The sequence below is a fragment of the Dicentrarchus labrax genome, unplaced genomic scaffold (assembly GCF_905237075.1).
Source record: "Dicentrarchus labrax unplaced genomic scaffold, dlabrax2021, whole genome shotgun sequence".
Classification (NCBI taxonomy): Eukaryota; Metazoa; Chordata; class Actinopteri; family Moronidae; genus Dicentrarchus; species Dicentrarchus labrax.
The window spans coordinates 9,574,798-9,696,693 of NW_026136710.1; the positions used below are offsets into that span (position 1 = coordinate 9,574,798).

Consider the following 121,896-nt stretch of genomic DNA (forward strand, 5'->3'; position numbering starts at 1 on the left):
CAGTCTAATGCAGATTTATGGACTTTGGGTGAGTCTCTCTGGTCAGCCAGCACTGAAATAATTAACACATCAGTCAGAACACACGCACATGCAAACACACACACACACACACACACACACACACACACACACACACACACACACACACACACACACACACACACACACACACACACACACACACACACACACACACACACACACACACACACACACACACAATTATCTCAATAAATCGTGCTTGCATCTATGATAAGAACATTAACATAAATGCTTATTTCCACAGTGTTACTATTCTACTGTTCTAACACACTCTTGCAGCCCTTTTGAATTGTGTTTCCCATATCGCCTCTGTGGTTGCAGTAAGGGCTTAGGTTAGATATAACTTGTTGGGGTTAGGGATAACTGGGTCAGGGTAAAGTTAGGCTAAGCAATAAATCTATTGGGATATAACAATGTATCAAATGACAATGTGAAAACAATGTGATGAACTTTGAAAACAAGTCTATAGCGCCCATAAACTTTACAAAGCTTTATTGCAAGTTTCAGCTATCCAGCCCACAACTTTACTGTTTTGGTTAACTCTCACCGCTCTTATAGCAATAGTAGTTTTCAGCCACAGCAGGCAGGTTTTTTCAGTAAAAAACTCTACAACCCGCTATACACTACCATCTCAGCACCAAACTGCAGCCATCTACAGGTAGCGGCTAGCTGGTAAACAAAGTGGAGCATTTAGGGGCTAAAGAGATGGATAATTCCCTCATGAGTTGGCAGAGACCAAAAACAGAGCTAAAAGATTGTGCATATTGGACTTACATTAATCAAGTGGGCATAGCTGGATGTTTAAATTAGGTACCACCAAGTTCAACATATTAACTTTAAAGTTACTTATCAACTGTGTTCCCAACTTATTTCCGTTGCCCCAAATGGCCAAAAAAGAGAATCAGTTATTGCAGGTTTAAGACAACACATAGCACTTAACTGAACACAGAAGCCAGGCTGGTGAGTACTGGAACATTTCAGACACTGCTGTTACTGAAAAGAATAATCACATTATTATAAAATGTGTTACTGCCTAACACTGGGTATGAATTCAATTCACACATTTGTTGATTAAACTGTGTGGTCCTCTCACTTCATGTGGATTTTAGTTCATCTCTGCAATTAACAAACATTGTATCAAATACTGTGTACATTCCAGTGCTACATATCGTAGTAGGCTAAAAGTGCTGAAATGTGAACCCACCCTGTTCACCCCATAATGTCCAGTTGTCTCTCTATAATGGCCATGATATAGTTTGATTGGTGGATTAAACACTTATCCCTCCCCTCAGTCCGCCTTATTGATTCTCCCCGTCCCTCTCTCCCCCCACCTTTCTCAACCCCCCTCTTAAAGGTGAGGTGGACGCATGGCCTGATAAATGGCAGAGGATTGATTCGTATTTAATTAACAATTTGCTAGAGACTCTCTCTCCCTCCCCGCTCGACTCCCCATCCCACCCCTCGCTTCTTTCTCTCTATAAGGTCTCAGATGACTTGTGAGACACGCAATGAGGAGAGGAGAGGTGATGCATGGGTAATTTATAGTCTGATCGATAAGTCCTGGCCTAACATCTACACTGCCTGGATATGAGGGCCGGAAGGAGTGTCAGGGTCCACAAGCGGGGAAGAAGGTGAACGTTGAAAAAGAAAAGAGTGACAGAAAGAGGAAGATTAATAGAGGCAGACACAGACAGAAATGGCAACAGAGGCACAGAGAGAGCATTTTGGAAATCCTATTTTCACACATCGAAAGCATAATGAAAATGACAAGCCATGGCATGTTCAGATGCCCAAATAGAGGAGAGACGTGTTGCCGAACTGAACTGACGAAGATGGAGAAGAGGGGAGGACTTGGTAAAGAACTTTAAACAAAAACAGAACTGTCTAATTAGGACCAACAAAATCATGAATAAGTGAGTGAAAAACAGACAGAGGCGAGGTTAGCTTAGCTCTAATCTCTGTGTACTTTTAGAGAAAACCTGTCGGTCTTTGTACAAATCCAACTATTTTCTTACAGCTTATATAAAATGATTTAAGTAGAAATATTTCCTGATCAAAATGCCAAAAGGACAGCTTTTTGGATATAAAACACTACACATTAATCTTTTTTTTAATACTCAATTTGAACTGGTGCATTTAAAGCAAACTGCTATGTGTGGAAACAATGTCTATTTTTATTTTATTTTGTATTATTAATTAAAATCTTTTGGATAATTGTTTTATCATTTAAGTCATTTAATTTTTTAAGCGATATTTTTATGTAGTTCCAGCTTTTTTCTCAGTAAATTTAAGTTAAATACCTGGATGTTTGGACAAAACAGACAATTTGAAGACATCTCCTTGGGTTTAAGGTAATTGTGATAGGCGTTTTGCACTATTTTCTGACAATTTATAGACTAAAGACATATTTTAAACTAGAAAAGGATCAAGAAATTAGTGAATGATAAAACATATTGTTAGTTTTAGTTATACAACACCTGTTATACCTCAGGTTAAGGTGGTGTTATTCACCGACACATCCATCAGGGGGCAATGCTGAGTCTGAGTCCATATTCTCTCAGCTCCCCTACCAGCCCACAGGCAGAGCAGAAAAGAAAAACATGAAAAACACCTCTTCAAGCCAACTTGAGAAACCCATATATGTATCATCTGCCTGTGCAGCACAATGAAGCCCTCATTATGATAAAATGCCTCAAGAGAAAACAGATACCCATAAAAGTAATGATGCTCAGCTGTCACCCACCAGCAAGGAAGGTAGGGTACAAGTGTTTGCATGACTTGAGAGGGGGAAAAATTAATTTACCCAGATCAAACCTGGACCAAGGTGAGCACAAAGACAATTAGTGCTGCTGCCACCCCCCCCTCCCCAATTCAGGATCACTGGATCTGGACACCAGACACCAACCCCTCCCACACACACACACACACACACATAGACAAAATGGGCCGCTGAGTGGGCACAGTGCGGGATGAGACCGGAGCATTTACAGCCCTCCCCATAAAAGTGTTTTATCACATATCTTGTAATGCAACACATTAAGGGTTGCTGTTGTTATTTCCAGCAAGGTCATTTTTACCCCCTTCCCTTGCATCTTACAGTCTACAACACTGTCTCTCTCCCACTCACTCTCTCACGGCTTCCCCCTCTTTGCTGTTTTTAGCACGCCGTGACACCGAGGCATGATAGTGTTATTATGCTTATAAAGGTGTGAACATTGGGAAAATATACACATGTAGGAATAGCAGAAGGCAGCATCGTCACAAGGTTATCTGTAGCATCGTAGCATCTGCCCCTTATTCACAAGCAGTGGTTCATCTGTGTGTCTGTTTGTGTATTGTCTGTGTGTACATTTGTTTTCTTTGGTTCAGCCGATATGCACATTTCTTTGTTGGGGAGCTTATGTGAGACGTTTGTGTGCACTAAGTTTCGGCTCACTGTGTGTAATCAAGTGTGTTTGTCTTCTCTGTCATCGTTGAACTGCTTTTGAGCTTATCTTGGGATTATTATTCTGTGTCAGACCTACTTTTACCATTTTTCAGTATTTTTAGCCCTTTTTTTAATTCAGGTTTTTCATTCAGTCATCATCTTAATGAACACGTATATGTATTTTTTTTATTATTCCTCCCTTCATATTTAAGTCCACGGGCTTTTCTGGTAATCCTATCAGTTGGGCCTTACCCCCTAACCCCACAACTCTCCTCCAGATCCAACAGTAATAAAAGAAAAGCATAATCCAGTGTTTAGAAATATGAGATTTGCTTGTTGGAATCCAACGAGCCATGTTGGATTATGGATGGCCTAGGCTGGCCCAGAGGAGGTGGCTCTGTGCCCCCTGGTGATCATGGCTCTCTGGAGAGAGACAGGGAGTAAAGTGTGAAAAACACAAGTTTTGATACTGTTATAGTTCCAGTTGGTGACATCAAAATGACGAAAAAATTATTTATTTTTAACAGTGATTAAATCCTGGCAAAAATCAATGCAGAAATAAAAGAAAATTAACACATTTTTTGCAAATATTTGGGTTCAGAAATACACAAATATTTTTAAAGAATGAGAAAATTACCCTGTGCAAAGATGTGTCTTTTATTTTATTTTTTTTTTGCAAGTGTGTGTGTGTAAGGGTGATTGAGAGAAAGTGGGTGTGTGTTCGTGTTATTTATGGCTGCCAGGATTTGAGATGATAGAACAGGAAATTGGGCCGCTTTTTCATTTTTTTCCCCCTTCCTATTTTACTGCACCCCGCTCATTTCTTTAATACCCTCTAAAATGTAAATCCGTATGCACACATGCATCCTGGACAATGCACCCGATGTGAATTTTATGTAAAATGTACCCATAACTCTAGTAGACGATGTAACATATGACTCCATGTAATTTCATTACGTAAAAGGGTTTTGTGTTTGTTGGAGAGCGGGAGGTATATGCATGGTGTGTGTGTGTGTGTGTGTGTGTGTGTGTGTGTGTGTGTGGTGTGTGTGTGTGGGCACGTGTTTGTGGTATGGGGGTTAAGAAGATAGAAGAAGTGATTATTAGTAAAGCCTTATGTTTGTGTCATGCCTGTGCGTACTGTGTAGGGTCGAGGGTGAATGTGTGTCAGCATCAAGATCACAGAAATGCAAAGTGGGCAAAGGCATTAAATAAAGAGGAGAGCCTTTCATTGACATTAGAATTATCCGAGCAGGTTTTTGTTTGGAGATTTTACCATGCACTTATGTGGGTAGGCAATCTACATATGGGGCTGAATTGAAAAGGTCCGATCCCAATCATTTCTAATATTCTAAGTAATGTAAAACAGAGGCTGATCTCAACTTCGATAAACCTTATGAGAAACATAAATGAAGATTAGAAAATGTGCTTTGTTTTGTTAAGCATGTTTGATCAGTATTATTTGTTATGGTATTTTAAAACACTACTTTCATATACCAAGAATTACATTTCATAAATTGTAAAATATACTATATTATGTTTTGTGTAAAAATATGTTTTTTTTTGTGGTGCTCAACATTCTTAAAAAAGATTTTACAGGCCATGTACTATGTGTTTCTTAATATGATTTTTTGATAATTCAAAATTTTTTTTATCACATGTACTGTATGTCATAGCTAAACAAACATGCTGCATGGTACTAAAATACGAAATAGAAAATAGAGCGTGCTGTAAAAAATGGCCATAATTGTATCAGACAAAATAAAAGTGTCAATTACATCAATTTTAAATTAATGTAATCCATTTAATCATCTTCATTGACCATTTTCCTCAATTCAGCTCAAAACCAAACGTGAAAAAGGTGTTATTTATTATTTTATTATCCTTGATACATAATCTATCTTGATCAATTCCTCTACTGACTTCATGAATACGCCTTTTCCCAATAAATAAACATTAGGCATTCTCATGATCAACACCTAAAAATGTAATATACTGTGCATATATGCATACAATTTATGAATGTGTGTATGAATCTCTCAAACATCATCCAGTGTGTTTTTATCACTCTGCATGTCCTTGTGGGTGCATGATAATATCTCTTCATGCTGGTCTGCTTATGCCATAATTCTCACATATACTGTATGTCCTTGTGTGGATTGCATTCAATTAGTGTAATTAGAGGTGGAGTTGGACTGAGTATTCTATCTTTTCCTGCATTATTTTTACCCATTAACCCTTTACCCTATTATCTTTATCTTTCCATCTATGTGTGTTACACAGCCCACAGTTCAAGAGGTGATACATGGAGCTCTTTCTGTGCTTTTGTATACTGATAAATACAGAGAATTGTCTCCTTGGAGGGTTAAAAAAAAACCCTTGTAGCTTCTGAAACCTGCTGCAACTGGAAATATAGTTTCATCCTTCCTTTTAAAATCTTTTTTTATCCTTCCTCTGTCGGCATAAACAAGGATACAGTGTGCACACATGTGTAAACATCGATGCTCATACACAGAGGTACACCTTTTCTTTTATTAAGGAACTGCCAATCTATAATGTGGAAATCATGCTCTGCTGATATTGATCCAGGTTGCTTGGGGGTGGTGTGGCTGTTTAGCAGCAATGGCAGCGAGTGTATTTCTACATATATATTTGTGGGGTGTGTGCGTGTTTTCATGCAGCTCCCTCTGTGTGTAAGCTGTACCAGACACTCCAGTCTATTGGATTGAGATTCATTCGCTATTTAAGGGTCAGGGTTCGGGCCACGTGTGCGCTGCATGCCTCACTGATCAATACCACTGCCACACACCCTGCCTGACCCCAGCATTTTGTCACCGTAAATCCCCTAGGTCTTTTTTTTCCTGTTCGCCACCCCCTCCTCTTTATCCTCCTTTTTTTTGCTTCTTAAGTCACTGAAAGAAGTGATGGATTCAAGGGGGAGCACTTTGTAAGATCTAAATACATTTAATGTAGCTGGGGATTGCCCTTTGATGGCTAATGCTCAGAGATTCAAGTGATGGTCTTGTCTCAGGAGGGATGTGCCGAGGAAGGAATTCTGAGTTCCTCTTCTGATGTTCAGTTGGTGTGGGGAGAAAGTTGGAGAAGGGTTTTGATGATGTGGGACGATGTATGTGAGCCTGATCTCAGTGGGAATATATAATCATTTGTGGAAGTCTATTTTTTACACGGAAATGTCAGCTTTTACACTGAACCATGATCAAAACTATACTGTATAAGTTATGTTGGTTAAGGTATGGGTGATAAACCTTATTCTTAACCAATAAAATGCCCCCAAATCTTGACCAAAATAATTAAACATAATATTGAGCACTTCAAAATGAACCAAAGTACTGCAAGAGCAACATTACTGTTGTTGTTTTGGTTATTTGATCAAATTATTTTTTTTTGTAATGCAACAAAAAATAGGGATGTGAATTTTCAAATACTAACACTAGTAGGTTCTTTATATATGTCCGAAATACATTCAGTGTGACACACACATTCACAGGTACACAAATACACACACATACAAAAATAAAAACACACAGCACATTTGCCCTTCCTTAGTGTCCTTCACACATCCTTCAGCCCACTCCTCATTCCGTACAAAATGCAAACATGGTGCCCCTTCACCTCGCATCACTTCTGCTCTACATACCTCCCTCCACCTCTCCTTCCTTCCTTCCCTCCATCTCTGGGCCAAGTGTGGCAGCCGTCACACCGAGCAGACATGTCTGCCTGTCTGCTTTGATATAGTGGCATAAGGTTTGCCTGATCACCAAGGTCAGGGACGAACAATCTATTCAATCCACTCATTATTATTAGGAGTATAAATAAAGTAAGGATGGGAGGCTGCACCTTGAACCCTGAACCTTTACCCTGAGCTGAAATTTATCTTTTTGCCATTTTTTCCCCTGTTGCTTGGTGCCAAAAGGTGTCTCTTCCTCAACATCTCTAGCGCTCCCTCTCTTGTGGTCTTTGGTTTGAGTGTGCACTGAATCCATTAACTGAATGAGATGGATGCTGCCACTCTACATATGCAATATAAAGAGATACACTTTCCATATGGACACATAGCTTGTCCACTATAAAGAAACAGATGTAACAGTTTACATAGCACTTGTATGGCGCAAATACTGGATACATATAATTTACATTTTAAGTAACATTTCATATTTTTTAATTCTTAGTCATAGCCAAATTCGACACATTTGTACACAGCTAAGAAACAATCTATACCCCAACAGCTTTTTGATAAAAATAACAACAAGGGGGCGCAACACCTCAAACACTGAAAGAAGGTGAGAGCAAATAATGCTGTCCTACATTATTAAGATTTAGTTACAATATGAGAAGTTGTTGTCCTTGTAGTTTCTATTGAAACATGTATGGTAGGTGGGGCGCCAGGTAGCTCACCTGATTTGTACCCCACATCAAGACTGAGTCCAGGCCCTTTCCGGTATGTCATCCCCCTCTTTCTCTTGAATTTCCTGTGTCACTCTACTCAGTAGAGCCTACTGTAACTAATGCCAAATAAATAAATCAAAATGAAACATGTATACACATAATGAAGATATAAAAACATGCATGATGGGTGAGGTATTTCAAAAAGACTATGCCAGGAGGAAAAGAGATCAGCTCTGTATGAATGTGAATTGTCTGTATATGTGTTATCCTCCAAGTTGCATCCTTTAAAGCACAGAACCCTTTTTCAGATATCTAAACTTAAAATCACAACATAAAAGTTGCTCACTGTACTGTATTCTGCTCCTGTGTTAACAGTAGTTCAGTGTCTCCCTCTTGCTTTTGTCCCTGATCTCTCCCCACCCTCCCTACCCCCAGAAACCAAATTATAAAATCATCGAGAGCATGATGAGATTGCTGCTCGGTTATTAATCTTCAATAAATACATCTTGACCCAGGGATTAAGTGTATGCCCTCTCCACCCCCTTGTCCTCTCCACCCACTGCCCCCCCCCCCCCAACACACAACACCCTCGATCATCTCTCTGGAGATCCTTTGACATGAATTATGAAAAAAAAGGAAAGAAAACAACAGCCAAGGGTTGAGGGAGAGAGGGGATGGAACAAATGTTCCAACCTGGATTGAGCGTTGGCGACTGATGGCGGCGACCTTGGGGGGCGCTCGGGCTGAAGCGGAATTACTTCTTCTCTCTGGGAAAGACAAATAGCATGGCTGGAAACACAGTGAGATAGAAACCCGGGCATTCATGTTCGGGATGGGTACAATGAATGAAATTTACGGACATTCTATTTTTCAGACGGTTACACCATGCTCATATCTCTTTTGAAAAATAACTTCAGTGATACCATCAGAACATATAATTATACCAGCATCTTATTTAAAAATAATACTGTACTCTATGTACAACTATGTCATAATTAATTAGACTCAAAGTGGAAAGTTAAACAAAATCCCACTTCTATTCAAAAAACACTTCAAACCATCTCAAAACCGGGATGTTTGGATAGAAAATCCATAAACCTTGACCTGTATAATGACACTGGTAAACTGTGGTCCTGTTCTTGCTTTATCATGTGACAGATGTCTTCCTGTTTTGTTTGGCCTAATAGGAGAAGACCTGGCTCCTGCCACACGTTTCTGGCCTCATTGATTACCTGTTGCCCCCCAGACACAGCACCTAACAGGGAAAAGCACAGGGGGAATAAGGTGAGGTCTAAATTGTGGAGACAACTGGAAAATATATTTAAAATAATTTATTTTAATTTGGAAAATGTAAACAATTTAAATTTTTTTAAAGGCAGGTATGTCAGCAGGTAGGGGTGAGCAGGTGAGCAGGTGGATGTTGGAGTCAGGTGACCAGGATTGGTGAGGAAAGTCCGAGGGCATCTGGTGGACAGGTGAGGAATGGCACGTCTGGAAATAAGTGTGCCTCGGGAAGTGAAGAGCAGCAGGACACAATAGGGGGGAGACTGAGAAAATTTAAAACAAATAAGGCACTTGATTTACTCTCTAGCTGTAAATTGTAATAAAATTAAAGAAATTATGCACAATATGGGGTGATAAACTGTGTTGTATGGTAACTGGAGCAGGGTTTGAGTGCCAAAGCATCACCTGGAATGGATTATTGATTATTTAATTTAGCTTTGTTTTTAACTTTTGTGTAGTGTCTGAGACAGTAATGACATAGAAGGCTTAAAGGAATACTTTGCCTTTTTAATAATTTTAATCAAAATTACTATGTAATTACTATGTCAAGCTTAGCCAACATCTCTTGGTTATACAGCGTAATATCCAATGGACAGACCTGAGATTAGTGTCAACTTCCATCCAAATCTTGAAAGCTTTAGATAAAGTATTAATGCATTTAACTTTTCAAAGACATTTATGATGAAGTTTAAGTCATGATTTTGATCTTGCTAGTATGAAAAAGCACAATAGTACAAAAGTGCTTTATCATGTGAAAATTTAAAAGTCAAAACAATTGTGTTATAACAAACTATGACTGAATGAGCAGACATTTATATTTTTGTCTGAAACAGCCAAATGGAAATCACTCATCATCTTCAGTATCCTGCCCTCTTACCCTTATGTAGCAATATTCAAAGTAAAAAACAAACAAGCAAACTTGCAGGGCCTGTCCTCCTTATCCCCCCCCTCTATTTCATGCAGGCAACAAAAGTGAGCCGTGAGTGCTTCAGCTTCTGCTTCTCCTTCCTTTGCCACTTCAACTGCTGGCTTCAAAAACAACAATTATACTAAGTGATTTATCGCCTCCTTTAGCCAGAGATCAGAGCAGACTCTGTACCAGGAAGACCCTCTTTGATGGTCACAGCAGACGTGTTATAGCTGCTTTGCTGTCTTGCAGTGTATTACTGGAACATCAGAGTCTGTTCTTCTGGTTTTTCCAAGTTTTGGATGCAGGAATTATCTGCCTCCCATCCCTCTCTCGCTCCTCCTCTATCCCCTGTGTCACAAAGCACTGACAGCTGAGCAATGGCCTCTCCCAGGCGTGGCGATAATTGAAAAGCGTGATGGCTGGCTGCTGGTATAGCGACCATCTGTGAGTCTGAGTGGTTTGGTGAGTGTTGCGTTCGTGGGCGGGGAGGTCGAGGGTTATGTGAGAGCCAGACAGCCTCCCGTGGGGAGCTGTTAACACCTCATAGATGCCAAAAGGCCCTGAGATGGCCCTTTGCAGAGCCAAGTCTCCTAATGAGAAAAAGGGTGATTATCCCACTGTAAGGCAAATATAAACACATGCTGTTATGAATCCTGACAATAGTAATAAGAAGACAAAATCCAGCAGAAATATGGTTAAAGCAGAAATATTTAAAAATGTTCTTAAATGCCTCCTATTGCCTGTACAAACATAGCAACTGGCTAAATCAATGCTGTTATATTCAACCAGGGAATATATTTGTGAACATAATTGTAGATGGAAGATTTATTACCTATGAAAAAACAATTAATGCTGAAATGATTGCTCAATTATTCACCTGATACATGGAAAATTAATTAAATGCAGATTCAATAATCATTTGTTTTCAATAATTTGTCAACAGCCTCACAATGGAAAAAGCTGGTTTCTTTTCTTTGTTTTCTGTCATTGAAAATTAAATGTTTTTTTTTTAAATAAAGGAGAATAAGTTAACAATCATTAGAAGTCATTTAGGCTCTGATAACATATACAATTTCATCCACTTCATACTTTAATAACTTTTTTATCCAGTCTATCTTTGATAAAGATATAAAAAAAATAGTAATTGTTTGGACTGTGTAAACTTTTCATACAACTTGGTAAATATAACTGGGTTCACATACAGCTCAAATGAACCTGTAAAGCAGTTGTTAATGATGATACTTGAACAAACACGCTGCATTAAAATCAGTATGCTTCTCATGTACACACTCCTGGGTTAATGCCTGTATGAAGTGCTTTGAAGATTGCATAAAGAATGACAAACACCTAAATGCCAGCAGTGAGAAGAAGCGCTGAGTGATACATTAACCGATACATTTCTAATATGAATGTCCCTGAATGCATTTTAGTCAACCATTGCAGACAGATTACCAGATATTGCATTCCCGTCTAAGAATGAAATGAAGAGATAATTATGCAGCTAGCGGGTAATGGCGAGGTGGGGCTGTGATAGATTTGATTAAAGTTGTCAGTAAAAACACACGCTAATGACCATGTTGATTAGTTAGATTGCTTTAATGCTGCTGCTGCCATTAATCTACAGCATAAACAAAAGTATCCTGTTGGTCATTGCTGTGTTTGCAGTTTGTTTGCGTCTGTGTGTGCACCATCATGGATACATTTTCTTCTTTTAAACCAAAGTTTAAAGCAATTTTATGTGTTGTTATTTCAAAATGTGGATATTTAAATAAAACCCATTCATTTTTCTATATCAAATATGCTTGAGGAATGGACATTTTTGATCATTTCATGAAAAGAATATCATATTTTCAAATCACATTTTCTATTGATGACTAAACTTCCTCTTAGCTTTCCACATCCCATCACCTTTTCCTTTCCCATCTCTGGCTCTATGCAACCACAAAGCCCTAACCACTGCAGGATCATATTCATTAACATGTTGCTTTAATTGATTGATATCTGTACCACAGATAATCCACTGTGCTCCTCCTCCTCTCTCCCCTGCAGCCCTTCATCCCTCCCCTCCTCCCAAAATGAGAAAGAGCACACCGCTGCTTCCATGCGTCCATGCATACATTTGCACACACACACACACACACACACACACACACACACACACACACACACACACAAGCACGCACCAAGCGGCCTCCCCTCCGTTGCTGCTCCATTAGGTCTGAATTGTAGCTGTGATGTGTGGGACCCAAGGGAGGTGTTATTGTCAGACCTGATTTACTCAGCACCATCTGACACGGGGCTGGGGGGCTTGTGTGTGTGTGTGTGTGTGTGTGAGAGAGAGAGAGAGAGAGAGAGAGAGAGAGAGAGAGAGAGAGACAACAGGCGTACTGCCAGGCTTAGAGTCCTTTACAGAAAGGACAGTCAAAAGCAACAGTTTAACAGTTGCTGCAAAGCAATAGGCAACCTTAACAGTCATTGGAATATAAATTTACAGTATATTTCATAATTTACAACTTGTAGTTTATATTTCACAATTGTTATACTGCTGGCACTGGTAACTTTGTGAAGAATATGCTTTTATTTTTATGTTGTAATATTAGATTAAAAATTATATTAAATAAGTATATCAACTGAAAATACACACAGTACGTGTCCTATATGCATCCTATATACTGCACATTTAAGCAAATGTCCTTTTTGCTAAGTTAAGTTTATGGTTATAACATTAATATTGAATAATCCACATATTCTTAAAGTATTTAGAGATTAAATGTTTTAAATAAAGAGCTCTATCTCCGAAATTGCATCATAGATTTTATTGCAAATCCAATCATAATCTTGTCTCAGTAAGGAATATTGTCATCAAGTATTGCTAATGTCATCTAAAAGAGGAGTAATAATGGTGTGCAGACCTGAAAGTGGTGTATTATGGGACTCAAAATTATGAGTATGAATGAATATCTAATATTATTTTGGTGCCACATTCAGCTGAAATGTACAATATCTACAGTACAAGTACAAATTATTACATTACCCTATGTTCTTATTTTTGGTGCAGATTAAAGACACTAACATTTCAGCAAATAGTGTGGACACATTGAGTCAAATAAATGGTGAGTAAATGATCCATGAGAAAAATGATGTACCATCAAAGAAGTAGCGATGCAGCTACAATAATTTAGTCAAAAACTAACCAAAAGACCTTAACATTTGGTGTTGAAAGAAAAAAATATAAAATCCCCAAATACTTGCCAACATCACTTAACCAGGAGTCTTATGAAAAAATATGAACGGAACATAAGTAAAAGCACCCAAGCTTAAATGAAATACTTCTCAGTGTAAACATGAATTTGTAAATGTTGCAGTGTATTATTTTAGTTCAGGGTTGGAATTTTTTTTTGTCAATATGAACAAGACAGTAGTTTTGTTGTGATATTACAAAATGTTGACAATTGCATTGATAAATATGTTTACCATTAAATCATTATCATCCTTAGAGGATCACAGGTAGATGCATTAATATGAATATTTTTATCTGTGTGGACTGCCTCTATCTATCCCAGCATACAGAGTACAATGGATTTTAACGTTGGGATGTCAAAACATGAATTCTCAGTATCTCAATAACTGCTGCTCTTCATTGTCCTTCAAATGGCTTCTAATGCTAACATGAATCATGTCAATAACCAAGCACAATTCCTGTTAACAGCACTTTGTTGCCTTTTTTAAATTAATTTCTCAGTTTTTCCCTGCACATGTAATAGCTTTTGATTACTTTTATACATGTCATTGTATTAGATGCAAGATAACTGACACCGTTGTATCTTGTATCTCTCAGCATCTTCAGCAGCTTTGCACCTCATCAACAGGAAGGAGGGTTAATACAGCCAGCCTTTGTCTGCCAAACAACGAGTCTCAATTGACTGTCATGCTTTCACTTATGTGCACACAAGCCCTTAACCTCTAAGTCTTTTTTTCACATATTTTTCCCACCATTTACTTAATTACTGTGAAGCTACCTACATCACCGCCTCACCTCACTGACATCTCCTTTTCTCACCTTCTGCCGGTCTTTTCCAAGCCATCTGACAAATTGCATACCCAACTTAATCTCATTCTTTACTCAGAAAGTGGATTTCCAACTCAATCTGAAAGAGTGGGGTGGGATAATCCCAGTTATTTGTTTAAAGGAGTTCATCCCATGGTCATCAAAATCTCACGCCTGCTGTGTGACAGAGCTATTAAAGGTAAAGGGAAGTGTGATCATTCAGTGAGAAATAATTTGTCCTCTGTGTAGAATTTTTACATTTTTGTGCATGTAGCTTCATCATAGGTGTAGTTCTGTGCACACAAGCATCTTCATTTAGCTAAACAGAACCACAACCAACAGATTAGGGTTTTTAACAAAGTATTTCCTGTTTGCCCGGCAACAAATCAGCATGTCTAACCCCAAATACAAACAGCCTCGTAAACTGACCAAGCAGGTATCTAGGAGATTAACACAGCCCTTCACACTTCACTCTCACCGCCTTTCTGTCTTTGCCAAACACTGTTTGGGTCAAGTTACACACCTGTCGCTTTTGAGAGGCAACAGTGATACCTGCCACTCAGCTGGAAGGATTCAACTGAATATCCTGTCTGGTGTTCCTTTTCTTGTTCTGGGAACCTGAGGAGCAGAGCAGGCAGCCATTAATGGCGGAGGAAGTCGGAGGTTGCACTCAAAACAAAAGGTTGGAGGACAGCTGGCTATTACCTGCCTGCATGTCATACTTTACAGATCTGCACACTCATACACACACACACACACACACACACACACACACACACACACACACACACACACACACACACACACAAAAGGTGCACAATCAGACATTCATGCATACAGAAACACAATAAGCATGCAACAGTAATTGCTTTAAATGATTTGTGCTCACAGTTATCTAATTTTGCGTGAATGAAGTGTTGCATGATTATGACCCCGTGACTATTGTTATTTTAAGTAGTGAAAAAAGTACTCAAGTAGCAATGCCACAGTGTAGAAATACTGAAATTCTTACTTAAAGTACACAAGAACTATCAGCAGATATAATATCAAACAGTATCACTGATGTATAAGCAGCATATTACTGGTGTAACTGAACTATACGGAGCAAATTTTAACTACGTTATATTCATACATATTCGTACATATTTACATATTTAGAATGATTCAGTTGAAATTGAAATGCAAATCCCACGAATCTTCTTTGGTCTGTCGGCTTAGAAACACTCAACAAACAAACAAATAAATGTTAAAGAAAGCAGAAGATTTAAAATGTGACAAACAATGTAAGAGACAGCTGAAACGTGTCACGTGATAGTCACCTATGCAAGGGTGTTGTGTGCACACACACATCACCAGGCATTATAGAAGCAAATACATAAACATGCAATTGCACACACACACACACACACACACACACACACACACACACACACACACACACACACACACACACACACACACACACACACACACACACACACACACACACACACACACACACACACACACACACACACACACACTCACATGCACTGCACCCACCTACACATATACTGTTTAATCTACTTAATTGAACCTGACTTTGAATAACTAAACAAATGAGGAAATTCACAAGGGGCACTTGATCCCTTCTCGGCTAATGGATTGGAGATTCCTTTCCCATAGGGGCATTTGGGCAAACAAGACCCAGTAATCTCTGAATTGATGAGTTGACTCTCTGTCTGCATCAAATTTCTCCACTAAAGAGCTGTTGAACCCCTGATACAGTGTTGGTAGTTAGCCAGATACTCAATTTGCAGACACAGGCAGAACTGTGGGCTCGCTCTGGTTTCACTATCAGCACTGTGATGTAATATAGATATGTAAGATATAGATGCTGTGTGTAAGGTATAAGATAAATGTAAAGGATGACTCCACCTTTGTTGGCTCATGTTTCTTGGCTATTTCAATAACCTAACTGCATCCAAAAGCATATTATCATATTTTTTTTAGTTAGTATTATTTTTAAGTCCAGTTTTTACTCATTGTGTCTCATATGATGCACAATTTTGTAGTCCAGCCAAAAAGGATAGAACTCCATCTTGATTTTGGTGACAAATTTATTAAAGTCCTGTCATTTAATCAGGAATCATCATCATCATCATTACCAGAAGGAATAAATAAGACATAAAACATTTTCCACATAAACAAACATATACATCAGACCCCTGGGTGCTACAGAAGTTCTTCCTTTGGGGTTGTTTTCGGTAGAACAAAACGAACGAGATACATCTGAGAACACACAAATGCATAGAAGTAATTGGACCCCTAGGTACCATTTAAGACAACATCTACATTTTTGCCTATATCCCTGTTTAAGAATGTACAAAGTCCTCATATCTGGGTTCTTATTCATGTCCAAGAAGGGGTTGGTATAAAAATAAAGTCTCCACAATGATAAACCGTTATGTATATATATATATATATATATATATAGACATTTGGCAACAACCAGACGTTTAAAGACTGAACGTTGAACTGAATTCTGCACCTGAACACAGAGCTGATGTGAATAAAGGGGGAGTTGGTGAAAATCCAGATGGTCAATGTCTAAACTTTCTGTAGTCTGTATCTGTGGTCTCCACATTGTTGTGAAAAAGGCTTATTGGTATCTGAAAACTGAACATTTTTGACTGATTTCTTGCTTAACATACGGTTTTACTAGTGAGGGACAATGTTAGGTCAAGTGCTTCTAATGAAGGACATTTTCCTCCTTCCTCCCATCCAGATTACCTAACTGAATGGACCTGTTAATCAGATATTGGTGAGATCCAAGGACAGCAGTCTAGTCCTTTACACAATCACTGTCAGCAGTCTAGTCCTTTACACAATCACTGTCCTGTGTGACTATTTTCCAGTTCCTAAAATCCAACAGAAGACACAAAAAAAATCAAAAGTCAAATTTCTTGGTAGACCAATCAAAACTGTCCGTGGTCCACTTCATCTAACCAGGAGGCAGGGCTGGCAGGAAAGTCTGGGTATCCTCCGCTGCTGCCGGTGGAGAGGTCTGAGCTGGGGCCGTTGGCGGCACCCATGGAGACCCTCACCGCGGGGTTGATCCCGGGCCCGCTGCCCTGGGTCATGATAGAAAGGCCAGAGTCGGGGTAGACCAAGCTGGAGATGAGAGGTTGGTGTCTGGGTAACGCCTGAAGTGGCCCCGGCGACTGAGGAAGGCCATAGGGGCTGTTGGAGCGGATGTCATGGAACTGGTCTTGAGAGGGGATGACGCTGTGCTCCAGGGGGAAGGAGCTGTGGTTGTTGCTCCCTTGGCGGCCCCCCATGGCTGGAGAGGACTCGCTCAGGCTGCTGTAGATGCCGTTAGTGAGGCCAAGCTCTGACATGGGTGGTTCATCTGTACAACAAGGAGAAGACGGTGATATTTGTTATTCTTATTGGATTTACGAAAACTGTAATTTTCCACAATGGAAAACATTTATTCATTGTATATTTCTCTTGAACCAGTCCGTATCTGTACCAGTCGATGGTAAAAATCCCTTAAAATAAACTGTGTGAACTTATTGTCCTATTATCGGCTGAGCTAACATGCTTGCTCTGCTATTTTGGATAGCTTTTCCCCCTCTTCAGTAACTCTTTTACTGGACAAAATGATGTATAAACCACAATGACCACAATACCAGGGCAGGGTAATCGCACAATACATGGAAAATAGAAAAGGAGTTTGCTGAGCTTTTGTGACTGCATATAAGACAGCATGTTCCCAGCCAGCTAGTGTGTGCTTTCTAGGTAGAGTAGTTCACCAGATGTGTCACTTTCTGGTGTGACCAGGCCTTTACACACTCCTTTCATAACTGAATATCATCACAACAATTAGCTCAACAAATAATTATATCACAATTTAAAGTGATTTAAACGATAAACAGGTATAGATAATAAATCAATTTAAATTAAAAAATGGCATAACATTTACAAACCCAGAATATTTTAAACCTTATGAGATATGATCAACTATTTCAGCTAATTATTAATTAATCACTTGGAACAATGCTAAATATGTCTTTGCATTATAAAGTAAAACACCTAAAGGCATGTATTTAAAAGCAGTGCGTAAACATTTAGTAACAGGGTTGTAACACACTGCATTTTTTTTTGTGAGCAGATATAAGCCATTGTCCGTTTTGTGTGCTTGACTCTACCTGTAAAGGACACCTCAGCGTCACTGTCCATGCCCTCCTCCTGGATGCTGTCCTTGTCGGATTTGGAGCTTCCTCGTGACCTCTTCATGTTGCGGAAGTACTGCCCCCACCTCTGCCGACCGGCGTCTTTCTTCAGCCTTTTCTCTTTAGCTCGCCTGTTCTGAAACCAAACCTGACGGGAAAAAAGACAAGATGTCTTACTTTTTTTGCAAGGCTTTGGTGACTTTTTAGAAACGCATCTGATTGTTAAGTACAAAGTCTGAAATTTTGTTTCATTTTGTAAATTACTGGTAAATGTGCCTTCGATTAAATGAAATGCTTTCAAATGCAATTTACATTTATTTGCATAATTTACATAATCCTCTCCGGCTTGAGGACCATAAATAGCCCACATTGTTTTTTAGTCATCATGCCTCTCATACACAAGTCAAAGTCGTCTACATCCAAAGTCTCTTTTCTTGGTGCACATATTAAGCTTAAAAGCATTAAAACTAAATTAATGTTCAAGGACTGTCTGGACACTGCTTCACGCCTTGCTGAATCCAAGTAGGAGACTTAACACTGGTGACACTGACCAGTAATCCTGGGGTCCAGCATCCCTTACACCAGATTTATCACGCATTTAATTAACTTCATGACAGCTACAAGTTGTCCTCACCCCAAGGAGCAGACAGGTTAGCGTACCACTGATTTAGATTATTCAAATTTTCTATATCCACTTTTGATCTGATCTATAAATTTTTGCTCTACTCCTTAGACAACACATACACAACAAAGTCATAAACTGCCTATAACCTCACAGCTTGCAAATGTTTATGAAATCTGATCCAAAATGAATAAATGCCTCATTTTTTATTAATTTTTATCTTACACACAAAATGAATTCATTTCAGCCAGAAGCACAAAAAGCAGTTTTACATTCTCCTTAATGATATTCCGCCCTCGGTGAACCCACTTCACCTCTTCCCTTTCACTGAATAATGAGGAGCATTTTAGTGGCTTCCGTCTCTACTTTTGTCCTTGCAAATAAAACAATATATATGACCACCACCTAGCAACCAGCGTGAGGCTCCTCAGCAGCAGACAATATGCGAGGGGCCCTCTTAGCATTGTTAACGAGCTTGCACTTAAACCATGCTGACTTTCATGTGGACTTCATTTTACTCCATCTAGCCGTAAATTCCCTCCCAACACACACACACACACACACACACACACACACTTATCCGTACAGTAGTAGGCTTGTGCCAGTTCGGCCACAATCGTCCCAAGATAATGCAGTCAGGACACTAATGGAATAGCCCTTAATGGATAATAATATACTTTACCTGCACAACCCGCATATCCAGGCCCGTCTCTGATGATAGCTGCTCCCGGACGTGGCGGGCAGGTTTGGGAGAGTTATTGTAAGCGTTCTTCAGCGTTTCCAGCTGTTTAGCAGTGATGGTTGTTCGTGGCCTTTTTGCAGTTGAGTCTGCTTCTGAAAAATGAATGGACAACACATAATGTTAAGTCAGTGCTGGACCGATGTGGTCTTTAAAGTTTCAGGCCTGAAGTCTAATTTTGCAATAATTAAATTGACAAGAAATAAGACAAATAAGAGAATGAACTAGAAATATACACAGTCTTATAGTGATTTTCTCTCTGGCAGCTATACTTCCATGCAAAGCATTTAAATTCATTGCTGTCTCTAACAGTATAATACAAAAATTACTCATAGCCATAAAAATATTACGACCAACAAGAGAGATCATGGACAAATTCCTCATGTATTTTGTTCAGTAAAATGAAAATCTCTAATAGAAACACAAATTCATAGCAACTGATGGCATAAAACAGCTTATATGATATACAACTTTATAATTTAACATAAATGGATAAACTCCCTGCTGCCTATAAACCAAAATCTGGCATCCTGTAGGTAATTGCATCATGTCTGCACATCTGTTGGCCAGCACAGCAAAATACAAAACCATCATCCAAATGGATGCTGCCCAAGTAATTGCACCCTCTCATTAGTAAAATAAACGTGTGTGTTTTTAGTGAAAACTTGCGTTAACTCGCTGCATAAATCAACACTTGGTGTGGGGCAATAAATTCAAACAAACAGATGGGGAGATAAAACTTGACCATGCCCAGTCTGCCCTCTCAGGAACACAGCCTGCTGGGATTTTTCAGTGAAGTTAATGCAGCGTCAGTTGATATTATCAGGGTAAAGCAATACACATGTTTAATCTGGTAACTTGTGTATTAGTCTAGCTGGAAAAGCTCTATTTCCTGTCAGTGAGCAACACAATGACCAATTATTATTACACTGTAGGTAGGCAGGTCTATTAAATAGATGTTTTTGGTAATATTATGTATCATATAATTTGGCTTAATTGTACTTGTTTGCTAACAATTTGCTAAAATATTTCCCTAATATCTCCACATTCTGTACACTTTGATAGACAATTAGCCCTTTGAATACTATTTACAGATAGTAACACATGTTCTTTTTTGGGTAGATACAATATTTAGCAACCTGGAAGCACAACTAGGTTATTAATGTTCAGATGCATGTTTTTTATGGTTTAATTGTAATTTTTGTAACGACAATTGTTTTTAAGTCACACATGAAAGCTCTCTGCACATGATGACAGACGGATCATTTTAACATGTGCATCCATCCTTCTTTCTGCGTCTCTGCTCAGGCACAACAGGGCACACACGATCTCCGGCACAATAACAAGAGTTATTGAAAGCTGATTCCTTGAAGCGCCAGCAGAGTGCAAGTGTGAGAGCCTCCGGGCCTCCACTTTACGCAGCTTGCGATCGATTGGGTTGCGGGCAACGATGCAATTAGCACAGGTGGGTCAAAGTTTATGGGTGACCTCATTGTCGCGTCACACCACAGACAATGTATCATATCATTTACAGAATAAGGTCTGAGAATTACGCAGTCATTTGGAAAATAGTGCCCCGTGCTGCACATATGAAGCCAGTAATAGAAATGCTGAGACAGTTATTTGAACTGGTCGTTAGTGGCGACTCACCTCTCTGTTTGGCGGTCTCGTAGTCGGCCTTACAGACCAGCCTGCTGTCCTCCATCAGATAGTACTCGTCACCTGTGGCCAGCTGCCTCTTGCACACGATGCAGGCGAAACAGTGCAGGTGATAGACGAAGTCCTGCGCTCTCCTCACCACCTGTGTGGGCGGTATCCCCTGCTGACAGGCCGCACATTTGGTCCCGAATCTCCTTTTGGGAAATTAGATATTTTTCCATCAATTTATAATAACTTTTTAAAAAGCATCATTATTATATGGTTTTTAAGCAATTTAGATATTTTTTCATTTACGAAAAACAAAATATTTGAAAGCTACTCACTTGAAGAAATCCTCCTTGCAGTAGACGCTGTCGCCCCTGCTGAAGCACTTCTCCGCCAGTTGCGCCTGGCAGTCGCTGCATTTCAGGCACTTGCTGTGCCAGTGGCGATCCAGCACTTTGAGGATAAAGCGGTCCACGATGTGTTGATTGCAGCCTGCACACACTGGGATTTCTGCAAGGAGACATGGTGGAATCACTTTAGTCAATCCGGTGTACATTAGATATGCTAAATGGCACTAAGAAGTGACAACTGTACACGCTTATTGTGCTTAATACGCGCAAACTATTATAGCCTACTTTAAAGTAATTATCTGTTGATGGACAAGCTTTAAATTATGCAAGACTCTGAGGAAAGATGCATCACACTTTAGAGCTGAAATAAAGATCAGAAGCAATATGCGCAATGTTTTATTGTATGTTCGTTTTTGCTTTTCTCTTCGGTATTTTAAATTTCATTGTTCTACTTTTTATGATTTTATAAAGCAGTTAATAAAATGTGAAGAATAATACACAATTTCAATAAGAGATCAAATTATATTGACATCTATTTAATAAAACTGTCTGTAAGTCCTTTGTCATAACATCATCATCATCATCATCATCATTCTTTATCCCCGAATGATGACGATGATGAAGGTTTTTAACTCACAATTATATCCATCTAATTTCTTTCTTTTTTTTTTTACCAAAATAAAACAATGCAAAGGCTGTAACACAGATTTTCCTAATCGCCAAATCAACAAATCTTGGATGGAAAAGGGACCCCAAGCAAAGTAAATAAAGCACATACAAGCCCACAAGATAATTGTATTGCGCAGTATAAACACACAAGCAAATAAACAAACAAACAAAATAAAATAAAAAGAAACTAATAAAGCTGTGGTGTATGAAAGCGTGTTCCTGCTATGAGTGATTTGATCGTGTGTTTCATTATATATAAGCCCATATTAAAATGAGACGGGGATGTTCCCTCCTCCAAGCATGAGTCCTGTACGAATGTCTGATAGTTTATAACAGTAGCTATCCACATGATTAACTGTCATAAGTGACATAAGTGTCTGATTTCCTCAAGCCTCTTAAACTTGTCCTTATTTCATGTGATCAAGGAAAAACATATAATCACCACACGCCTGAATATATAGATACATATTAAATGCATTCATTATTTTATTTTATATTTCAGAGGGAGTCTTTGCCCTCGGTCTGGAAAAGAGGGTTTGATGCTCGAATTCAGAACCGAAGAGGAGCTTTACGTTTAATGCCTGCATTAAAGTAACACTTCACTTCACCATAGAGTATTTAGGCATAATATATCTCATGTGATGAATAGATAATGAAATAACCCACATTTAAAAATGTAAGTGATGTTTTTTGAATTTACAAGACTTGTAAGTGAATTATTAGAAATAAATATGAATATCGATAGCAATAAATAGACAACTAAACTACTTTTTAAATATGTATGATATACATGGACATTCACACACTTATCTCTATATAATATTGAAAAAAACAAAAAAGTAAGAAAAAAACTGCCCTAATGAAAACCAATGGAGGCCATTCTGAGCAGAAATCCAATGCAAAATATTGCAAAACAAAGGTTTCAGCATTCTTATAAAAACGTAAAATCCCTATATGAGGTCTAAACTGCATCATCATCCTGGGAATGAATAGCTCATCAACTGAATAATGCTGGTTAATATTTTGTCACGTGTAATTTTCTTTAACAAGCAGCACTTTTACGCAAGGTCCATTTCAGATACAGTAGCTACGATACATCACAAAACCCTCTAACCAGTTGTTCCCTCAAAGAAACAAGGAAATATTAAGACAACAGCTTTCTGATACACTTTTAAAACAAATAAAGACAAAGCAACTAAAGTAAAAACAAGGACAACTAAATGCCAAGTAAGACGTTATCAGGCCTCTTTATTACTAATTAAAAGAGGCTCAACCACTTCATATTCCATCCGTGCAAGGAATCGCATTCCTATTGTTCTGTTGTGGACAATTCATGAAACATTAATGAACCATTTCTTCTGGCATCACCAACGAAGCCCTGCACAAGTGTGGTGGGGAGCCACGTCAAGAACAGGTGTATCCAGGTCATCATTAATTCAACGCGCTCTGTAAAACTAGAAAGCTGCGGCCTATAGTCTCACGGTACAAACCAATAAGGTGTCCAAGCAATCTGCTCACTTTGTGGGGGACCACACTCGGAATACTGAAAATATAGACACTTGCAAATCTCGTTTGAAATCTCTTGCGCAAATGCATAATATCTAACTTCGATGCATCAGCCCTCATAATTGTTCAACATGGAACATAAAGTGAATAATAAACATACAACAATTTGAAAAAAGTTTATAGAGATAAAACTTTTAATATATAGTCTACGCCTGAACTGTATTCTTCACCATGTTCAACCTTCTGAATCCTTATGACAAAGGTTGATCTCAGATTTAAAAAATGCGTAAAACCAATGTCCAGTTCCGCCTGATATACCCTTCAAAGCAGCACAAAATGTAATATATATATATGTATCAAAATTTGAACGACCATACAGATAAATCAAAGGTTAAAGCCTTGTGCGTAAAAGTTGCATTGCGGAGATCGGGAGCAACGAAAATGGCACACGTCGTCCGTCTCAACAGCTGTAAAACTGACTGACAGGACAATTTGCCCAAATTGTGCTCCAGCATCCATCATTCATACAGCAGTTATGATAGCCTACAATTATTACGCAGTGGAAACATTAACAGACAGCAATCAGCCCTACAGCCACACTTAAAGGCCTATTTAAAGACCAGTATGTATGACCACACATACACTGCACACACACACACACGCACACACACACACACACACACACACACGTACAATATAAACAGTGTAAAAAACGAATAAACTGATTATTATTTGGTTTGCTGGTTACCTTTCCGTAGCTCCTCACTGTGCGACAGCAAAGCAAGGAGCATCTCCGTGTTATTCGGTGCCTCTTTTGGAGAGTTGCGCTCACCATGTCCATCCATCGCTCATGATTCACGCTCACATTAATGCAATGTCCTGTTTGTGGTCTATCCACACTCATGCACAAAGGCAGGTGTTGTCAAATTTGCGTAGCACGAGCCCCAATGCGAACACAGGCGCGCGAGTGTGCTGGTGGAGTTCGCTTTTTACGCTTCACTGTGTTGAAGGCTGTGCAGGATTATGCTGCGCCGTTTCCCGGGCGACGGGGAGATAGATTAACATCACCTACCGAGTACCTTTACCCGGAAGAAGAATAAACGGCCGATGAGAGGAAAAGCCAGTAGAGTTTCAGGTGGTAACGTTACTCAGACCCGCGTTACAATATTGTAGCCGATTACTCTCCACATAACATGAAGATTATATCGAAAATTATTTATTTTCTTCACGTCTGTTTTTTATTTTCGATACCAAATTCAAATCGAATTAAATTAAGACTGACTTTTCTCCAACTCTGAAATGACTTCGCCTCATGATGGTCAATTTATTCCCACTATTGGACGTACACTGAACGATATGATGGCAATATTTTCCCCATATATGAAAAGAAAAGAAAAAAAAAACAGTTTCATGAGAGGCAAACAATATAGCTTTTGAAAAACAAGCAAATATTCTACAGTTAATTCTGATAACAGTTTTAATATTGTTTCACAGATTATATTCTCTCATTCTCTTTCTCTGTTTTGAGTTAGAAGCCCAACAATGTGTTTAGGCACAACATCATGACATGAAATGTTAATGATATCCTAGTGGAAATCGGACTGATGCAGTTGAGAGTGCTGTGAGAACAACAACAACAACAACAACAACAACAACAACAAAAATAACAACAACAACAACAACAACAACCAACAACAACAACAAAAACAGACCTACTGTCTCAAAAAAATAATTCTGAAACTGGACACCATTATGCTTCTTCGACCATAGTGGTTTCTCGCGAGGACTCGCCATGGCAATCCATTTTAAATTCAGATTCCAGTACTGCCATGCGTTAAGGAAAGATTGGGCCCTGTGGGAACACTGCAATCTTGTGTAGACCTTCGCCATGGGCTGGCTTTTCAATTAATTCATTTATTTTTTTCAGCAGAGCAAAGAACATTGCTTATTGGGAAAAATAAAAATAGCATTGGTCCAGCTGTTATTTTTATTAAATAATTAAATAATCGCTTTATTTTACAAAAAGATGCAAGTATCTCCACACTTTGAAGAAGATAAAAAAATAGCACTGTTTTGTTTGTTAATAAAAATCATTATTAATAATGTACAGCCATACATTTTTAAATGAATTTTATATACTTGCTTTTGGAGTAATGTGAACAATAAGATTTTTATCCGATTTTAAACAAGTGATTTTACACACACACACACACACACACACACACACACACACACGCCCACACACACGCAAACAATCTTCATCTCGTGTGTTGAGTGCTCAAAGACAAGTGTTTATTTAGGGGAGAGATTGGCTGTTCAATAACATGTTGATCGGGGCAACACCCCAATGAATTTTATTGACACTGATCTTTGGCACAAAAGAGCGCCTGGGGAAATCACGGGTAGTGCCACAGCCGCCCCCGGAGCGGCTGATGAATCTAAAATCAATGTCCTATTTGCCTGTATTTCAGAAGTATATGAAATACATTTTGGAAAAAGGTGCGGGGTTCATGGGTGCTCCTCTTACTTTTCAGCTTTGTAATAATTTTTATGTCATATTGATCGCTCACTTTTGAGGGGGTGAGACCGACAGTAATGCGACAACAAAGCGATAAAATGACCATCAGAGTGATGGTCAGTCAGTTTGGAGAAAGTCGCAAGGATGATTGAATAATTTCACGTTTTTAGTTTGAGGTTTCTTTTTTGCGTCAATCGGAATTTGGTTAAACCAATATTCAAAACGGTAGATCATCCACAATTACACACACACACACACACACACACACACACACACACACACACACACACACACACACACACACAAATTATATTTAAAATATAATGAAAATGTAGTGTCAATTACGACTTTACCACAGTAACACAAAAGCTTACTCCAGAAACAGGCCACACTACCAAAACCATGCCTTTTCTCATCTTTGAATGCCACTAAATATTTGTATCAGCCACTAACAATGTCTCTGTTATCGGGAAGCTTTCAATCTGACCACTACTAACAGGCTCCATCGCCCCCTTCCACTGGCAACCTCAGGTGTCCCACCTGTCGGGGCAGCAATGTGACACCTGTTGAGCATGTTGTGTCGGTGGGATACGGGCGGTAGCGGCTCAGCGCCTGCTGGCAGTCTGTCGCACAGCCCGCAGAGAGGCTGCTGTCGCCACAGTGGGTCCGGTGGTCTCTCTCTCTCTCTCTCTCTCTCTCTCTCTCTCTCTCTCTCTCTCTCTCTCTATACATCCGCTCCCTGCGCTCCCGTTACAACCGCAGGCGGCGGGTGTGAGATGACAGCACGCGCATAACATCTGTTAGTGCGATTCTCCAACAATGAAGGCTCATTACGCATTCATAACGTCTCCCACACGCAACGCAAAAAGAAGCGCCTCTAAACAGTCAGTACACATCACAACACGAGTCGGTGAATAAGGGGGTTTCCTGCAACTGTCACATCACTTTTTAAAAAAATATATATATCTTGGGGACATCTAAACCGGAAAAGGATCAAACTTAATATTTAAAAGTCTGAGACATTTTTTTTATAGAAGTGGGGTTTTCACAATAAAATAAAAACACTTTACAACCTCCATTTCACGCCTTGGCAGAGTTCACTCAGCAAAACAAGAGCCGCCCTCAGTCCCGCTGTGCTCATTTGCTTGCTGTATTAACCTCTATTTCACGCCTAATTGTGACTCATTAACGGACCCCAGGACGTCAAATAGAGCTCAATAATGCCCGTATCCTCCCCAAAACCCCAGATTGCAACGCATATGCACAGAGGAATTCATTTAAATTAGGATCTTACCTTGGCCCGAACTGTACCGGGAGAAATTTCCGGTGTTTTGACAACTTGACCCCGGGTGTTCAAGCAACATTTTGAAGATGTTCCGATGTTCCAAACGGAAGAAAGCAGCGCCAGGAGACGCACGCCTCTTTGGTTCAGTTTTTTTTTTTTTTTTTTTTTAAAGAAAACGCCTAACCAGCTATACTGAGTATACAGGCTGGATTTAAACCCCGCACTTTCCTGGAGATTTATCCTCTCGAGAGGGAGTTGTGCGTTGTTCGATGGCAGCTGGATTTCTGAAAAGTGTTAAAAAGGACGCCCGTCGACCTTTCTCCTTTCGTCTGCCGCCGAGAGCGGAAACTTTGAATATTCATCAAGTTGGCTCTTTGATTCCGCGTTGATAAGCTCGAAGTGAGGTGGAGACGAGGAGTGGGTGGTGGCAGTGGGAAAGTGTCTGACCATTAGCGTTGTCAGCTGACCTGACTGTGAGCCCTGCCGGCGGTCTGAGACTTTACTTCAACTAAAGCGAGCGGCGGTCAGCGCTGCCTCTGTCCAGGGTGCTGAAAGGGGAGTTTCTCTGAACAGGATGGAGGCGTGTGTGCTGCTCCTATATCTCCCAGTGAGCTATCTTTAAGCACGCTCACACACACACACACACACACACACACACACACACACACACACACACACACACACACACACACACACTTGGCCTCCCATCTTGCTCCTTATTTATGTTGTGGTGCACGTGTCTGTCTTTCAAGGCGCACAATGGGGCAATTGGGCATCGCTCGGGACATTGTTTTCGTGCGTTTCCGTCGCTGCGTCTCTCTTTTGTTCGGTTTGAAATAGACCGCATCGCATTAATGATACAAGTGGAGGGAGAAAACATACCGTTATGTTCCTCTATAGCAACTGTAGGGTGTCAAAATTAGGATTTAAATTCTTTATTTCTATATTTTACATGTATTTATTTGTTTTTATTGGATTATTGTCCACTTATTGGTTAGTTTCTCTGCTCATTGTGTGTGCTTCCTGTAGTCCTGTTCCAAAATTATGTTAGCTCAGTTTATATTATTATTGTTACTGTTTGTTTTTATCCTTAAGGTAGGGGAACCTGTGGCTTCTTGGCCTGTCCTCATAAATCTTTATATCTCAATTATCTGGATTTTAAACAGTCTTATGTATGTTCAAATGAAAACTTAAAATAAAGTAAAAGGCTTGCCTATCCTAACTGCTGGAATAAGTTGACAGTTGTTTATGTGTAAGTTTTAAACGCTGTTTTAAAGGAAAACTGTGATAAAGTCTGTACATCAGCTGATTTTAGATTGAAAAACATGACCACTGACACACAATAGAGAAAATTAACACTTATGGTTAATTGGTAAAATAGGTAAAAAGTACTGTATCTAATTTATGCTGTCCTGTCAGATGTCAAGCCAAGCATGCGCTTGCGCAGATCTGGGCTGCTATTTGGCTGTGTGCCATGCCTCATGCCTTTGACACTGTGCCAATTACCACCACAACGCGCAAAACTTCTCTGACGTGCTCCTACAGCTTTGATTCAATTTTACTCGCCCAGCACGCCAGCTCACAAGTGGTGTAAGCCAATTAGACCTATGCTGTTCATTAGTCCACTCGGGGCAATTAGCCAAAACTTTGAAAGAATTCAACCATCCATTGATTTCACTACATTCACATGATTTAAAAAAACAATATCCCGGTGGATATTTGTTTTCATGGATGAGAAGCAAATAACATTTTTGTGTTTTCAGGGGCAGTAATCTCTGGTGAACAGTTGAGTGTGGATCTTTATGCAGATTAAGGGGAAACTGTTTGTAAATCTGGAAGGAGCTGTACACAGTAACCTAAAGCCAATGCAGCATCAAAGGAGCTTAGACTACAAGCACAACAACAAGACTGCTTTCCTTTTCCTTTCATCCACTGTGAGAAGAGAGTCTTTGCTGTTTCCACCCCTAACACTGTACATGGTGAAGATGTGTGACATATGCATGTTTAAGATCTGTCGACATTAATAAATAATTTTCTTCTAATTTATTATTTTGATATACTACAAAAACTCAATTGTTGTTTTTTTTCCATAAGCATTTTGTTTTCTGGTATCTTTGACTCCTTTGCATGAATATTATAATGAGCTAACCCCCTGAAACACACTAAGGCTTTTATCCTGTTTTGTTTGTCCTCTGTGAAACCTAGAGCATCATCACAGAAAATTGATAAAGTGTTAATACACCTGGGTCCTACTTGAGAAAGCAGCTGCAATCAACCACTAATGGCCCTCCATAAAGACTCTGCATTTTGCACCTATTAGAAGTTGATTTTTGACCATGAGTATGAGCAGGTTCAACAGGCTCACAAGTGCTCCGTGGATTAGACAAGCCTCGGCCCTTAAGGACTACTTCAAAAGAACAAACAGTATACTGCATATAAAAACCTCTGTTTTCTTCAAGTGAGGGCACTTACCGGAAAAGAGAATGGAATAGTTTTATGAATACAAATCTTTACTCAGATCTGTTGTGTTTCATGTATAAGTGCTTGCGTTTATGTTTTTGCACTAAAAAGGATTTCAATTGGAGCAAAGACATGCCGTTTTTTAGCTCCATTTTTTTTGCAGGTGTCAAAGTGATACAATCTGATCCAAGCAATATTTTATGAAAAAGTAGAGGAAAAAATCACTGGTAGGACTGGTAATACTACCAATAGTACTAAAACAATATGTAACTGAATGTTAGATTTTTGTTTATAATATTATTTAAAATATGTTCAGCCACCCTTCTTTAGACAGTTGTGTATAATATAGTCATTTCGACAATGATTTCCAAAATAGATAATGTTCAAATGAACTGCAGAAATGTCAAATGCTGCATTTTTGGTAAATAAACAGTACCTGAACCATGATCCCTTTGCTAGAAGAGAACACTGTTACCATTAAAGGCCTTAATGACAAAAATACAGGAAGAAGAATTAAACATTTTGAAAGCAAGGTCCTACAGTCGACTGCTGATCTTTTAAGGAAGATTTCTCAGATTGTAAAAGACTTCTTTTGAAATTTTGAAGTTTGACTGATTGTCAGTGTGTTTTACATGCACATATTGGACCACATGGTCCTACTTTTTTTGTATGTCATTTTACATGTTTGCATATGTCGACAAGTGTCTCCGCGTGCTGTGCCGTCCTGAATTGTTTACATTATGTGCATGCATGTCGTGTGTTTTTGTGTGTTTAACTGCTTATGCACAGCTGAGTTGGAGTTGAGTGTTACCACGGGGGGTCCGTGTGCACCCATACCACCCCTCTGACACCGGGCTGCCATTGTGCTCCCGTCATGATCAATCATGTCCTCCAAAGACTGGCCTTGTTCAGTAGGGAGGGGACCAATCACACGCCTCATTACCCAGGCTTGGTTACTCCTAAGCGGAATACTCCCAGGACACCTCAGCCTGTTGCTGTCTGGAGAGAAAGAGGAAGGCAGCAAGTGTGTGTGAAAGAGAGTGAGAGAGAGAGAGAGAGAGAGAGAGAGAGAGAGAGAGAGAGAGAGAGAGAGAGAGAGAGAGCTAAATAGTTAGCAAGATGATGTCAAAGATGGCAAGAGAGTGGCATCTGAATCTGAAAACAATTTTCAGATAGGTCTGAATCAGTCACATGCTAGAGAGACAAGTCAATAAAGGTATGAGACTACAAGTGGAAAACCTTAAGGGAACCAAAATGTGCGGAACCAAAGAATATTCCTAGATAATGCAAACCCAACCACACACGTAATTTACTTTAGATAAAAACCCACCCTCTGTATCCCCTGAGCAACCAGCCTCTAGTTTTCAACCATGGCAAAGCAGCTCTCATTGTTTTGAAAATGGCTCCATCTGGCAAGGTTTCACTGACCAGGCCAGCCGAGGCTCGCTCCCCCAGCAGCTGGCTAAACTGCCCAACCGCTTTTCCGCTTGGCCCTAGGAGTAACCGACACTCTCTGGTGGCTCTGCCCCTTACACACACACACACAATAAGACACAAGGCTAACTGTCCCCTGGCCTGCCAGTCCTGGGGTCAGCTGGCCTGAGTGAGGGAAGGGGAGGGAGGGATACTGGAGGGGTGGTGTGGGGTAGAATGGGTGACACCATTTAGCCCTTTGTTAACCACCTAGGAGAACTAGAGAAAAGACTGAAAAGTGTTTCAGGTGTACTGTAAGACATTTGGAGTGATCTTTGCAAAATTTAAAGGAAAGGACAAAATGGACGAATGCCCTAAGATTCAAAGTCAGCTTCACTTTTACACTGGTTATGATTCATCACACTTCTTATCTTCATGGGCTTAACTCAACAGCTGGCCCTTAAGAGTTGAATGCAGGTTGCATTATTTGTGCATGAGGGTCTACTCTAGGCTAAAAAGGCTGCCACCTCTGCCCGGCATCAGCCCCTTTGAATATTGATATGCTAATGATGAACAACATAGGGAACAAAGCCTGACTGCTACCACTGGAAACCAATACAATGGGCCTTCAGTCAGGCCTTGACACTTTTACCACCCAACATGTGTCCCTCGTTTCATGCTCAGACAATAAAGGCCAACAACTGTCCATCCATTTATAGGGGGAATGCTGTTACTCAGTTCCGACGCACCGTCTGGGGACCCGACTGGTTACGTTGTGTTTTACCCACCATTGTCCAGGGTGGGAAATATCAGCTTTTTTAGAGCAATGATAAGCCACCCCAGAGCTATAATGCCTGGGAGGTCAGAGTTCAAACCTTTCAGGCAGAGCTGGGGCCTGACCTAGCTTGTCATTACAGATGTTGGCCTGCTGTGGGGTCTGTCTGGTTTGCAGGTGGTATATTTTGGTAGAAATACTTACTCAAGAAAAATTCTAAGGAGCTTACCAGCGATATGAGCTTTATACCTACAGACTGGTTTAAAGTATGTTATCTAGACCTAATCTAATTTGGCATGCTTGATAGGATATTTTTATTATGTTGCACAGTGACTTGTTTTGATCAAAAAGAGTAATCCATGTAGCCAAAGGTTTGTAGTAGACAATTGAAATGAAAATTGCTGCATTATTCTTAATTTTTATTTATACATGTATGTATGTATTTAACTAAATTGTGTTGCATTCTAGAAAATGTAAGTTTTGATCTCATTAGATTCTTCTTTTGTTAAGAAGGTTAGCTAACACACGGTCAATATTTCCACATACAAACCTAGTTGTCTAACAGCTAGTTGATGTTGCCTTAGCTACCCTCGAGGACACTGAGTTTATGTACTCTGTATATAAATTTGACCATGTTTAGGGCAATAAATACAATTTTAAGTATTCTGAATTTCCCCTCCTGATTTGTATTCCTTTCCAGTGTGGAGAAGTAGTTGAAAACAGATTTCTAAAATCCTAGTAAAAGGTCTGATATTGCAGTCTGCATCTTAACCAGATTTTTTTTTTTTTCTGAAAATAATTGTCCACTCTTAGGAATCCTGACAGTTGCAATGCTTTTGATCATAATATTAATATTTGAAGTGTTCATAATATGTTCTAACAGCAACTTGGATTAAATTAGTCCACTTCTTAGACCTCACTCATGGTGGACATTTTGACTTGATCATTGAGCCAGCATGAAGAAAACCAGGGCTCTGGCGCAGCAACACCTATATGGAATGCAGCCATTATTAATGTTATTAGTGTGTTTCACAACTCAAATTGTAAAATCTTTGTTGTTGTTGTACAATCACATATCAGCCGGTACCATACTGTGGGATGATGGTGACACATTTAAAGCAGCACGAGAAGTCTCAGCATGGTATAAAATGATGGATGCATTTTACTAAAGAGAAAGGAATTATTTTAACAAAGAAAAAAAAAAAACATTATCCTGTACCCTTGTACCAAATTGCATAAATGTGTTTTATTTAATTTATTTGTTCCTTTATTCAGGTGCCAGAGAGAGCAACTTTGAATACATTATTATTATTATTATGAACACAAAACTAACAAAATAATATTACTGTTTGGTAACTTACTGTATTGTACCATGTCATAATATCATGTTGTAGACTCATGTATGTCTATACACTTATGAGATCTAACAAAAACTGCTTGTATGGCAAAAAACACATCCGATGAATGAGACACCATGGCTCAATTTAATGCTGTGTTTGGATTTTTAGGGGGTCATGTGTGGCAGTGAGTGCTTATAATTGAACTCTAATTGAAATCTTTATCCCACCCCTCTCCTTCTCTAATGAACACTCCCAGACACAGAGTGAGCTAGACCCCGAGTCTGGACCAAAACAATGAGATGAGCAGATGAATTATAGTTCTCTCTTTGCAGCATGAAATAGCCCGACTTTCAAAACACAACAAACTATTTTCTTTTTACTTCATTTAACACCCTCTCTTACACCCACCAATATCCCTACCCCACATTTCAAAGTACCTCATTTATGTATCCCTTTCTTTCGCCATCAGTAGGTAGAAAGTAGAGAGAGGGACACTGATTAGCGACTGTACAAGGCAACAGTGACCTCAAATGATGGATGTAATCATTCTGCTGCAAAATGAATGTATTTATTATTAGTAATTTATTTGCTAATTAATCATACTCCATGTCAGAGCATACCAGACAACCAGCCTGCCATTAGTATCATGGGGTCAGCTGTTTAAAAGCTAGCATTTATCATGGTGTCGCTAATAGATGTCATTATTGCTGTGCTGGTTGGAATTCGCTAAATTATAAAACCGTTTATTGTACAAATCATACATCCTGGGGTGACATGCCAACAGTTTTTTCAAATTATTTAATTTTCTAGTAATATAGTAATTGTTGTGAATATGTATTTCTGTGAATTTTACCAGTCTGAGCAGTTGCAACATGATACACTTTTTCCTCAATCACTCCATCAGAGATGACAATTGGGAGTCAGTTCTGAATTGTCTTAGACTAACAGGCTTATGGTTGTTTGTGTACCCGCGGGTGGTGGACAGCATGTGTGTTTTTTTTGGCTTTCTTTTCCACTGAACAGAGGGGTGGGGTGGGGGGTGTGGGGGTCTAAACATTACGGATAAGAGGCTGCCCGGCACACGCCTGCCTGACGGTCGGTAATCCTACAGTCTCAGACTCATGACCCACTTTCCTGGAGGAGCGTGATGGAGCAGCGACCTCTTACCGAGGAGGAGCCTCCAGACACAGAGGGGTGGAGGAAGCCCCCCTTCTCTGTTAAGACAAAGGAAAAGACAGACTCTTATGAAGACTCCTGAAAGCCAAATAAGAGGTTCAGGAACACTAATACCTCAACCTGATGCTCTTATCATCCTATCTAATAAATAATTCAGAGGACATGCCACTTTGTTCTTGGTGCAAAATATCTGTTAGTTGGGGGCTTTGTGCATTCTTGATTGTACCTGTTGTCATGCTTGAGGTTCTTTATAGATACTTATACTATACTTTAGAAAACCTTTGACTTACAAAAATGTTATATTATGCAGATGATGTTCTATTTTACTGGAAGTTTCAAAATTGAGTCATTAGAACAAAGTGGCAAATATGCCTACTTTGTAATCTTGGCCTTCAGATGTCAGACAAACTATGATTCTTCTTGGTATCACTCCTAACACTGGATACTCTTTAGCAATGCAAAGACTGATTTTTTTCCTAAATTAGGAAACTGTGATGCTAAAAATATGGAGCTAAGATCCCAACCATTTTCTAATTAAAACACAGAATCAAGCAGAGATCATCCACTAATACAAAGGAAATTAAAAGAACAGCTTCTCCATTATTATGTCTTATCCCTTGAAACATACTGACCGACATCATGGCACGAGCCACAGCCAAATAGGTCAACAAATGATGCATTGATGTATTAGATCATATCACCACCATACATCTTATTTTTTTTATTAACCACCACCCACCCCTCCTCTTCCTTTTTTTGTTGTTGAAAACATCTCCCCACGCACACCACAATACATGCCGCTCTTACTTCTCTCTTTATCTTAATCCCTGGCAGACTTTAAGTGTCTGGCATTGGGGCAAAATCCCAAACTGGAGAGGAGCATGTTTGGAGACCTAATCCCCTTACCCATAGACTCGAGTTGCCCTCAATTCACCTCTCTCAAAGTAGGCCAAGAACAAGGAGCCACAACAAGAGATGCAAGCGGCTTCATGTGGGCTCAGCATTATCATGCTGTCAGACAGACAGGCAAGAGTGGCACACATACACACAGACAGACGCATGGACAGATGACGTATAAGCTGATATACAGTACAGTAGCATATAGACGCACACACATGCGACAAGCTGACAAACCCAGATGCTAACCTGAAAATCATAAACACACATAGTTTCTCTATTGCAGTCCTTACACAATGCTGAGTAACCTCCACACATACATACAGACACTGCCTTGTGCAGTATTTAGCCCTAGCATCCTTTCCTGTTCTTCAGTTGTCATTTTCTAATGTTTGACTTGACCACTGAAGGTAAAACGGATCAGTCTGTATATTCTCTTTTTCTCTTGATTAGATAATAACTTTCTTTGATTGTGCACCGGCTTAATGGGAGATAACACCCTGTTTTCAGCAGGAGGGGCTGAGTATAAGCTGTGAACACAAATCAATAATTTCTAAATCACTTCCTCATATGCTGCTTTCTGCAACCTGCAAGCATGTGCAGACAGGCCAAAAATCTGTGGAAGAACACATGAAATGTCAACTTTGAAAGGCTTGGTGAAGATGAGGAGTGTTTTCGCACATTTTGTGACAACGGCCATCTCCATGGAAACTCATGTTGACAGTGGTTGCCATAATTACAGGTGTAACTAAAGACGTAACAGCCTTGAACAGCATGAAAATGAAATAATTCTTGATTTAAACATGTGCACAGTGATGTTCAATTAATTCTCTGCTGAAAGGAATCCCCCCTTTTAAAAGTTTGTGGTTGAAATCAAATGGAAAATAGTAACATAAATAGTGACAACTTTATTAACATGTTAAACATTCTTAGATTATTTATCAATCAATCTATCAGACACAATGACTTGTGTATTATTGTGTGTGTTAACATTAAATCTTCACAATATGCTGCTTAGGATAGGTTTTCATTTTTTCAAGTGTGTCATAAAACAATACTCAAAAAGCCCTATGTACACTGACACAGTTTTGGTTACTATAGTAATTCCTCCTGTACTGGCTGTGGAATTATCTTTACCAAATGTGATTCCAAAGTCATGGGGGTGAGGTTTTAGCGCTGAGTTAGACAAATAAAGTCGGTATCATCCAAAGTTACAGCCTTTTTAGTACAACGTTGTCTATCATTCCTTCATCACAGCACTGTCTATAAACACAAAGAGGAAATTTCACAGAACAGAAATTGTGGATCACTTAAATTATAATCACATTGGTAAAATATTATCACATTTTTCAGGAAAAACAATTATAGTTCTTAAGATTTCATGATTAATGATTCAGTTTTATGCCACAATTTGTGGTCTGTATGCTGTTATTGTACTTTCCAATCTTTACCTTAACAACTGTCCATCTTGACTAAACTCGTGCCAGGGAGGAATAAACAACACTGCCACCCTTTGGTCACCAGGAGAAAATCTACCTGCACATGTTGAGTTACAATATACTAACACACTGTATACTGCCCTACAGATGATATGACAAATGTATGCTTAATTTAGAGTACTTAAAAAGGAATATTTGCATGCTGTATGTCAACTGCAATCCTTTAACTCTGTATACTGTTACATGATTGCTGGAAATCATACTTTACATGACAGACACATTTCTGCATAACATTATAGAAAACTGAGGCCAACTTCAGTCATTCAAAGAGGTTTAAACATAGATCTGAGAGACTTCAGCTCCAGTTGGATTCTCAGATTTAAAGGCTCATCTGTTGCTTTTCCCCTTCCCTCCCTCTCTTCATCTTTTCTCCATGCTCCCAGGCTGAGGTTCTGGAGAAGATTAGGTCTGATTTTTCCATTATGCAAATTGTTTTGTCCTGCAGTTTTGTTGAGAGATTGCTTTATCATTAGTTCCAAGCTGCACATAAAATAGCCAGGTTTTAATGTGGTGTAGTATAACGAGCTACATAGGCCTGGCTTCCTGCTTTCGGAAATTAGAAAGCCCAGATGTTTGATAGGAGAAACAACACTGTAAAAGAAGATGGATTTCCGTTGCATATTAGTATGTTTTGACCACTAAAATGAAGCATAAACTCCAATTAGTTTTATTTTTATCTATTAATTTATCATCATTAAGTGATATCATATATCAATCGTCAGTGATATCATATTATTTCTGTTATCAATGCTCTTAAGTATGGTTTTAATTGAAATTAACTGTTTCAAAAATTGCCATAATTAAGATGGTAATCCTAGAATAAACTTTAACCCAAGCACTCAGTACATTTACAGTAACCCAAATTCACTAGAAGTTTACTGCATGGGTTCACTGTTTTGAATATATGGGATGCAGACAATTAAATAAGAATAACCAAAAAGTTTAAAATGAATATAAAGTTAGTATATGCACATATATTTAGAAAACTGTAAATCCCAATGATTAAATCAATTGGATTATTAAGCATTCTGCACATTTTGCACCTTACACCTACAGTAAGTAAAACACAATTAATAAGTTTCTGTCATTTTGTGCTGTATTGGGAACTTACATACCGGTCTGGAGGGGACAAATGATGTAGGTGTTGTTTTAACAGCATGCAGCATTAAATGTCTTACTCTTTGTTTACAATCAACTTCAATCTTTTATCTCTGTCTGTTTTGACTTGCCACAAAGATGTGGCAAAATTATTTTTGACTTGATAAAAACTTATAAAGATCACATTACTTTACAGTCCTCTTTTGTGATTGATAATATAAACATTATAAATAGGCTATGTACATTTCCCCTAAATTGGTGCACCTGTTTCTTGTAAAAACTTTATAGAGTACTGAAGCTCCAGTCTTGAGTGATGCTGGTGCAGGGTGGCATTCAAAGGGTATTCAGGACAAGGTCAACAACAGCAGCATCAAAAACACCATAGTTTGTCCTCTTGGTCGTGTGGATGCTGTGCTAACTAATCCCCAGATGCTGAAGACCACCTATGGCTCCTTATGGTAACAATCACAAGAACCCTGTGAAACATAATACACCATTTCCGAGACTACCTAATAGATACAGGCAGATTGTTTTGTTATTGTAAAATGGGCTGCCTCATAAAAGAGAAACAAATTTGAGTTGCTCAGTTTAAATCTGAAATCAGCTTACTTCAATCTCATTTTGCGTTTGTTGCTCCTTGTTGTCTGTAATGAGCTGTTGCCAGCGCTGCCATGCATAAGATCCAACAGATATACGGCTGGAGGATTAAAGCAAAAAAAAAAAAAAAAAAAAAAAAAAAAACACAACAAAACGTAAAGCAAGAGACACGGGAAAAGAGAGAAAACATGAGAATTTAAGAGTATGAAGTGGCTGCTTTGAGGAGCTTATTATTTCAAATGTACAAGTGGAGTTTCATCAAAATAAGTGGTTTCCATTGCAATAATATAATGGCAGACAAAAACAAATACAGTATAAACATATAGTACTCTAAAGATTAGTTGCTGGTCCTTTGTCCTCTAGGAAAATTTAATATAATAAAGAAATTTGACATTACATTAAGTTGACATCACTTTATAGTTGATATACAGTATACAAAATGATACTATAAATAGTGTACCATATTATCAATATTTTCTAAATGTTACCATATAGGTATGTATAGTCAAATGATTAGTAAATTGAAAATGAAACAGCAAATTAATTTAGAACAATCTGATATACAGTGTACGAAGAATTTTGGCTCTATGCCAGCTGTTTTCTATATTTCTTGCATCAAATTATAAAATTCGCAGAAGACCTGCATTTACTAGATGATTATCCTTTAAGCCTATTAGACATATTTATTCTGTCTTATCCTCTGTTTAGTGGGGAATGCTGCTCTGGTGTATGATGGAGGATTGGAAGTGTATGGATGTGTGGCTCTATGTGCATTAATAGCATTTTCACATGTCTGAATTTCATTATACATTGTTATGTTACTGTCAGCACATTAATACCATTGAAGCAGAGCATTAAGGAGTACTGAAAGGCCACAAGATCTGATACACAGCAACCAAAACAAGAGGATTGTCAGCATGGCAGCACAACAGCTTGGAGACTAGCTGTAGGGCTACGTATGCTCAAAGTGACAGAAAATCCCTTGATAATAAATCTAAGCAAAGAACAGAATATCGTTTTACAGAACATGAACATAACATACAAACTTGTTTACATACATATACACAATTAATTAATTTACTACATATAGAATTAGTTCATCCTACTAAATGCAGACATGTTTATGTGTGCCGGCACTAGCTCATGTAGTGAGAAGAAGAAGTGTGAAGTGAAACAGGGTGACAAAATAATACTGAAATGTGTCCTGTCACGAAAATAAAAGGGAACAATTACCGCTGGAATCAATCAAACAACACAAAACACAATGAGAATTAATAATAATAAGAGCCAAATATCAGAAAACAAAACCTACAATAAAAGTATTATTTAAGAAAAAAAAGTAATTTCTTCATGTAGATTGTTCCAAAGTTATAGAGCCCTGACCACACAATTATTTTGGACTTGGAATTTTTTGTAACTTGTGTAGCAGACAAACAAGCCCAAAGCAGTTGGAAAAACAATAAGCTCATGAAAACCTAACATTATAAGAAAGTTGTGTCCACCCGGTGTATTGCATTTCCTGTATTTTGGTGTCTCTAAGATGCTCCAGAACAAGAAACATATGTTGATTCTTTAAGCTTAGTACAATGCTGCTCTCTTATGGTGAACCTCAAGTACTGCAGTACTCTTAATTGGGTGAAACTCAGAGTGATCTATGACTACTAACTAACTAACTAACTAACAGTAACAGATAATATTTTATGGGAATGAGATAAACAGTTTCAAGAAAGAATGCATGGATGGATAATCCTCCATTAATATTCAAGTAACTAGGTAATGAAATGTATTAAGGAAATTAAAATATTAAGAAAAGCATTGTATGCATTTGGTGCATCTCTAAAAAACATATACAAATGTGCAGGACCATGCCAATGATTTTATTGTCCTAAGCCACTGATACACTACACATATAACTTGTGTTACTTCTGGCCATTTTACAAAGCATAATTAGCGTGGGCAGACATTGTTCCGGCTGTATGTCTGCCTCCTGAGCAACTTACCCACACTGCTCTAAGTGGCATTTACAGTCTGATATAACAGAAACGCATCACAGGAATAATGAGACAGACCGATGGAGCTGAATATGGTCTGATGTTGTAGATTTGTTTCATTATATATTGTATATATGATATTTTTTACTTTGTTAATATCCCTCATAATCAAATCTTGATTTCATTGGAGTTTCAAGATGAACCTAGAGAAATGGTTCCCAACAGAATACATCCAAATTGCTATATAACAATTAAATTTATGTATTCAGACATTCCTCTAATTTATTTTTTATTTTTTTCTTGTAAATGTTGTATAACACCTCTCTCGTCTTGAGGCCTATAAAATGTTCTCAGATAATTACTTCTGGTACTTTTTGGTTGACACATGCAACTGTCTACTTACCATAACCTGAAAGTAGCAATGTTTTATTTTAAGGGGTCAAAAAAGGTTGGGCGATCACTGACCTAAAGTATACTTTTCAAATATATTTAGATGTTTAAGTGTTTTGTGAGTGCTTGCTGACCTTAACTGTCACTGTGACAGTGGAAGCATGCAATTTTCAAACCAGGTTGTGGCGTGAAGGAGCAACAAGATGGACTGCATCTTCACATAATGGGGTATAACAGCTTCTAAACAAACTGAATGACAATCTATACTAAGATAGGCAAGAGTATTTTTAAAGGAAAGGTTGTTCCAAGACTCTGCAGCTAATGGCGTACCCAACAGTTCAAGAGAAATGCCTGTCATAGATCTAGTAAGGTGGTGAGAATGAAAAGGAACAAGTTCAGGATTGTCAGGCAAGTTGAAAGTTGTTTAGGAATTTTGACTAATGTGGCCAATGACATTAGATGTATAGCTCTGTACTGACAATATACTTTATCAAAGGTGGTACAGTGGGATATAAAAACTAGATCCTGTCAAACATGAAGAAGGAGTCTTGAGGTAAGAATTGTTTCTCTTTTGCTTGTTACATAAGCAGGTGGGATCTCAGTGGGTTCACCGGTAACCCATTCACATTTTGTATGAAGGCCCTAAAACCTATTTTCTATATAAGAATTCCATTATGAGCAGAGGTGTCTGATGTCACACAATTTCCTGCCAAAGTTGGAATACTTTTGGTTATTTCAAAAGATCTGGGTGCAGCTCAGTTAGAGAAAGTGTTTTCTTATTTCACCATCACTGTTAATCAGATATGATAAAGCCTCACCCACACCACCGTGATAGGGCAGTTTAGCTGACTTTTGGAGTATTACTGTAAATTCTTCATAAATATTCACCTTTTTCTGAACTTTATCATTCAGTGTTACTTATTTAGTCAGAAATATTAATTATCAGAGAAATGCTTAAGATTTTAAATCTTTCATTTTTAAAAAAATTCAAATCTAAAAAAAAATGTATGCAATAACAACACAAAACAAAAAAGCATCACAACTCATGCAGCAGTGCCCCACGGCTTGCAGCTGGAATCTGCCACCTGCTGGGTGTGTGTACAGGTGAAACAAAGCACACTTATGACCACACCCAACCACACCCGTCTGTGGTGTAGCTAGAGGTGAAACAGGCTCAAAATCTTTAACCAAAGGAGACAGTAAAACACTGTTTTTCAGCTCTATGTATTACTCTTTAAAGAGAGAGAAAAAAAACCATTTTGGAGACAACAACATAATAAAATAATAATAAAAAATCAACAATGAAACGTTGGGAAAGTAAAAATACATTGTCTGAGTATGCATTAAAATGTGTTTTCACATGCCACACACACACACACACACACACACACACACACACACTCTTTGCTCTTCCTCACAGTGACACTCTCAGGCATAAGCAACACCCAGCCTGTGACGTATTATCGGGGGCGGGGTCGTGTGTTTTTATGGTTTATTTGTGCAATACCTCACTTCCTCAGCAGCTGCTTCCATTGCTGTGCTGTCTGAGGAAAGAGGGGAGGGAGAGAGAAAGAGACAGTGGCAAAGAACGAGAGAATAAGGGGGAGGGAGTGACAGAGAAGCGGAACGGCTCAAGAAAAGAAGAGAGGGTTAGCTGCCCCTGGTGGAAATTATTGTGAAGGGGCCTCATAGCGGGGAGGAAGCTAGCTAGGAGGCAGGCAGATTAGTAGCGGTTCTATGGCTCAGTCGGCTGCTAACGGTGTGGACCAGGATCTGGCTAGCAAGAGGCTGCACTCAAGGTAGGGCCTTAGGGGCTAACTGGGGGGCTGGAGGGGGGGTGTTAGCCTGTCCTTGAATGACTGTCAGGAAAAAAAGAGACACAGGAGGGAGCGGCTTCACAGGCAGAAAGGAGTGAGAATAATAGTAGAGAATAATAAATAGGGGCTGCCAGCTCAGGGCTTTCGCTTACTGAGGAGGAGCCAGGTAGGCGGAACTTGAAAAGCCAGTTTTCACTGATTTAAAAGCTCAAGACCCAGCCACAGTTGCAGCCAGAGCCCGGTTCCAAGCCTCATTCCTGGCTCGGGTCATTGAGCTGCTGTGGCTGGAATGTACAGACTGAGAGGAGCCTCATAAGATGTGAACGGACTATACTGTGAGCAAGGAGTGTCTTTGTGTCCAGGTTGGACACTTTACAGCACACATAGCTTTGGGGTTTAAAGGTGCCAGGTGGGTGCAGAATCACACTGTATGTAGGGTACAGGGACAGGGGATCACATGGATGAAACATGCACACAGACGTATTGTGTTAGGATAGATTTGTGTAGCAGTGTCTGTTTAAATTTTTTTTACCAGTTTCACCTCCTTATTTGCATACTTGGTGTATATCTGACAACCATGTTTCCACTCATTTGCAAGTTTTCTGTCTTTTCTTGCCTGGCTACTGTCTGAATTATTGGGTTATTTGCATCTCAACACAACAGATTTAACTTTTAACTGTCTTTCTGTGCCAGTCCCAATTGAGAACTTATAGAGGCAATGAATAAAAACATAACCAACATGATGAACATTGGCACTGTATTTTTATACTACTTATTACTAGAGCTCTAGGTATTGTTATTATTTTCTTTATCAGTTATTTTCTCAATGGATCGATTACTTGTTCACCTATAAAAGTTGAAGAAAATATTGAAAAATGCCCATTAAGACGTATTCAAAATAACTTATCAAGAGTCCAGATCATATTTAACAGATAAAAGCATTATATCTTCACTTCTAAGAAGTTGAAATGTTTCAGTTTTACATAAAAAAATGACATTATTAATCAACTATTAAAAATGTTGCCAATTAATTTTCTCTCAATCAACTTATTGATTAATTGACTAATATTTTCAGCTTTACTTATTAAGTAAACAAAGACTGATTTGTCTGGTTTTATCTGTAGTTTGCCCTTTTCTCATGTCATATCTTAGACCTCTCTGGCTCATATTTTGGTTAAACTGACACATCTCTGTTTTATATTTTGACATTTTTAAATTTTGAATTATTATAACTGAGTATACTAGGATGCCTCCACATCTTTGGTAATCAGTCAAGTAGAATTAATCAGATATACCACCCACGGATTATGCAAACACTATCTAGTAACTGCATGATAACATTTTCCAAAGAAATGGTTTGAGAGCAGTGCTGGAAGTCAAATCAAGGTGATATAATACAAGTAAATGCTTAGCTTGCTGTTTTGTTTATGGGGGACATAGAAGTTATAATTGTGTAATATTTGAAGCCCAGTGTCGGTGACACAGAACAGACTGCTGGAAATGTTAATAACTGTTGAGTTGTGAAGTGACATTCATAAGCCCTGCAAGGTTATCATGTCCCTGACACCCACACACACACACACACACACACAGTCACACAGAGATAAATACATACAGTGACTCAGTGTTGGTTATGATCATATGCTTGGCTGATCTACACTCTGATTGCTTTCCCTCTATTTTACAAACAGATAAAGTCAATACATAACCTTTCTACAATGAGGGTTGTAGATGTGTCTGTGCATGTGTGTGTGTGTGTGTGTGTGTGTGTGTGTGTGTGTGTGTGTGTGGGTGGTGTGTGTGTGGGTTTGTATGCTTTTGTAGCTCGTAAGGAAACACATGAGCTACAAACGGATATTATCTGTAGGGCTGTGTCAACAAACAGTTTGTGTAAAATGCTTTTGGGCATTATTTGTATTAATTGGATGTTGCCAAAATGTAAACAATGGATCTAAAGAACTCTGAAATAAGTATTTCGGAGCTTAAACTTCTACTGCTTCTACATTGCATCAGATATTTATTCTGCTCTTTATTGACACATTAAGAATAATCAGTCAACTACAGAATTGGCTACAGAACATAATTTGTCCTTAAACATAACCTCATTGTGTGGTGGAATAAATATCAAAGAAGGATATTGGGATTTACTGCTTACCTATTTTTTCAGTACTGACACATGCACACATTAGGAGAAATGCTGCAGCAAACCTCCACTTGGTCAACTTTGGAAATCACAAAACTCCAGGAATATTGCGATTATTCATCCCTAGGCTATGCTATTTTCTCTCAATGTTTCCTAGGGTGATAGAGGATGATAAAAACGTTTTAAGAGAATCAGACAAAAGAAGGACGAAGGAGACAGCTCTGCTATAACGGAAAGAGACATGCACTGCAAGAGGAAAAAACATTCCTAGAGAGTTTCTCTTTGGTTTCCCTGACAACTAGCCGTGGCACTCTGTAATTATGGCTGGATTACTACTCTGAGCACAGAGTTTCTTAGCTAGGCCAAGAATAATGGGTGCAGTAGTGTAGAACCCCGAATATGGAATAAGGATCCATGAATAAAGGAAGGGCTCCAAAAAAAAAACAAGTTAAATAATTTTTTCCTTAGTTTTATGAAGAGATGAACTTTGATCATTAGTATTTAATTGGGTTAAATTTTCTATTCAGGTTGTTGAATTACTACTATTACTTATTACTATTCAAAAATGTACTATTCATTATGATTGATATACCTGCCCTGAATATAGCTGACAATAGTCTTGGGTATTTTGTTTTTGTATACAGTATAGTGTGTACTTTGTGATGTGAATACATTTGATCAAATATTAGTAAAAGGCCTACATAGCCATGTTGAGATATTGTGCCTTTCCAACCTTTGTAAATGGTTTGTTTTGTCCGAGTAAGAGTACAAAACCCAAGATATTAAGTTTACTAAAACAGATGTAGGGCTGTGACTTAAGTTAATTTGCAGATTGTGTTCTCGATTTATGATTTTATCTATAAAATGCCAGAAAAAGTGGAAAATGCCTGTTAAAATTCACCACAGCCCAAGGTGGTTTATTTTGATAGCTTATTTTATGACAAATAAAAACATAAAATCTGACTTTTGAGAAGGTAGAGCCACCAAATGTTTGGCATTTTTGCTTGGAACACGACTAAAACAATAAATCGATTATCAAAATAGTTACAAAATAGTTATTACTTCAGTAATCTTTTGTTTTGGTGATTGGATTGTTTCAGCTCTAGTTGTATCATATGGAATAGGCTGATTAGGGTCTATTTTATTGTATTAAGAGCTTTCCCATAAATATTCCAAGCTAGTGCTCACGGCATTGCCCCAAATCTCATTTTATATATCAAAAAAGAAATACAATAATTGTCCTTAACATACACTCCCATTTATGGACAGAATATCATGAATTGTGGTTTTTGGCAATGTTCCTGCCAGGCCCACTAATCTAGCCTAGTTACTGTGGTTTGCTTGGATCAAGCAGCTCTAATAATACACCTGAGAAAGCTTATATTCCACTAGACTTAAGTTGAAATGATTCATTTTTCACAGAGGTTTTATTTATTTTGTTATGGGGGTTTTCAGTTCATATCCTCAGCTAAATGGGTATCTGCTATTATGCTATATCAGAAACTTAATAACTAAACTTTTAGATGCTCAAACCCAACCCTAGCCTTAAGTTTTTTTTTTATTGCAGATATATTTTGCAGTATAACCTTTCTGTGGCAGAAGAACATGATCTTATGCATATCAACAATGAATAAATTGTGATTCATGATTCGACAAAGGTTCGTTGTTCAAATGATGTGGTTTTTGAATGAAAGAACAAACATGGCATAGTTCAGCTTACACACAACAGCTTAACTTACTCCCTGAAACCTGTCCAATATCTTACATGTGCTCCGTGCTGCCATGGTAACAGCACTGGGAGACTGTCTCTCTTAGACCACAGGCAGGCTATTATGGGATGAGTGTCTCCCAAAAAGACCAATTAGAGTGGTAATCAGAGGAGAGAATGGCAGACTGTACTGCACAGATTCATTCTTACGCCAACCACAAAGATGGCAATAATGAAAAAACTCTCATGGAGAATAATCCTTTTGTCTTTGCCTTGTTGTCTATTTGTCCAAAAATTTCTTTCTCACTCTGTCTCTTTTTTTCTTTTATCCTTGTTTGTGTCTGTCAGTTAGCCCTCAAGCTAGTTCTCATGCCGTACTTAAAGTTTACTGACTTTGATCAAGATGAGTGATGATACATTGTGGCCTCTAACTTTACAACTGCACAGCCCAACTTATTCAACCATGTCGCCATGCGTTCTTAAGTCTACACCCTCTTTCCATATACTGTTTTACAACTCAGGGTTTTACAGTCTTGGTTTCCAGAGGGCCGCTGGACCATCTGCAGCTGGACTCCTTATGTCTTCCTCCTCATCACCAGCACTTCTGTAGCTACCTGCTTCAACTTTACTTCTTATCACTGTACCTTTCATCCCTGTGGTTACTGCTATTAGTGCCCAAAGAGTAGCCTTGGCGCAATCTACAACTTTGTGGGCCTTCCTATAATGACTTGTTCAGATCTTCTGGCTTTTGGTGGGTTTTCCCACGGAAGAATTTCAGAGCTGGAGGGTTTCGCCCAATGCCCCCCAGTAGTTCTATTTTATCTCCATCTTATTAAATGCCAAGGAGATGACCTTGCACTGTTTAACAGATTGTTCTCTCGAATGGTAACCAGTTCCATCATCTTTCCAGTGGTGAGTTTACCTAAAACATGTTTGGGGTACCTTGGATATGTTGCTCCAACAACAGCAAGATTAAGACAGTTTGGCCACTTCAGGACACCCTTTGAATGAATGCTCAGATTACCTTTTTGTTTTGCTCTATGGCCACAAAAGTTAGTTGCTCTAGTAGTAGATTTGTGACTTCATATACACTTTTCTATTTGGTTATGTCATTCATCAACAGTTTCTCAACTAATTTTTTCAGAAAGAAAATTCTACTTCGATAATATATATTGATAGTATCAGAATACAAAATGACATACACAAACATAGAAGATTATTTACCATATAGCCAACTGCTAGAGTGATATATGCATCAAGGAAAAAAAATACAGAGACCGTCTGGTCGATATTGCTGTGGTGTGTCCCTCCCAAGGTCAAGTGATTTTGTCAGACAGCATATGCTTCTCTCTGGTCCGCTAGTTTCTCAGCTTGGGGTTTTGGAGAGGTCAGCACATAAACCTTTTTCACCTAAGAAAATCGACAAAGCCGAGTGACACAAGGATAAGTCTGAAAGCAAAATAATAATGGCTTTTCCTACAAAAGAAGAATAAAAGACACTTTATTCCAACATTATGGTAATCCCACTGAATTTGTAACTTTGTAATCAAGAGGTTATTTTTTCATATATACATCGATCAGCCATAACAATATAACCACTGACAGGTGAAGTGAATAACACTGATTATCTGGTTATCATGGTACCTGTCAGCCGGTGGTATATATTAGGTTAGAAGCTGGAAAAATGGGCAGCGTGAGGATTTGTGCGACTTTGACAAGGGCTAAATTTTGATGGCTAGATGACTGGTTCAGAGCATCTCCAAAACTGCTGCTCTTGTGGGGTGTTTTTTGTCTGCAGTGGTCAGTACCTATCAAAAGTGATCCAAGGAAGGAAAAGTGGTTAACCGGAGACAGGGTCATGGGCAGCCAAGGCTCACTGATTCACATGGAGCACAAAGGCTGCCCCATGTGGTCTGATCCAACAGACGAGCTACTGTAGCTCAAACTACTAAAAAAGTTAATGCTGGTTCTGATATAAAGTGTCAGAACACACAGTGCATCGCTTTATTTTGCGTATGGGGCTGCCTGTCCACAGATCAGTCAGGGTTCCCAGGTGGTCATAATGTTAAGGCTGACCTGTTCAGGTTGTCAGTAGAGATTGTCTAGATTTTGACATTTGATAATGGTATACCACTTTACTTCAATAGACCTTTTCCCCAGTATGCATTAATACATCATAGCAGGTGTAATCCATAACATTATTAGTAGCTGCATTTCATTTAGTTATTTCAGTGGAAGGACCTGGGTATTGGATTGATCATGTCCAGAGCCATCATTGGTCTGCTCGTGTCTAAAAGTAAAAGTTAGTCTTTTCTTGCCACAGTGCTTGCTGATGGTGGGAATTGTTGGGTCTCTGTAAATGATTTTATGCAGCGCGGTCTAGACCTCCTCTATTTGAAAAGTGTCCTGAGATAACCTCTGTTATGATTTGGTACTAAAAATGCATTTAAAAATTGTTACCCAGAAAAACTGACAATATAAATGAACATAAATAGAGTTCATCCATACATTTATTTATTTTTTGTAAAATAATTGAATGTGTATGCACTCACATGACATTTGTAGGTCCCTTACCTCCACTTTACTCAGTCTTATTTGTCTTGGCTGGTGACCTAATAATATTTCTGCCAGTGTCAGCAGATAGTTGGATTAGTCTGGGCCAATCAGTGCACTGTGTGGTCTCTACCAAGGAGATGCAGGTCCCTGGATTAGCAGTTGTATCCCTCTCTCATCCTTTCTTTATGTTTCTCATTGGGGCAGTGGTCACTCTTAGAAGAACTGCGTTCGCTTTCTCGTCACTGTCCCCCTGCTCTCACCCAGAATGTTCCCTACATTACATCCTCTCTCTTTTAAAACGTGACTTGTAATGGCAAGGCAGAACAGTGGATCTCACTGTCACAGCTGAGGACAGATTGAAGAGGATCAAAAGAGGACACATTTCTGTTGGGGATAGTAGGAAATGAACAGCAACAGACATCTCAACTTCTTGGTTAAATTCAGTTGGATCAGTGAAACATTCCCTCTGTAGACTTTTAAATCTTTTTTTTTTTTGTTGAGAAATACAATTTTAACTGGAATAGCTTTTTCTTGGAATTTTCTACAATTCCCTCCGGATTGGCTTTGCTATGGGAGAGTTCACCATTCAGTTTTTGGAACGTTCTTGAGGACTTGAAAAGCAGATGTGATTCTTGGCAGGTCTGCGACTCTTTGTAGATATTCCAGCTGGATTGTGTCCAGGTTTGCTGCATTCTTATGGAGTAATTCAATGGACAGTATGGACTTGGAAACTGGAAGTTTCATATCAGCTAGCTGAAATCACTAAAGGTCTCACCATTGCGTTATCAGTGATAGAGTAGTGCTTGAATGAACTGCAATATATATGTAAACAGTTGCTTATTCCTCAAATTTTTCAACACAGCCAGTCTTGTTAACCTTTGACCTCATGGCATCTGAGCCTTGCCCTTTGACTGGAGCTGAGAGAGCGATGTGTAGACTGGTCCACCATGGACCCCGACCTCAAGCTATGCTAAGGCCTTTACACTTGGAGCTACAGGTGTATGTGGACAAAACACGAACCAAGCAAAAACACAGGTACTGCTAGAATCACTGAAAAGGGTTGATTTTGTGGTCATTTTGTTGCTTGGCAAGCAAGGCTTTACATTCACCATGACTACAAAAGGGCTATCAATTAACCTCGTAAAGTGTTTAATTAAATTTGAGATGACCAACATTACAAGGAATTAAAATAGTGGTTGTAGCACAAATTAAATGATGGAAACGTTGGTGACTAACATGGCAATATGAAGAAAAGGGGAACAGGTAAATTAAATAAATAAATGAATAAGCTGGGGCTCTGACCAGAGAATAAAGATATACTTAAGGGAGAGGAAGAATGTGAAGACGTGGAGGATGTTAAGTCTTTCTTCAATGCACTCCTGAAACACTCTCCTAAACCTTTAGGTGAAACTACATACTCTTTGCTATACATTTGAATATTGCCATTTGTAAAACAGATTAAATTCAAGGATAATCCTTGCTTAACTCTACATTCTAGTACCTTATCTGGAATTTAGAGCTGCAACCAAATCGGCTGGTCTTTAGTTTATCCTGGATTATACAATGAATCTGGGATGTATTCAGTACTTTCTGGAAAGACCTCACGGATGAGGCCTTTTTGTGCCTCTTATGGCCGGTCATAAGACACACGCTTTTGGCTTGATACATCAATATTTTGATACATCATTATTTTGTCTCTTGATTGTCCTCCAGACATATCACATGGTTTCTGATTTATTTTGAATAAACATCTCAGAAAAAGTACATGTAAGAGTTTTGTACACAGCATCTTATAACAGTAAAATTCTTTTCAAATTATTAAAATGGCTTCTGCCAAGTACCTTCGAATTGAAATGGGGATAGGATTAAAATGTCCCCTTAAAGACAAAGAAGACGTCAGTAGGCACAAAGATAATATTTCTTCTACAATTCCTGAGTCGGCATCATTGATAGAGTAGTTGCCATGGTAACCATTGCATTGTAGAAGTGGTAGGAAGACTCCTCTTGACTTAGCTTTTGTTATTTATGGAACATGTTGCTTCTATAATATTTCAGTTTAGCAATGCAGGGCAACAGAAAAACACTTGGCTCATCTTTTGCTGACACAGGAATGACCAGCATTATTGATTTGCAGATTTCCCCATGTTCCCATGGACTATGAAAAATATCAGTTACTGAATTACTCATACTTGTTTTTTCATATAAATCATGACTATACGCAAAATATAAAGTTGAAAGGCAAGCAGCTTTATCCGCTTGATTATAGCAACCAGTAATGCAAGAGAACTATATGACTTTATAAATCAGACAAAACAGGCTGATATGTGCAGTAATAAGCAAAAGTGCAACACCTTTTCAAGGTGCTCATCTTTGAGGCTTAGACTCAGTTGCTAAGGCAACAGTCCACAGATATGGCTACAGATCTTGTTGTCATGGGGATACTGGCAATTCATTCCCCACCATGAGAAGATGTTGCACTGCCACTCTAATAATTATCTATGTTACTATAGATTGTTGCTATGTAGTGCTCATATTTTAATACTGTTTTCTGTCTTTCCCTTTGTGTATGTGTAAACCTGTGTGTGCACCACTTAGGATGGAGGCCTCTTGCTTGGAGTTAGCCTTGGAAGGAGAGCGGCTGTGCAAGGCTGGGGACTTTAAAGGGGGAACAGCATTTTTTGAGGCGGCTGTGCAAGTCGGCACAGAAGACCTGAAGACCCTCAGTGCCATCTACAGCCAGCTGGGAAATGCCTACTTTTACCTCAAGGAGTATGGCAAAGCCCTGGAATACCACAAACATGATCTTACTTTGGCCAGGTAAGCATTGTACCTTTTTTAATAGCTGCAACCAACCGCATAGTAAAAGTTGGTTTATGGACCACTGAATGCACACTAAAATAGAGTACAGTATCATCTTCATAGTAAGGTAACTTATAGATAGGAAAATGGATTTAATATAAACTGTAAGGATTCTAACACTTCGTCTAAAGGTTCTTTTTTGTTTAGTTTAAAAAACAAATTATATGAACTGTGTGAGAGGTACTTCTTGTTACCAGTTACGTGAGTTTATACATCAGTGACTGCAGGAGATGAAACAATGCAATTTATAACTATTTGAAAACAGATATTTTGCTGTGGCCATCTCTGAAGCCTGATTGCAGTTCAGTTAAAGAGGAATCTTCTTAGTTTGGTTCTGATAATGGTTTAATAATTTCAGTTAATAAAGAAAGCTTTGGAGCTGGGTAATAGTTATTCTTGTTACTACAGTCATACCTATACACCAATCAGCCATAACATTATGACCACCTGAGTACATATGTATATACATATATATATATATATATATATATATATATATATATATATATATATATACAGGGAGAATTATATGCTAATGATTCTGCTATTTGGTGTACAGATGAATGGTTCGGGTTACCATCCATGGCAAATTTTATTTACTTTATCAGATGCTTAAAGACCACCAGGGATTTCATTATATTAACAATGCGTCAAACAATGAAAATTCCAAGAAAAAGTGAGGGGACTTTCATACAGTAGCAGTCGACTACCGCCAGCAGGATATTTAGCTTATATGAGTAATCCGGTCCCCTGCAGTGAGTGCAGCTGGTGCTTCAGCAGGGAAGTGATCAAAGACCCCAGGGAGATTTACCTTGTTACATTACAGTCTTACCAGGGCCACTGGGACCTGGTCCCAGGAAGTAAGCATCCAATTAAAAATGTACTATACAGCATCTCCCAATTAAATCTTGTTACAGTACTAAAAAAGTGATTGCTCAACTAACATTGACATAGAAAACTAGTCTTTGCTCCCACCACTGAACATCAGAAATGTGTTTCTTTGCTTTCTCAGAACAATAGGTGACAGAATTGGAGAAGGAAAAGCCAGTGGCAACCTTGGTAACACATTAAAAGTGTTGGGACGCTTTGATGAAGCTGTTGTGTGCTGTCAAAGACATCTGGATATTTCTCAAGAGCAGGGTGACAAGGTAACAAGCATGCTTTTTATTTATAGCATCTCCCTAAAAGACCTCAAAAACTATAATATATTGTATTGTTTATTTTCTCCTTTGACCACATGAAACCTTTCCTACAGAATCTTTTTAAATGTAAAATTTGAAACATCTTACATGTATACATTGTATTTTTATACCTCCCAGTTTTTTTCTGAGCATCATGAAAGATGTTATACAAATTAAATGCTTGAGCACATTACTGAAGGCGTATGTGAATGTCCGGATGCACACATGCACACAATCTTCTGGCGAGGAAAAAAAAAGAAATCAACCGAATAAAAATACACCGATATCTTGATATCTCCAGGGAGATCTTTTTGCATAATTTTTCACTCTTTTCTTAACCTCTCTTTTCTGTGTCTCTTTATTGTATTGTTGTAGGTTGGAGAGGCCAGAGCACTGTATAACGTAGGAAATGTGTTTCATGCGAAGGGCAAACAGCAGTTATGGGGCTGCACCCAGGAACCAGGGGACCTGCCCCCTGATGTTAGAGACACACTGCAAAGGGCCACTGGCTTTTATGAGTATGTATTCTTGAACATGAACAAACACAACAGATGGATGTTTACAACAGAAAACCAAAATCACAGTTAAGAAAAGTCAAGAGAAAAAACAACATTTTGCGGTGTCACAATGGATTTAATGCTCCACAAACTCCACAATATTGATACAGTTAAAATATTTTGCTTTTCCAAAATTGCATACAGAAATTTCATTTAAATTGGCAGTTTGACACAACTCTGGCAGTTATTACCCCTTTGGCTATTCATGAATACGTCTGTGTCTTCGTGGCACATCTGGATTGCTGTTATTTTTACCTGCAGATTTGGAGAGCATCTGTGGACAGAGAAAAAGCTAACTTTAAAACAGTACACATATTTTCCACTGATATTTCAATCTTGGCTTTGGCTGCATTGTTTGTTCATTATTTCACCATTCTTGTCAAAATGCAGTCCAGACTTGATTTGGCTGTGTATTTGATCAAAACTAACTGCCCTAAGATCTTTCCTACACATATACAGAAGACCATTTACTCAAATTTGCCACTATTCATTAATTCTCACAACCCCCCTTATTGCTTAATTCTTAAAAACACCCCCAAAGAATCCTGCCACTCTCTTACTTTACAACTGGGATGCTGTGAGAATTGCTCATAAGTGGTGTCAGTTTTCAGCAGAATCTTACTTTGCACTGCTGCTGATGATTTCTATTTATTTTCACCAGACCAAAAAATGTGGATTTAATTTACTCGCGGCTCTCAGTGTTTAATATACCCAGCTTTGTGAAATGCCACACTGACTGCTGTTCATTTGACAATATCTTGTCTTAACTTAAAAGCTCTGCAGTTTTGTCAGATTTGTCCTTGGGTTGCTTATTTTGACTGGACAACAGCTTTTTGAAATAGATATGTTCAGTCAAGTCAAATTTTATTTATATAACCCAAAATCACAAATTACAATTAGCCTCAAGGGGCTTTACAATATGTACAGCATATAATGTCCTTAGATCATTGATTAAGATAAGGGAAAACTCTAAAAAACCCTTTCCCAGGACAGACAGATATGCAAAGATGTTGTGTGTACACCTTGTGTCTGAGATGAATCAACAACAACACTCCAGACATGTATTAAGACCTACAGTAGATACCGGTAGTCTGCTTTCAGACACAGTAATGTGTTTATGATGTGTTTTTTTTCCACAAAAAATAATTTCAACATTAAAAACCCTAAAAAGGCATTTTTAATGAGGTGGATGACCACCAAAATACATACAACTTTTTGTGTTTCATAACATACCATAATAAACATTAGGATTTTCACACCAATATTTAGAAATATATGACAGACTAAAGGTTTAGCTGTTTACTAATCCATTACTGGATGGACAAATAAAATGGTATATACTAAGAATGGATCTTACCAACTGCTGCTAAACTGGTGTGTACTTATCTCTGTAGGATGAACTTGTGTTTGGTCAAAGAAGTTGGAGACCGAGCTGCTCAGGGGAGGGCCTATGGCAACCTTGGCAACACCCACTATCTGCTGGGAAACTTTGTTGAAGCTATCAAGTTCCACCGTCAGGTGAGAAATTCAAGATGATTACCAGTATACTATTAATGCAACTAGTGCATAGATAAGAGTTATCAGGCTTGATGTTGTGCCAGAGCAGAACAGTGACCTTGCCTCTCCAGAGCAATGGCCAAACTTTGCTCCTGGCAGAAGGTCGTTCACACTAACTTTATGGCTCACCATGATATCGCACTGGAATGCAGTTGATGGGAGTGGAAATACAAATCAAGAGACATTGTGCAGTTTCTTTATCAAAAAATAAATCCAATTCTTTCATCTCCCCCTATTTAGATCAGGTCTCACAAATACTGTGACCATACACCTGAACATATCTTCCTGTTTTATGTACAGTATGTTTGGTTTGCCTTATCCAGCCATTAACATACACATTAAAATGTGGTTTGGGGCTGTTTTGGTGGCTTGTGTACATGCTGTATGGCCATGACTTCCTAGCCAGGAATCTTTGAGTGTCCTTCCTCAAGCCACAGTGCCACATCATAAATTTGCAAGTTTTCGTCATTCATGCATTTGCTTCTTGCCGGAAAAAGATCCTTCCTAGTTTGCCTTGCACAGACTTCAGTCTAACCAAAATGCAAAATAGCAGGACTCACCAAGGCTCAGCCAGTTTGAAAGTGAAGGGGGGACTGACTTCTCATTCAAAAATGTTTTACTTTGGTCATTACATTGTGCCCGTTTTTATATAATTACAGTCTGATTTAATACAACAACAGAGTACAAGAGATGGCATACGTGGCATTGCATGCAAGGACAGGGATAGGTGTTGTACCAGCACACAGTGTGCAGAGATTGATGGCCTCTCTTAGAACGAAAAATGAAGGAAATTGGTTTCTTGGTGAATCACAGGCAAGCATGGCTTCAGGCTCTCTCTCCCCATGTTTCCTGTCACTCTCTATTGTAAACTGCTTGTTTTCTCATAGGAGAAGCCGGTCTCTTCTCTTTTCCATCACAAATCTATCAGTGCCCCATGTAGGGTAGCCTGCTGCTTTTAAAGGGAATCAGAAGGGCTGATTTGATGCACCACTGGTGCAGCAGCACATCTTCTCATGGAGTCATGTGTCCAACAGAGCTTGCAACTTGAACCAGCTGTAATTTCCTGTGCTCGAGTCCCTGAGTCAAAAAAATAAAAACAAAGAGTAGGGCAAAGTAAGGTAAAATGACACAAAAAGTTAATATGATTGAAAATATTTTGTTAATTTGGTTTAATTTGACCTCTCTGCTTTGTCTTTCACAGCGATTATCAATAGCCAAAGAATTTGGAGACAAAGCGGCAGAACGGCGAGCCTACAGTAACCTAGGCAATGCCCTGATATTCCTGGGCCAATTCAACACAGCCACGGAGTACTACAGGTGAGGAAAGAGGGGAGTCTGACATCTAGTGGAGAGAAGGTGAAGTGAACCAATTTCTGCAAAAGTGAAGATGTCACTTAAGTAAAAAATGAATATGAAAATATTGATGCAGGATCTGATGCAAGACTATGTTTCCTTTTCTCTTTCACCTCCCATCTTGTTTATTCATCTGTTTATTCATCTGTAAACTCACTCACCTCTCTCTTTCTTCCTTTGTTATCTACATATACAATGTTTTTTTCACTCACTTCATCCCCCGTTTCTTTTTCTACAGGAAAACTTTGCAACTATCCAGGCAGCTGAGGGACCAGGTGATGGAGGCTCAGGCCTGTTACAGCCTTGGAAACACCTACACTCTTTTGCAGCAGTATGAGCGGGCCATAGACTACCACCTGAAACACCTGTACATAGCCCAGGAGCTCACTGATAGGTAGAATGGGCATGAGCAATATCTAATGCAAACAGCCAAACATACAGGAGTACAGGGACAGTTTTTAATGTTTGTCTGTATGTTCATGTCTCATTAGAGTTGGTGAGGGCCGTGCCTGCTGGAGTCTGGGAAATGCATACGTGTCTTTAGGGAACCACAAACAAGCTCTCCACTATGCTAGAAAGCACCTGGACATCTCAAAAGAAGTGAGACAGTAATTCTGAAAGAAATGCACCTTTGGTAAAGTCGAGGCTTCTTGCATTCGACCTATCTTGACCCACTCTGTCCCTGCCGCTTCATTCTCATCCTCAGATTGGAGACAGAAATGGGGAACTGACAGCGAGAATAAATGTGGAGCAGCTGATGGAGGCTCTGGGGGTCAGTGAGAGCGACCTGTCACCCTCCAGTTCAGAGTTTGAGATGCAAGGTGAGAGTAAAAGTTATTTTAAATGTTTTATATAATAATATTATATAATATGATATAACATGTCAATTGTGTATGAGCTTTAGAGCTCTAATTTACTTTATGTGTGTCATAACTTGTTACAGTTCAGATAATGTGACAAGCAGACAGGCAATTACACATGTCAGTGTAAATGTAAGATACATAAAAGCTTTTACTGCATATTTGAAATTTATAATAGTAATTTTCAATTACTATTACTAAATCGCAGATATATTTGTTATCATTTGAAAGAAATGTGAGCAAGAGCTTAGAATTACACCTGGGAAACATGCAGTATGCTTAACACTTTAAGCTGGTGTCAAAGGTCCGCTTTTACTTTAAATTGAATTCTGTAATGACATTCATGTTTGCATCTCTTCTTATGATTCATTCTGCTGTAGATTTTGCATAATAGCGAATGTTTTAAGCCATATACAGTCATTGGTGTTACAAACAAACAAACAAACAAAGAGAAGAATCTTATGGCACCTTCGCTTACTGTGGAATGAAATAGTGACTCAATGAACTAAAGACTTTAGTTAGCTTTGGTCCATTGTTGTCTTCTCCACCACTTATGTGACCTAATTTCTTTAATGTTGTGTAAGCAAGTTACGCCGTTTCCTTAGTCATGGCAAGGGAAAGGGTGCGGCAGATGAAAAAGCCCAGCTCTTGTGTGTGTGCTTGCATTTGTGTGTGTGTTTTGAATGTGAATGTAAACCAGAGACCTGACTGTTTGCGCTCTGCAAGCTGTGGTTAGGAGAAGCTGTCTTGGAGCTGTTCTCTCATCTCACAAAAATGAGAACAGAAAATAACGGCCATAGAGCTTTAGGGAACTGCGTACTGTATGTCAGTGGTTTTAAATGTAGAAACCTATCTGAGGGGTTTTGAAGATGTGCATTTATCAGTCGCCTTAAAACTACAGATAACTGACTTTGAAATATTTTTTTAGTCGTTTGTAGATTCTGCTATTTTAACTTCAATGTTTGACAAAAATAATGTGTGTGGGCTTGAACAAGCTAACTGAAATACTGTATGTGTACACAAGGTGGCCATTTAAATGTAAAACTAACTTAAGATGAGACAGACGTATCAGACAGTGTCTGTGTTATGTCTGAACTGAGGCTAAATGTGAGAGAAAGCAAAGGGTGTGTATATTTTTGGGGTAAGATGGGGATTCTTGTCTTTAACCCCAGTCTGAGGAAAATAGTTTGTTTCTAAAGCACATCCTGTTTTCCTCAAATAATTAAATGTATTACTATAATAGAGTATTGGGAGCATTTAGCACATATAAAATTAACCATGGAGAAACTACAATTTCTATCAGTACAGTCAGTCCAGCGTTAGTGTGATGTTTGCGTTCATGAACCCTCCTCTGGGCAGAAACTCACACCCATGTCCTACATTTCCCTCTCTGGTGCAGAGCTGGCAAACAGACTCTTATTCAGTTTGTTTGCTCGGTTGTCTGCCTGAACCACAAATCCGCACCAAACATCATGGGACCTCATCAACATCAAGACGGGCTGCTGCAGGGAAAAGACAAAGATCGCCTTGCATGCTTGATTTGATTTTAGACTAAACTGCTTGAGAGTTTCTACAGTTGTATTTAATGTTATGAAGTAACATATATTTGCTTATGTGTTTTTTTTCCGTAGGAGCAAGACCCAAATTCACTAAAAGAAACAGCATGGAGAGTGTAGAACTGTGGAAGTACTCTTCGGATAAGGTGATTTCTCCTTCTCGCATTTCAGTACAATGCTCCAGAGAGAAAGGTGCCTGTAAATGTGAGCTACACATCTCTCCCCAAAGAGTTATCAATCCCACTCTAACAGTGTGTTCTTTTACTGCAGAATGGTGAGAACCAAGACTTGGAAAGTATACCCAGGAGATCCAAGAGTCAGCTGTCACAGCCAGGTAAAAGAAAAGGCTATCCTGACAGTCAGTCTTCGGATGAAAGGCCATGGTTGGACTCTCCTGTAGACACCGATGACATCACTGTGCAAGTTCCGCCTCCAGTACCAGTGAGTAGCTGTAGCTTTATTTTCTTGTTAGCTCCTCTGACCCAGTCATGTTCCTTATGTGGTGCTCAGTAAAAACTTTCCCCTGGAGATAGCCAGGATAGCTATTTCCCCTTGTTTTGCAGTCTTTATGCTAAGCTAAGCTACCTGGTTGGTGGAGGTACCTTCATATTTACCACACAGATATGAGAGTGGTATCAATCTTCTCATCTAACTTACAACAGGAAAGCATATTTCCCAAAATGTTAACTATTCCTTTAATTCAAATTTTCCTCAGTTTCCAGATTTAGTTATTGCAACTTTAGTTGATAAAAAGCCTAAGGATAAAGAATTAAATCTAGGTATTATCCTCTTTGCTGACAACAGATGAAACTCAGAGTATTAAGCAGCCCAACAAAATGCATAATATCAGCCCTTAGTTCACATTCCCTGCAAAGTAAGATATACCCAACTTTTATTTCAATCACGAAGAGCCCACCTGAGAAAAGATGGGTATAATTTTTCTCATAGAAAGCATCAAGAGGACCCGAAATGCTGACTGCTGTATTCACTTAAGTACTTTTTCCATTTTTGTCTGTTCACCCCCTGTCCAAAATGTCTTCAGGGCTTCTGCTTTAAAGAGAAAATGAGAGGAATTAGAGATTAAATTGGGAACATTTCTCTTAATTTCCCATGAGGTTATACAGTGTGATGTAAAAAGTCAGATACAGTGTAAAGGTGTCTTCTCATTAAATACCAACAGTGCTCCATTTGCCGTGAACTAGATTCTTAATGAATATGCTGTTTGCAGCTGTTGTATCCCTAGAATCCTGTCTCCCCACAGCAGCTAATCATGCTGTGTTTCTGTGACAATGCTAATTGTTGTAATCAGCAAGCTGACATGTTCGAAAAAAGTGAAAATTACTGGGCTGCATGATGATACTTCATCACAAGGGCCTAGAAATAGCATCCAGAGTTAAATGCTGGTAATCCTGATGACATTGAAGCATACGCTTTCTCAAGTCTGCCAAGACAGTTGTGTGGCTGAACTTGCCACTCTTTCCTAAAGCTAGAAACCACAGAGAAAGCCACCATGTGATATCAGCAGGGGCAGTTTTAGGCTAGTTATCAGAATAAAGATTCCATTCTAGGTTTGTTATTTCTTATGAAACAGTTGAAATAAACAACCTACAAACATGTTATTGGTCAACATCTAAGTCAACACAATCTAAAGTAATTCTATTTTAGGTGGGTTCTGATTTTATAGATTTATAGATTGAGTATTGATTGAACTATCCTGGGGCTGTATATCTTTGACAAAATGTTTTTAACTCCAGGTCCACTAACTCACTTGTTTCGTAGCTTTTGACCACATCACATGGTCTTCATCAACAGACGGAGATAGCTTTGTTGTAATGGAAATGTAGCTCTCCAAACTTTCCAGTGACTTCTCGTCTACCTTGGCTTAAAAGTTGAACTTGACAGTTCATTCTTGATCTTGGAAACAACACTTGATAAAACCACTTGCAGCCTGGTTTTTCTGGAGCTTTCGACCATATCATACGTTTTTCATCAGAAGAATAAATTGAATTCAATTCAATTCAATTTTATTTGTATAGCGTCAATTCATAACAGAAGTTATCTCAGGACACTTTTGAAATAGAGCAGGTCTAGACCGAACTCTTTAAAACATTAATTACAGAGACCCAACACCATGAGCAAGCACTTGGTGACAAGCAAGCACTTGGTGACAAGGGCAAGGAAAAACTGCCTGTTAAAAGGCAGAAACCTAGGACAGATCCTTCGGCTCTAGGTGGGTGGTCGTCTGTCTCGACCAGTTGGGGTGAGAGAGAGAATACATACATTTTACAATTTTAGTTATTTTATTATAAATGCGTGTACTGTTATCTGACACACTTGTAGTCATGCTTGTGGATAATAAGCATTTTACAGAGGTGATAGAATTGAATTCCTGTGTTCGAAAATATTGACTTGTGATTGGTTGGTGATTGTTTTTATGAATTTGTGACAGCCGTGGCCGAAAGCATTGTGTTTATAGGTTGTCCACATGTAGCCTACATATATCTGTACCTCAGTGACACATACTCAAACATTCTTTAAGTAGTTATAAAGAAATTCCACATAAATGTCTAACCGTAAAAACCATAATGTTCTGCAAAAATACTTTTTCTGGCCATTATTCAGTGCCATAACTCAGGAACAGAATGGGACATTGTGACCATATTTCACATTTGGTCAGATACTGAATTGGTAACACTAATCTTGGGTGCCCCCCTTGAAACTGTGCTGTTGTATAAATCTTCTGTGCTGCCCGGTTGAATGTGTGTGTGTGTGTGTGTGTGTGTGTGTGTGTGTGTGTGTGTGTGTGTGTGTGTGTGTGTGTGTGTTTGTGTGGCATTCGCGTTTTGGAATTTGTAGCTTCTTTACAGTAGCATCCATATTTGAAGATTGTCTACAGTCATGGCTGAGTTCTACCAGAATCTGCTTTATTGGCCAATTTTATTTTTACATCCCTGTATCACAAATCAAAAATTTGCCTCAAGGGGCTTCACTGTACAACAAACAACCTCTTCTATCCGAGAGGATGATGAGCAACCCCGGGTGTTCCCAAACAGAGCTGAGCCACACGACCTTCACTCCACCATCGAGACAACAAAGACTCACAGCAGCAAAGCTCAAGCACATCATTCACTCAGGTAGTAAAAAACACACAGAGGGAGAAAGAGACAAAGACAAGATACACAAAAGGAGAGCGAGAGGCGGAAGATCCAGATCCAAACATCTGGAACACTGCAACTCTACTAGTTGGTGGAGACAGTAATTGTAGTTCAGCTTTAGGTTCAGATTTTTGCTTCTATACGGGGTATGATAATGGACAACATGTTGGTTGGAAATGCCATCTCCCGATGACTTTTTAATCCCTCCACCTGACTCATTTTAATAAACAAGGACCCTGTAAAAGTTACTGAAATATGCAGTGGATATTCTAGGCAAAAGGTCAGCATCCTCACCAACTGATTATCTACATAGCAGGCATGGAAATAAGGAAGCATCATTGTTCTTGTATTGCAGAGTGCAGCTAGTTAGTCCCCAGTATTTTATGCATGATAAGGAAAAAAACTACAATTAGACAATCACTGTGCGTTAACTCTCAATTGATGATTGATTGTGTTTAAGGTTTAATATCCTATCTTAAAATGTTCCTTTATTGTTCATCTGTAATTCAAACCTAATATGTAGAACATATGAAGTTAGAAAGCCCAACTGTGATACAATCAAGAATTACTTTTGTCTTTTACGCTCCTCCATTCACACACTCACTCTCCCCTCTCTTGCAACTTAATTTCCCTATCTCTCACTCTCTTTCTGCCTCTTTTCTTTCCCTCTCATCATCATCACGTGTTCCTTTCTCTCTTGTTCGTCCATCCCTTTGGCCTACTTGATTAATTGGACAATACAGAGAGGGAAGTGAGGAGATCCACACAGAGTACATGAGGCCAAGGACAGAGGACAGAAACTGCTTTAAGTCACAGCTGATTAGTGTGCAAAGAGCAAGTATATAACAATAACATGGACGTTTTTTATGTATGTTATTAAAAATAAGTCCTTGATTTTGAATGGCGCTTTGTAAGGTTTGAGTTTTAGGAAATGAGCGTTGACATTGGTGGTTCTTGTCATTTAAAGGACTCCACCCCCTGTCCCCCCTCTCCCCCTTTCTGCCCCCCCTAGCTCTCCCTCTCTGCTGATAATGTGACCTTGATCACAGAACTGCTACCCTCCCCACAGGGTCAACCCCCCTGCGTCCCATAATGAGTTGTTTTCCCACAGTGGGTGAACGGGACAAAAATGGCCTGCAGAGAGAGAGAGAGTGAGACAGAAAGAAAAAGAGAGGGAGGCAGAGAGCAGGAGGGGTAGGGAGTGGACGGTAGAGATTCAAAAACGGCTGGAATAGAGGGATTCAAGAGGAGAGGAAATTAGAGGGAGGGAGTCGAGTACAGCAGGGGAGCAGAGAGAGAGTGATGTAAAGTGGTGGGTGAAAGCAGGGGGGAGAGGAGGTGTGAGCCAGGCGTGTGGACAGAGCGAGAGGGAAAGAGAGCTCAGAGAGACATGAGAGAGAGAGAGGGATAGAGGACAAAGAAGAAGTGCTGCTGGTAAGATGTTTCATTTATGTTTTACAACTTGACGAACAACATGGTGCAGAGGACACCGGAGGTTAAACATTTTCTTTTCCTTTTACACATGTAATTGTGTATGTATTTGCAGTTTCTGTGCTTTTACTGTATGTATATAAATATATATTTTACTCTGTCTCATAGGGAGGGGATTTAAGTGAAGAACTTTCTAGGATAAATTGTAAAAGTTCTGTTTTGTCTGAAACTTTCTGTCCTTTTTCCCGTACAAAGTTGCAACTGAAAAGATTCCTAGCATAGAGCTGAGTGAAATCAGGTGTCTGCTGACGGTGACCTACTTCACATATTGCTGAAAGGCAAAGTGATTTTAACTCCATCCGCTAGTTGGTGTCAAAGGTGTCGTATCTTATTCTGGCTCAGGGATACATTGGAAGACTTTCAATTGTGAATGTTGTTTGGCACGTTGTTATTGGGGGTTTTAGTTTGTCATGGCAATGGAGAGGAGTAAGGTCAATAAGCTTTTACAATGGGGACACTATCAGACTGTTTTCGATCTGTGATGCTTACTGTTACGTCGTCTGTCTGCTTTGGGCAATTTTGTCGACGTTTAGAAGTCAAAAATTGTTTTTCGAGTGTTGTGATTATTCATTTTTACTTGCGTATGAGTGTGAATTTATATAGTATGTTATAGTAAAGTATTAGACAGAGCCTTTGAACTCCAACTTTTCACTTTGGGATCCATGATGTTAGGGACAGTTTTAAAGCTAAAGTTAACTATTTTTAAAGGGATTATTTAAAAAAGTATTTATCTGATTAGGTTTACTGAGTAAAAGTCAGAACAATCCAGTTTTTTTTTATTCTGCAGGGTTATCCAGATATATCTCAGCCCTTCTTGGAATAGACCCCAGGAAAGTAGAACTACTGCAATTTGTAGGATACATTGGAGAAAGCGCAGCTTATTGTTGTACTGTAAGCTTTTTAAAAATTTTTTTGATTTCATCTGAAAGTTGATTTACTTTGTTGGCAGTTTTATAAATTCTCAGATAATTTCCCAGTGTGCCAGCAGCTTAATTTATTTTAGGCTGATAGATGAGTTCAGTATCATAACATCGCAGTGTGAGTGCCAGAATATCTCAGTAGCACTGGTGAAACATAATAAATTCCACACTTGCTTTGCTGGCTCAGTGTGTTTGTAGCTAAAACGTCTTTTTCATGCATTTATTATCCACTTCAGTTGCAAAGCTTAAACACATTAGCTGGACTGTGTGACACTGGGTGAGAGAGCATCATTCAGTATGATGTGAGAGAGCACCTCTTGCTGTCATCCCAAAACAAACAATGGAAGAAGCCTCGTCACAGGCTGACTAGCAGTGAGCATGTGACACAGAAATAGCATTCAGTCAGTCAGTGATTGAATCATTGATTGGCTGTTCATTGATTAGAGCTGAATGCTCATTTCCACTCTGGCCAACTGCATCTGAAACCAAGGACAGTTGGGCTTTAACATTACCACTGCTCATGTGTGAAAGTTTAAACCAATGAAAACATTTTAAAATAACTGATTGTGAAATATGACAATAACAGTGTAAAAAGCGCAAATTGACAACAATTACATATATATTCTATCATATTCATGCCATATAACTGGTCACAATCCATAAACTTAGCACCTCAACAGCTGTCTAATGTGGCTATTTCCTTTCTTTACATTATCACTATGTGGGTCATTTTACTTAAAAGCAAATGGGTTGTTTATTTTTACGTGACACCTTATGATATTGTACCACCTTCAGTATCTAGGCCAAGGTAGTCTCACCAGCAAGACCATCCCTCGTGAGTTAATCAGCTTATTTTTCTCTTCCACAATCTGGCCATCTTGAAAATCCTCCTCCAACTCATTCTGGCATCGTGTCTAATTAATTTATCTGCACATCATGTGTCTTGAACAGTTCAGCACAATCTGGTAGTTCAGTAAAGTGAACTTCATTCTCAACACTTTGCTGTGCAGTTGTCCTGGCTGGCGAGATAAGCCGTTCAGTCTTTGCCTGTAATGAGCATTTATACTAACTTGCCGTTTTTCTTTCAGAAGCTGGGTCGTGACCCCTCCGATGAAGACTGCTTCTTTGACCTCCTTAGTAAGTTCCAGAGCAGCCGCATGGATGACCAGCGCTGCCAACTTGATGAGTCACAGAACGGAGACAACGGAGAAGGTGCTGCCAACTCCGTGCCGTCCCTGAATGAGATGATAGGTTGGTTGACAACAGTATTCAGATGCCTATTTACTCCTTTACTGGTTATTTTAAGGACACCTGAACTCCTTTTTTAAATGGCAGCAATAGTATCAAATACATTTGCACTCACTGGGCGCTACTCTCTTCTCCTAGATCCTGCGATTACGACTTCCCCCCAGACCGAGGAGCTGTTTGATTTGATTGCTAGCTCTCAGAGCCGCCGTCTTGATGACCAGCGGGTTAATGTTGGTAACCTTCCAGGCCTGAGGATTACCCATAACAATCTGGGACACCTGGTGGGTGAGGGAGATCATCAAGAACCTAGCGATGACTTCTTCAACATGCTTATCAAGTGCCAGGTAAGGCTAGGATTCAGACATTAACTCAGGGATTTAATCTTCTTAGATTATTAGTATTATAGACAAAATACCAAGCATGGATTCAGTGGAGTTATGTCACATTTTCCTCTACACTCTAAATGTTTCATTTTTTCTGATGGCAGTCCTCTAGGATTGATGATCAGCGGTGCTCCCCACCAGAAGCAGGCCCCCATGCCCCCACAGTGCCTGACGAAGACTTCTTCAGTCTAATCCAGAGGGTGCAGGCCAAGCGTATGGATGAGCAGCGCGTCCAGCTGCCCACAGATGACCAGGACAGCCCTCAGTCCCCTGATCCAGAGCCACCTGGTAGTTTTTCCAGCTAGGACTCGGGGAAGAAATGCTCCACAAATTCATGTCAAAGAAAATAAATGCGGACAAAGTGTAAGAAGCATGAGCCAACATTTAAAGACAGCATTAAAAGGGTGAACTAACAAGATTTTTAATAACAAGACAAATTCAATGTGCAATAGGTGGTACCCTGTCAAATGTTGCTGGATGTGTTATGTTCTAAATGTGCTTAAAAGTAACAGGAAAAACAAGCAGAATTTAGGCTTGGTGGTGTGGCGGGGGGGGTGGGGGTGTTCGGGTGACATGATAACAACAAACATTAAATATTTACTCAAACTAATGCCTTAATCAGCAGTTTTTCAGACTCAAGATTGTAACCCCTGGTGTCAGATGTGTTTTTGTGTGAAGCACATGATGGGCATACAGTGCAATGTGGACAATTAGTGTGGAGACCTTAAGCACGAGTCGCTAAAATGACAAAGATTTAATGATAGAAACACAGTTGAAAACAGCAGAGAAATTACAGATTTGCACTGGAAACTTGAAGCAGTTTTATAAAGACATGATAGATAATGCATACACCAACTGTGTTCAGGTCAGTTTATGATCAATGCTGCTTTTATCATTGAATTTCTGTGGTTCCCATCGTTCATAGAAAGCTGGTGTTATTTGTGCAGTAACAGTATTAGGGATGTCCTTCCAGTGTTAAAGAAACTGCTTTGGTCAGTTTAAACTTCCCACCGATTGATAACCACACTTCATTTTCTCTTTCTTTTTTTTTCTGAAAATAATCTGATTCATCACAGTGAAATGAGTGAAATATAATTTTCCACATAAATGTTATTTATGTGCATTTATACAAAAATACACCTCTTTACACAGTGTGCAGTAACTGAGGTTACTGAGCAAATTATATGAAATAGCTGCTTATTTTATAGATTCAAGATTAGAGTTGTGTGTGATCATTCAAGCTCCAATTAATGTTTCTGCTTAGCTTTTAAAGAAATGCTATCTGCTGCCCATAATGTTCTCAACATCTGATAACAGACTACTGCTTACTGCTTGTGCTATTATTATTTCTTAACATAGAAATAGAAGCAGATGGATAAGATGGATGTGTCGTATTTTGAAAGATCTAATACCGTGAACAATATTGAAGCACTAATTCTAGGCTGTGCTGCTGGTGTGCTGCCTCCCTGTGGTCAAAACCATGTATTACATATGTGAAATATAGCGTGCAGTCAATTCCCTACCCTTGAACATTGTAATAATAATATTGCGTTACAGTGCAAGTATGATGATTCTGAGAACTTTCCTCTGGTTTCATCTAAAAAGATTAGCCAACTTATACCATAAATGTGGAGGTTTTTGAAAATAATCTTATTTGGTGTCATTTCATTTGTTGCTAGGTTCCAAAATCAGAGTTTGAAAAATGTTGCTGTACAGAACATCTGTATAATGGTACTGAACAAAAACTGACCTTACCTATGGGCTTGCTTTTTATTCAGAAGTAGTGCATACCTCATTTTTGTACCTCAAAGCTTATGAAACCAGGATGGATCATGTACCAAGTTCATTGGTACTTTTGATTCATCTATCTTTGATAAAACAACACATTGGGAGCTAAAGGTAATTTTTTTTTCTTCCGTTTTTTGTGAATTAACATTTTTAGAAAGTACGCTGGTATGCTTCTATTTGTCTCTGCCATAATTTGTACATATAAATATATTTTGTATTTATGTTCCATTTGAGGACATGAATATGTCCCCTCATGCTTTTAATAAAATGTTTCAGATGTTTCTATGGGCTCTGTTTTTATTTAGTTTTGGCGAAATAATAAATAGGGTAGCTTTTTGTAAAGTTTGCACACATCAATTCCACTTTTTAACCTAAAGAAAATAGCATGAGTAACACTGACCTCTACAGTGAGACCAAATCATCCCATTCAGTACACTAGAAAATTTGTTCTGGACTGGCTGAAAACAGCACAATAAATGGATTGGATTTCCCAAGCTCTAATCTTTGTTGGAACAAAGCACAAAGGGCTGACCAAATGTGTTGGCTAACTTCCAGTTTGGTTTGCATAATCAAGATGCAGTAGGAATGTTTTATTAAAACACAGATATTTATTCAGCTTCTGTTTTTCATTGAGAAATGAAACGCTTTCCAGGAACACATCTAAATTCACTTATAATAATACATTGTTCCAGTTTTATCACTTCTAATCATATGATTATGACACCTACACCTATGTCATGACATACTGTTTCCAGTTTCCAATATTGTACTCTAATAACTGGAACATAACATTTTGAATTTAAAAGAAGTCATCTGAACTAACGAGTTATAGTTGTGCATTCTTCCACAGCTCCCCTCCTGTCCCTCTGCCTCTAATTTCACCCCTGCCTCCTCCTGTCCATCATCCTTTCACTCCCTCCCTCACTCTCCACGTTCGTTCTTCCTCCCTCTTACCCAGAATGCAACGCAGGCTGAGCAGGCTCAGCTGAGCTATAAAAAGGCATAGCATGGGGGAGGGAGGGCTGCCGTGCAGCAGGAACTGTGCAGACACACACACACGGGGATCCAGGGACAGCAGCCCCCTTGCACTGGGAACTAGAGCCGCAGCACGAAAGAGAGGTCAGTACAGAGGACAAAGGCTCCATAGAGGAAGAGCGAGCATGAAATGACATGGAGTGGGTCTCACTTTGTCAGAGGGAGTGAGGAATAAAGAGATGTGGGCAGGCACAGTGGGCAGGGCTGTTTGATGGGATGGAGAGTGAGAATAACAGAGACTGTAATGATAAACTGTCACACTGTATAAAATGGTTGACACTGTCAGAAGAGCAGGCATTTCTGCATAGTGCAAAGGCATGCAGCTCTTGCATGTCATTCACAGTGAAGGCACTCAATGCATGTCATAATTGTTTTTCTAAAAAGATATGTACTGCCATTCATTATCTTTTCCTCCAGACGTTTGCTCTGACATTTCATTGCAGGTGGTTGGCCACTCTATAAGATTGTGTCTTCTACCTGCACCCATTAAAGGCCATTTTCATACCAGCTGTAGGCTTTTAACTCTAATGCTGTGCTTCTAGCCCTGGTAATGGTCATTAACAAGTGTTTAGGGCTGAGTACTATTGATTCTTGTGAGTAGATGGTGCACATTAAAGTGAGCCAAAGCTCGCAATTTGGAACACAGACACATTCAAAGCAGCCACAGCTCACACCAAAATAATCTTGCTCCATCCTTTGACAAACATCATGGAATATCTCCCACTGCACTGACGTCAAAGGGTCCCCTGTTCTTCCTTAAAGGGACAGTACGCTTAATTAATTTGCAGAGTGCCTTAGTAACCAGTGGCACACAGAGTGAATACACTAATAGATCAAGTGCTCAGTACTTTGTTTTCAGCCCTGTTGCTTCTAGGGGCAATCGGTGAAAGCTGCATCCCCATGTGCTTTTTGAGAATGGTCGACACGCTATCCCTTAACAGCTGCAGACAGACCAAGTCTTTTTTTAGCACGGCTGCGTGTTAAAAAATAGTAGTAAGACATGACGAGATAGACTAACAGGTGGGTGGAGGGGGTTCAAGGGTGTCTCCAGGTTCTCTAAAATACTTTTACATTCTGCATTAACAGTGTACTCAGTTGTACGGTTTACATTATAAATTTTAAAGAGAACCAATATGGACCCAATCCTAGAATATCTGTCACAGGGCTTTGTCCGCATAATGATAAAGTGCAATTCAAACATCTTGCCACATTTCCAGCACTGATACAGCCTCTGTTAGGGAAATATATTAATACAGTCACACTGCAGCAAAGTCATGTAAAGTTTCAGTGAACAGTAGGTTTTCATTCCATAATTCAATGCATTATTGAGTGCAATCCCCACACCGAGAGCCATGTAATGCAGTTTGCACTGTATTAGAACCTGTCTCATATGCCAAAAAAGCAGGGGACCCAGACGATGGCACCATAATAGGCCAGAGTGGGATTCCTAAACATGATCTGTGCTGACTCAGATGCCAGGCACCAAGTGACATTTACACAGGCCACAGGTTTAATGGCTGCTGACATAAAACTGGACACCTGAGAAGCACCACCACCAGTGCTGAAGAGTATTGCATGTGAGAATCAGAGAACAAGCTGGAAGTATGTGTAGCTTTGGTGTGTACCACGCTAAGATATATCTTTATGGTGAACCAGGAAACGTGTTTACATATCAACACAAACAATCTGGTGATTTGGAGATGTACAGTGTAGTATAACTATAGTTTTTCCCTCTGCTGCAGTCTAGCTACAATGAAATAACTCATATTTCCTTTCTAACACATCCCTACATTCCTTAAAGCTTATTTATCAATCTGGCACTATTGAATAGGAGGCATGGACCAGTGAGTAAACAGCCACTTTGTCACAAGGTCAAATTCTAGTCTTGTTAAATCTAATCAAATGTCACTGCTCCCATTTGTATTGCTCAGAAAAATATGCAGGCTATAGGATCTCCTATGAAGACTCTTCACAGAGAGACAAATTCAAATATATCTCATATTTACCTGTTTTGATTTATTCTTGGGTTTTTATGGTCTGTGTACATTAAATGTCCATGATTATACTCAACATTCAATACTGTACCTATAAAGTTATTTGTAATGATAATGTTTTTGGTGTGCATGTGATGTTCTTTTTCCCTGGTGACCATGCCAGGTTACTTGAAACCAACCCCACCATGCAACCTAAGAAATCAGCCCTTTGCCCTTTGCCCTTTATCACAAATCTGGTTTCACAGATCTCAGGTTACTTGATTACCATAGGGCACACGTGTGTGATGTAAGTAACCGGGTGACAAGTAACAAAACTGGAAAATGCTTAACTGTGTGGGATGGTGATTATCACTGTATATAATCCATGTACTGCAAATGTATAGGTGACATTAGGTGGCATTCTGACTCCAAATTAATAACAAACATGAGTGTGAAACAGCTTTATGGAAGATATGAAATTCATTTGAAATACATGCAAAATATAGCGCTGGATTTCTGTCAAGGCATCATCGAATATGGCCTATAGAGAACTTCTCTATAGTCAAAGCAAATGCAAAACAATTTGGTTATTTTGACATATGGCCACGCCTATGGAGCCAGATGTTAAAGTTATTTAAAGTCAGTTCTTTCATACACATCCATTCTCACGACACAGGCGAGCAGCTAGTTGATGGTATCTATTTACACATGCCAGCACTTGTGACTCCCTTGACCTCCTTCCTCATTATTCTGTCTTCTTTCTGAAAGTTAGCTAAAAGAGAAGTGTAAACAGGAAACCACACGTCTGTTGTCTTCTTTAGATATGTTTGCTACTGTTAATACAGAACTAAGAGTAATTTCCTGTCCAGTTGAAATGAGGGACTAGAATTGTTGTGGTCTTATCCTGAACTGGTTGTAAAAGACAAAAGCACATGCTGTAAAAGCTATTTAGTATTGTATAATTATATTATAATAAGTTGTTAAATCATACAAATTTTACATTACAAAAATTAAAAAAAAGCTATAGATGTTTTTATGTGTTTGTGAAAGTGAAGCGCAGCATTAGTTAAAAGGTCTAGAACTGAAGGGTAACCAATCTACAAAGAACAAGTTACTGCCAAAGAAGTGGGTTTCTTAACAGCAGAGTGTTGTATTCACAATATTCACTGTAGAAATATGTTTTAAATACAGCAATACTGATTCTCAGAATAGATACAACAGTTATGTAACAATTAAAGGAAACGCATTTTTGAAAATAATTGTATAATCTTGATTATGCTGCTTTAACAATATAAATAAGTAACTGTAAGTAACTGGGACACAAAATACACACTGTCAGTTTACCATACAGCAATGGACTCCCTAAATTAAGTGCAACCTACTAAAATTCTATTAGACATTCTGCCTTTTTCAAAATGCTGTACTGAACTTACTTTCCTGTGTCTTCTTTTTGTCTTTTAGTTGAAGGAAAACACTCATCAAACGCAACACAATGGCAGGTAAATAATATGTCATGTAACACCAATTGATTGTGATTAATAATGTTCAAAATGTTGATTTGTATTATTAAACTTATGAAGTAAAAATAAGTCAGAAGCTGACTTGTATTTCTTTAGACTCTACTGCCCTCTTTTGGTGATATTTGAGAATACAGAGACTACAGGGGAGGTCTTACATTTAACACTGATATGAATTAACTCTGCACTTAGATATGATACTCTATTTTTATTGAAAAAATAGATCATTATTATATTAAATTTAATTAACAACACTACATTGTAGTGTACAATATAATGATCATATGACTTAGCTGTACACATCACCATAAAATGCGATTATGAACAAGTCCAAATCTATTTTTTTCTTCTTTGCTCATTTGTTAGAGTTGTTACTCAGACTTTTGCTTTAGTTTCCTGTGAACAGTTATACCTGGCTACATGACATTATAAGGTGACAACAGTTGCCATGGCAACACTGTTTGAGTAATAGCACAAACCTCCACCAAAGCAAGCACAATCAAAACAGCATAGCGGACCAGGCGACACTATACCCTGCAACTAAAAAATGGGAAATACATGTACTGCTAATTCCACTGAATGCCAATTCTCCACATCTGCCTCTCAAGATGGTTTGTTAGAAATATCCTTTAATAGTTTTTAATAGTTATTAAAAACACACCTTGTACCTTGCATTTGTTAGAAGAATGCTTTGCCACTGACAACCTATTTTGTTCATGCTCATTTCAGACAAAATTAAAGATGCCAAGATCATCTTTGTTGTGGGTGAGTACAATTTTGTCTCATTTTGCACCACGCAACACTTTTTAATCACTAATTCCCCCTTGTGCTATAACAATGTTTTTTTTGTCTTTCTTTTTCAAGGTGGGCCTGGCTCTGGAAAGGGCACCCAGTGTGAGAAAATAGTTGCAAAGTATGGCTACACCCACCTGTCATCTGGAGATCTGCTCCGTGCTGAGGTGGCTTCTGGCTCTGAGAGGGGCAAACAGCTCCAGGCCATCATGCAGAAGGGAGAGCTTGTGCCCCTGGTAGGAGACTGATGTTTTTATCTTTTGCAACTTGTCCTTAAAAAACAATGATCATCATTTTTATACTTTTGCAATACCAGACAAAAATGGTGTTCTTACAATGCATACAATAGTTTACCAGTTTATTAGGTACACCTACACCATAGCTAAAACTAGCGCAGGCTATACAGCAACCCTGCCATAAATCCAGCCTTCATGAAGGCTATAATGTTCAGTTTTAAGGTAGGTAAGTTTTTTTTTAGTCTCCTAAAGAGGAGCTGATTCAACTTCATATATATTTTAGATGGTGGAACATGTGGGGCTGTAGAGCTGTATTGCATTATACAGAGCGGCCTTTGTGTTATTTATTTTACCATCATTGATGTTAATGGAGAGGACAAAATAACAGAAATGCCTGTCAGCATAATAAACTGACAGCTGAGTGTATTTTCTACTAGAAGGGCCACATCATTGTGAAGTTTGATCATAATGTTCAGGGTCTGCTTTCAGGACACCGTCTTGGACATGATTAAAGACGCAATGATCGCCAAGGCTGATGTCTCCAAGGGCTTCCTTATTGATGGCTACCCCCGTGAGGTCAAGCAGGGCGAGGAGTTTGAGAAGAAGGTAGGAGAGTGCATGAGATGTTGGTCTATAATTCATCCCCCACAACAATGGAAAAGCCTCAAGCAAATTCTCTTCCCAGATCGGCAAACCCTGCCTGCTGCTGTACGTTGACGCAAAAGGAGAGACCATGGTCAAGAGGCTTTTGAAGCGTGGTGAGACCAGCGGCCGTTCTGATGACAATGAGGAGACAATCAAGAAGCGCCTTGACTTGTATTACAAAGCAACTGAGCCAGTCATCGCCTTTTATGAGAGCCGTGGCATTGTCAGGAAGGTGTGTGTAACTGCTATGATGAAGAAAACTGAATATATATATATATATACATGTATTCTCACACATGGTGTCATCTTTCTCTGCCCAGGTTGACTCCGAGCTGCCAGTGGATGAGGTCTTCAGCCAAGTGGCCAAGGCTATTGATGCACTGTAGTAAAACAACATAACTGGATGAGCTGTTTCTGGTTGTTGTTGTTTTATTTATTTTTTTTATTTTCTCAGAATTCATTTTCATATGGACAAAACATGAACAACAACAGAAATAATTCCCTTCCCACTCATTTTGGTTAAAATACTAAAGGCCATTAAGCATCAAAGATGCCTTAACTCTCCTTCTACTCCAGCAATAGGAATTTATAGCTTTAAGCTCACAAAACAATGAATATGCTTAAAGCAGCGGCATCTGGAAACCCTTTTGTTTCTGTCTGTAAGTCTGACATCCATTCTGTGCTTAACATTTATGTGGATTTACCCAAGTCACATCTCAAAAGGTACTGTACACAGGAGGTGTCAAACATCTCCTGACCTTTAAGAAACTGTGCTCACTCTTGGGCAAACCTGCACTTTACACAATCGTTTTCCCCCTCTTTCAAACCTGCCATATAGAGTTCAGAGTTCGTGGAAAAATAATAGTCTCCTTTATGATTGTGCCATTGAGCAATGGCAGAGATCACCCACTGTGGACAAACTGGTGAAACTCTGCAAACATGTACATGTACATTGACTTCTGTATTACAACCACCATGGACTTCATACATTTGCAACTATATTTAAAGCACAGAAAGGTTCTATTTTTTTCATCAAGATGTACACTTTAAAGTGGTATATGTAACAAAAAGGAAATTAAAGTAATGAAAAACATAATATTTGAAATTAGTTTATTAGTGGTGACTGTGTTTGAGTATTTGAATGCAATCTATAATAATATAATTCAGTAATACATTGTGAGTAATCCAGGAAAACCAAATACACACACATAAATTAGGGACTAGGGATTCAAAGTTCAAAAAGGAAACGCTTTCCTATTCAGAAAACATGGTCAAGGTGCTGGAGAATGTAGACACAACAGGATACAGGACATGCTGCTGTAGCCATAGCTCACTACTGTTATTATAACTTCTCCTTTGAGCCTGTGATGACCAACAGGTCTTCCTTTACCTCTCACCTTCCTCTCACCGCATACACACACACACTCATCCAGCTGGCCAAGCAAACACTGCAACAGGTATCCGGACTACCCTCCAAGGAGAACTCTGATCATGACTCCACGCCATAGGGATGAGGAAGAGGAAAACGGCTTCTGAGAGGGGACAGGATGTGTTCATCGGAAAGTCAATCAAGAAGAGGCGTCTGTAAGCACTTTCATAAAGTCATTGAGGATGCTGCTTGAATGCTTGGAATGCTGCTCTTACTTCATAAAGGTACAAAACAAAGGGGAATAAAGGAGGTGGCAGTGGTATTTATCACGTACAGCAGGGAGAGAAAAAAAGAGACACATGTCTGTGAATGTGGGGGAGAGGGGGAAACTGAGTCCCGCACTTCAGGGATCACAGCCTCGGCTGACCCATTGTGAATCAAGTTCGAAGATGACCCCATGAACTCCCAAGTATTGAACATATGAACATTCAAAACAAGTGACAAATAACTTAAGGCCCTATGTGTAGAATTTGAACATTTCTGACCTCCTGTGGTGGTAAAGCAGACCTCATTTGGCTACACCATTTTCCAATCTACTATAAAATTGACGTCTCAAACCTTACCACATCTAGTCATCTAGCTTGTATGGGCAAATCTAAATAAGGCAGGGATGCAAAGACCCTACAAGGTATGAAAGGATATTAGTTTTTAGGTAAGACAAAAAAGCAGATGATCACTGCATTAACTTTTGGTAAAGGTATAATTACCATAATCGACCCATAAATTATATATTTTTTTTCATTTTCCACTCACCTGCAGAATTAATGGCCAGATCCTTAAAAAGGAGCTTAATGGCCATAGAAATGGCTTTGTAACTAAATCTGCAAATGTAGCCTTCTGTGTGAGGATTCCACCAAGGCAGATAAGATGAACCTAAGAATTGTATGCACGCTGTGTGTGCACTTACTGAAGCTGCGTAATTGTAAGGGGAGCGACGTGCAATCAGCTATGAATTATACTGTTGCATATGACAGCTTAAAAAAAGAAGAAAAAATCAATGCTTATCACAGCCTATATATATTCATACTGTATGGATATATGTGTGCATCAATACATTATACTTTCTGTTCTGTTGTCAGGCGACCTAACTAAAACTAAAAAAAGCTTATAGCCCAGAAATGAACAACACGAGTAGCTCATGATTTCCAAATAAAGGCTGGTGGGCTGAATGTAACCTGGTCGTGCAGTATTTCATGGGAATCATGTGGCCTACAGGTCAGTTGTCAAGGGTAACTGAGACCTTCACAGCTTTTTGAAATGATCCCCTTATTAGACTGTCACAGACAATTTCATGTGACTTTGTGACTCCAATGTAAAATGAACAAGGACCACTCACTTAAGTGAATCCTAACTGCAGTTCCAGCAAAAACCCTGAATTACTCAGAAGTGAGATATGATTTTTCAAATGGGATGTTTCTATAATGAAGGTCTTGTCAATTGGCTGCATTGTGGGATTGTAGATGTACATTCAATGACTTTGTGAGGCTGACAGGCTTCTGTTCATCTAGTATCAGTCTCGGATATGACCGCTACAAGGCCATGCGTCAGATCCCCCCTTAGAGGACGATAAGGAAACTAGAAAGCTGGCGCATATACTTGATTCTCTCTCTCTCTCTCTCTCTCTCTCTCTCTCTCTCTCTCTCTCTCTCTCCTATGCTGTGTACTGTGGCGGACGGGCTGGCTGGCACCACAGAGACCCAGTGGCACCGTGCGGGAACCAGCGTCAACCTGTGATGAAAGACGATGGCCGATTGTTTCCTGTTATTGAAACATTACTCATGGGTGGGGGTGGAGAGTTGGGGGTAGGCTCCAATAAAAAGGAAAGCCATTGAAGGAGAGTGCTACTGTAGAAGTGTCCTTTGGCCAGCCTCAGATGTGATGGACTGCTGTAAATGAATGCCAACTGTGACATATGCCTTTTAAATCCTAGTCATGTCAACTACTAGAGGATTGCAATCATTTAAGTAACTCAGGGTACAAGTTGAGTAAAATTGTCTGTACTTAGTGAAGGATCCCATGTGCATTTCTTTGTTCATGCTGCCTGAAAGAATGAGGTCAAGGCAAGTTCACAGAGCCAATGAGCAGAATATCAACTAGTCTCAGAAAACAAGGCTCTGTGTACTACTGTTTTTAATGCACTGTGGGAATTTAGCACTCTAACATGTCAATTAGTCCAATTAATCATTAAGCACTTGTGATCTGCAATCATGGATTAACTAGATTAGACCTTTTGAGAGTCTACAGTTCAAGTGAAAATTATGCTAAATTTTAAATTATTGAAGCAAATTACGCTGGGCAGTATAGTGGTAATGCCAGTAAAGAGTTCAAATCAGAGCAATCACACTAGCTGTGGCAAGCTTTCACACTGCTTTGCAAGGCCTATGCTGTCATCTTCGAGACTTGTATTTAGCATATTTGTGCGTGCCTGCACTAAATCTGTGACCAGCTGTTTTTGTTATGTCTTGTAACTGCATTTTGTTCCTGTGATGTGCAGTTGCAGTATGTTCCTAAATAACAAAGTCCATATCAGAAAGGAGATAAGCTTCATTTCAAACACTCCTTTCAACTTTTGTTGTTTGTTTTGTTGTATTTAATATTACATTTTTTTCCCGAAAATTGCTTGACCGGCTTTTCTCACCAAAGAGTGAATGGAAGAGGATAAAGCTTGTTTGCGCTCTCCTGTAATTTTCCAGTGTTTCTGTTACACAACACATGCAGATGCAGTTTGTTAACTTTTGTTTGCCACAGCAGTTTTGTACTCTAAATGCTTTTGTAGCATTGTTGAAGTCTAGTCTATGTGTGTTTTTCTTTTCTGCTGCTCCTCTGCTCTGCCAATAGACTTTGTGTTGGGAGTTGATTTGACGGAGTGATGACTCCTCTGAGTCTGTTCAGTTCAGAAAGGATGTTGTGTCTACACTTTGCTCCAATCTATTTTTTTCTCACCAACTACTGGTGGTGCTGTAGGCAAAGACAAATGCTTCCCCCCCTAGAGAAGCTATTGTTTTTTCTCCTTTATTTTTCATCTGGATAAACTAATTAACCAATAACCAAAAATATTTATAATATGCAGATACAAAACGTGAATCATGTTTTTATTCAAATTTCTAAATCTCCCAGAGCTTCCAGTGACATTATACAGTTCACAACACATACCACTAATAACATCCAACATCCAGTGATTTTAAGTAAATTCAGAAATCTGTTTGGTAATTTTGTGCATCTCTGACTTTCAGTGTTTGGCCCACACACCCACAGTACACCCACAGTTTTCACTTGTTTTTGTGATTAGACCTCCTCTCAGGAATGTGTGGGCATATGCAGACTGAGCTTGATAGACCTATTTCAAGTAAAACATTTTAGTACAAAAGTCACAAAAGCACCGATCTAAATAATAAGATTAATGATGGATGAATTATGCTTGTTTTTTTTTCACAATATGGCAGATTATTTTTAAAATTTTTAAAAAAAGCACTGCAACAATGTCGATATGTAAAACCCATTTTTATTTTGCAACAACGGAAATCACAATGATTTTTATTTATTAAATTTTTTATAAAGAACCCGTTGATTGATCCACAATTGAAAACAGGTAAATCATTTTTACCAAAATTAAATTATGGATCCATTTAGCCCTATAGATCATAAACTATAGCACTGACCTTTAACTGATGATAGGAGAATAATTTCCATATATTAACACAGTAATTACACTGAAATTGCCTCCCCGAGGCTTACACAAACTCACTTCTACATCACTAAATTAAACTTGAGTATGTGAACAGGTAGGCTTTAAGTCAACAAATGGAAAATTAAAGTGCGTATCACAAAATTAGCACAGTGATGCATCATGAAACCATGGCAACAGCTCAAGACAGTTTGAACTTGAAATAAAAATAATACTGGGATATATATGGATGAAAGATAGAGCATTTAAGTCAACATCTGAACCTTGTTGTCAGAATGCAACATGAGAGGCAGAATAAGACTATAATTACAACATTCTCATTGCTGTTCTCAATATCAGTGCTGTCGTTTTTGTTTGCAACACGACAGGCACGTGTTACAATGTGTTGTGTAGATGCGTCATACTTGCAATGTGTTTTCTGTAGGGGGTGTTTTTTTCAATCTATAATGTGGTAAGCCACATCTCAGTCACATTCTAAACAAAAAAATAACACCAAATAATTATCACATTGAAGCAGAATGGAGCACATCATGCAGACGTGACACATTATGATTACATCTTAACAGATAATAATGAAACAGATACAGAAAAACATTGGGATTTTTTATGTGAATTGTAGCCTAACTGTAACAGTTTTGTACTTTACATATGAGATTTCATCACCAAGCCTATACTTAAAAAGGAATCTAACTGAACATTACCAACAACAATGTAAGGATATTACTAATATAGGTGACCATGATGCTTTCTTGGAAACCGCTTGGTCCAAAATTAAACTATGACTCACGTCATCCGTTGTGGTAAAACCTTGGTTATTTCTTTTACTCATTGTCTAAAAATCCTGATGTTAGTCCACTTTAAAAAGTCCAACTACAATTTGCCACATTCAAATGTATTCAGAGAGAATAAGATAAATTATTATTTTCACCCATTATCATTATCATCATTCTGTGGGCCACTTTTAGCCTTAATATTAAGTATGTATATTTGTTTTTGTCCTTTTTTTTATTATCCATGTCCTACACCAGATAAGGTCCACCATGCAAAAACATGCTTTATTACTACTGAAAGGAATACAGTGTTTTCTCTTTTTGCCAAGAGGTAGATTATATCTTCTCATAGTTTGCTAACTCTTGGCAAGAAAGCAAATAAAGCATATTTACAACTATCCGTTAAAGGACTGCATTATAAAGGCAGCACTTTGTGTGTTGTACAAAAAAGAAAGAAATAACATTAAATAAATTAAATATAAAGTAAAATTTTGTTAAGTGTTTTTTTAGCATTATCAACCCTGGAGGTTGATGACAGAGGTAGGCTGTTTTTCTGTGAAAATAAAAGGCTAATCTGTCACAGAAAAATAAATAAATATATATAGTAAAAGGCTACAGGCCTACATAAAGATAAAGGCTACAGCCAAAGAGAAAAGGGGGCTATTATTATTAAGTATAAAATAAAATTCAGCTCTTTAAAATCAGAATACTAACTGAAATATTTACTATGTTGACCAGATAAGACAATGCTATGAGAGGGGCAGTATTCACTCGGAAAAAAAGGCCGGTGGTGGGAGGGGTACAAAAGTAAATCTGCACCGCCCAGGCAGCACAAAAAGTTTGGAAAGTCCTGACATCCTGAACATCGCTGAATGCAGCCACATGCTTTCCCGTGGATTATAAAAACCTGCTTTATTCAAGCAAAAGCCGTCTTATCTTAAAAGTAAGTTTTGTGATTCATAACTTTGTTTTCACTCTCCTTGGGGATGTGCGGTCTGGTTTATTTCCCTGGTAGCCTGGAGCGCAGTAATTTAACCACACTCTTTCCTCCTCGACCAGTCCGTTTTATGTCTGCTTTGAAATGCAGAGGTCAGATAACTGTAGAAAGTGCTAAATATTAGAGCTGTAAAAACAAGGAGTTATTACCATAAAAGCGGATAGTCTATCTAAGGGATCTTTTGCCTCATTAATCTCATTGTCACTGGTTTATTAATGTTATTTGTGGACTTCTTAGGTACACTTTTTTAGTAATTATGTTGCTTAGTTAAAGACGTGTTTCTCTTACTGTAAGAGGTCCGGGGAAATAACGTTTTTTGTTTCCCCTTGGAAGTGCATAAACAGTTTACACAGGCTCTTCCTTTTGCCTCTATATGAATCATATAACAAGAGCAGTCTCCTTCTTATCTGATCTCGGCATTGTGGTATTATTTAAAGAAAGCGATGCAGTAGTGTTTCCTGAAACAGTCGGGCCAGAAGTTAGTGACCACCAGATAACCCCTGGGTTCAGACCCTCATTGTGCACCAGGAAGACGGGCAGAAATATTGTGGGATTTTCTCAGGAGGAAAATCCTGTCATCCCACTGATGGAATTTAAGACATTGAAGCAACATCTAAGTGTTGAATAGGGTGTGTAAATGACCGATGCTCCTTTGTGTCCTCATTTATTTTTGCTGCTAGAAACTTCTCATAACAATCTCATAAGGTCTCTCTCATAAACTGCACTTTTAATATATATATTAACCATCAACAGTTCTGTTTGAATGTATAGTTTTTTGGCTTCAGAGAATGTGTTTGTGTTATAACCTTTCCATGACACAGTCTTGACAGAACCGAAAACAGATTTGGAATACAATACATGTTTTAGTATGAGATTGACACGCATGAGGTTGGCCGGTTGGTCACATCCTCTTTTATCAACCATAACATCTCACTGATTGCTGGTGTCTCCCCCCCCCTGACCTGTCAACCTTTGAAGACTGGAATTGTCTGCTCTTCCGCTGCCACGGTCATATGCTGCCTTCCCGCTAGACAAGGACACTTCAACCACTGCCCGAGTGCCTTCGCTCCACAGAGACTCAGACTCATCTTCAACCATCACCTCAAACACAAATCTTAGCAGAGATGGAGGGTCATGTGTTTGCCCTGCTTCTGTGCATCACTGCTGCAGCCTCTGGTAAGTCTACCAGTGGATATTCAATATAATCATCATTTAGATCTTTTTTTTTTTTTTTTTTGCTGAATCTTGCATTTATTGACAAGTGTATAACCTTAAAACAACAAACCATATGTCACTGGATTTAGTGGATTTTGAGCCTCTAGGGGATATTCCTGTCAGCCTGAAGTTCAAAGGCAGATATTAATCCTTTCCTGTCCTGTGTTTTGCAATGATTTCATTCTGTAGACATAAAATAATATTTTATGCTCTGATGTGTTTTTCTCTTGCACGCTAAATCAGGTTTTTACAACCGGTCTGTGAAGAGAGGTTATGTACAAAATTGTTGTTGTGAAGTCCTTTTGCCTGAGCAGTAGTTTATCCTTACAGCAAGATTATACAGCATGCAATATTTTATCATAACACAAGAGCTAAGTTCAAAACATATGTAACTCCAAATGGCATTCAGACTATTAAATCAGTGAGTCATCTTGGGAAGCATTTGTTTGTGTAGTCTTTCAGGTTTTAGGGATAAAAAATAATTTAGTCCACACACAAGAAACAAGAAAATCATGTGGAGCGCTCATTGATTTTATGTGACACTCCTCCGTTGGCCCCCTCAAACACACTCCCTCCACTGGCTGCCTGTGGCTGCCCATATCAAATTCAAACCTGTAATCCATACAAGGTGGCAAAGGGAGCTGAAAACCTCCCTGTGCCCTCAGGCCATAATCCAGCTTCACACTCTTACCAATGCTCTGCATTACTGCTTCGGGGTGTTTAGGTCTCACTTCCTCGCAGCAACCTGGCATTTGCAGTGACCACATGGTTTTCAATGAATAAAACAATACTAAATCATTTATTATTTGATTGTTTTTGTGCAAATATCCAAATCTACTGGTCTGCTTTAAAAAGATCAGTATCTAAAATGCAGCATGTTAGGCAGTTTTAGTTAAAAGTATAGTTTTTTCCAAATAGAAGATAGTTACAGATAGATAGCTTTAAATCTGTTAGACATTAATTGGTCTTTTTAACCCTATGAATATCGTAGTTATACTTTATAGATAAAGACAGACTGTGCCCACTATCAGAAAGTACTAAATAAAAACTCTGTTTCAAACATCTTTTTGATTGCTGAGTGTACATGTAAAGTAAACTTTCCTTCAGACTCTAAATGCCATCAGAGACAGCATGATGCACCCTGCTGTTATGAATTTTTTTTAAGATGAACTGTCAGACAAATTCGGTTGTCTGCATTCATTTTTCAAAACTGCACTTGAAGGTGAAACAGACAGTTCCGAGCCAAATACCCCTTTTCTTACTCTGTGCCTATAATCATGCATCAGAAAAATAAACTGGCATTTCCAAGAAGCTTTTTAAATAAGGCAAAATGGCCCTGGCTAGCATACATCACTGTTAAAAGAGTGTGTGCCAGAAAACCAAGCCTGTTCACTGAATCTGGCTACAGTGCTGACCTACTGTATGACAAATCACAATATTGCCACAAGTGCTAAACACCCTCTCAGCAGGGGTGCTGGTGGCAGAGATACAGAGGTATTTTTTGGCCAACTGGCAGACTTGCGGAGAGTTGACCTCATGCAGCTTGCACCGCAGGGGACCAGTCTCACTGTCTGCTGGTGGAGTCTGTAAGGAGCCGTTTCGCTCAGCCTTAATTGCCCCTGTGACACATAGTCCTGAATTTGCTATCATTTTTTTTTCTTTGTTGAAAGAGGTTCCACAGACTTTCTGTTTCTCTTCCTCTTATTTTTTGTATCTGCTACAGCAGCTTAAGGAGAATACCCAGAGGGAGCTGTGGCCCTATTCTCAGACAGCAGGGCTACTCACCCCTGACCCTGTGTACCCAATGTTGAATCATTAATCAAAACATTGGTGTGGCATGTATGAGTTCCTCCATCTCAGGCGTTGTTTATTCGTCATTATATAGTCCAGTATTGTCGTATTAATTTGTCATTTTCTCTGACGTTGTCTCTTGGGCTCAGTACTGTGGTGTCGTTGAACGAATGAAGCACAAGCATCGAGTGTGACACACTGAGGCCAGCAGTATACTCAGTGCGAAATCATATTTGCACATTTCCAGACTGAATAAGGTGCTGCAAAATAAAACAGCACCCATATATTCACTGTGATTTGAGTCCTGTTTTTTTTAATAGCATCCTCGCCAGCTGCATGCCACTGTGGGAACAGACACGATGTGAAAGTTCCTTGAAATAAGAAGTAAACACAGAAAAAGTAAATCAAAAATAGCCTGCAGTCTGCAACAAATCCCATGACACCCTTGGCCAGTTGCAGGTGTGGGTATATGGTGTTTTACTTGAGCTCAGTTTTGCTTTAGCTTTATTGAAATTTTTATATGTTTGACCTTCTGTCAGCTCCTTGATATCAGCCTTAATAAATCTTTTTGTGATGTCATGACTTGAATGCACAGAAGCTATTATGCTCACAGTTAAAGTAAGCCAAACACTCCATGGCCATATCTACTGTATAGATATCAAAATACATAATATATGATGGATCTATAACCTTGCAAAGTGATTCAGTAAAGCCACAGGATGATTTCCAGGACTAAGTCTGAGGCTCATGTACTTACTTATCCACTTCATTTCCTGAAACTGAAACTTAATTCTTCCTTGGAGCCACCCTCTGGCCTGTGTCATACATTTATTAATTTTTGGACAGATGCAGGGTGATGACTGGCTGACTAATCAAGGAATTGGTGGTAGTTTCAACACAGTCACGTTATTTGGCAATAGTTTGTCAGTAATATAATAAGTCCATGACTTTAGTTGCTCTAATGCCAACAGAAAAATCAGTACTGTAAACTTGTGCCTTTTAAACAACCTGACCAATCCTGCAAAAGTAAAAGACTTATTGGGAAATGCTGGATGGTTCAAAACCTTTTCTAGTGAAATCAGTGTAAAACTGTCTTTATGATGTTAAGCCCATCAGATACATGATCGTAAGACTCACTGAAGAACCGAGACACAACTCTTAATTTAACCCTGAAATTTGACAAAAAGATTATGTTTTCATCAGCTCTTTTTCAAACCTAGAATCGACCACCTCTGCTTTCGCCTTACACCTAGATTAATAAAATTCCATACATGTTTGGATCAGTCAAGTCTCTCTTTCTTGTTAACAGCTCATCTGTAATCTCAGGACAGGCTTCTGTCAGGCTCCAATAAAAAAGACAACATCACACTGGTCTTAGTCTCACCACACTGCCTCCCTGTGAGGTTAATTGTTTTTTAAAATGTTGCTGTTTGTTTTGAGGGCCTTACATGGTTCAGCCTACGGGTTTACTCTGAGCACCTATGGTGCCACAATTCATCTAAATCCCTTTAGTCATTTAACTGGGGGTATTTGTTTGTGCCAAGATCATACAGGCGGTGATGCCTTTGCAGTAGTGGAATTCATTCTCCCTCATGTTTGGTCATAGTCCTTCCTCTTTAATAAAACACTAAAGGATTACCTTTTCTCCTGGGCTTCTAACTGTATTGCCTTTTTTCATTTATTTGTGTGGACGTTACTCTTTTGTTAATCTCGTTTATTTCAGTCTGTTTACGTACTGCTACTAGGCAGTTGCAACACTTTCTGTGTTGTTTAAAGGCATTTAACAGATTTATTTAATTTGGCACCACATGGATGTGATAACATCTGCCTCAGACAGTGCAATGTACCTAATTTACTTCTAAATACATTTGTACATATCACTGGAAGGATTATTGCAGCGATTAAGTATTCCCCATAGTTGGGGGACAGATTAAAAAAGGAATAAAGGAAGATTCAAAATTGGAGCCGCAGAGGATGAGATATTCTGACTTTTAGTTTTTATGTTTCAAGCTCTAAAAATGCCTAACATTCCTGTAATGCAACTTGACAATGTCTTTTATAAGACCTTCTGGTAAGCACCTGTGTTTGACAAACCATGTACCCTCAGTGTATTATATACAGGCTTTCTGTTATAAATTCCAAGGTGAGCTATCCCTGATGACATCATCGTGGTTATTTTCTCAGTAAGCTGATCTTCAGGTCTAAAGTCAGTGGTTTTTAAGGGTAGAAAGGGTCTTAAATCCTAGAATCACATATGTGCATGTATTTTTCATACCTTTGCTAGGCTAATGTGCCTTAAAAGGACTTCAAGAAATGGACATTCTCTGATTTTTGTCTGTGCAAGTGCTTAGAGAGATAGCTGTATAGCACCTCCATAGGAGAAGATTTTCAAATGTTTATTTCTAGATCACTTTATAATGGCGAGCACAATAACCGCTACCACTTAAGCTGCAGCAGTTGCACACATTAACAATTATCTATGCATCTGGCTGCAGTCTTTGTATTTAGCGATTTTATCCACTGTGTGCCCGGCATTTCCTGGCAGGGAAGTAGTGTTGAATATGCCCCCTGCTGCATCAAATTTCCCAGTGGGAGCCAGGCATCATGATGTTAACTGCCAGACCTCCTGCTGCATTTCTGTCTACCCCAGAGTCTCCCTCCACGGGCTGAAGGAAAAGCACAAAAGTGATTAGCGAGCCACTGGAGGAGGAGGGGAGGGCTGTCTGAAACTGAATCTTAAAGAGGGAAAGAGAGCGAGACAGACGGACAGACAAACAGAGATAACAGAATTCATAAAGACTGATTCATGGAGACAGTAAGGGAGTGGGGGGTCAAATGTATGTGACTATCAAAGAGCAGATAAGTGGTTCAGAGGAAAGATGTGGGAAAAGAGAAGTAAATAGGGGATTAAAAAAAAACAGAAAGATAGGAAAAAGGACAAGACAGAGATAAAACTAGGGAGATATGGAGACCCAGTTAAATGATAGGTTAAAGAAAGTGAAAATCAAAGACTATAAGTAATTACACAAAAGAAAAAGAAGAAATAATCTAAACTAACAAGTAAATTCGTTAATGAGGGATTAAAAAAGTTAGAAAGAGATGACAAAGGTTTCTCGGAAGGCATGCTGTAGTAAAATAAGCAGAAGGCAAAAAAAAAGGAAAAGAAAAGAAAAAAACGTCATGTTAAAAATGGCGTTGAGAGTCAAAACAGTCCACTTCCCCTGTTTTACTGTAGTGAGCCGGCGCAGCCTGCAGTCAGACTGGGTGGCAGGGAGACGCGACCACTTGTCGCTGCCTCAGACCGATTTCAATCTCCTCCAATGTTATGCCCCTCCCAAATAACAATCCATTTCTGACTGCCTTGCTTTTCCTCTGTTTGAATACAGAATGCAGTGTGAGCCTCACTAACGCTGTGTTCCTCTCCTCTGTTTGTTCCCACATGATTTTCACTAGCTAACACTTGACTGTTTATCAAGATGGTTCTAGCATGCGATGTGGCATATATATTATGATATTTGAGGAATCCTAAAAGAAAAAAAGAAAAAAAGGCTAATTGATTGAGCTTGAGTGGGGATATGCACGATATATGATTGAAGGGGGAATTTGTTTGGCTTTCTGGGATCTGGGAAATAATCATTTGTTTTGAATAATAATAAAAAAAATAGGTGAAAATCCTGCAATCTCTAGTATCAGTCTTCTTCTTATTATTATTTTGATTACTCAGAAGGACTCTGCAGCACACTCAGCAGCTCTTTTGTGCTATCTTCCAATTTCTTGTTGCACTTTCTATTACCGGAAACTCATTTTAGGCTGTCCTTGCCACGAGAGGACCCTGTTTTTTTTTCAAGTTGTGTTAAACAGTGTTCTCGTGCAGTAAAAAAGAACAACATGTATTTCTGGTTGAAAATCTCAAAACGATAACCCTGTAAAACTGTATATAGTGTCTGATCTTCACCTCCGCGTTACATAACTGGGTTCCTCTTATTCTAAATGGCACTCTTGCTTTAGTATTAATTTTAAGTACAGAAAGTTTATGACTAAAATATCTTTTGCCCTCCAGCCCAATGCTTTTTCACTATGCAGTTGCATGAGCACTGAATGCCTCATTAGTAGTGGGTGAGATAAATGCCTCGTCAGCATGGCGACCCCTTGTGCCCATGTCAACATGCCTGCTGTCTGCGCAGATAAGCCATGGCATTATGTACTCTTATCTGTAGGTCTGTCTGCACAGGGTCAACCCTGGGGTCTGCACAAACACAGGAAATGTACCTGTATATTAGGACAGAATTTGGAGGGACAACTCTGGGTGGGTCAGCTGCCTCACCTATGACTTTTCAGTCAAGGCTGCTCAAAATAGGGTGAAAGAAACTTCTGGTAAGGTTTCAAACAAGAAAGTATTTTACATCATATGTCTTCATTTCACTAAAACTCTATTCACTACCGGCTTTAATTAATGAGGGTACTGTTATGCAGAGCAGAATCAGCCACTTAATCTGTCCCTGGCAGAGTAGCTATGAACAAAATGTTCTCAGCTAAAATGCTTCATGTCATGTTTTTGCACGAACAAAGAGCCTTCACTTCGAACTCTTCGCTCCTAAAGGTCTAAAGGAAATTGCAACAAAACCTCTAAGAGTAAATGTTAATGCAGTTACTTTACTTTCCGTAAGAGAACATGTTATCTTTCTGCATAGTCATACCCTGATTTCTAAAGTGGTCAGTGCTTTGCAATGTGCGCTGTGCAGTTCAGTGTTGTATAATAGCAGAACCTCTTGATTCAAGCACTGGGTGGGTAGTTTTCCTGTTGATTCAGGTGCTTCACCAGTCAATCTGTATTTAGAGAGCTGAAATCTCTCTCTCTGATGTCTGACTGTGTGTGTTTGTGATGCATGTGTGTATGTTTGATGTGATGAGAGAATCCTCACTGGATTTGGACACTGGATTTTTCATTTTGCTTGTATTTCTGTGATATGTCAGCAAGTAGAATGTGTGAGTCAAAGAAAGAGCCTTGAGACATCTGACAGATTATTTTAATCTGCTCATATGCTGTAACTACAACATATCCAACAGTCAAACTCGGGATACTTAATAATCTTTTCACAGACGCTGGAGGGAATAAAATCACACTTGTCAAACAACTCTCCCTAGTCCAGACACTTCCATTAGTTAAATGGTGAAAATGAAATCATAAATTTGACGCATCTCATAGATCTCTCTATGAGACAATTGAAAACCACTGATGTTCCTAGAGGCCCAGTAAGGCTTTTGTAACCATCTAAATTTAAAGGAATCTTTATGCATGTAATTGTAGACTTTGAACTACAGAGAAACAAATTTTGTTGCTTTTGTTTTTTCATAATACAAAACAGGCTTCTTTTACTGATGTCAACAAACTTCAACAGCTTCAGAAAGCAATATTTGGTGCTTGTCTGGTGTGGGAGTATTAAAAGAGCTGTCAATCCATTATGATAGCTTCTATGATCCTGTATATTACACTTGGGTGGTTCGTCAACTCTTTTGTTTACACTTGGATCATGCGTTGTACCTTTGACTTCACTCACTTTGAATATGTTAAAAAAATAACAGAGCCTTCATTAGTATGCCGCCCTCATATCGGAAAGCATTAATATTTACTGGCAAAAATCAGTCAAGAAAAACGGGCTAATCTCTGTTGGTTCTACACCAAGCATATGTTGTGCAAAGCTACATTAATCTTGAATGATTGGGAGCAACCACTGTGCAATGAATCTCTAACGCTTCAATCTGTTTTGGTTGCTCGCAGTTAGCATGAAACTTGCTAAATTAGTCTGTCTATCCACCAATTAACACTTAGATGATTAATTGTGTTTTGCTAGTTCTCTTTCAGTTTATTGGCGGAAAAAACGAACCACATAAGTGAATGGAAAAGACGCACTACACCCGGTAACTGATGGTGCCTGGAATATAACAGATCACCTGAGAGTATACATGTATATGAGCATCAACCTAAAAATTATGGTACATTTTTCATGCCTGCAGCTGCAGCTTGCTTACAAAGAATCCACAATCCATACGATCAAATATCTGGATGAAAAAATATGGAATGACTAATTACTAGCAGCAGACGGGCCATAAAGTGAGCGAGTGAACAACGGAGGAAGTGAGCCATAGACCTTCCATACGCCACAGTTGGACTTGTTGTTCCGCTGGCTTCCGACAACGATGAGACGACGGACGAATGGCTCCCAGAGGTGTAAACATAGCTAGTGTGAAGACAGGCTGTCTCCAGACCCGCTATCACATCCTCAGTTCCTCTCCAGCAAACATTGGGCGCAGGACTTGGCACACAGGCACACACATGAAATGTCTTAAGCCGTTAAACTGACAAGACTAATCAGCAATTTTTTTTTTTTTGATAGAATTTCAGGAGTTCAGGAGAGGGGAGGTGAGATGGTCAGGAAGCTTGTGTGCTGTATGGAGTGTGTAATGTGTAGTATGGATGTATGTGTGTAGGCCAGGGGACAGTGCAGGCCCCTGCAGAGCACTGATAAGAGCTTGTTTACCTTCCTGTGGATGGTCAGGCCTCAATCTGCAGTTGCGGAAACGCCGGGACAATAGGTGTGTGTGTATGTGGAGTCCAGAGACTTGAGCCAGCCTTGAAGCTCCCCTTTCCCTCTCCAACTAACTCTGATAGGACCGCTGACCCCTCCCTCCCCCTTCCCCATCATGACTCCGTCGTCCGACCCTGGACACAAACAGTTTACTCTACCCCGAGGGACCAAGGGAGACAGTTGGTCTTGACGGTGTCTGCTGTCAGGGTTTCCCCTTCTGTTTGTTTTCTCCCACTATCTTTCTTTTAAATGCAGCCATGCACTGTAGTTTCAAGTTCTAAGAGTCTTCCTTTTCCATCTAAACTCTAGGCAAGTAGTTGACGCTCTTTTCCACAGTGACTTACAATGAGGGAAGGCGTGAAAGACAGGGCATGAAATCAAGCCTGCCCGCTTGCTTGCTCAGGATGAGTGAAAAGGCAGCCAGTTATTGGGCCGCAGGTACTCAATCCCTTGAATCTAAATCAACATTTAGTTAAGGTGTGATACAAATTTAAAATTCAAGGGCTTGCCACTGCCTGTCAGTACTCTGCGATGTTGGCACAGCACGGATGCTCAAAGTTGAGGCAACAGTGTTACAGATGGACAGGCACCTCTTGAGATCTTTAATTTACTGGCAGAAGTAGCTAGCTAACATAAACAGCACCGCACAGACAACAGCAAGCCTCATCCCCTACTTCCACCAAATATACCATCTGTAAATGTCCTGTAAAACACTGAAAATATGGAACACATAACCTCAGCAAATTACTGCAAAACATGTCAGCAACATTTTTTTCAATTTGAGGAACTCTGAATCCATCAAATTGAACTTCTAAGTAGGAAGAAATAAACTTTAGTAGCTTTTTGAAGAAATGCCCTTTTTTTTTCCCCCCAAGAAGTGACTTCTTGTTTCCTCTGATTTCTACTAACACTACAGAATATGTTCAAAACAAGAAGTGATAATCAAGTCAATCAGATATGTGTTCTACATGTACTTCTACTTTTTGTGCAGTTACAGACAATCAGGAGTCACAGTGTACCATTTGACGGACACATCATGTGACTTTTCAATTATTTTGGTCTCATTCGTCATATATAAGTTGCATGTATGGTGAGTTATCGCTCATGTAAATAGTGGAGAGGTGACAACAATTTTCATTCTCGCCTAAGGTGTTCTGTCATCACTTCACTCCTCAGCCTCTCTGGGTTTTCGACTTGCAGCTCTCCACTTTCTCTCCACTCGCACTAAGATAAAACCCATTCCACTTTGCTTCACAGGATGGGTTGGAACAGACTCATTTTTTCTTATCACCATAATGTTAACATAGTGTGAAACAACACAGTGAATGCTTCCCTAAAGTTGGATTATGGGCTGTTAGCATAATGCAATGCTTGTGGGATGGAGCTCTGAGTATACTGCTCACAAACTTTATGATGCCTTTTTGGCCTTGCTAATACTGTTATGGGCGCCCACATCATGGGAACTTCTTTCCTAGAGCATTCGTAACAATTTAATGTCATGTGGTGCACCCGATTTTGAAATATACATTTTCTTTTTTTGCATTCATGAATGCAAATGGTGTGATGATTTGACAGTAAGAGAATAGTCCTGTTTCACAATTGTTAAAGTTCTTTGAAAAGTTTTGTGTAGTAGCAGTCACAGTTGCTGTCTGGACTTACTGCTCTTGTGTTCAAACACTTCTGACAAAAAGAAGCAGACAAAGGAAGAATACAGGATGTCAGCCCTGCGAAGGCCTACTTTAATCCCTAATAAAGATAAATCACCTGAAACTCTCCAGTAACTTCCAAGCACAGCTACTAGTCTCAGTGCAGCTATGGTGGCTAATTATAGACAGTGAAACTTAATTTAGGAAGTTCAGGTTGCCAACCTGAATTAATTATATTTTTACAGTATTTTAATCTAAATCTTAAAACAATGGAGAAAAAACTTTAATGCGCACATCTAGAGTCCTAAATTGGGATATTGTTGGTAAGGGTAGCTATAGTCTATAAATATTTGAGTTGACTGTCCATCAAGCAATGGAAATGACTGTAATCAAAACAACAAAATTAAGATGTTACGTATATCTCAAGCTCAATTTATAAGGCTCAGCTCTTTACCGGACTCTACTTTATCAATCTAAACTCTACTTTGTGAGGCTAATCTCCACATCCATAAGACTCTACTACGCATAGTTCACACTTTTGCTAACATGCTAATGTCAGCATGATAACATATTTGCATAAAGCACATAAACTTAACATGCACTGGCCTACCTACACCTAATGCTGACAGGTTGAATGTAAAGCTGATAAACCGAAACTGACAACTTTTAGCAAAGTGAGCTGAAGCAGCATGTTGAGCTAAACTTAAGAAAGTAGGCCTAATAGACTGATGGAAGCAGGACATAGTTAATGCCAAGCTGATCCTGAGATGCCCTAAAATGGTCACAGTAGTGGTGATGTCTTAATGGTGCTATGCACAATTGAATACATGCGGAAAACGGATGTCTGTGATTTGGTTAACTAATCTCCTAGTCTCCTTTTACTATCTTTTTTTTGAATGCCCTGGAGGGTTACGAAAGAAAGAGCAAACAGACTCTGGACATGTGAAGTTACCAGATGGGAGCTATTGCTCTCCTTGTTAGTTGTGGCTCCAGGGTGCTGCAGACAACCAGGAGAACAGCTGAGGGCAGTTTAAAGTGCATCATACTGTAAGTTGCTCATCGCTCTCAGATATTGGCACGCTCCACAAAATTGGGCTTTCTCCAACTAACAGCAAATTGTCCATTATTGATTTTGGCTGTGCACTCGTTGGTCTTAATTTTAGAAGCATCAGTTTCCTATAATATGTTTAATATGTTTCCAGTTAAATAAAAGTCCCTTTTAAGTCTGGTAATTTAGTCATAATAAATTAATAAAAGCGTTAATATGGTAATTAGCAGTAGTCTATTCAGGTATACAGATTCATTTAAACCCCTTTAATATGACGTGTGTAACCACTAAAATTGACTTTACATTAAGAATTAAAGCAACCTTTGGGATCAAATTTGATTATATGCACTTTTCATGAATTGAGCTCATCTTCTGTCCTCCCTAATGTCCCCTAATGTTTTCTATTCACATCTCCCCCTCATACCTAACATCTAAATGGAAATCACCAGCATCCATAAACATGTCTTCTCATGGAATGGGAAATGGAGGGGACTGATATAAGTAGATAAAGAGGACAGGGAATGGAATGGTTCTTCTATACCTCATTTACCAGCAAACCGCTTAGCGAGGCCATTGGCATTTCCGGGGTCAAGAGGGCAAAATGAATGTTCTTCACATCCTATGGTGACTCGTAAAAAAGGAGACCAGTGACACATGCATGTACGCACACACACGCACAGGCTTATGCAGTCAGTGTGATTTATACCAAGACCTCTCAGGCGACAGTCAGGGATCGTTGACTCTGTCACAGCAGAACAAGAGAGAAATAACTTTATGGATGTGGATATTGAGCAACAGACATTAACACAGAGGGCCAGAATAACAGGAAACCAGCCTTGACCTCTGTGGTGAGGGAGGGAAAAAGAGATGGCGAAGAAGTATGGATGGCTCTCCATCTTGATTTGCTAGAAAAGCTGCAGTACAAAGCTGAGCAGACTAAGAAACAGTGAAGAGGTTGGCCCACAAATGTTACAGCCCCCCCCATATCTCCTAATTAGTGCCAAATGTGTCCTTGATTTGACCGTAAAATACTACCAAAGGACAATGGCATGATGTATTACTCCCCTTGAAAAGGGGAAAAGATTTTTATGTGACACAAATAAAAGATTCTAAATCCAAAAAATCTATCAATAAGTAGCATCTTAGATAACAAGCTGATTCCAAAAATGATATCTCATGAGCGCCTCTTTTTCCATAAGTGATATTGTAGGTTATGAACAAATAAATGAACTGAACAAATGAATAAGAGTCCATGATGCCAACCCAATTTCATTGTGGGGACAACAAAAACAGGAGAAAGAGCTAGTTATGTAACATGTTCCAGCTCCCTTTTTTTCCGTTTTTCATTGCATTCAACACTTTCTATCCCATTTTATCTCTATCTCTGTCCATTCTCCTCCACTGCTAGTGATGACATTGCCTCAACCAAGGTCTTTGATTAGTGCCGCTTCTAAATAAGGCACATCCTGTTGACCTTCCAAACTTTGTAATTTCCTATTAACCCTTTCCTCTCTAGTCCTCTTTCTTTCTCATCTGACTTGTTTTACACTACATCTCCTCTCTGAGGGATTGCGTCCTGCTGGGTAAACAGACCAAATACATCATAAAAGTCAGTGGAGCGGTATGTCATGCAGCATTTGCTCACTAAATTAGTTGTTTCTGTTATGATATCACTCTCGTGCCCTTATATGCTTCGCCACCAGCTGTTTTGGGGGTGATTGAGGCATGATACTTAGAGGAGTATATTGCTTGGATTAATCTTATTGTAGATAGGCTCATGTTAATGTTTAGGCGCAGGACAGACTAGTCCTTCTGGCTGATCCCATGCGAGCCGACTCCACAGTGAAGGTGGGTGGCTTTAAGGCTTTATCCCGAGGAGTAAATTCAGATGAACAAAGACTGCAGTGCCACAGCACTCCCATAATGGCCTAGACCCTTTCATCTCTAATCAGCAAAAGGTGGTAGATGGGCCAGGAAAGAGATCCCTGATTGAGTTGGAAAATACATCTGACCCTCTACACTGTATTCTCCACAGCTCTTCTTGAGGAAAGAGGAAGTTTGCTGGAGAATATTTAGTCCCTGCCAAGTTTAGACAGGTTAGAGTGAACATGTGCATGCACATACCTTCTCTTATCTAATACAATAGAACACACATACACACACACAGCCCAGGTCAAACACCAGGCATTTATACCCAACCTCATCCATGACCGCACAGCCTTGGCTCGATTAATTCAGCCTCCAGAGACACGGATCCCCAGGTTAAACAGCAGGCTCATAGCAGAGAGCAGAGTGAGCAGGCTTGATGGATGACTGCAGCCCCGTATCCTGACACGTCTGATAAACGTGAACCGGCAGATTCGTTTTTAAACAATGTAGTCCTACCCACACATTTAACATCCATACTCCTAGACCAGGGAAAAGCTTTCACAATGACTAATAACAAATTTAGCCCCTTTCAGACAAGGAATCTGTAACATTGCTGGGTTCATCTATATGTTAAATAATGGATTTTGGCTTTGACGCATATAGTTCTTCATTCATGTGCTGCTGATGTACAAATATGACAGGATTGTTGTGGATAGATTTGTCATCTTGCACTACCTGGGATTTGAGGCACAAGACTAGATGATGCAAGAATTTGTGTAGTAATGCTGGAAGCAAGAGATTGTTCAGTGTAACTTGATTATATGCTGCTGACAGTGCTTAACTATTTGTATTTGATTTCTTTCAGCCTCAAGTCAGACATGTGATCCAAATTTGGATAATGACCACCCATGGGACTATGTGAGTGAGAAAATTGGCTGTTGGACCAGCTTCGTCAGACAGGACAAGGCAGAGGTCCACATCCTTAACGTAAACTTTGACGAGACGGTAAGCATGTCAAGGTTACACAAATGAGATGCAACTGGAGCTCATTATGTAAATGTAAATATGCAATATTATAATAATGAAAAAAATTCTTACTTGCCACTTCCTTAACATGTATAGTAACAGTGAAATTCAGCAGGCAGGCGAAACCTTCTCTGTAGACCATATAGTAATTGCAAAGCTAAGCTGCAACAGAACATAGAAAGTTAAAAGGCTGCACAATCAACACACTAGCTATCTGTCAAGCTGACAACTCAGCTTACTTGTTATATAAATCCAATACCATGGCCTGTCATGGGTGTGTTATCATCTCCAAATTAATCATCCTTTTCAATGGATGGTACAATATGTCAAGTTCAGTCACACCTATAAAGCAGTGTGCCAGTCCATGCATTGCACACGTGCTCACCTTGTATGCATTTTACACCTTTCAGATAATAGAATATGTCACTCATAGTTACAAACACAGGGAATCAGTTTGAATTCAATTTTTATTTTATTTACACAGCTGGAGGCTCTGTCAGATTGCATGCAATATGACATAGCATTAAAATATAGCAAAGCCAACTGTGGAGGCTGATTTATGTGATGGAGATGGAAATTTTTTAAAAACTGCCTGTGTTGCAGTTGAAGAACATGGTCAACCATGATAGAGAAAAGATGACAAGAAACATTTTGACATTTCCCGGTAGTAAAAGCACAGGTGTAAAATGATGGCCGAATTCCATTTAGTTGCTTTGGTTGGATGGTCTTGGTGTTGTTCATGCCGGCTCACTGTCACAGCTTACTGGCATGCTAGAACAGAACGGAGCCATCCATAATTTTATTAGTTAAACCTGTGATTTGCCTACTATGTCAAATAAAAATGTCTGCCGTGGAGAAGGCATAGAAAGGCTGGAATGCTAAGACAACATGAGTAACCTGGCAGAGATTGACTGTTAGCTCTTCTCTTGATATACCGAGGCTGAGTGCAAACAAAGAGCAGCTGGATATGCAGGTGAGCGGGTCATGTGTTGAGCTGACTCGACACTGGTGGTTGGCAGGCAGGACAAAAATGTCAGATTCAGAATGACCTAATGAGATGTTAGTGCGCACAACACAGAGATTAATCAGATAAACTGGAGTCAGAAGAGGCAGGAAGCAAGGACAGAGCGACTGACATTAATGCAATATGATTTTGTCGGTATACATTTAAAGGGGAACTCCGCAGAATGTACACATTAGAGTCTGTTAACAGGTCAAAAACTACAAAGACTTTTATGGCTCTAGAGATTCTTTATGACTCCAGATTTGCATTGTGGGTGCCAGATGTTGACAAGGAAGAAGAATATCTAGAATATAAACATCACTATCTCTGGTTCTGGTGCATACATTTTTTTACGACAATGTTATAGAAGTGCATTGCTAAATCAGTGCTCTTTTAACTTTATTTTGGTTAATATTGTCGTTTTTTACATGTAATATTGTTGTCGTACAAACTGTAACCCTAACATTTAAATGAATCAGCCAAAAAAAACATTCTTCCCACACTATAAGATGTAAACACACACACTCCGTGTTTTATCAGCCACTTGCTAACCCTTAACAGATGCCAGACATAACAGAAAGATAGGGTTTCCCAGAATGCTACAGTTTTTTTTTTTTTTTTTACCACTAAAGAAGCTTCTACTGTATAACAGCCCCACTCTACAAGTTTGGCTTTGTGTTTAAATAATTCCTTTTTTGGCTAAACTAACACACACCGTAATTGCGGATAGTGTATTGGGTCATTTTAAATGTGAAACTTTTAGCTTCAGGGAATGACAGCAGAAAGTAACTCCAGAAAACTTTTAATCTATATGTTGTTATTGCTGTGCCAGACTCCATTTTTCACTGTCGAACATTGTCGGTCAGCTCACATTAGTCATTTCTTTATCAGTGTGCTCTGTTTGTTTGCTTCTTCTGTTTGTTCTCACTTAGAGTTCTTTATGTAGTACTTCCACACAACTTGTGTTAAGCAACTGCTGTTTATTTATTTATTGTCTCTTTTTATTTTTCACTCTGTTGGTCATTCTTTCTCATTTGGTAGTGATTATGAGGAGGGGAACAGATGTGCTATGTGCAGCCTAGCCAAAGCACCATCACAGGATACAATGCCTGCCTGAATCCATCACCTCTATAAATCCTTGAGTTGCTTTTAGGAAAGCTATAGAGAATCCTGTCATATTTTTTCTCTTAGGAGAAACTTTAACCAGTAAGCTAAGCTGATTTAAAAAGAAGAGTGTTTTTCCTTCAGAATTAATTCTTTTGAATTTGACATTAGAGAATACTGAAGTTTAGTTGTGATGTTACACAAAGACACATTAACATAAGTGTCTTAGCAGTGTAGCTACTTAGCCTCAGAGATGCCCTGGTCTGTAAGACCTGTATTTAGTTTTGTTTTAAGTAAGAGTGCTAACATTGTGCAAGCAGATGATTGTCTTTCCCTCAAATACTGGGTTATGAGCATAAATACTGCTCTTTTGCCAAGTCTTTAGTCTCATTTAATGGACTGCAGTTTTACAGCATATTTAATGGACTGGAAATAAGAAGAAAAAGCTGTTTGATGACAAAACAGATTTAAAGCATATTGGGAGGGAAATGCTTCTCTCAGCCATCTTATTAGACCCAAAGAGTGAAACCAGACACATTATGTTGTGTGGGAGAACAAGAAAAAGACACATTTCATTTAAAAAAGTAAGAGTTCGTACAGAGAATGGTTCAAGTTGTCTCATAAAAGCATAAATTGGCATGGGGTTTGTGGGAGTTAAAAAAAGGAATTTGGCTTGGGATCTGTGTGATGCAATGGATGTTGTACAGAGCATATGCTGTTCTCTTGTGGAACTATGATTGGATGCTTTATCAAATGAAAGAAGAAAGTGGACATGAGATCTCCAAACACAGACCCCTTATCTGCTCTTGACTGTCTGTTTAGAACAGACGTTTCTTGTAAACACAGTTGAAGGGGACGGTCTTCATCTTTTGCCAAACTGTCCAGTCAGATGGGAGGTTTGCTCTTGCCTCCCCCTTTCTTTGTCCTTTAAAATGTCTTATCACCTTCTTCCCCATCCCTTTTGTTTTTCATACTGATTTACAACTTGCCTGAGAGTTGAATCTCACAGTTTGACCGCACAGAGAATTATAAAGGGAACATCGAGGGGGCTGCGACAGGCCAGGAGAATTCGTAGGGAGGAGCTGCTTGTACAGGGCCCATTGATGTCACATACTGGCTTGGGTAGTCGGGGTCTTGGCACAGGGCCGAGACTAGACCAACGGAGCCAATTCAAGTTAAGGGAGAGAGCCAAAAGAATAACTGGAAACTGCATCAGCAAAGGCCCTTCAAAAAAAATGCTCTTGAGAAAAAAAAAGGCTGAAAAGGCAAACAATTGTATCTTGAAAGCACAGGAACAAAAGTAGCAAAGGTGAGTGATCAGGGTCAGCGACAGTCATGATTCAGAGTTCAAAATGAAAGAATGAAAGTCACAAGAGGATGAAGGGAGGGAAACCAGACAGAGAGACAATGAAGCTCATTAGAAAGGAGTATTTAGGAAAACACCACTGAGTTATCTCTGTTTGAGGCACAATGAACTCTGTAGGAAATGCCATTCATTCATTTACTGAGTGTACATGCAAAATGATTCAGGTAAAAAGGAGGTGGTAGTTCTGGGAAGACGTTATGTTAAAACCTTCCAAAATCACAGACTCTGTGACTCTCGTGATATAATAACTCAGTCCCTCCTAAATTCTGTCTGTCTTCAGGGCAGTCAAGCTATATTCTTTTTATTATTAATAAATGCACTGAAGATGGAAAGAAAGTGTCTTATGAATGTTAAAACAACAACACAAAGCAAGACAGTGAACAGGTCTTTTTTGCACATGATCCTGACTCCTAGTCCATTCAAAGCCGCCATGTTTTCACCTGGGATTGCAGTGTCCCCTTTGGCCACTTTTTAAAAAGAAGGGACTAAACACATTTATGAGGTGCAGCATCCATTATGCACAAGCCACTATGTACAAGACAGTGATAGTATAGCGTGTGTGTGTGGGTGTGTGTGAGAGATTACAGATCCCTCTGACCATTTTACCGGGTGCGCAAGCCTCTCTTTCCAATGTATCTGTGTTTTGCTCATAGGCAATTTGTTGATGGTCTCCTTAGACCTAATTTGTTCTGTACGGGTCTGAAAATTTCCATAGCACAGGCCTGAGCTCATCACAATTCTCTTGGATCAAGCTCTGGCAGCATCAGGTAGCAAGTGAATAAATTTAATATTAGGGATTCACACTGTTTCCCCAGCATGCTCACTGTCTCCCCAGCAGAGCCCGGCTCTGAAAACAATCTACCTTCAAATAAACAGAATAAAGTATTTGGTGTCAAAAGGCATCACAGATGGATCAAAGCAGACATTTGTATTTATGAATGTTAAATTCCCACAAAAGAATCACACTGGAGAGATATTTCCATGTTTTTCTTTATTTTGTTTTTTTTAAAGCTGTTCAATTCTCACTCATGTATTGAGTCATAGAATTGAGACAATTTCAAATCCATGACTCTTTTACTTTTCTAAACCCAATTATCTTAAGGCTATTACAGAAGTAAAAGTAATTAGAACTAGGATTTATTGGAATTAAGTCAGTGTTCTAAAAAAATGTCTCTAAACTCAGACTTATTATTCCACAGTGAAAAGGTTTACTCACCACCACTTACATCCATAAAACTCAGCGGTACCAGCTTTACCCTACGCACATGTGGAGCATGGTAATTAAGGCTGATTCATAGAGTGACTGTGGTGGTGATTAGCGAATCACATCGCCATTGTGTTACCCTCAACTGAAAATGTGGTTAATGAGGTATTACATTATGTGTTAAATTATGTTAATGAGGTTTTATATACAGTATATAAATACCGGCAGGATCCGCCACGTACGGGAGTGCACTGGGTTGCAAGTGATAAGAGACACATAAATTGATAAGGAATACTGAACCCTAAAATAATTCTTATTTCATTAGTATTAACACATGGTTTCAATGCTACAAAGACACACAGCTTAAAAAAAAAATGCTGCTGTTCGCATGTCAGGTAAATATATCATTTTGATAGCTTTTGACTTTTTCCCCTTGTTGGCTTGCACTGTAAGAATAGAACCACGCTGCATTACCTCATTAATGTCTCTGTCAATACGGAGGCAGACAGCAAAGACAGCTTCCTGTCTGTCTGCGAGCCCTCCTCAAATGACTGGCACTGCTTTTTCTGGAGAGATGCATGTGTTGACATTTCATAGTAGCGAAAACAAGGATAATTGTCATATCCCCCACTGATTTTTGCAATAGGGCAGAAACAGAATCAAACTTGTGTAGAATTAAACTGCAGATGGAACTATTTTTAAACTTGGTTCTACAAGCAAAATGTCTCTCTACTCCTCAGTTTGAGGTCTGTTCATTTAATGACATCCATGCCAAAAGGGAAGGTTGCAAATTGGGGAATAGTTATATACTATTTTACACTCAAAACAAATGCTGGCTTGAAGTCGGCATACTGGCACATTTCGATTCTGCGCGAAAAGGTCATAATGATTATGATTAATTTTGTATATATGTTTATGATTGAGAGTTTTCCAAAATCTCAACCTAAAATGTTTGTGCTAAAATACTCATAAGTCACATAATTATGATTCTTTTAATTTTTAATCTTGGCAGTAAAGTAGGAATCTTAAAAATACTACATGTTAATGGAGCCTGTGACATGTTTCAATATGACAAGACTGCACAGATAAATATATCCCTCCACTTTGCTGTGTGACAACACAGTTAACAGTTATATAATAGGAGCAAGAGGCATTGTTTGAAGTACATTTCATAAAGTTTTAGTTTTTTTTATTTTACTGCTTTGTTTATATAACACAGCACAGACTCAGCATGGTACCTCACCAGAAAACTCATTATAGGCAGCATGGTAGTTCCCATATGGATGGCTTAACAGGGTGAGTGAATATTTATGCTACACAATTTCTTTGTGTTCCTAATCAGTCCCAGTGTTGCACCTGGAGATTTACACCACTGCCAAACTTTGCCTGCCTGCAACACAATCACAAACTCCAAACCCTTTGGCTTCCACACAGAATTAGAAGTTGTTAACTCATTAACATGCTTAAGCAGCACTGAATTTACAGCTGAATAAAGGACATGGTAAATATTTAAATGCAGAGTTTGAATACAGAAGTGAATACAATAAATGGTCATTATTTTAAACGTAACGGATCAAATCTTTTGTTTCCTTTCAGGAGACCAAGGTTTTCTCTCTGGAGATGACCAATGCCAGGCCCATGAACCTCATCCTCACGTCGTCAGACAAGGCTCACTGTCTACCAAAACTCAACACTGGGGTTAACATTTATGTGAGTTATGCCTCTTTTCTTTCATACCATTCAGACTGGGTGCAGCACGGATGGATATGTGCAAAGTAAAGGGGAACTAAAATGCTGATTGTGCAACATACCACAAAATTTATTTTATGTGTTAGTCTGTTGTCTGTGATTCCACTACTTGCTTGGTATTGATACAAGAGATTGTTTAACAAGTACGGACTAATCATGAAAAATAACAGGTTGTGGGATCACCAGTGTAAGTGGTTATTTTTCAGTATTGTATAATTTTCTAATTTCTCCAGATGTACTTAGCTCCTGTCAAGTGCCAGCTGTTTAACATACAGTCAAACTGCCACAGCTGTGCAGCGCTCCGGGCCTGTTAAGAGACAGTGAACTATGTTTGCCTTCCATAGATATTCCCCAGTGGCTGTTCTGCACGAGGCAGTTTGTGTTTTTGTGTTTTTATTATCCACACCATAAAATCGGCAAGACAAGTTTTAAAGTGGTGAGCAACAAGAGGGGCTGATGGCGCCGGCTGTAGAAGTAATGTTCCAATGAAATTATAGATTCTGACCTTTATACACTGTCCTCAGATTATATCTGTGAATTAAATCTAGGGAGGCCACAAAACAACTTTTATTCAGCTGCTGAAGTGTCTAATTAAATAGAGGAATAATAATGTTATGTGGACAAAGTGTTTGGTTATTGTAGTGTGTCAGACTATTTTGGTATTTAAATTGGCATTGGTGATGAACCTAAGTATTGTTATTGAAACACATCACCGAGTACAATTCAATTCAATTCAGCTTCTTACATTATGTCATGGTCTGTTTTCACCAAACTCAAAAGCCTCAAACAGGAAATTATATTAAAAAAGACTGAGGTGTCCAAATAAATGAGATTGCGTCAAACTGGAATATTAATTCTAAATATGTTACTGATGAAACACCTAATTTCTTAATGGAAAACACTGATTAGTTTCAATTGTGGTCAAGATATGGAACTGCAGTTTCTGTAGATCAGGAACCATATCCTCATGGAAAGTTATAATAACTTTTATTAAACCAATAATTAAACCACTTAGCATCTGCAGTTGTTAAAGAACTCATCTACAGCAGAGTAGGTTACATTATTGCTTAACACACATCAGTGTGTGAAGTAAGCAGCGTCTGCCTCCTGTGTTGTTTTGTTGCACCACTGTCAATTCGATATTACACATTTTGGTTTTCAGTGTCAGCTTCTTTGTCAAAGTTGTACTTTTGTACGTTGATTAATATGTTTTTCTTACCTTAGAGAGAGTCACTGGTGGAAGTTCATATCAGTACAGCATGACAATTGAATTGTGATTTGAAACTTCCTTGAGAGGAAGAATCACAATGAACATTTTATCAGCTTTATTTCTTTATGCAAACTCACATTATCATTGCGCAATCTGAGATTGCTGTCTCTGGAATTCTTGAGGATTGACAGTTGGCTGCCTAACGGTAACCTTTAAAACACAAGAGGCTCCTAAATTCACATTGCCTCTACCACAAAGCTAGTTGTTTGTCTTCCATGTTTGAGCTTATAACTAAATAGCGCATTAGTGCAAAGCTGTTTTGCAGCTGACTCTCAAGTGTCAGAGCTTTCCTCCTGCACATGAACGCATCACTTGGAAGACTTTTCACCGTCTTGTCTTTTTAACCACTTCATCACAAAAAACTTGTTTTATGCTGACAAAATTAAAAATGAACTAATGTTGAGTGTGGTCATATATGTCAATGTACCTTCACGCTGCAGAGAATTTAAACTACTGGAAAAATTATTTTAAAAACTATAATATAATATATAATAGCTATAATACTAAACAAAATTGTCAGCAGTATTGTGAATTATTACCAAATAAAAATGACAGGCTAACACCTAAAAAAAAATCATAACTAAAAGAAAAATCCCAGCTGACCAATCACAATGATGAAATGTTTATTGGAGTGTCATCAGTTAGTGATACGCTGACAGCTGTGTGATACTACATCCTGTATCATGTCCTGTCAAGAGCCTGGACAACATTGCCTGCAGGATGTTTTCGTGGGATGAGCAGTATCACTGGGGGATAATAGTGTTTTACTGAAGATTGCAGTGTAAGAGAAACAGCATCTGTTCTGCGTCTGAGAACGCACGTCACTAGCTTGACAGCTTGGCACAGTGTCACAATCACTGCTCTTGTTGGCCTCCAAAAATTGACCTGAGTGCACAGGGTTGTTAAAAAACATGGGGACAGCAAGAGTTTTGTCTATAAAGGCTTGTGACTCTTTGTACTTCTTTATTTAAAGGTTTGTCACAAAAGCACATTATGCTGTAAAATATACTTACTTATATACTTGATGAAGAATCTAAGATTATTATCCAGGTAAAAAGATGGAGCCTAGCATCTGTAACTTATAACTTCCATCCCAGAGATTAATCTGAGTTAAATTCCAGTTAGTCATTAGAATGACCATTGTTATTTCCCTTTTTCTTCCCGTTTGTCGTCTCAGGCCTTTCCCATCTGCCTGGTTCTATCGTGACTGGTTTTCCCTCTTGTATTTTTGGAGTTTCCCTTCACGCTATTTTTGATCTTGCGTCAATCAAATATTCATGTAGAAAGCCCAATGACTCCCTCAGGCTTACTTGGCTTTCACCATGTTTTTTTTTTTTTTTGTCTCACTTTGTGACGCAAGGACACACGCACAAATATTCACACGTACTGGATGGGTCAGGAGAGGGATTTTTATTATTCAAACAAGCATAATCACACTTGATAAACATTAAAAGGATGATTAATAGAAAATACAGAGCAATGAAAACAATAAGGGAACAAAGGAGGCAGAATAATTGTAGTAATTGAAGTATGAATCACACTGTCCATGTGTTGTGCATTTTAACACTCAAAAAATGAATAAATGAAATAATCAAAGCAAAGTACATTACAACATGAAATAAAATATGGTAGCTCATTATGCAGCTCAGTTTTATTTGAGGGTTTTGGGCATTTGGGCATAATGTTTTAGAAAATGAATAGGTGCAGTATGTTTACAACACATTATTTTTCCACTCCAGTCTTTTGACTACTAAAGAAAAGAAGAAAATAAAGACAAATCAGTGTAGATTAAAATACATTGAAGGTTGAGCCCAAAGTAAAAGCAGTTTTCTTTCTTGAATTGTTATTCATTGAGTGCATTTTTACATATGTCTAAGGCTTCTTTAGACAATCTCCACTGCTTTATTCCCAACTCCTTCCTCTGCCTTCTTATTCACGCAAAGCTTAATGTAAACTCCATTATTTTCCATTGGCCCCAGACGAGGAAACAGCGGTGTCTAGTCGATGGGATGGATGTATATATTTATACCATGTATGGAGCCAGATTCCAGCCGGCTGTGGTGACGCACAGAGCTAAAAAAGATCCCATTTCCTGGCCCCACTCAGGAAGCAAAGGAAAGACCATGGCTCCAACAGGGTTGTGCAACTGTGCTCGTGGACACTTAACCATAATAAACATTTCTTTTTAACAGGACCCTGCTCAGAGAATAGAGGGAGAGTTGGGTGGAGTTATAGAGGAGAATGAGAGGGATAGGCAAACATGTTTGATATGACAAAATGTGAGCAGACAAGAATTAAATATAAATAAATATAAAGCTGACTCACTCAATCCTGTGTTACTGTAGCAAAACAGACAGCTCATGCATTTTAGCATGTAGGTGTATCTGACTGTGTTCTTTCTGGAAATTAATTTAATGAAACTAATGGCGTGACTTGGCCTCTACTTTCCAGGTACACAGTAACTCCAACATTGTCCTATATAGCAATCCATCTGAGAACAACATCCACCGCCAAGTTTTCCCCACTCAAGAAGAGGAGCTGGTCAGGTGGGCAACACAGGAGTTTGGGGGTGTGACTTCATTCACCACAGTCCGAAATCTGAAAGAAATCTCATCGACAGGAATAGATGGTGAGAATTAATTATGCAATATGGCTGTTATTTTATTAACATGCTTTTTTACAGGATTTCCCATACTAAATAACGTGTGGGCTGTATTTGCCAGATTGGAGGCAGTCAATTCGAAAGTCTGGTAACATACCAACATTTAAATGAGGATACATATGAGAAAACATAGGATTCAACCCTGCATTGTAAACGACAATTAAATAACCATGTGTCCTTGTATTATTCTTACATAAGGTCAAAGAGGTACACACATACACACACACACACACACACACACACACCACAAACACACACGCATAAAGGAACAGCATAACAATATCACTAGCAGAAAACAACAACATATTATAAGAGAGAAAGAAGAAGGAAAAAAAGTACTTTCTGCATAAAAGTGTTTCAAAAGATTTATCAACCTTGACACTATGATTTTTATCTGGAATATGCTATCTGCGTTTTTTGTTTGATCCAAAACAATAATTCTGGTGCTGAAGAGAGCAAAGTAATTACAGTTGGCACAACATACAGCTCCAGCTTACATAACTCAGCAGAGAGTCTGCAGTACAGTAATCAAGAATGGATGCAGTGTCGTTTCCAGGGCTCTCTCTGCATGCTAACCTCTCCTCTTATCTTAAGTGTGTATGAAAACCCTTTCTGATGGAATCACTGAGAGAACACTGCTCTGCGATGAAGACCACATTGCATTAAAAAAGCAACACCTGCATATTCCACCTCGTTTAGATTTTTAATTGGAAACAAATTCTATTACTTCATGTCATCAGCGCATTGATTTCCAATGTTTGTCGGAAAACAAGCCAACGCATAGCACTTGTTATGCACACAAATACATGTACATTCACAAGGTTGTCATGCAGGAAATCTCAAGTAATCAGTGAAAAAAAAAAAAAGTGCTGGGGTCTGAGCTCAATGTTTTTAGTGTTGACAGGATGTCATTGCATGTGACAAAAGATTTGGAATGGGAAGCCGTGGACAAATGGCCACCGATGCTGAAGATGGAGGCACAAAAACACTGTGATTTAAAGTGAGCTTTCATGGCATGAGCAAAAGCTGGACATTAAGAATATTATTTGCTGCTATTGCCAGCAGCAGTAGCAGTGGGATGCTCAGTGCAAGCACAATTATTTCCTAACAAAGCCTCCTTAAGGCGGTCTGAGCCAAAGCAGAGCTCTGACATGGGTTTAGACAGAAGTGAACGATGGTGATGTCCTGTGTTTTTTTTTTTTCTCCAGTATTTTGGATTAGTCAAGTTTTAATCTCTCTCTTTATGATTGTCTGCCCTTCTCTACGTCTATCACCTAAAGGACATTACAGTAGGTGACAGGTTAATGTCCCTGTCTGGCAATGGCATGCTGCTCTTATCCCATTTTAAATGTGTTGATTAAATTGTGATGAAAGGCCGTGTTTTCCACCTCTCTTAGTTTTAGCTAGTGTTTTCACTGATTCATAGTCCACAAGGGCATTAGAATTACTCAAGCAGTGGAGCAGTTTACAGCGCTATTTTGTTCTATCCCTTGGCCCGTAATAGGGTGTTAGGTGAACTTGCGTAGGCCTTGTTGTAGGCGTTTGAAAAGTCTGTGCAATGACTACACAACTGCGTGTTGCCAAGTTGAAGGCTCACTGAAGAGAAAAAACATGTTCTTCAGGTTTCTTGAATGTCTGAATGTGATTTGAAATTCAGGTCATGCTATTGCTAGTGCAAAAGAGCCATGTTTAGCAGTGTTAAGGAAGCTACTTCTGAATTCTAGTTGCCCAGCTACAAGCAAGTTGGGGCGTAGTAACTAAAAGTTCCTTGAAGTGATACTGCACTTAAAATCACTGTAGATCCCTGCAGGATTGAAAGGACATTGTTAAAAGCTGCTAGTTTCCTCTAGCAGTCAGGTTGAATTCAACTCTCAATGTACTCTAATGGCAACAAATCTTTATATTGGAAAACATTTCTCCATCCATGCCTGTAGCATAATCCATGTGCTCAGTATTTTTCAAACACTCCTATACTTTGGCTCAAATATGCTGTGTGTCTTTCTCACTGCTCACTATACTTGGCTATTGGTGTGATGAGGCTACATGAGGTGCTGTGGTAAACATATATCACCCCAATTTCCATTTTTGAAACAAAATGTGCGCAACAATTTCAGAACTGCACCAGGGTGCACCTGTAAGCTATCCGTCACCATTATTTGGTCAAAGGCTCAGCGTAGTGTACTCTCATGAGACTCCTCCTGGAACATCTTCCTTAGTGGGGAAGGCAGGGTGCTAATGCGCCTGCCCCAGCAGTTTGGTGTTCTGTTGCAGACTGGGCTATGGCTCCCCGGTGCTGGTCGCTGAGTAAAACACTGTAAACTGTCAATTCTGTTTCGAGCCACACTGAACAGAAATAATCTTTCAAAGCATCACTCTGAGTAAAACTAATTGTTAAATAGATAAAAAAGTAGGCTCTAGTTGTAATTGCTTATTGCAGCCGCTACCTCACTGCCATTAAGTATTTATACAGAAGTGCTGGCAGTCAATTTTGAGCTGTTGTCTTCTTTATTATAGGAGATTATGCATGCAGAAATTATTACTTATATTTTGACTTGAATGTCTTGCCAACAATGATGGAAAATTAACCGTTTGCGGTTTTACAGGGACCAAACCTGGTACTCATGACTGCATACTTAAAAATGAAGATCCATCAGAGAAGCACTTTATGAAGATTGAAAGAATTTCTTTGTTCAATTCCTGCTCTCCAAAGCCACAGAACCACAGGGATGAAGCTGAGCTTCACATCATAAACATCCGAGAGAATGCCAACATTCGGTAAACCTTGGGATCCACAAAACATTGCATCTTATGTATTGTTTTGAAGTCTTTCTTGGCAAATTGTTCTCTTGTAATTTCTGATCCTTCATATTGCAGCAATGTATCACTTCGCATAGACAAGGAGAACACCAATGTATTCCTGAGAGGACCTAATGGGACCAAATGGATCTTCATCAACCCAACTCACACCCGCTTTGGAGTGAGCTTACACATACACACACTCCAGTAGCACAAAGAATAAGCATATTTATTGTCCCACAACAACAACATGTGAGATGGGATTTAGTAAGAGGACAAAGACTCTTTTTTCACTTTATGTGATTACATTGTTGTCAATAGTGTGATAAAGCTCACTAAATAACATTGTGATAATTGTGTACACTTTCCAATACCTGTGAAACCTGCTCATTATTGAGTGAGTATTTGTACAAGACAGTGATCTATTTGAACTTGCCTTTTCTTCCTACAGTCTAACAATGAAATCCTGCTGCTGACCACCGGGACACAAAGAGTGCCTCCTCCTTTAACACTGAATAGTGACAATGCAAAGGAGGTACAAAGGAGGGCTTTAGAATATTTTAAAGTCAGTACTTTCACCAGCTATACTGAATTCATACCATCGGACTCTATGATTTTACTGGTTCTTGGAAAAAAAGAAAACACTGCAGGTAAGATGATAAAAGGTGAACATTTGTTTTCAAGTTTGAGGCATTTTCTGTCAAGAGAGTAGATGGAGTAGTACAAAAGCCATAGCCATAATACATAATACATGTTACACAATGTACGTTATGCAACAGCTTTTATAATCATTCTCACAGCATTATCACATTCAATATATTATTTACACACACAATGCACTATGCTGCAATTTGAGTGAAGTTCTCAAGTTATAAGTTTTATCATAAAAAATAGTGGTAGTATAGCAAAGTCTGCACAGGAAAGGACAACTGTCTGTATTAAGTTTACTTAAGACGTTAAGAAAGTACATTAACGATGTGGATGGATGTATATTTTTTTAAATGTCAGCCATTTGTGTATACATGTATATCTGTTCAGTCATCATATTATATATACATATTATTATTATATTATTATAAATATTATTAATATTATCATTATATACTGTTATTATTATATACAGTTATTAACAAGTAGTACTATTATCACCATCTTGCAACTACAACTCTTTGCACCTTACCTACCTATTTATCTTTTTTTTATCTTTTCTATCTAAGTATTTTATTCTATTGTTGTATTTTATTATATTGTATTTTAATGTACCTGGCTGCTATGATGACCCAATTTCCCCTTGGGAATTAATAAAGTCTATCTATCTATCTATCTATCTATCTATCTATCTATCTATCTATCTATCTATCTATCTATCTATCTATCTATCTATCTATCTATCTATCTATCTATCTATCTATCTATCTATTTCTCTCTCAGTTACAGACATTCCCATTACAACTAATGCCCCTAATCAGATGCCTCTGCTGATGCAGCTGTACACCTCCCCAGACTACCGTTCTCCCCTGGACCCTAACACCAAGGTGCAGAGTGACAAGAGAATTTATGCAGAGGTAAGAAATAATTCACCCTCTTAGGCGTATTTCACATTTCCTGCTCAAAAATAAATAAATATATGGTGGATAATGTAGAATAGCAGTAAAATGGCTTATTGCTTTCCAGCAACTATACTTGGGACACACTTTACGGCACTTTACTGCTTCCCATTTGATTTGTTATTGTGCTTTTTCCATTCTGTTTCAGTTCATTTGATCTTTTCTCTGTTTGCTGCAGATTTCAGGGCACATATTTGGGGATTTTGTCTTGACCATCAAGGTGATTCGCTGCTTTGTGCACTCCGAAGGCTCATGCCCGGCTCGGAAAGAGCTGCCCTTCATACCAGAGGCCTGCTTCTTAAATTCTTGTCCCAACAGCACCCGACTCAGCTTCTCCTTAGATCAGCTCCAAGGGCTGACTTCCACTACATGGGACCTGGAATGCTCTGTGAAACTTTGCTACAGTGAGGTAGGTGTTAATCAGCTATTTTTTTTTTTTTACATAACTCTTAAATGATTTCAAATGAAAGTGCTTTTAATCATAAATAAAATATTCTATTAGACATTATTATATATTATACAATTTAAATATGTTTGACAGCTCAATTGGTCTGCATTGAGAAAATATAACCTGTGTTATTTCATTTGGTTGTTTTTTGTATGTACATATGCTTTGTTGTTAAGTTTTCTTTTTTTTCACCACCTTACTAGAAATGCGTAGATGGAGGAAGAGTGAAGAGGAATCTGGAGGTTACCCAGCAGGGTCTGCCACCACCAAGTGAGTTCAGTTTAAACTCCAAAATATGGATCAGCTAACCTTTTTGAGTCCGATTCAGATGCTGTTCAAGCCCTAATTGGATCAGATTTGTATTCACATTCTTTACTGTGTTTATTTTTCTTACAAAGCCTTCTCCAGTATGATCTTCTCAAATACAGTGTTCTTGTTTCGACTTTTAAATTAAACACGATTTCCGAATTATTGCAATGTTTACAAACAAAAGAAGACTAGGCAATAGTCTATTGATTTTCTGACTAAAACTGACTTTCCAGAAAGAAGAAAAATAAATAAATTTGAAAAGCACTTGAATATAACATAAAATAACCTGACACTCCCCCACAGACACATGAAAACACACCAAACCCAACAAATGCAGAAAGGTCCAGTCTACACACAAACTTGTGGGAAAAGTTTTGCTGATGGTTGTATTTCTTGACAAACCCTTACTATAGGATGAATGTTTCATATTGAATTCTCACATTAAACTCTCTGAACTCTTAGGTGTTTTTAAATTATAAAACTTTGAAATTTATTTTTTTGCCCTCAGGACTTAATTGCTAGTCTGGTGCTCTGCTTGCTGCTATGATTTTCATTCCTATTGTTGATTTCAGTGCACAACATGTGCTGTGCGGGCGGTTGTCATAGCAGTGAACTCAGGATATGCAGTGAAGCCAGTAAGGGCTTGCGGGGCAGGGCCTCGTCCTTTAGGAAGGTCTGCAGGCTGACCTTGTGGCCACAATCAGACGTAATGGCCCACAGGGGAGGGGGACAAAGTCCTTTGTGTTTCCAAGGGGGTCTGACTGAGTATGCTGTCCAAACAAAGCCACTGGGCCTGGTGCTATTGTAGGACCATTCAACACAGTTGACTCAAACAAGGAAAAGATGTCTTTCTTCAAAAAAAAAATCTCCAAACAAATGATTGATTCCAGGAAAATTTAAATGATTCAATTTCTGAGTAAAAAGACACAAGGAAGTAGATGTTGATTATATGGATATTACCTGGAGTTAGTCAGACTTCTTTTGGAAAACTGATAACAGATAAGCTTTCTTTATCCTCAATTTCCTTCTAGAGAAGAAAGATAAAGGTTGTTATGTCAATGTTGGAACATACTGTATATGTTGGGGAAACTGACAAAACTACTCATCCATGCTTTGTGTGTTCTGTTTGTCCTACTCGCTGTTTTGCTTTAACTTATGTTAGATTTTTTTCTTTTTTTTCTGGAGGTGTGGTAGGTCTGTTTATGTGGTTCCATTCATTAGCCCAGTGTCAGAGATACAAGGGTTATATATCAGGACTAGCAGACTGCACTGCCCTGTTGCGAGGCTTCACTGGCCAGGGCTGAGTGCTCCATTCAGCTATGATTCCTGTTTGGTAGTTTTCATACAGAGGGCCCCAGGGAGTCACAGAGCAGGCCTGCTGTCTGTCTTCCCCTCTCCACCTGCACTGGAGCTTCTGCTTCCTGCTCTTGTTTACTCAGCTTGGCTGTCAAAGCCTCACTTATACACACTAACACAGCAACTGATTACAGAAAAAAGTCTCAAGAGAAAGCCTGCTCAAGTTGCTGTGATGTTTCTGGCCCATTCGGGGTCAAGGAATGTTCCTCGCTGACAGATCAACAAACTGGGTTGGCTGTCTGGCATGCAGTCAGCACAAATGCCCACAAGATGTCACTGTTTTAGTGTTCTGCGTCATATTTAATTCAGTTGATATTTTGTCATGTTTAATCAGATATCAGCTAGTATTTAATATAGACTTCATTTTAATAAAAAAAATGAATGAAACCTTGTGGAGTCTATACCAGGCTTTGTACTGTCCTAATGTCCATGCAGTTCATTTGAAATGTTGTATGTTCTGATATCAGCAATAAGTTCTTCTAGGCTCATTGCAGAGGCAGTTGGACTACACACAATTATTCAAATGCATATGATGCATAGACTGGTGGCAAGTTTCTTCAAAACAAACCTGGTGTTAACTGTAGTGTGTGAAGCCCAGTATAGTTTTTAGCCTGGCATATTCCACCGGAAGACAGGAGGCAGGTGAGAGAAACTGCAAAGGTGATGATTGGTTTCTTCCACATGTTCTGGATACCTGTTGGAAGATCTCTACAGGTAGCAGAAGAAGGGGAGAAGGGCAAGCATATGTTTGCACATTGTTTTCCTTGATGGAAACACATAGCATGCACATACTGGCTATGTTAGGTTCTGGTGGGGCATCTGACAGCTTACTTGCATGGTTTCAGACAAAGTTGTGTGTGTGTGTGGCCTTGCAGAGCCACACTACTTTCCTAAACTCAGAATTTGGTACAACAATTTAGACAATCAACTCAGATTGTAAACCTAAACCAGTCAGATACCGATCATACTGAAGAAATATCTTGGTAGAACATTTTAAATAAGCTTTTCAAGGATCTAAGAATATCTGGCATGTTTTTTCAGCTTGAAAATCACAAGCAAAGATCGATAACTGCCCAGTGAGTAGTTAGTTTAGTCAAATGTTGGAATAGTTTAAGGTGACACGAGTGAAGGAAAAACACCCTTCCTGAAATTACTTCTATCTCAAGGTTAATCATTTGCGGCCTTGCCAGATCACATTGAGTGAAGCAAAGCTGTGGTATGACCTTGCCAGTCTAGTACAGTATTACCGAGCCATAGTACTGTATGTCAGAGGCTTGAGTGAGCTGTTCTCTTACTCTTTCAGAGCTTAATTGAGGGAAAATATTTTTTTTATTGCTTTTGGCTCATGCTTTTATATTTTTTATTAAGTTTGTTAGCAGTGAAGCACATTGTGTTGGGTAAGCCAGCACACGGCTTGCCTAAAGAACATCGCCAATGCCAAACTTGTTGTTGTAAATTGAAATTTGTATCATTAAATTAGAACAGAGAAAATGATAGAGCGCACATTTTCTTTTTAATTTCAGTTAGACTGAGGTCTAACCCTGAAAAAGTAATGTCTGTTATATTTACTGAATAGGCTTTGCATGTATTGCCACAGTATTTAGGAGTGAGGGAAAAGTAGTATTAAAGGATCATACCATAGCTTCTACAAATTGTATATATTTAACATTGCTGTTTGTTATTTCAAATTCTATACCTTCACTCTTGAGGCAGTTGTTGGTTTCACCTCTTGCCAGTATGACAATCGACTTAATTCTTGCATGGAAACTTCACAGTAAACATATAGTCGTCTTGCTAATGCAGTTGGACGCAGGATTTAAAAAACACAGCTTTATTGGTGCATGCCAGGAACCTCCTACATCTTTAATTAGAAGAAAAAGATTTTGTTGTCTTAAACAGTTTTCACTAGACACACTAAAATTACTCTTTGGGTGTTAAGAAAATTTGGTGTTGGCACCTTCTACTTTGACATTTTTTGACAAGAAGTCAGCCAATCGGATTGGCGCCAACCCTTGATCTTTTTGCTTTTAAACATATTATACTATATATCGCTGGAAAATACGTACCATATACCATACATACCAACATACCATCATACAGACTTACTGCTTACTGTGTATCAAGAACATTTCAAGTCTCTGCAAACGTATTTTCATACTGTGTTGGCCTGAACAATAAGCGCCACTTTTGACTTGTGGTTTTTGTGATTGCTGTTGTTGAAATGAAGCTTGCCTACATTGTTTTGTCCTGTATATGTTTCAGCCCCACCATGCATTGATTTTGGCCTACCTGGTGTTCTGGGCATTGCCTTTGGAGGGTTCTTGATCGGAGTATTGCTCATTGGAGCACTGTGGTTTATCAAAATTAAAACAGGTAAATGTATGACTAACAGTATAGAGCTTCTGGTTGAGTATAGATCTGAATTTATGTTTGTCTGGAGTTAAAATCCTCTTTTTTTTTCATTTTGCTTAATTTAGGGTACCCAACTGGACTGGACATTAGCTCAACTGCAGCAAATCTTCCTGGTAAGGAATTTTTATAAAGAATTGTATTGGTGCTTGTTTACTCGTTTTCTTCTTGTCATCTTATTGGCTTTTCTCTCATCTTTCTTCAGGATGTCCCTGCTCAGGAGCAAAACGACAACCTGTTTCTACCAATCCTTCCCCTTCTGAGAACAGCAGCGCCAACGCTAGCATTGGAAGCACCCAGAGCACACCGACCAGCAGCATGGCATGAGATTACAATAGTCTCCACCACCAGCATGGCCACCATCTCCCTTCAAAGTCACCTATATGGGTTTTGTGCTTTTGTTTTTTTTTTTATAATTCTTAAAAAGCATCTTTCCCTTCCCGGTCCCCTTCAAATTTTCATTTAAAGCACAACCCACGTCTCTGACACACCAAGCCTGAAATGGATGTGATCTGGGAGTTTGTAATGGTGGGTGGGGGTTCGGGGGCATTGGGTGACAGATAACAGAAGTCTAATCAATGGCTTCTGACGCTCATCTCTGCAGCCTCTCTGTAAAGTCAAGCTCCTAGACAGGAAGTTAAAGAGGGCAAGAGAAAAAAAAATTGGCTCCCAGCAACAGGAAAAACAAACCATATCCCCAAAGAGCTAACAGGAAATTCACTGCATTCCTTTCAATGAATTGTGCTTGTGTGATGGCAGCACAATAATAGTTAGACAGGAGACAAACCGGTCAAAAGACTGACTTTGAACAGATGAAAAGCTGTTTTGCATTCACATCTAAGCTAGAAAAATACAAATGGCTTTTGGCTAGGTCAGACCAAAAAGTTATCAACAATGCCTTGGGGTTAGAAAAGCTCAACATTTTAGGATCTCAAACCAGTCAATGAAATGCTCACCTTAAGGGGTATTTGTCCTAATTGGAGTTCGAGGTCAATGATTAACAGCTACCTCCTATTATTTTGAAGTCTGGAGCTAAGTTTAAACTTAACACTAGATTTCTCTGGTGAATTGATCTTATTTACTGCCTCTTTCAATTTTTGTTTTATTCTGTGTCACAAGGTAAATCTTATATTTGACCTTCTGGGTCATTTGTAGCTCCGTGGGCCATTTTCATGCTATCCAATAGCTATATCAGGGCCTTCATATTAAAGTCAAGTTTTTTTCCCCCCAGAGAATTATACTTGATTTTGTAATAACTCAACCAAAGCCAGCCTAAGTCATATTTATGGCCCAAAGGTAGCAATATATTATCAACCATTAAGAAAAAAGTACTTTCATTTATGTGAGCTCAGAAATAATCACTCTTGTTATGTACAGTACAGCATGTAGAGATAAGTGGCTGTATTCAGAGCTGAATGAGGAGTTTGTACCAAAACTCTGCACATCAGTTTTTAGACCTCAGACCTAAATGTGGACTTAAGCGCCACTCATACAGCTACGCCCACAGGGTGGAGTTTCCCCAAAATAGTCTGTCTGGAGGTGGAATTCCAGTACTTTTCCTTTGCACAATGTCCATTCTCACTAGAATTTCTAATAAGGCCATCACCTCTGCCTGACAGTTTGTTGTAATTATACATTTTCACCCTAGATTTGAGGCCTGTGGCAACAAATGTATAGATAAAGAACTTAATACATTATGTTTTCAGGCCAGTTTAATCATCTCCCTATTTACATAGAGGTAGCTATTTATGGTGTATTAAACATTAATCTTCTTATTTGAAGATCAAGAAATTAAACAAGTATGAACTGTCAAATCTGCTTGCTCACACTCCAGTCTTTCTTATTCAAAATGTAGCTAGAAACTAATGTCCTGCTCTATGTTGTGATGGGAAATAATGCACATGTTATGGCTCGCAAATGCATTCACAGATTTCGCTTTGACAAGTAACTCTTTGTCAGACTTTTATTATGTGTGGGGGGAACTTCAGGTACATACAAGAGGCTAAAATATTCTATAATGAAATTCACATTTAATTAGTATTTCTTACACATGAGGAAATTAAATCTGTGAGATTTAAGGCAAATGTTTGTTTTAAACAAATGGGCTGGAAAACCCAATTTTCAGGTGAAAACTGGCAGAGTCAGATGTCTGGTAATTTTGATATAGCTATATATCTAAACCCCAAAAAACTGAGTTAAACACCTTCAAGCTCCCCCCACCTTTCCATAATTTTGAACTTAATCTTCCCATATAATCACCAGCTCTGAATACAGCCTATTTAGGCGGCATAGTATAATCAATAGTAACAATATAAGTTGTCAGTTGTGTTTTAACCCCATGAAAACTTCTTTCAAAATCCAACTTTAGCATTATTTCCAGCTGTCACAGGACACACCTAATGTTATGGAAACTGTCATTTGAGAGAGATCTTGAGAGTCAAAATCATTAACTTCTGCTCTCTACATTTGATAGGCTGCATCAGCCACCACAATGCTAATGCTAGACAGAAGCTGCATAGATGCATTATAGGGACTTTCATGAGTGCTACAACTGTAGAGTGACGGTTGATCCGTGAACCAACTGTTTGTTTTAATGTACAAAATGTAAATGTATTTTCATATTTTTATCGCCACTCTTTTACCTCTTTAAAAATATTTCCACCACACATCAAGTCTTATGGGATAAGTAAGCAATTTGTATCCACAGTACATAGCTTTGACACAAGCACCAAATGTGATGTTTAAATTTTTCTTTATATACATTTGACACTCTGATTTACTGTTACTGATGCATATATATTCACACGCCCTGTAGTCACTCACATTTTGATTTGGATTGTTAAAATAATTTATTCACCTTCAAACCTAATCTCAAAAATTCCATTTTCCAAATGCAATTGCATTTGTAAAATGTCTCCTCATTAGTTATGTTGCTTATTGCATGTATGTTTTTCTGTGCTTTCCTGATTTTCTTTGTGTATTTGTGTAGCGACAGAGAACAAAGAGGGCCAGTACAAATTGCCACTTGAGTATTTGTGCAATATGATGAGGGAAACGTGTATTTAATGTCTATATATTGTTTTTTTTAACCATTTGGAAAAAAAAAAAAAAAAAAAGTTTTGTATGATATGCTTACTTTGAACCATTTCCTTAACCTGGTTTGTTCTTTTACATATTTGGAGAACTGGGATGATTAATAATCAAGGCACTTGTCAAATGCATAAGATTTGTTTTGTATAGTAATAGTTTTTTATTCTCATATAGATTCATTTTCGATTAGATCGAAGCTAGGGACAGTGTGTGTCACATCACATGTCAAAGACATGTACATTTGGTTTGTTGGTTTTCCCCTTGTTTGACTTTTGCCCTAACCCAGAGATCCACCCTGCTGCCCAAAAACACGGCATAGCTCTGCTGATACTGACATCTGACATTGTATTGTCTGAATGTCTCACCACAGAGAAGACTTCCAGTGAAATATATAGCACTCATGAACTTGTCGTTTGCAGGAAACATTCAAACTTAAACAGTAACAATGCGGCGGTTTGTGAGAACTTTTTTCATTTCAATTTAGGAAATGGCTACAGTATTAGATTTTTTTTTTAAACGTCAGGTATTCTGTTCTTTTGTTAAGCCCCGGTGAGTACCAGGTTCTGTCTGAGCACTGACAGGAAAATAAGACAGGCTGTCAGTTAATTCACTTGTTAACCCTGAACATCCCTTCGTTACCTCTGACAACAACTTCCTCCTCCTCCTCAGACACTGTCTACACAGTTAACGGAATATGTGTGTGTATGTGTGTGTGTGTGTGCATTTGTGTGCAGATGTACAATAGAAACTATGCCTACATTTATGTGAGCAGATTCTTCTTCCAGTGTCTTAACAATGTCAAAATTCAGAATTTTTACCAAAAGAATCTGAAGCCTTAACAACATGTCAGAATGTGTGCTTTGATAAAGTATAAAATGCAGTGTTATTTTTTGTGCTCGAGTGGGCAGCCTTTTATCATTTAAAAGTGGATCTATTTGTTGAGACAGTACTCATCTGATGTCATGTAATTCTATGTTGTCTCTGAAGATATATGTCTTGTCTGAAATTATCTTAATAAAGTCAATATGACAAACATTTTTTTTTGTGAAATTGTAGTGGGTAAATCCCAAATATTTTGTTTACCATGGATCTTCCAGGACAAGTAACATCTTAGATTACTAATACAGCCCACCTGGCAGAGCTCTGACACAGAATAAAGAGCCAGGCATACTACACACTCTAAAACGTATTAATAACAGCAGTGGAAAAAAGGAATAATGTATTTATACTGTATTTAAACGCTATTTGTCTCAGCGCTTTAGGATACATTAAATCCAGATTTCAGTGCTGTGTCACAAACATGCAGCCTGCTGTCGGTGTTAGCCCACAAGATACAAGATTAAAACCTGGATCATAACTGTTTCTGGATCAAAAGATGAGAAAATGAGACTCCAAAGTAATCATTAAAATGTTTGTAAGTTAAGCTTAAACCTGCATAAGAATCATTGCCTCACCTAAATTAGAAATCATGGAGTGTAGTATTTTTCACACAGCAGCAATTTGTAGTCAGGTATTGAAGGTACAGTACTGAAGATAAAAGCAGCAACACCACATTGTAAAAATACTTAGTAAGTCCTGCATCCAAAATGCTACTTAAGCAGACATATGTATAGCAGTAAAATGATACTATAAATGTAAAACAAAAAACAGACTATTATTATATCAGCATGCATTAAGTGAAAGCAGCATTTTATGTTAGAGCTGGCTGCGGTGAAGCTAATTTTATACAATAGCCAATAACTGCAGTTAAATTAATTTAAAAATATTTCAAGCTGATGTGGAATATAAGTATAAAGTAGCATAAAATGAAAAAAAATCTAAGTAAAAGCAGCTCAAAAATGTGCATACATGTGTAGCGTGTAACATTTACGAGGATCTATTGGCAGAAATGGAATATAATATTCTGTAACTATTTTATAACTATGTTTTCACTAGTGTATGAATTGTTTGGTTTTTGTTACATTAGAATACGTAGCAGTACAGTAGCCTAGAAGGGACAAACCAAACACTGGCTCTAGAAAATGTGTAAGTCACATAATAATGCATAACATTATGTGTTTTTGTTTTATTAGTATTTGTATCTGATTCAGTTGAGGTTGACTTATAAGTGACCTGAAACACAATGAGCTTGAGGAATTCAAAACATCACACAATAATGGTGTTATTAGTCATATATAACCTTTATTGCTGGGTGGAATTTTTTTAAATGATTGTGTTTTCGTCTATCTATGGCCTTTCCTGAGGTTTCTAGTTTTCTTTTTCATATACAACTTCAATCGTGTTTTCTGGACTGGAGCCAAGGCACACAATACATGTTTATGGACTGCCATCATCTCCAAATATGACCATGGAACCATTTGGCCTTGCACAGGATACATTATGTGACGTGTTTGTCTCTCTGTGTCTACTCCTCTGTGTGTTTGTGCTTTGCCAGGTTGTTTACATCTCAAGACGAATCTGTTCTATTCTCTAAAATTGTGCCTGCTGAAATGTGTTTATTATGTGTGCATAAAGCATGCAACAACGACCTCAGGGCAAAACCAGTCTTCACAGCTCTGCTCTATAAAAATTAAGGTATGAGTTGGTAAGAGAGATGGATTTTCCTTTTCTTGTGAAGGCATCATACAGCCTGTGTGTTTATATGTGAATAAAGGAACACACGTCAGTATTTCTTATACAAAACTTTTTCTAGAGGACTTTTCTTCTAAATACCTATTGTCTTTGATTTATTTCAGGAAGTAAAAGAAGAAAAAAGTACTGTGTTATTGTTGCCAAGGAATAGCCTCCCAACCATATACATCATAGCATGTTGCTCTCAAGGGCAGC

At 38.8% G+C, this 121,896-nt stretch overlaps 4 protein-coding genes across 10 annotated transcripts; 3 read left to right on the plus strand and 1 right to left on the minus strand.

Moving 5' to 3' along the window:
* Positions 1–16,199: 16,199 nt before the first annotated feature.
* Positions 16,200–28,296, minus strand: lhx3 (LIM homeobox 3). Of its 3 annotated transcripts, none has more exons than XM_051413245.1 (6): positions 27,678–28,296; positions 21,679–21,850; positions 21,347–21,549; positions 19,640–19,791; positions 18,312–18,483; positions 16,200–17,509 (listed from the first exon to the last, which is right to left on the minus strand). In XM_051413245.1, exons 1-6 carry the CDS (start codon positions 27,745–27,747, stop codon positions 17,076–17,078), a joined length of 1,203 nt encoding a protein of 400 aa, XP_051269205.1. In that variant the 5' UTR covers positions 27,748–28,296; the 3' UTR covers positions 16,200–17,075. The 3 variants fall into 3 exon arrangements, with proteins under 3 accessions (XP_051269205.1, XP_051269203.1, XP_051269202.1); XM_051413243.1 differs by lacking the exon at positions 27,678–28,296 and adding an exon at positions 24,614–25,239 and having other exon boundaries at positions 21,347–21,546; XM_051413242.1 differs by lacking the exon at positions 27,678–28,296 and adding an exon at positions 24,614–25,228.
* A 14,526-nt stretch (positions 28,297–42,822) lies between these two features.
* Positions 42,823–68,717, plus strand: gpsm1b (G protein signaling modulator 1b). 4 transcript variants are annotated; one of them, XM_051412613.1, is made up of 14 exons: positions 42,823–43,103; positions 52,124–52,345; positions 53,400–53,535; positions 53,944–54,086; positions 55,520–55,643; positions 56,884–56,999; positions 57,274–57,429; positions 57,527–57,635; positions 57,742–57,856; positions 59,527–59,597; positions 59,722–59,892; positions 66,106–66,268; positions 66,404–66,609; positions 66,753–68,717. In XM_051412613.1, exons 1-14 carry the CDS (start codon positions 43,042–43,044, stop codon positions 66,951–66,953), a joined length of 1,995 nt encoding a protein of 664 aa, XP_051268573.1. In that variant the 5' UTR covers positions 42,823–43,041; the 3' UTR covers positions 66,954–68,717. The 4 variants fall into 4 exon arrangements, with proteins under 4 accessions (XP_051268573.1, XP_051268574.1, XP_051268571.1 ...); XM_051412614.1 differs by lacking the exon at positions 42,823–43,103 and adding an exon at positions 43,172–43,530; XM_051412611.1 differs by lacking the exon at positions 42,823–43,103 and adding an exon at positions 50,400–50,563.
* A 705-nt stretch (positions 68,718–69,422) lies between these two features.
* Positions 69,423–75,038, plus strand: ak1 (adenylate kinase 1). 2 transcript variants are annotated; one of them, XM_051412956.1, is made up of 7 exons: positions 69,423–69,555; positions 72,906–72,943; positions 73,691–73,726; positions 73,826–73,989; positions 74,479–74,595; positions 74,675–74,866; positions 74,955–75,038. In XM_051412956.1, the coding sequence occupies exons 2-7, from the start codon at positions 72,937–72,939 to the stop codon at positions 75,018–75,020; spliced, it is 582 nt and encodes a 193-aa protein (XP_051268916.1). In that variant the 5' UTR covers positions 69,423–69,555; positions 72,906–72,936; the 3' UTR covers positions 75,021–75,038. The 2 variants fall into 2 exon arrangements, with proteins under 2 accessions (XP_051268916.1, XP_051268915.1); XM_051412955.1 differs by lacking the exons at positions 69,423–69,555; positions 72,906–72,943 and adding an exon at positions 73,494–73,572.
* A 6,301-nt stretch (positions 75,039–81,339) lies between these two features.
* Positions 81,340–120,105, plus strand: eng (endoglin). Its single transcript, XM_051412568.1, has 14 exons — positions 81,340–81,461; positions 82,494–82,691; positions 96,537–96,676; positions 102,971–103,084; positions 106,845–107,022; positions 109,659–109,830; positions 109,930–110,032; positions 110,303–110,501; positions 111,283–111,416; positions 111,637–111,867; positions 112,110–112,176; positions 115,834–115,944; positions 116,049–116,096; positions 116,186–120,105. Exons 2-14 carry the CDS (start codon positions 82,640–82,642, stop codon positions 116,305–116,307), a joined length of 1,671 nt encoding a protein of 556 aa, XP_051268528.1. The 5' UTR covers positions 81,340–81,461; positions 82,494–82,639; the 3' UTR covers positions 116,308–120,105.
* The last annotated feature ends 1,791 nt before the right edge of the window (positions 120,106–121,896 follow it).

Coding starts and splice junctions, on each gene's coding strand:
- lhx3 (XM_051413242.1), bottom strand. CDS start 24,710: ATGGATGGACATGGTGAGCGCAACTCTCCAAAAGAGGCACCGAATAAC. Junction 21,851..24,613: donor CAGTGAGGAGCTACGGAAAG/GTAACCAGCAAA, acceptor GTCTCCTTGCAG/AAATCCCAGTGTGTGCAGGC. Junction 19,792..21,346: donor CGAGACCGCCAAACAGAGAG/GTGAGTCGCCAC, acceptor TTCATTTTTCAG/AAGCAGACTCAACTGCAAAA.
- gpsm1b (XM_051412611.1), top strand. CDS start 50,415: ATGGCATCTGAGCCTTGCCCTTTGACTGGAGCTGAGAGAGCGATGTGT. Junction 52,346..53,399: donor CATGATCTTACTTTGGCCAG/GTAAGCATTGTA, acceptor TTGCTTTCTCAG/AACAATAGGTGACAGAATTG. Junction 66,610..66,752: donor ACATGCTTATCAAGTGCCAG/GTAAGGCTAGGA, acceptor TTCTGATGGCAG/TCCTCTAGGATTGATGATCA.
- ak1 (XM_051412955.1), top strand. CDS start 73,509: ATGGGAAATACATGTACTGCTAATTCCACTGAATGCCAATTCTCCACA. Junction 73,727..73,825: donor CAAGATCATCTTTGTTGTGG/GTGAGTACAATT, acceptor TTCTTTTTCAAG/GTGGGCCTGGCTCTGGAAAG. Junction 73,990..74,478: donor AGGGAGAGCTTGTGCCCCTG/GTAGGAGACTGA, acceptor GTCTGCTTTCAG/GACACCGTCTTGGACATGAT.
- eng (XM_051412568.1), top strand. CDS start 82,640: ATGGAGGGTCATGTGTTTGCCCTGCTTCTGTGCATCACTGCTGCAGCC. Junction 82,692..96,536: donor CATCACTGCTGCAGCCTCTG/GTAAGTCTACCA, acceptor GATTTCTTTCAG/CCTCAAGTCAGACATGTGAT. Junction 115,945..116,048: donor GTTTATCAAAATTAAAACAG/GTAAATGTATGA, acceptor TGCTTAATTTAG/GGTACCCAACTGGACTGGAC.